Source organism: Vipera ursinii (assembly GCF_947247035.1).
Source record: "Vipera ursinii genome assembly, chromosome: 7".
NCBI classification, from domain to species: domain Eukaryota; kingdom Metazoa; phylum Chordata; class Lepidosauria; order Squamata; family Viperidae; genus Vipera; species Vipera ursinii.
Window position 1 is genome coordinate 59091964 of NC_139521.1, and position 144179 is coordinate 59236142.

At 39.7% G+C, this 144179-nt stretch overlaps 1 protein-coding gene across 7 annotated transcripts; it reads left to right on the plus strand.

Annotated features, from left to right (window-relative positions):
* Positions 1-25590: 25590 nt before the first annotated feature.
* Positions 25591-74819, plus strand: EMCN (endomucin). Of its 7 annotated transcripts, none has more exons than XM_083367852.1 (14): positions 25591-25733; positions 45823-45855; positions 47967-48002; positions 49448-49489; positions 52604-52681; positions 54315-54389; positions 55847-55924; positions 59250-59300; positions 64952-65047; positions 66175-66199; positions 69480-69541; positions 71348-71426; positions 71839-71912; positions 73155-74819. In XM_083367852.1, exons 1-13 carry the CDS (start codon positions 25664-25666, stop codon positions 71864-71866), a joined length of 753 nt encoding a protein of 250 aa, XP_083223978.1. In that variant the 5' UTR covers positions 25591-25663; the 3' UTR covers positions 71867-71912; positions 73155-74819. The 7 variants fall into 7 exon arrangements, with proteins under 7 accessions (XP_083223978.1, XP_083223979.1, XP_083223983.1 ...); XM_083367853.1 differs by having other exon boundaries at positions 71842-71912; XM_083367857.1 differs by having other exon boundaries at positions 71393-71426.
* Positions 74820-144179: the final 69360 nt, after the last annotated feature.

Below are 144179 nucleotides of genomic sequence, written 5' to 3' on the forward strand. Positions count from 1 at the left end.
CTATACAAGGAGTCCTAGTATACCTTGATGACATCCTGATATACAGCACAAATATGACCGACCACATAAAACTGGTCAGAGAAGTGTTAAAGAAACTATTGAATGCCAAACTTTATGTCAAATTGTCGAAATATGAATTTCACCAAACCCAATTAGATTATCTTGGCTATAGAATTTCCAATGAGGGTATCAAAATGGACCCAGCCAAAGTAAAAAGCATAATTGAATGGCAGCCCCCAAGAACCTGCAAACAGCTCCAGAGCTTCCTAGGGTTTGCCAACTTCTACCGTCAATTAATTCCCTCTTTTGCCGAGATTGCTCTACCTCTTACAGAACTACTCAAAACGGGCAAGGGAGGGGAAAAACCACGACCTGGCTAACCGCTAGCATGGACTATGAGTTATCAGAAAGCTTTTGAGAATTTAAAAAGACTATTTGCGGCTGAACCAGTCCTAAAGCACCCCTGCCCAGGGGAGCCCTTCATAATTCAGGCAGATGCCAGCGATGTGGCAGTCAGAGTGGTGTTATTGCAAAAGAATAAAAGTGAGGTCCTGCAACCTTGTGCTGACACCTCTAAGAAATTTACTGAAAGCGAGAGGAGATGGACAGTCTGGGAGAAGGAGGCCTTCTCTATTAGGTGGGGGATATTAAATTGGCGGCATTACTTAGAAGGGAGCAAGGTGCCTTTTGAAGTATGGACAGATCACAAAAATTTAGAGGCACTAAAAACTCCCCCCCCCTTCATGGATTACTGCCTTGTCGTGGCGAAGGGGCTTGCGTAATTCAATGAAGCTATGAGCTATGCCGTGCAGGGCCACCCAAGACGGAAAGGTCATAGCAGAGAGTTCTGACAAAACGTGATCCACTGGAGAAGGAAATGGCAAACCACTCCAGTATCTTTGCCATGAAAACCCTATGGACAGTACCAAAAGGCAAAACGATATGACGCTGGAAGATGAGCCCCTCAGGTCGGAAGGCGTCCAATATGCTACTGGGGAAGAGCAGAGGGCTAGTACTAGTAGCGCCAGAAAGAATGAAGCGACTGGGCCAAAGCCGAAAGGACGCTCAGCTGTGGATATGTCTGGTGGTGAAAGGAAAGTCCGATGCTGTAAAGATTCTTTCTCCATAGGAACCTGGAATGTAAGATCCATGAATCAAGGAAAGCTGGACGTGGTCAAACAAGAGATGACAAGACTAAACATCGACATCTTAGGTATCAGCGAACTAAAATGGACAGGAATGGGTGAATTTAATTCAGATGACCATCAGGTATACTACTGCGGACAAGAATCCCTCAGAAGAAATGGAGTAGCCTTCATAGTCAATAAAAAAGTAGGAAAAGCAATACTGGGATACAACCCTCAAAACGACAGAATGATCTCAGTTCGAATCCAAGGCAAACCATTCAATATCACAGTAGTCCAAGTCTATGCCCCAACCACCAGTGCTGAAGAGGATGAAATTGACCGGTTCTATGAAGCCCTACAGCACCTTATAGAACTAACACCCAAAAATGATGTCCTTATCATCATGGGAGATTGGAATGCTAAAGTAGGAAGCCAAAAGATAACTGGAATAACAGGCAAGTTTGGCCTTGGAGTACAAAATGAAGCAGGGCACAGGCTGATAGAATTTTGTCAAGAGAATACGATGGTCATAGCAAACACTCTTTTCCAACAACCCAAGAGACGGCTTTACACATGGACATCACCAGACGGTCAACACAGAAATCAGATTGACTATATGCTCTGCAGCCAAAGATGGAGAAGCTCTATACAGTCAGTAAAAACAAGACCAGGAGCTGACTGTGGCTCAGACCATGAGCTTCTTGTTGCAAAGTTTAGGCTTAAATTAAAGAAAGTAGGGAAAAGTGCTAGGCCAGTCAGGTATGAATTAAATCATATCCCTGTTGAATATACAGTAGAGGTGACAAATAGATTTAAGGAATTAGATCTGATAGACAGAGTGCCTGAAGAACTATGGACAGAGGTTCGCAACATTGTACAACAGGTAGCAACCAAAACCATCCCAAAGAAAAAGAAATGCAAGAAAGCAAAATGGCTGTCTGAGGAAGCTTTGCAAATAGCTGTTGTGACTCAGGGCCAGCCTGTGGGTCCGGCAGCCGGCTCAGATGTCTCGGATGACTCAGATGAGGGGGAGGAGGAGTGTGTGGGAGACGAACCGGCTGATGATGGTTTGGAGGCTTCGCAGAGCCCCCAGCCGGGGCCCTCTTCTCAGCTGCGTGAGCCCGATAGTGCGGAGGATGATGACCCACAGCTGGCCCTGTTCAAGGACGCCCGACGCAGGAGGCAGTCGAGCAGGACCAAACAGAGAAAGGCTGTGGGACTCCTCGGGAGGAGGCACAGGGAGGCCACGCCCTGATCTCTAAATAAAAGGAGTGTTTGGGGAGGGGCTGGTTGCTGAAAGCAACCCTTCTGTTTGAGGATTCAAGTTCCAGTGTTTTTGTTTCTTGTTCTGTATTTGAGTAATAAATCTTGGCAGACGCTTTCCAGCCTTAGACGCTCTCCAGTCTCTACTGTTTGAACAGGGGTTTGCCTTATTGCAAGGCCGGTAGCAGGCTGGTTCAGAACAGTTTGCTTTCAGCCTCCCACCCCTTATTACTACGATGGAGCAGCTTCGTGCCGAGAATGCTCAGCTCACCCAGCAACTCACTTTGCTGGCAGCTCAGGTGGCTCAACTGCAAGCTCAGGTACATGCTGCACCCCCACCCAGGAGGAAATGTCAGATAGCAATGCCGGATAAATTTGCTGGCAATCCAGAACTGTTTCCTGCCTTCCTGGGACAATGCCAGCTTTTTATCAGCGTGAGAGCAGCTGATTTCCCCACTGACCGGGATAAGGTGGGATTCGTGTTAAGCCTTCTGTCGGGGGATGCAGCTCGTTGGGGCACGCCTCTGCTGGCACAACCTAGCCCTTTGTTGGATAACTTTGGGGGGTTTTGTGACCATATGCGCCTCATGTACGAGGACCCAATTAAGGCGCAGACTGCCACCCGACGCCTGAAAGCTCTGAGGCAGGGTCAGCGCCCCCTACAGGCCTACATCAGCGATTTCCGGCTGCTTAGCCAGGATTCCGCCTGGAATGAGGCTGCGCTCATGGATGCCTTCCAGGATGGCTTGTCGGAGGAGATGTTGGATGAGCTGGCCCGCGTGGACATTCCCTCAGACCTGAATGGGCTGATCCATCTTTGTCTGCGGATCGATGCCCGGCTGCAGCAGCGAAAGAGTCGCCGTGCCACCCCACAGACCCCTGCCGCCCCTGTTGTGCGTGAGCCCCCAGTCCAGAGGGAGGAGCCAATGGAGCTGGGTGCCGCCAGGTCCCGTCTATCGGTGACGGAAATGGACAGACGACGATTGGGGGGGTTGTGTTTTTACTGTGGGGACCCTGGACATTTGGCTGCTTCTTGCCCAAAGAAGTGTCAGCGGGCATCAGTGACCAAGCCTGCCCCGAGAAAGTCCCCTACTTTGCTGTCGGGAAACGGCCCGAGCCCGATCTAGACGGTGTGATAGATCGGGCGACCCACAACGACCACACCGAGCGACGCCGTTCTGACGGTGCCTGTGAACCTCCACGGCATTTGATTTTGGAGGCACGTCTGATCCTTCCTGGCAAGCCAGAGGGGATTCCGGTCCATGCCTTAATTGACTCTGGGGCTACCACAAACTTTATGGACTCGGCCTTTGTGGCCAAATGGGCTGTTCCCCAGTGTCCGGTGGATCCGCCCATGCTAGTGGAGACTATCGATGGTCGAGTGCTCCTGTCTGGGCCTATTACGGCCGCCACGCAACCAGTGTGTATGGCCATCAGTTCCCATGTGGAGGCCATCCAGTTCTACATCACTTCGGATCTGCACTTCCCCGTGGTCTTGGGACTGGCGTGGCTCCGGGCGCATGATCCACAGATCGATTGGTCTCAGAACTTGGTCACCTTCCCAAGTTTGCAGTGCGTGGACCACACCCGCCATATCTGTGCTGGCCAGGTGGAGGGTTCCCCAGGGGTTTCCTTGCCTCCCGAACTGTCCGATTTTGCTGATGTGTTCAGCGAGTTAGAGGCGGATCAATTACCCCCGCACAGGCCCTATGACTGCTCCATTGATCTAGTCCCTGATGCGCCTCTCCCAGTGGGGCGTTTGTACTCCATGTCGGAGCCCGAGTTGGCTGCATTGCGGGACTTCCTGACAAAGAATTTGGCTCGTGGTTTCATCCGGCCCTCGTCCTCGCCAGTGTCTGCTCCCGTGCTCTTCGTCAAAAAGAAGTCGGGCGAGTTACGGCTTTGCTGTGACTACCGGAAACTCAACGCCATCACGGTGCGTAACCGCTACCCGTTGCCTTTCATCCCCGAGCTCCTGGACCGACTCCGGGAGGCTAAGATCTTCACGAAACTGGACCTGCGTGGAGCTTACACCCTCGTCAGGGTTCGGCCGGGTGATGAGTGGAAGACGGCGTTTGGTACTCGCTATGGACATTTCGAGTACACGGTGATGCCGTTTGGCCTGACCAACGCCCCCGCTGTGTTTCAGCATTTTATGAACGACATCTTTCGGGATCTGTTGGACCAGTTTGTCGTGATTTACCTGGACGACATCCTGATTTACTCCCCGTCGCGTGAAGCGCATCATCAGCATCTCCGTCAGGTCCTGCAGCGCCTCCGGAAACATCGGCTGTTTGCCAAGTTGGAGAAGTGCCAGTTCTACCAGGTGACCATCGATTTCTTGGGTCACCGCATTTCTCCTGAGGGCATCGCCATGGAGCCGAGTAAAGTTGAGTCGTTGCAGAGTTGGCAACCCCCGCGTCGCGTGAAGGATGTTCAGCGACTTCTTGGATTTGCCAACTACTATCGAACATTCATCCCTGGCTTTGCTGCCTTGACAGCCCCCCTCACCCGGCTCCTGCAGAAGAAGACTCGGTTCCAGTGGAACGCCCCCGAACAACAGGCGTTCCAGGCTTTGAAGGACGCCTTCATGAAGGAGCCCATCTTGAAGCATCCCGACCTGCAACGGCCGTTTGTCGTGGAGGCGGACGCCTCCGACATTGCCATTGGGGCCGTGTTACTCCAGGCAACGACGCCCAGCGGTACCCTTTTCCCTTGCGCGTATCACTCTCTGAAATTGAACCCCTCGGAGCGCAACTATACCATCTGGGAGAAGGAGCTGCTGGCCATCAAGGCGGCGTTCGAGGCTTGGAGGCATCATCTGGAGGGGGCGCGGCATCAAATCGAGGTCCGGACGGACCACAAGAATCTGGAAAGCCTGCAGACCGCTCGGAATTTGAACCAACGCCAGATCCGGTGGTCCCTTTTCTTTGCGAGGTTTGACTTCCGGGTGCGGTACATACCAAGCGGGCACAACCAGAGAGCGGATGCTCTGTCCAGGAAGCCTGAATACACCCGAGTGGAAGACAAGCTTCCGCCCAGGACAGTGATCCCCGTCGAGTCTTTTGCTGCGGTGCGGGAGCCGGTGGATATACGGGCTCGGATCCGGGAGGCGCAGCAGCAGGAGGCGTGGGTGGCTCAGCGGAAGGAAGAGGTGGGGCCAGATTCGCCTTGGTCGGTCACGGATGGACTTCTGTACTATCGTGACCGGCTCTATGTTCCGGGAGGGCCACTCAGGGGACTCGTCCTCAGCCAGTGTCATGATAACCCGGCTGCGGGGCATTTTGGCCTGTTCAAGACTCTGAACCTGGTTTCCCGTACCTTCTGGTGGCCCCGAGTCTGACACGATGTCCAGTCTTATGTCACCTCCTGCATCCCATGCAGGCAGGCCAAGTCAGCGACAGGGGCCCCGCCTGGTTTACTGCAGCCTTTGCCAACACCCAAGAGACCCTGGGGGGCTGTGTCCATGGACTTTTTGACGGATCTACCCCCATCCTCCGGCTTCACGACAGTGTTTGTGGTGGTGGACATGCTGACCAAGATGGCGCACTTCATCCCCTGTCGCGGCTTACCGTCAGCTCGCGCCACTAGTCGCATGTTCACCCAACAGGTGTTCCGGCTGCACGGCCTTCCCGATAGAGTCGTCTCCGATAGGGGGGCCCTGTTTACAGCCCGCTTCTGGCAGGAGTTGATGCGGGCGTTGGACATTAAGGTTTGCCTCTCGTCCGCGCATCATCCTCAAACTGACGGGGGTACCGAGAAGGTCATCGGTATCTTAGAGCAGTATCTGCGCTGCTACGTCAACCTGCAGCAGGACAATTGGGTGGACTATTTGGCCATAGCCGAGTTTGCTTTTAACAACTCGCAGCACACCTCCACGCAGATGACACCGTTCTTGGCCAATGTGGGTTATCACCCCCGGTTTTTCCCCCTTTCTCCCGTGGACTCACCGGAGCTGGCAGCGAACGAATTCATGGCGGAGTTACAGGCGATCCATCGGTTGGTGCGACGGCAGCTGGAGAAGGCCAAGGCCGACTACAAGAGGTTCGCCGATCGGTCAAGAAGGGATACGCCTCCACTATCGGTGGGGGATCGGGTCTGGCTGTCCACCAGGAACCTACCATCCACACGGCCGGCGAGGAAGCTGGACCACCGTTACCTTGGACCGTTCCCAGTCGAGGCTGTCATCAATCCGGTCGCCTATCGTTTAACTCTGCCACGTTCCCTGCGCGTGCACCCCGTCTTCCATCGGTCCTTGTTGGTCCCCGAACAACCGGCTTGTCCACTTCGCCAAGTGGAACCTCCCCCATCAGGACCTCGTGATGGAGGCAGCACCCCTGAGTACGAGGTCGCCAGCATCAGGGACTCCCGTTGGCTGAAAGGTCGCTTCCAGTACCTGATCGAGTGGAAAGGGTACGGGCCGGAGGACTTCACATGGGAAGACGCGACCGCCGTTCATGCCCCTGCGTTGGTGACTGCTTTTCACGAACAATTCCCATCCCGACCGCATCCGGATCGGCAGCCCCGGGGGAAGGGCCCTGCGGTGCGGGATAGTGTTGTGACTCAGGGCCAGCCTGTGGGTCCGGCAGCCGGCTCAGATGTCTCGGATGACTCAGATGAGGGGGAGGAGGAGTGTGTGGGAGACGAACCGGCTGATGATGGTCTGGAGGCTTCGCAGAGCCCCCAGCCAGGGCCCTCTTCTCAGCTGCGTGAGTCCGATAGTGCGGAGGATGATGACCCACAGCTGGCCCTGTTCAAGGACGCCCGACGCAGGAGGCAGTCGAGCAGGACCAAACAGAGAAAGGCTGTGGGACTCCTCGGGAGGAGGCACAGGGAGGCCACGCCCTGATCTCTAAATAAAAGGAGTGTTTGGGGAGGGGCTGGTTGCTGAAAGCAACCCTTCTGTTTGAGGATTCAAGTTCCAGTGTTTTTGTTTCTTGTTCTGTATTTGAGTAATAAATCTTGGCAGACGCTTTCCAGCCTTAGACGCTCTCCAGTCTCTACTGTTTGAACAGGGGTTTGCCTTATTGCAAGGCCGGTAGCAGGCTGGTTCAGAACAATAGCTGAGGAAAGGAGGGAAGCGAAAGGCAAGGGAGAAAAAGAAAGATATGCCCAATTAAATGCAGAATTCCAAAGAATAGCTAGAAGAGATAAGAATGCCTTCTTAAATGAACAATGCAAAGAAATAGAAAAAAACAATAGAATAGGGAGGACCAGAGATCTTTTCAAGAAAATTGGAGAGATGAAGGGAACGTTTCATGCAAAAATGGGCATGATAAAGGACCAAAATGGCAGGGACCTAACAGAGGCAGAAGAGATTAAGAAGAGGTGGCAAAATTACACAGAAGAACTATACAAGAACAAACTTAATGTTCCTGATAATCACAATGAGCTGGTCACTGAGCTCGAGCCAGACATCCTAGAATGTGAAGTGAAGTGGGCCTTAGAAAAGCTGAGCAACAACAAAGCTAGTGGAGGTGACAGTATTCCAGCTGAGCTATTCAAAATCTTAAAAGACGATGCAGTAAAAGTGCTACACTCAATTTGCCAGCAAATTTGGAAAACTCAACAGTGGCCACAGGATTGGAAAAGATCAGTTTACATTCCAATTCCAAAGAAAGGCAGTGCCAAAGAATGTTCAAACTATCGCACCATTGCACTCATTTCTCATGCTAGTAAAGTTATGCTTAAAATTCTACAAGCTAGACTCCAGCAGTATGTGGATCGAGAACTACCAGAAGTACAGGCAGGATTTCGAAGAGGCAGAGGAACTAGAGATCAAATTGCTAACATACGCTGGATCATGGAGAAAGCTAGAGAGTACCAGAAAAACATCTACTTCTGCTTCATTGACTATGCTAAAGCCTTTGATTGTGTGGATCATAACAAACTCTGGCAAGTCCTTAAAGAGATGGGCATACCAGACCATCTTATTTGTCTCTTGAGAAACCTTTATGCAGGCCAAGAAGCAACAGTGAGAACTGGACACGGAACCACTGATTGGTTCCAAATTGGGAAAGGAGTCCGGCAAGGCTGTATACTGTCGCCTTGCCTATTTAACTTATATGCAGAGCACATCATGAGAAAGGCAGGGCTAGATGAATCAAAAGTTGGAATTAAGATTGCCGGAAGAAACATCAACAACCTAAGATATGCAGATGATACCACGCTAATGGCAGAAAGTGAAGAGGAACTAAAGAGCCTCTTGTTGCGAGTGAAGAAGGAGAGTGCAAAACTTGGGTTGAAACTAAACATTAAGAAAACCAAGATCATGGCATCTGGCCCTCTCAATTCCTGGCAAATAGATGGGGAAGAAATGGAGGTAGTGACAGATTTTATTTTCCTGGGCTCCAAGATCACTGCAGATGGGGACTGTAGCCAAGAAATTAAAAGATGCTTGCTCCTGGGGAGGAAAGCCATGGCAAATCTAGACAGCACACTAAAAAGCAGAGACATCACCCTGTCAACAAAAGTGCGTATAGTCAAGGCTATGGTCTTCCCAGTTGCAATGTATGGCAGTGAAAGCTGGACCATAAGAAAGGCTGAGCGCCAAAGAATTGAAGCCTTTGAACTATGGTGCTGGAGAAGACTCCTGCGAGTCCCTTGGACTGCAAGGCGATCAAACCGGTCAGTCCTAGAGGAGATCAACCCTGACTGCTCTTTAGAAGGCCAGATCCTGAAGCTAAAACTCAAATACTTTGGCCATCTAATGAGAAGGAAGGACTCACTGGAGTAGAGCCTAATGCTGGGAAAGATTGAGGGCAATAGAAGAAGGGGACGACAGAGAATGAGGTGGCTGGATGGAGTCACTGAAGCAGTAGGCGTGAGCTTAAATGGACTCCAGAAGATGGTAGAGGACAGGAAGGCCTGGAGGAACATTGTCCATAGGGTCGCGATGGGTCGGACACGACTTCACAACTAACAACAACAAAAACTCCCCGCAAATTGTCCCCAAAACAAGTATGATGGGCACAGTACTTCAACCATTTTAACTTTACTCTAAAGTACATACCAGGAAGAAAAAACTTCCTAGCTGATGCACTGTCCCAATTGCCACAGTACAAAAGCAAATGTGAAGAAGTTCATGAGGCAATTATCCCCAGGCCACAAACTGCAGCCCAACTCACATCTCGCAGGACCCCTAATCCTGATGACCCTGGGGTAAAGAAAATAAAGCGAGAACTCCTCACTATCAATGGTTTAAAGACAATCAGACATCCCTAACATGCAGGAATGGTCTGAAGCTCTTTGTCCTAATGCCCTCAAACACAGCCATGATGTCAAACAGGATGGACATTTTGGATATCTAAAAACTCTACATCTCAGTCACCGGCAATTTTGGTGGCCAGGACTAAAACAAGACATAGAAAACTATGTCAACAGCTGTACTGTATGTGCCACCATGAAAAGAATCCCAGGAAAGACCCCTGGGTTCCTGCAACTGGTGGCCGAACTTTCTCAACCATGGGAAGAAATAGCTATGGACTTTATAGTAGTCCTACCGACAGTAGAGGAAATACTGTCATTTGGACTCTGATAGACCTATTTTCAAAACAGGCTCACTTTATCACCTGCAAAGGACTTCCATCAGCTCAACGCCTGACTAAGTTGTTCCTAAAACATATCTATCGACTACATGGCACCCCTAAGCGAATAATTTCAGACCGAGAGGTGCAGTTCACAACGAAATTTTGGAGAAACTTTCTTAAATTAATTGGATCATCTCAAGGCCTATCAACTGCTTTTCACCCGGCTACTAACAGAGCCGTAGAATCCACCAACAAAATGGTGGAACAATACCTTAGATGCTATGCCTCTTACCAACAAACAAACTGGACCGACCTCCTCCATTTTGCAGAGGTGGCTTACAATAATTCAGTAATAGCAGCACCGGCTACACTCCTTTCCATGTAGCCACCTGGAAAGAATTCAACCCCATACCAGAATACCCTCAGTTACCCTCCGCTTCCCAGACTCTTGATCATTGGGTGAGGAATTGGGAAGAAGTTTGGAAAAATACAAAGGTAGCCTTAAAAAAGACTTTTGAGACCTACAAAAAGCAACCTGACAAAAAGAGAGCTCCCCAAAGAACATTCCAAGTTGGGGGAAAGGTTTATTTGTCAACCAAATACTTATGCCTCAAACTATCCAATAAGAAATTGGGACCGAAATTCTTGGGGCCTTTCCGTATTGTGAAAATTATCAACCCAGTCACAGTAAAATTGAAACTACCCAGACTTTTGGGGAAAATTCACCCGGTGTTCCATTGTAGCTTGCTGAAACGTTTTCAAACCTCCATTTTAAGACCTCCCCCTAAGAAAGCACTTGGACCCCTCATGGTAGCAGGTCAGACCAATTATGAAGTGAAACGTATTCTTGACTCTAGAATTTTTAAGGAAAATTGCAATACCTAGTACAATGGAAGGGATACTCATTGTCTGAAGCCATTTGGGTGAAATCTACTGATGTGAAAGCTGACAGACTTATCAAAAGTTTTTATGAGAAACACCCCTACAAACCAAAAGCCAGTTCCTAACTTGTGTTTTGTTTACATTACAGGATCTGTCCTTTTTGTAATTGCAATACCTAGTACAATGGAAGGGATACTCATTGTCTGAAGCCATTTGGGTGAAATCTACTGATGTGAAAGCTGACAGACTTATCAAAGGTTTTTATGAGAAACACCCCTACAAACCAAAAGCCAGTTCCTAACTTGTGTTTTGTTTACATTACAGGATCTGTCCTTTTTGTAAGGGGAGCCGGATGTCAACACTGCTAACATCGAATGTTATTGCTTGACAAGAGATTTAGTTTAAGGTTTGGAGGGAAGACAAGTAGGATTGCACCTTTCAAGGCCATCTCTAACTAGAGAAGAAAAGACCTTGGCGGTTTTCTAATGGAAGGGAAACTGATTCTTTAAATTAATTGGAGAATATGATTAATGACAAAATTAGAAAGGTGGAGAATTGTGTTTTAATATATTGTGCAAGGGGTGGAGATTTCCGATTCCAGCTCCCTTTGAGCAAGCATTTGCTGGTGTATTAGGCTAATAAAGGACTTTTAAGGTAAACAATGCCTCAGAGTCACTTGAAAAGCCCATATGTCAGAAACCTGACACAAGGGGGGGGATATCCATGAGCTACACTCTCTTGCTAACAGACAACAGAACATCCAAATTGTTATTTAGTTGGTGTCCCTTGCCTGCAGGAGCTTGGGTCCCAAAATTTAAAAATATGCCTTATTTCCCTAAATTAGGAAATTTAAAAATATTAGGAAGTTATAGAAAATCCTTGTTTTCAGAAGAGAAAGAAAGAGAGGAAATTTTCATGATGCCTGATTGTAAGTTTCTGAAGAACTCACATTAAAAATAATCTCTGTAATGCAAATTAAGTACAAATAAAAATCATCATTACAATGTTCGAAATTGCTCAATAGGCCAGGAGAAATCTAAATTCTCAGAACCATCTGGACATCCCCTGCTTGATCAATTCTTTCTTTCACTGGTGACTTGTTATTAAACATTCAATTGCATCATCAGGAAATAGTCCTTCAGCCAGTGGAAACATACATTACCAAGTATAACCTTCCTAAGCAAACACGGAAACAAAAATTATTGTTTATTGTCCATCTAGTCATTCATCACAGTTAATATTTGTTTATTTGTTTAATCAGATTTGTGTGTCACCCATTTTGTTTAGTTAGATGTATATGTCCTACAGTATCCTAAATATTGGGAAGCTTGGTGGGGAAAGCACATGAAGGCGACAGGTCATTGTAGAAATATCTGGAAGAGAAAGGGTTCAAATTATCATCTTGTCACACATTTCGAGTCTTCTTCCAACCCTCTTGTTACTGAAAAGTAGCATTTATGCTACCAAACGTTAGTACAACTTTGACCTATGGATTGCCCACTTCTGCCCTCTTCCAATCTTGCCAGCAATCTTGAACAGAAAAGCACATTAAGCCTCGGGGCCACAGAATTCCCTTTAAGCAGGATTGATCAAAGCAGTTGTGTCTGACCTGATGTCTTCCAAATGTATCAGAATTATATTTTCAAGGCTCTCTTGACAGCTGAGCCATTGACCCTGCCAGCTGAAGATTCAATATGAATAAAGGCTAGATTTAAGGATTGGTGCCACACAACTCTAGAGCTACTGTACTGCTTACAGATTCTTTTTTTCCCCCTACAAAATATATGTCCGTCCGTGTGTGTGTGTGTGTGTGTGTGTGTGTGTGTGTGTGTGTGTGTCTCCATGGACAGCAACTCACATAAGAAAAACAGGAAAGGAAAATAGAAAACAAAGGAGAACTGTAGGCTTGGCACTGATTGTAGCTAAAGCTTGTTCTGTTTGTTGTGCTCTTACATTCTCTCTTCCTCCTATATCAGACATGTCAAACTCGCAACGTCACGTGACGTCATGTGATGTATCAGAACTTTTTCCCCATTGCCAGCAATGGGGTGGGCGCGGTTTCTTCATGACTTATCCAGCCTGCGGGCTGGCAGTTTCACACCCGTCCTATATCTTTTAAAACAAGCATTTCCCTATGTTTACATACTAAAATGCTCCCTTTACAGAGAGGAAAAAATAAAAATGTTTTTCCAAAATCCTAACATGTAGACAAAAGAAAAAAAAATACTATATAGGAGTGAAAGTTGATCATCTGGATGTTGTTACACAGCGACAAGGCAGACACATCAATAAGGCAGACACAGACACATAGACACATAGACACAGACACACTTATGTGTCTGAAAGGAACAAAGAGTTCCTAGTATCTTCAACTAAACATCCTTATTGACTGTTTCACTGTTATTTCCTGAAAAGTTGGCTTATCTAATGTAGTACCATGGGCCAAAGGTCAGCTTTCAAGAAGCACAAACTCTTTCTTCAGGATGTGTAGGCTTCACTACCACAAAATGAGCTGGTCCTGAGAAGCAAATGTGGTCTAGGCACCTGCGACATTTATAGTTGTGGGAGAAGAAACTTTCCAACTGGTGCACAAGACCAGTCCTGTTTCTGTATCAAACCCTCCCTCACTAAATATACAATTTAACAGTACAAAAAAAAATTCTTAATGAATGGTTGGCACCATGTTTTATGGTGGACGGTGTAAATAAATTCTGCCTTGTGTACTATCCAAAGTTGTCCTGTGGGGGGTGGGTGGGAAGAGCAGAATTCTTGTGCATAATGGCTGTGTAGAAGAGAAGAATTGCGGGGGGGGATTCATCCCTGCTAAACCAAGTAATCAGGAGCAGGGTTCCCCTTAAGCAGTACGTCACCCGGGAACCCACTGTGGCCAGACCTATCCCTCTTCTTGACTTCTTTCTCTAAACTTAAGACAAAACTGTAGCTAGGTTATAGGATGGTTTCTAGCTCTTTGCTTCCACCTTCAGTTTCATCTTCTTCAACACAGTTACAAGTGCAGAAGTCCAGCTGTTTTTTTGTACAAAGCATTTTCAAAAGAAGCCTCCTGTCCAGCTATCTTTACTCCAACTTTTTATGCTAACAAGCACAGGTTTGTAAACCATCCCGTTCCCAATCTGGCCCAAGCAGGCACCCATCAGAGAATTGAATGGACCTGATAAACATGGGTAAATTTGCATATAGATGGCCCACAGCTCCACATTCCCTGATAATTACATATATAATATGTAAGAATCATATTTCAAAAAAATTACACGTTGATCTTGTTGTTCCCATTGAGCTGACTCTTCAGGACTATTTTATCCTTTGGTAGTATTTGGATGTTGCTGTTTCCCTTGCCTTCTCCTCCTCATTGTTTCTGTGTGACTGTAGGAAACCAGATGCAAGGTACTTGTAGCTGGTCTGTATGTCTGTTATGGGGCTACTGGTTGCTCCACCTCATCAGCCATAATTACCTTCCCTCTCATTACTACCACCAGGCCACACTTTTCCAGTCCAAATGACATCCCACTGTAGATTTGTGTTAGGTAGATCAGCAAGTTGATGTTTTGTTCACTCTTGGCATTCAGCTTGGTGTCATCCATATAGAGGAGATGGCTAATGATAGTTCCACTCTTGAACTTGTATCCATCTATTTCCATCTGTATCTATCTCTGTCTCTCTATCTCTCTATCATCTCTCTATCATCTATTCTATATCTATATGATCTATATCTAAATATCAATATCATCTATCTATTATACCTATACCTATGTCACCTATATCTATATCTATCTCCTGACAAATGTATGCAACTGAATGTTCAAGAAACTAGAAATGATCTCAGTTGCCGGGGATAAAGAAAACATGTAAATCAGAGGAAGGTCTGTATCCTTGAGCATTCCTGACTGTTTTCATAAATGTTTTACAATTTTCTCTACCTCATAACTGATGAGCAAAATCAAAAGCTTTGAAAAGCCCTCCAGCATTTTTTGGTAGACTTGAAACTCTGTTTTTAAATCTCTCATCTGTACAGTGGCTGAAAATAATTGCTATTTCACCGTTTTTTTTAATATGCACAGTATATAGTGCATTCAGAAAGTATTCAGACCCCGTTCACTTTTGTCAACTTTGTTATGCTGCAACCTAACTCTACAGTTGTCAACATTCATTTTTTCTCATTAATCTACACTCAGTACCCCCTAATGACAAAGTGAAAACAGAATTTAATAAATGTAAATTTATTAAAAAGAAACACCACATTGGTATAAGTATTCAGATCCTTTGCAACACTTGAAATTTAGCTCTGGTGCCTCCCATTTCTCTTCATCATTTCTGACATGTTTCTACACCTTGACTGGAGTCCACCTGTGGTCCGTCTTGACTGGACATGGTTTGGAAATTCCTCACAGCTGACAATGCATATTGTAGCAGAGCAAAAGCCATGATGTCAAAGGAACTGCCTGCAATGCTTAGAGACAGGATTATTGCAGGGCAATGATCTGGTGAAGACTACAATAAAATTTCTGCTGCATTGAAAGCTTCTAAGCCTCCATAAATCTCAAATGGAAGAAGTTTGGCACAACCAGGACTCTTCCAAGAGCTGATCACCCGGTCAAACTGAGTAATCAGGGAAGAAGGACCTTAGCAAGAGAGGTGGCCAAGAACTTGTTGATCACTCTGACTGAATAAAATTTCTGCAAATTTAATAAATTTACAGACATTTCTAAAAAAAATCACTTTGTCATTATGGGGTATCGAGAGTAGATTAATGAGAAAAAAATGAATTTCAACAACTGTAGAATCAGGCCGCAGCATAACAAAATTCATAAAAGTGAAGGAGGTGTGAATATTTTCTGAATTCACTGTATTTTAGTAGAGGTTTTTTTCTTAATGTAAAATACAAATATAAGTAAAGGCAGTGGAAATCTGGAAAGGAAAGGGAATAGAGGGGATATAGTGAGGGAAAGGGGAAATAGAAATTATTAAAAAGCAGTGATTTCTGACTTTTTTCAGTGCAGAAAGATACACAATGGAGTTATAATATCAACTTTTTAGTTATGCCAAATACTAACCACTAGCCATTTCTATAATGATAACCCACTTAATTGTCAAAACCCAAATTTTCATATTTTTTTACCTCTTTCACAAAGAAAGTCCAGAAGTGGTTTACAAATAATTAATTAGAATCTATTTACATTCTTGTCCCTAATTAATGCAGTCAGCTTTACCTTCTCCATCAGTTCCATCACCCTTTCAATCCATTCTTTGATTGGGGGGGTGTTTAATGCTTCGTTTCATTTCTGGGCTATTTGACCATTTTGGGGTGAGATTTTATTTTGTTTAGTATTCAACTCAAATCTGGGTTGCTATTCAAAGTCTTCCAATGTCTATCCAACGTTCCCAGATCTTATTTTCCTTGAGCTATCTGAAATCACTGAGGTTCCTCCCCCCATCTCTCTCATTTACAAAATGGTGGCATATGCAAACAAAGCAATACAAGTTAATCACTGAAAGAGAGAAAAAACTTTTTAATTAATTAGATTTTTTTTTAAAAAAAAGGCTTTTAATCACTTTCCAAGTCTCCCAGTCAAATTTCCTGTTTGCTGAGAAATTGTCTCTCATCTTCCAACTGGAAGCGAGTGTGAGGTTCTGAAATCCATTAAAAACAATGCTGGGTTCCTAGTAGAAATGATAAATATTAAAAAGAGAAATATGGTATTGATATAGAACTAGCATCTGCAAGGCTGATAAATGATACGTGTGTCATTTCATCATGCAACTGGCCGTTTACATATTGTCTATAATTACGTCAGTTGTGCAGTGAAGTCATAGCACATCAGTTGGCCTTTGATATTTTCTTAACTTATTATGGATGCCACTTGTATCTAGTATTTATTACATTTTATTTGCTACATTGCCTCCAAATAACCTACAGAGTTTTTGGGGAGCACATATCCCAAAATTCCAAAGCAGTTTGGCAATAACTACTGCAGATTATTATTCTTCCTTCCTTTTAGACACACAACAAATTTTTGATACATAACTGCTGAAAGATAACTGGGTTTCAGATGTATATGAGGATTTGATCCTAGATTTCCCACACCTAGACCAAAATCTCATCCCTACAAACCTCCATAGGAATAGGTCTCCTTAAATTTAATGAGACTAACTGCTGAATTGACACATACAAGATTAAATTGTGATTCATGCTTCATATGATGGAATTTATAACTTTGGAGCAAATACTATGTCATTATTCTCACATAGGCATCATAATTAAGGCCTAAAGTACCAATATTTATTATTGTTATTGCTATTGATAGTATTTCAAGAATTGTTGCTTTTCTATAGATGGAGGAGATTTAAAGAAGGAGTATCCCTACTTCCTAAAATGACCTTTCTAAAAAAAATATGTGACTATAAAATATAGTTCTGATTGAGAGGAAATGGCTTACCTTCTTTGGGGCAACACCCTACTTTAGGGTACTAAATTAGCTGATTATTTCTATATAGAACCTCTGTGTTTAGACAAAGAAATCCATTGAAATCCTATTCTGCAAAAAAGAGAGAGAGGATATTGTAGCATTGTCTGTGTTTCTCATTCTGGAACTTTGGAACTCTGACATTTGAACAAATTTGTAAAGAACACAGAATGCTTTAGTATACAAGCTTTTGGATCTTGCATATTATGCTTCAGCAGACCTTTTTCAATTGTTTAACTTGGGCTCAAGTCCTAACTACTAATTTGTTTTATCTATTGTATCATCTATTAGGACGTTTATTTATTAAGCCTGAAGTTCTGTAGCATCACCAGGCTGGATCATTAGCACTTAAAATACATTTAATCTCAACTAGGTTGTGCATGAAGTTTGCTACTGGCTTGCAGATGTTTTGTCTTTTTCTAGAAATGAACAATAGGGGTTTAGAAGAGACAGACAGGATTAGCAGATCATATTTTCACAGCAGCCACAAGTACTGACCAGAGATCAAGCTGGAACACAAAGACTCATAATCACTGGGATTCCCACTCCTCATGCTTTTAAAGGAATGTGTTATTCTTCCTGTTTTTGGTCATGAAATGGATGAATGACTCACTGGAACACTTTCGTTTCCAAGCTACATCATTCATGGGAACAAGAATTTCCTTGCAATAGGATTCACAATTCTCAGAGAAATGCATGCAATATTATTTAGAAAGAGGATAATGCATTGACTAGGGCTGTGTGACTCCTATAAGAAGATGCACTGCAACACAAAGTCATAGAAAGCTATTCTCTCTGAATCAGAAAAGCAGCTGCTTCTTTATTATTATTTTTTTCAAGTTTGCACAGCTGCTCTGGGAACTATTCCTGAATGTCTTCACATAGGATGTGAAGGAAAATGAGAAACTATGAATGGCTTCTGAAGCAGCTGCAGAAACAGGGAAAGAGATGAGGCTGCTTTATTGATTCAAAGAGAGGTGTTTTGTACATGTTCCTATTTATTGCAAAGCATGTTCAAAGGATTTCCCATCATCTAATAGATAGTACTACAACCAATAAAGTATGCTCAATTTCCTTCTACTGTTGTTTTGTATACTACATACATATTATAAAATATTATTTGAATGCAAAGAAGATATTTAATCCAGGCAACTGCTGTTGATTGATTTTGTCAATACGTTATCCAGACATCTTGATCCAAATTTTATGTTAGGTAAAATCAACAATGAAAATGAAGAGAGAAGCTGAAGTTGAATGAGAACAAGTAATCATTCAGTATCTGCCAAAAAATATGTTTCAGCATTTGTAATTATGAAATAATTTGTGTAGCAATATTGTAGCATCTGGGTAAAGCAGGTATCCTAAAATTATTATTAGCATCATAACCAAAGACAGTTAATATCACATGCCATTATATAAAAGGTGAGATGATCAATGTTATTTTTGTAGATGGAAGCAATTATTTAATAAGAGGATAGAGATTTTCAGTTCATACAATCCAAATATTGTAAATTTGATGTGTTCCTATTTGTAAGAAGTATTTTTTTTAAAAAAATGCAAATAACAGCAGCTACATGGGTAGCTGAAAATAATTTTGAATAGAGAGCTGGGAGTATGCTGATGATACCCAACTTTTCATTTCGACCCCAAACCACCCCAGTGATGCCCTCGACGTGATGTCCCGGTGCCTGGAGGCGGTCCGGGTCTGGATGGGGAGGAACAGGCTTCATCTCAACCCCGACAAGACGGAGTGGCTGTGCGTACCGGCATCCCGGGATATTCAGGATATCCCACCCCTCATTATGGGGGGTGAGTCATTACCTCCTGTAGATAGGGCTCGCAACTTGGGAGTCCTCCTAGATTCACAGCTCTCTTTAGAAGACCATATTGTAGCTGTAACTAGGGGGGCGTTCGCCCAGGTTCGCCTGGTGCGCCAGTTGCGGCCCTATCTAGACCGGGATGCCTTGCGCACGGTCACTCATACGCTCGTGACCTCTCGTCTTGATTACTGCAACGCTCTCTACATGGGGCTACCCTTGAAGACCACTCGGAGGCTCCAGCTGGCACAGAATGCAGCCGCGAGAGTTGTGTCGGGGGTTTCCCGATACTCCCGTGTTACACCTTTGCTCCGCGAGCTGCATTGGTTGCCAGTTGTCTTCCGGGTGAGGTTCAAGGTGTTGGTAATGACCTACAAAGCCCTCCATGGCATGGGTCCAGAATACCTTGGGGAGCACCTGCAGCCGGCGTCAACTTCCCTCCGCCCAGTACGCTCCCACAGAGAGGGCCTCCTCAGGGTGCCGCCGGTCAAAGAATGCCGACTGGTGGCCCCCAGGGGGAGAGCGTTCTCTGTGGGTGCACCGGACTTATGGAACCATCTTCCGGTAGAGCTCCGGATGGCGCCCGACCTCCGCTCCTTCTGGCGCGACCTTAAAACCCATCTCTTTAAGGAAGCGGGCCTGGCCTGAGGGGATGGGGTGGGTTTGTTATTATGACTTTAATTTTAAATTTGTACTATGGGCATTGTTTAATCATGTTTTAATAATTTTAACTTTTGTATCTGTCTTTTACGTATTGCCCTGTTAACCGCCCTGAGTCTCTTGAGAGAAGGGCGGTATATAAATTAAATAAATAAATAAATAAATAAATATATTAACATTTATCATCATTACAGGTAGTTGTCAACTGATGACCACAATTACAATCAGAATTTTGATTGTTAAGCTATGCAGTTGTTAAGCAAGACATCATGTGACCAGTTGTTTTTATGACCATTTTTACTGTAGTTGTTAAGCAATCAGATGGTTATTAAATGAATTGCTTAATTGATTTTGATTGTCAGAGGCCAACTGATCATACGTTCAAACCATCATTAAATAATTATAAGTTAAAAACTACCTGTGCCTGAAATTTTTTTAAAAAAACACCACTCTGGGACTTCAGGGAAAAGAATGATGAACTGAAGACAGCTTTGTGAAAACAGAGCCAACAACTATGGCAAAGACTTAGGAACCAATGAGTAGGCTGGTCCTTTGGATCTTTTCCATAAAAGGAGAGGACAGGAAATAGCCCACTTGTGCTCCATACAGCAGCTTCTTGCTAATAGACTGCAGGGCAATGATTTTCTCTGAGTTTGACCATCAGGAGACAAAAGCATTAAGCTATTCTGCCCAGAACCACAGTAGAGATTTTTAAAAGACAAGCCTCACTTTGTAATCACTTGCTCATTAAGTACTTCTAAGTTATTACAATAGACAAGTTTGAAAACATTGCGTGACTCTGTCTTCAATTCTAAAAAAAAAAGAAAATTTTAATCATAAGCTTAAGAATTTAAACTTAAATAATTTAAAGAAGAGGAACTAAAGAGCCTCTTGTTGCGGGTGAAGAAGGAGAGTGCAAAACTTGGGTTGAAACTAAACATTAAGAAAACCAAGATCATGGCATCCGGCCCTCTCAATTCCTGGCAAATAGATGGGGAAGAAATGGAGATAGTGACAGATTTTATTTTCCTGGGCTCCAAGATCACTGCAGATGGGGACTGTAGCCAAGAAATTAAAAGACGGGAGGAAAGCCATGGCAAATCTAGACAGCACACTAAAAAGCAGAGACATCACCCTGTCAACAAAAGTGTGTATAGTCAAGGCTATGGTCTTCCCAGTTGCAATGTATGGCAGTGAAAGTTGGACCATAAGAAAGGCTGAGCACCAAAGAATTGAAGCCTTTGAACTATGGTGCTGGAGAAGACTCCTGCGAGTCCCTTGGACTGCAAGGCGATCAAACCGGTCAGTCCTAGAGGAGATCAACCCTGACTGCTCTTTAGAAGGCCAGATCCTGAAGCTAAAACTCAAGTACTTTGGCCACCTAATGAAAAGGAAGGACTCACTGGAGAAGAGCCTAATGCTGGGAAAGATTGAGGGCAATAGAAGAAGGGGACGACAGAGAATGAGGTGGCTGGATGGAGTCACTGAAGCAGTAGGTGTGAGCTTAAAGGGACTCCAGAAGATGGTAGAGGACAGGAAGGCCTGGAGGAACGTTGTCCATAGGGTCACAATGGGTCAGACACGACTTCGCAACTAACAACAACAATTTAAAGAATATGAACAGCAAAAAAAAACAAAAAACAAAAGAAACCAAAGCAAAAAACAACTCATACAAAAAACTGTATTTAAGGAAAGTAGTCAATAGTTTCAGCAGTTTAAAGGGTTTGTGATGCTACCAGAAGGCAAGATTTTGCACATTGCTTCCCATTGGTTGAGTTCACACAATAAAACTCCAGCATTCAAATAAGTGTGCGACATGGAAACAAGATTACTTCACTCACACAGAATATGAAAATAATGAGTGATTTCTCAAAGACTCTGAATCACAAATTACCCAAGTTCATTTTAGCCAAGATGGCTGCCCAACTATAACATATCAAAATACAAAGGATAAGAATTAAATTATTATTATTTTCTTCAAAAGATTGGCAAGTTAAACATGGAACTGATTTGGTGATGCAAAACTTTAGTGTTGGAAAGCTATTGCAAATCATTATCAATCTAAATTTAGTATGTCATTTAAAATAAAGGAAAATGTCAACTGATACCCACAATTAGCAACAGCAACTATGAGGAAATTGTAATTTTTTTAAGATACTGATCAGTCATTATGCCATGACAGAAACTTGACCTAGACATTTTTGACCCTCTAGCCACATTTCCTGGTAAGTTCTGCTCCTTAATATAGAAGTGTACACTCAATTAATTTAATAAACATGCAGGACAGACTGTCCCTGGAACATCAAAACTTCATTTGCAAAGACAGTTTTGAATAATAAGATAGTATGGAGCCACAAACCTGGGCCAAACATCTGCAATAAATAGCAGGTGACTTTTTGGTTCAAGCAAAGAAAAACCACTAGTCTCAGATATTAAATCTTATAACAAACTGAAATTATCTTCAAGAAGTTTATAAAATTTATAACTAAAGTTTACTAGATTTCAACGTAAGCAGAAAGACATCTTTGACCCAGCTTCATATATTTCCTCTCATAATATTTGTGGCTCTGCAACCTTTCATTAATTTTTCTTTCACTTTTACATTGGGTTTAATCATACTTCCCAACTGACTCTTCACTAGAACATGCTGGCAACCATTTTTGAAGGGCAGGAACATCCATCATCACTCTGTATTCACCCTGCATCAAGTATGACCTCTAGACATATTTTTGGCTGCTGGTTTTCTTTTTCCCTTACATTGCTTGAGCTCTCCTGTCCATTTTGGCTTCTGTATTTTACTTTGCTGCAAGCTAACTCCAACAGTTCTTTGGCTACTTCACAGAGGCAGGAATTCCTCTGCAACTGAGTCAACTGTTACCATGGTTTCTAATGACTTCTACAGCTAACTTGGCTTGCAGATAAAAAGATTGCTGCTGGTTTTTTTTTTAATGTCATTTTTCTTTCTCTGAATTTGATATTTTTTTCCCTCAGATTTTTAAAATAAGTCCAACAGTGCACCATTTCATTATTCTTCTAATCACTCTCTGCTCAATGCCAGCAGCCTTCTATTGTCAAGACAAGTGTTAAAACCATTGTGCTATTAAGTGTGAGTCAGTGTGTCCAGTAAGATCCACCACATGAATAAAAGCCATTGTCAATTGCTGTCCAGGAGAAGAAAAATGGGAAGGCACAGCAGCATCCAAAGAGAACATATGGTTACCTGCTCTGTTGCTTAACTACCTTGTGAGCTGTTGCTAGGTATCTTAATCCAGACAGGACTTTCTTGGATGAGTCTAGAATCATGCCCACATGAGTATAAAAAGACAGAAACAGCTTAAAGGGGCAGTGCTCAAAGACTCAGTGTTAATATCTGCACATAGCTTAGTCCAGTTTTCCACCTCATACGGCTCTCCAGAAAGGCTGATCTTACAGTTTGAAGAATAAGAATAAAAATAATTCATCCATAATCCATGATTTGAATAAAATCGTATGTGTTTAATTATTATCAGTTTCTTTCCTTCCTTTCCACCTCAGAAACCGGAAACACCTCTCCCAATTAAAGTAGGGGTAGAAGTCAACATCTCAAAGTCTTCTAGACAACATCTCCAGTAAGCTTAGTTAGCATAGGTAATAGTCAGAATTTATGGAAATATAGTCCAAAATATCTGGAAGGCACCTGGTTCAATGATAATTACATGTGTTTTTGCTTATTAAATAATTGCTTCCATCTACAAAAATCACGTTGATCATCTTACCTTTGATATAACTAATGGCATGTGATATTAACTGTCTTTGGTTATGATGCTAATAATAATTTTAGGATACCTGCTTTACCCAGATGCTACAATATTGCTACACAAATTATTTCATAATTACAAAGGCTGAAACTTATTTTTTGGCAGATACTGAATGATTACTTGTTCTCATTCAACTTCAGCTTCTCTCTTCATTTTCATTGTTGATTTTACCTAACATAAAATTTGGATCAAGATGTAATTAGTGCTACAAGAAGTGAGTTTGCATTCTTCTGCAAAATGAAGCCTTACATATGGCTTATGTTTTTGCTTCCAGTAAAATATATATATATATATAAATATTTGCATTTAAAAAACAACAACAGCAACATGTTGAGGAAATTGATTCATTGTTTTGCTTTTTAATTAGTCTGGAATACAATGTGGAGCTCATTGAAATGTAGTAGGGGCCTTTGTCTGACATAGTTTCTCACCAAATGCCTCAATTTCAATGTAAATGTTCAATTTCAATTTCAATTTCAAGTATAGTAACATGGCTTTAATGCCATAAATCAGTGTTTCCCAACCTTGATGATTTTAAGATGGGTGGACTTCATATCCCAGAATTCCTCAGCCAGCCATGTTGGCTGGGGAATTGTGGGAATTAAAGTCCATCCATCTTAAAGTCACCAAGGTTGAGAAACACTGCCATAAATGTTTATGGCCTGGGCCTATTTTTATCATATAGTCTACACCATGAAAAGGACACAGGAAGATGCTCCTGTTGAGGCTTTGGTACCATTTGAATGCCACAAACTAGAAGTATAGAATTTTTGTCACCTTGATAATATACCAAATTTAACGCAACACATTGAAATCAGTAGAGCCAGCACTCATATTTGGATGGGTTTCAGATTTTGGGGGTAAAATAGGTGCCTTAAGTCACTACAAAGCCAAATACCAACTTACACAATGAAATTCTCCAAAACTTCAAAAAAGACATTGAACTTTTTAAATCCAGGACTTCACTTCTTTCATTCCTACCATAAATTATTATATTGTTTTAAACAAAGGTGGCAATATTTTATTTTGGAGGAATGCCCTCCTCCCCCAATATACATACAATAGTATTGTATGTTCACTTGAAAATCCTCACTGAGTTTAATTTTCATTTATGTTTAATTTGAAAATATCCATATGTATCTCACCTTTACATTTAAATCCCAGGAAACAATTAATGTACCAAATCACTATCGGAAATTAATAATAGACTTGATAAAACTTAACCCACACAACTGAAACTTAAGTGTATCAACATGGAGGGCATTCAGCTGAAAAAACAGGACAGAATGTCACAACTCAGTAAAACCAGACTAAGAGATTTCATGGTCTTAGGTAATGTATAAGAATCCTTTCCTCTTCTTCTCTCAAATATTCTAGATACCGAAGTTGACTGACATGGAAATTTAATCTTCAATATGCAAAGCAAGCAGTATATTCACTATTAATTTAGGAAGCATCCACTTTTCCCAAGGTACGCTGTCTGAGGAAACTGACTCATTCTGCCTCAGTTTCAACCAGTCTTGGAAATAGCATGTCTTCAGGTACAAATTTTTAAAAATGGTAGCCCAAATTGCATAATACAAGCCTTTCCCTAATTGGAACTGTTCATCAAACATTCTTCTAAAAGTTTGGAGAGCGTATTTCTTATAGTAATAGAAGCGTCCATCCTGCTTTAAGTATGGCCCTCATTAAGTGTGAGTGGATGTATTACAAATGCCTTTTAAAATACATTTTCAACATGATCATAGTGACCTCTTGTAAAGGGAGATCCGTTCCTTTAAGCAACCTTTCCTGACCTCCGCAGCTAAAGAACAAAATAATGGAGCAACAAAAACACTGACGCCTGCCAAAGCAGAAGGAGTTCCTGTGAACTGGCTGAAACAATAAATCTCCTCCATGCTGAATTCCCGGAGGGAGGCTGTTGTGTTTCCTCCTGTTCTTTATCAAGGTTCCCCAAATAAGCAGGATGGGCAGTGGCTCTCCACAGCTGGCCTTACTCCCTCTTTCTCTCTGCTACAAACCTTTCCCACCAGCTAATTAGAACCAGGTTGTGTGAGAGAGTTTTGGTCCTGCTGCTGCCTTTGTAAGAAGACATCTGGAGCACCCTGAATGATGGCTGGGAAGCTGTGGAGCACTGCCCTCCTTTCCCTGGCTTTGTCTGGCTTCTTCTGTGAGGAGGGTAAGGCCTCAGATTTCTTTGCCACACTTTCAGCTTTCTCAGAGCAGTGGAGCTAGTAAAAGGGCAGCCTGTTATGTTGCCATTTTGTCACCAGATTGCAGTAATATTTTGCAGTAGATTGCAGTAATATTTTCTGGGGTCTCAGAAAATCTGCATCTACAATGAAAACAAATACATATTTCTTTCTAAAGCTAACAAGTAAAAAGATCTGTCTCTCATATCTTATCAGTAAACTTTTCTAGAGGACTAGCTCCTTGTAAACAAATTATTATAATTTATTTATTTAAAGTATGACATTTACAGAGGCCTTGCAATCACTGATACAAATTTAATTTAAATAATATAATACAACATATGAGCACAATGCAATATAGAAGATAATATATTAAATTAAGATAAAACCATAATAAATTCACCATGATATGGAGCCATAGAATTGCAATGGTATAGATATTATAATATGATATCAAGGAAGCTCACCATCTAATTGCTTCTGGTGTGGCTGCAGGAACATCATTCCAGGTGCAATGAAATGATAATATTTGTATTGTCATATAGGCATCCAAAATTATTTTTAGAAGAATTCCCCACCTGTGATAAAATGTCACAAACTCAGTTTAAACTCTCTTTTACAACCTTGTAATCCCTTAATTCAGAGTAGAGTTGGGGTGGCTGGATGGAGCTGTGCAATAAAACATCACAATCCTGCTAAAAATTAACTATTCACCTTAGAAATATTGCATTTAAAAAAGTAGGTTGTTTTCCATGCACAGTTATTGGAAAGAAACTCCTTTAACCACAAGGATTTACTTTGCAGAAAACAACCATACCATTGCATTAGGGTGTTCCTAATGCAAATCCCATTGTATTTAATGAACTTAGTGCCAGAAAAATAAATATGCTATTATAGTGCGGCCATTTTCTATTTGTATTTCTAATTTTATTCTAGTAAGAAGAATGAGTGGGGAATAAAGCAATGTCCTGGCAAAAATAGAACACTGTGATCTGTGACAGTTTGGGAACATGATGCAACTGGGACTGCAGATTCATTTCTTAATATTTATTATGGATTCCAGCATTGATGCACTCTGTAGCAATCTTTAGAGGGCTACTCATTTATCAAGAAAGTAATTCAAAACAATAATCAGAAAGCAACTAGTACTATTCCTTTCCAAATGTTCTGAAAGAATCCAAGGCCAGAAGTTTCATTTAGCAAGAAAGAAAATTGTGTTATTGTGGTTTATTCTAGTTGTGTCTTCTAAGTAGGTGCACAGTATCCTTTTATCCTTTCACAGATGCAGGAATAGATCAATTGATTGAGTAGCTAATAACTATCAGGATCCTTGTGGTTAACTAATTATGCAATCCTAGGTACTGAATTAAAATCACCTCCTTTTGTTGCAAAAGAGAAGACTGGAATTAACAGAGTTCGCACTGAAAATTCTGTTTACAGCTCAAAATTCTCTTGCATTTGTCAGGGCTGAGATCTAAAAATCCTTAATAGATTTTTGTCTGACATACATACATGTGCATCAACACACGTAACATGGAGAAACTTTACTATTGATACAGCAAAATAAAAAGGGTTGAACAAGGGACAATACAAAAATTGTATTCATACGAGCAAAAATGTGTGGATGCATGTACTGTATGTATTGCTCAAGACAAACTGAGATGAATAAATACTATTTTATTCAAGATAATAAACTCTCTTTTTTTAATTCTGGATTCCTCGCCACACTCCTTTTATTAGTTATTAACTAAAGTTTTCTAGCATGGCAGAATGCAGGATACGGAATCAAGGATTTAAGTTACAGGAAGACTGATTCCTGTTGAGGCTTATGCACAGGAAGAGCAGCTCAGCAATACATAATGAGGAGATAAAAACTCCTTCACTGGATGTGATAATGGCTGGATGGTCATGCTTTAATTCAGATTCCCACCTGGAGCAATGGGTTGGCTTTAATGGCCTAAGTGACAATACATGCTCAAAAAGGGGGGGGAATGCCATTGACGTAGGATGAATTGATGGAGGGGGCTGAGTTGGATGTTCTGTCTCCTGGAGTCTCAAAAGTCTTATAGACCACCTAGTATGTGATATATACTAAGGCAGTGAGAGGGCAGGTACAAAGAAAAAGATGGAAATGTTGTGAAAGAGTTGGAGACTTGTGCCATGTTACACACCCTAAACAACCTTCATAGAAAGAAATTTAAAACAATGTGCAAAATGGTAGATACACACAATATAATCATAGAATTGGAATTGGCCACTTAGGCCATTAAATTGATTTTGTAAAAAATTAACTTGTAGAGTTCCTTGCAAAACATCATTCCCTAGAAAGTAACTTAAAGAATGAAACAGCCATTGAAAGCTATGAAGAATATATATGTATATGTACTCTTTATATATTCATCTATTTTCTGGGTGCACTGGCAATATATGAATGGACATACAGTATGTTATGGCATAATATACAGCCATTCTTTTTTGTAAATAATGTTACATTATCAATGTATTTAGCCATAATATAGCTAGCACCAAATTTGCAAATCAATATCCATATCCAAAATATCATAGAAATATCACATATATCTGGCCTATAGTCATTAAGCCTGCTATGCAACACTTCAGATTTAAGGTAAAAGGATGCTTTGGAGCACAAAGAACACAAACATATAACCTTTCAGCAATTCCTTAAGCTTGTCCTTTCTCAAGATTAAGTGGCAGTAATGGAGAGCAAAGACACAGCTTAGTTTTGGTTAGTTTTGGAAAAGGTATAAAATAAGTTTTAACATACTGGTTTTCCATTTCAGGGACATTCATGGGTTGATGAATGGAGGGCGTGTCTATGAGATCTTTGCCCCACTTCTTTTTTATATGCATTAGTGGACATTAAAAAGGGGTAGGGCTGTGATCACATGATCATAACCACCATATTTTAGCTCTTTCCCCAATTGTTTATTTCAATCCCAGAATCACAAAACAAAAAAAAATCCCACTACCACAGAGGGCTTAACTTTTTTCCCTCAGAGACCTTTCTTTTCTTTCTTTTTAAAAAAATTCAACTCTTGACAGAACATTTTTATCGCTCCATGGAAATACATAGCATCTGCAATCCCTTGATCAGGACAGATGCTTTTCCCTTAATTCCCAGCTCCTAAATTCTAATAAAATTTTAACTTCTTAAATGTTATTCATAGTAAGAAAGAATAAGTCCTCAGTTGTTAGAACAGTTTCCCCTGAGGCCCTGTTTTGGGCTACCAAGCTGAAGTGTTAATACTTGAATGATGTTGAAAAACCAAGTCTATTTGTTATTTTAATATTTTCTACAATGACCCCCAAAAACTGGGGGGATTCTCATACATTCACTTATCATTTTTTAGTTATAAGATCCCAGCTGTAGCTTTAGAAATTATTCTTGCATTTGTCCAAGAATACCTAGTCTTGATATTAACTCTGCTACTGCCATATTTTTTGGTAAAAAGAATGCTACTTTAGTTTCAAACTGAGAGACAGACAAGGAAGCAAAACTAATTAAGGAAATGGAACTAGATTGGCATATTTCAGTTGAAAAGGGGAGATAGGAATAACCTCCAGAACACATGCCTTTAGCTGATACATTCTGTCTCTCTAATAAACAACCAAGAAAGGCTATTGATTATAGACAGCAGTATCTACAGGTTGCTGTCAAAACCTACAAGATGGTGACCATGGTGTCATGATCAAAGCTCTAATTCCTTTGCACAAGTGTGTGCCATCATAAAGAGGGCAGGGCTTTAATCATGCTGCTTTGCCTGCTGTGTTGCAGATTTTGATACTCCCTGATGGATGACCATGATCATAAGGGATAGAACATTCATATTATAGGATGTACCCATGCTGAAGCTTAGCAAGTAATTGGTCATTAACTGGCCTTATTATAGGATTGATAGTTCAAAACAACCTAAGGATAATCCTTTGCCTCTTAAAAAATAATCGTACTGGATTAGGCCAAAGGTTCATAGAATTACACTTTTGTTCCTGAATGAAGAATATGTGTGCAAAACCACAAGAAAGACATGAATACAATAACAATTCTCCAATAATTAAAATCCAGAAGTCAGTTTTCTCTTTAGAGAGAGAATGTGTCCATAGTCCTTACATGATCATGGGCATTAATAACATTGTTCTACATAAATTTTTCTAATATTCTTTTATTTGTAACCATCCCGTGCAAAGTGTGGTAATGTTTTCAAGCATGATGGTGGCCATTCTGTAACATCACACAAAGGTACAGGCTCTCAAATAAAAATTTTAAATGAACTCTCTCAAGTTCAGCCAGCTGGTGAAATCACCCTTGAGATATCATACCAGAATTTTATCTCAGAATCTGACAATTATCAGATCCCAGGCACTTATTTTATTTTGGAAAAGCATGGGCACCATTTAGAGAGACAGCGGGCACTGCAATCTTAATCCTGTCACTATAAGGTGTGAAATGTTTCTTTTGTCTTTCCTGTCTCTCCTCCAATTAAGATCATTGATTTAGAATTGTGAATAGTGGACAGCAATCTTCTCTCTCTCAAGTTCCAATGCAATCATGCACAATTTTTACAATTCTTTTGTTATGTTTTCCAAATTTGTAACCTCAAACTTTGTAACATGTCTTCCGCACACTGACCTAGTGAACTTTACCTTGGGAAAGAGTCTTAAGGTCTTCTTCCTGGTAGCTCTTTCATCACAAAGCTTTATAATAATCCTGTGTAGACTCACTGAGCTTCAAGTGACAAGTTTTGACATTTAGTATTGTGTAATGTTATGTGTAAAAGACTTTAGACAATGGGGGGAAGAGGTGCTGCCTAGGACATGGGTCGGCAACCTTAAACACTCAGCCATTTGGACCCTTTTCCCACAGAAAAGAATACACCGGGAGCCACAAAACCCTGCTGCTCCCCCCCCACCAGCACTCCACTGATGCTGCTTACCTCCCCCTCCCATACAGAGCACCCTGCTGCTGCTGCTTTCTTCCTCTACCCACCCCTGTGCGGAGCACACCCTGCTGCCACTTTTCCCTCCTACTTCCCCCATGCGAAGCATGCCCTGCCGCCGTTTTTCCCTCCTACCTCCCCCACGTGGAGTGCGCCCTACCGCCGCTCTTCTCTCCTACCTCCCCCGCGTGGAGCACCCTGCTGCCACTGCTTTTTTCTCCTACCTCCCCCATGCAGAGTGCTCTGCTGCCGCCGCTTTTTCCTCCTACCTCATCCATGCAGAGCACCCTGCCACTGCGGCTTTCCCCAGCAGCAAAGGTGGAATTTGGGAGGCAGCGGCAGGGAATAGCCCAGGCATGGCCCAGCAGCAAAGCTCATCCTTCCCACTCAAGAAGCCCTCAATGGCTCCTCGGCCATCTGAGTTGAAGAAAGCAGAGGCGCAGCAGTGGGATTGCTCTCAAACAATAAGAGCCGTGTGTGCTGCTCGCTCATGTGCACCCGCCTTATTGAGAGCAGTCCTGCTACTGCGCCTCTGCTTTCTTCAACTCGGATGGAGCAAAGTGGGGAGGAGAACGAGGAGGAAGAGCGGTGAGGCTTTGTGCCAGCAAGCCAGCCAGCCAGGTGAGGGGTAGGTTGGGAGACGGTGGCTGGCTGGCTGGGGGGATCATGGCCACTGGGGGAGATCTCCCAAGCCTCATGACAGCGTCATTGGCAGCTCCCTCCACCCAGCCCATTTTCTTGGCTCCATACAAGATGCTTGGCAGAACCACCCCTTCTGCACCCCTGATCGGACCCATGTGGCACCTTCTTTCCAACTCCGATGCGGTCCTCCGTCACTTCCTCTGTCGCCTTGTGCAGTCTTACAAACAGGTTTGTGAGCAGTCCCACAAACTTCTTTTGTTTGTTGGACTTCCCACAAACTTCTTTTGTTTGTGGGACTAAAACAATGTTCAATCAATCAATTCCAACTTCCCGAGATTTTTTTTCCCATGAGAAGTTGGAATTGATTGATTGAACTTTTTTTTTTTAGGTGGTGGAGGACTGGGATGAAAGAGCCACTTGCAGCTCCAGAGCTGCAAGTTGCCGACCCTTGGCCTAGGTAATAGTAGCATTTATAAGAGATAAGATTATAAATGTTAACATTCATAAGAAGTAAGAGAGGATGTGGTCCTAGACCCTCCCCTACTTCTCAAGCTATAAAGGAGACAGTGGGAGAATTGCACTTTCAGACTTCTGAGATTCTGTTAATGCAGCCTTACAATAAAGTAATATTAGCTCATTTGTTCATGTTTCCTGTTTGGTCTATAGGTTAGGAAAGGTTGAGACTGGAAAGCATGATGTTTCATTCCTTTTTTTACTTAGTGATCTTCTTAGTCAATGTACTTTCTATATATATAAGTGGAAATCAGCTAAATAACATTTCAATTGGTTTTTTAAAATCTTTTAGTAGCTGATAAAAAGCAGAATGTCCTCCCCTTCTTCCTTTCATTCAACAGTGTCTTAATGTGCAGGCTGTAGCAAGTGATAGAAGCCTTATTTATCTTATCTTTGAAGTGCTGAGATGGAGTCATTGTGAATTTGCTCTCACTTCCTGCTCAGTTTTAATTGTTTTCTTTATTAATTAAATGCTTCTCATGCAAAAATAAAATTTGTGCAGTGTGTTGTAAGAGTGACCTTAAAGGGTGAGGGGTGCAAAATGGCAGGCCTTGGGGATATAAAAGTTCTCCATTTATTTGGATGCTCTCTAATGAACAAATAATCTCAGTTATCTCCGGGTAAGTCTGTGAAAGACTATTGCTTAGCTTGGCTAGTAGAAAAAAATATAAAAAAATAAAAGGGATCCATTCCTTACAGTAGCTGCACTGAAGAAGACAAAAAGGACAAGTATATCAAGTGGAAAGAGGGGCACATAACCAAGGAAGAATATAAAGCAAATAGCCCGAGCCTGCAAAGGTAAAGTCAGGAAAGCTAAGGCTCAAAATGAACTAAGACTTGTAACAAAAGTCAAAAATAACAAAAAAGCTTCTTTCAACATGTAAAAAACAAGAAAAAGGTTAAGGAAATGATTGGTCCACTAGTGGGAGAAAGTGGCAAGGTGACAAGCAACAGGGAGAAAGCAGAACTACTTCATTTTTTGCATCTGTATTTACACAAAGAGAAAAAACAGTCCAACCTATTAAAATAGTACCATAAAAAACAGATTAGAAACACAAGTTAAGATAGACAAGAAAATGGTAAGTGAGCACCTGTCTACCAGGACCAGATGGATTACACCCCAAGTTTCTGAAGGAACTGGCAGATGTGATCTCAGAACCACTAAACTACATCTTTCAAAGATCCTGGAGCATTACGGAACTGCCAGAGGGCTGGAAAAGAGCTGATGTAGTTCCCATCTTCAAAAAAGGGAAAAAATGGATCCAGGAAATTACAGACTTATCAGCCTTATCAATACCTGGGAAGATCATAGCAATGAATCCGTGAACACCTAGAAGCAAACAAAGTTACCATATTTTCCGGCGTATAAGACAACTGGGCGTATAAGACGACCCCCGACTTTTGAGAAGATTTTCAAGATTTTTCGTCTCATACGCCAGAAAATACATGCCAGTTGCCAAGTGTCCGACACAAGCCTGATTCAGCCCCGTCTGATGCAGATAGTGTAAAGCCGCCCTTTTGAAGCCCAAAGGGGCTTTTCCTTCCACCCACCCTTTGGAATACATGCAAGAGCTGCGTTCACACAACACGCTCTTCCAGGCCAGACTCTGCAAATGGCACGCCAGAAGCCGCAACCACCGTGGGAACTCCGAGTCCCCACCTTTCGGCAGCCTGCATGGCCGAGCGCAATCCGGCTTTGAGAGTGCATTTGCAGACAGAGCAGCTGCCGCGTCTGGAGCCAAGCCCCGCCCAGGAGGCAGTCAGCCAGGTGGGCCCGGAAGACACGCTGGAGAGCCGGGCTTGGGGCGGCCATGCTGAGGCTGGCTGGCGAGGGCCGCTGCGTGGTCTGCGGGCAAGAGGGGCACCAGGCCGCCAAGTACCACTGTCCAGGCTGCCGGGAGAGATAGTGGGTAGCAGGGCGCACTCTGCTTATGCTCAGATGCTGCTTGGGTGAGGGGGAGGGGCTTCCTGCCGCTACCAGGGTGTGGCGTTTGTAAGGGGGAGGGGAAGGGGCTTAGAGGCTCTTGGGGGTGGGAAAGGAGGGTCATGTTGGAGGGGGGACTGGACTAAGGAGGCTTGAAGTAGCTTTGCAAGAACGGGGGTGCTTGATTGATTTTCCGGTGTATAAGACGACTGGGCGTATAAGATGACCCCCGACTTTTGAGAAGATTTCATGGGTTAAAAAGTCATCTTATACGCTGGAAAATATGGTACTTTATCAAATGCCTTATTGAAGTCCAAGTAAATTATATCCACAACATTCCTCTGGTCCACTAATTTTGTCACCTGGTCAAAGAATGCAATAAGATTTGTGTGACATGATCTGTTTTTTATAAATCCATGTCGGCTTTTGGTAATACCGTATTTTCCGGCATATAAGATGACTTTTTAACCCATGAAAATCTTCTCAAAAGTCGGGGGTTGTCTTATATGCCCAGTCGTCGTATATGCTGGAAAATACGGTAAATCAGTGGAACAAACTGCCTCCAGAAGCTTTGAATGCTCCAACACTGGAAGTTTTTAAGAAGAAATTGGACAGCCATTTGTCTGAAATGGTATAGGGTTTCCTGCCTGAGCGGGAAGGGGTGGTTGGACTAGATGACAAGTTGACCTCCAAGGTCCTTTCAAACTATTATTATTATTATTATTATTATTATTATTATTATTATTATTATTATTATTATTGTTGTTGTTGTTGTTGTTGTTGTTGTTGTTGTTGTTGTTATATATTTTAACAGCAATCTGCAATTTCTTCTCACAGCTATTAAAACCAGGAGATATGTTTCATCATTTGCACCTCTCATCTTGGCTAAATGTTATTAGAATAGGTTAGCATATAAATGAAGGACCGACATTATATATATATGTACATGTATATGCACATGTACATATACATGTACAGGGCTTTTTTTCTCATAGAACGCTCAGAACGGAGTTCCGGCACCTTTTTTGGATGGAACCTTGTAGGGTAGGCAAGGCGGCTTGTATGACATGTGTGAGTTCCGGCACCTTTTTCTTTTACAAAAAAAGCACTGTACACATGTACACACACATATATATCTCCTGCTGCCACTTTTAACCTTCTGATCAGTTAGGGCGGGTCATTTTTAAGTTTCTTCCTCTGGCCAGTAATTCATTGGATCTCCTCCCTCTCTCAACTGTTAATAGACAACATCTCTTCTCTTCATCCCCTCACCATCTACACATTCCTTTACATGAGATTTGGAAACAGCATCATTTAAAAGGTTCCACCATGGTTATAAGCAAGATGGTTCATCCCATCATCTTCTGGGTGTTCAAACCCATGGAAAATTGCTGTCCTGTGAGAAATAGCTATCTGGATCATATGTAAGTGATCTCCTGTCCTCTCTTTAACTGGAGAGGTTCCAAAGAATTGATCTAATCACTAGTTCCTTGGTGTTTGCAGTACACAGAGGCTTCTGCACTTTGCTATATCTCCCTTGGAAACCTCAAAATTATATTATTGCTTTAGAAGACTAAATAGTAGTTAAACTCAGCTTGAAGACAACTTACCATTTAACTTGTCCAAACCTCAGCACTTATTAATTACTCAGCCAAAACTGGTTGACTTTAGAAATCTGAGTAAACACTCCTCCTTGAATAGGAGACCTTCTGGATATTCCATGATTCTTGCCTAGGCTGTTAAACATCTCCACAACAATAACAGTGCAAGTAACAGTGCCAAGAAACTGCAGGAGCTTGCCTCAGTTTAAAGGCATTTTTTATCTATTACCTTAAGCTGAAACCAAGATAACTCTCAGAGTAAACTAACAATCCTCAACTGGCTTCTCTAGATATTTAGGGGTAATTTGTAATCATTTCTGACTCTCTTGGCTATGTGTAGATACTTGTAATAATAGATCAATATCATGACATAGCCAAAGATGCATTAAGGTTCCCTTATCTTGCAAAGGGGAAGGTACAGGTGAACAAGGGGGTGGAAAGCAAGCCTCATTTTTGGACTGGTTAAGAATGTATGCATTTGGACTGAATTCGAAGTGGGTTATAAATATTTGAGCAAAGAGGTTAGTATTTTCAAACCTTATCCTCTTTGCAAGTGCATATTTATTCATATACATTATGTCCACAGCTATTAAAATTTATTGTACCAAGCCTACTTCTTATTTGGATAAGATATACTGACATTAAAGCTACTTTAAAAATAAATCCAGTTCTTGAGACATGCTGCTAGTAATGCAAAGTGCACCCTAATCTCATTTGTGTTGACCCAATATTTTTCATAAATTAGAGATGAGAGTGACCTTATCAATGTAAGCAAATTATCTGGCTATTTCCCACAGCTTTATGAGACTAGGTTTTAATTTAAATATCTTACTTAAATATTTTAGCTGGTCATTTTTTCCTTCCAAGCTTAACTAGTAAGTGCCTATATATTTTTGGTGATATGCAATTTGGTGATATGCATGTCACGAAGAGAAGAGTGAGGGGTGACATGATAGCAGTGTTCCAATATCTCAGGGGCTACCACAAAGAAGAGGGAGTCAAGGTATTTTCCAAAGCACCTGAAAGCAGGACAAGAAGCAACGGATGGAAACTAGTCAAGGAGAGAAGCAACCTAGAACTAAGGAGAAACTTCCTGACAGTTAGAACAATTAACCAGTGGAACAACCTGCCTCCAGAGGTGGTGAATGCTCCAACACTGGAGGTTTTTAAGAAGAGACTGGACAGCCACTTGCCTGAAATGGTATAAGGTTTCCTGCCTGAGCAGGGGGTTGGACTAGATGACCTCCAAGGTCCCTTCCAACTTATTATTATTATTATCATTATTATTATTATTATTATTATTATTATTATTATTATTATTATTATTATTTACGTTTTGCTGTTGTTTACAAAATGTCACTTTATTTCCTAAACAATAGACTTGGACTTGATACTCCTTGTATATTTTCTCCTTCTTGATTTATATTTTTACGATTTGGAGCCTAACCCTTGCCAAAGAATGATAATCTTGCTATTTTTGAAAACAAGTCCCATTAGTTAGTACTCAAATTTTTGAGACTGTCATTAGCAACAGTTCATGTTAATCACTGTGAAAAAGAGGGACTGCAATATCTAGCACTGTTGCTTTCTCTTTCCCCTATCTGGAAACCAAAGTATTCACCATGAATGAGAGAAGAGGCAAGAAAAGAGACAGGTGGTCATTTACCTTCCATTCAGAGACAGGTACCTTTCAAGAAATGAAATACTCTGTAGAAACTTTTTTTTGCCTTAAAATTGGATTAATGTTAAAGAAAAAAATAAAAACAAAAAGAACACACCCCTCCCATTTGCCCACTCCTTATCCAGTGAAAACCTTAAGTGTCTTCCAGAAGACTCTCCACTAGGTATAGAAAGCCTGCTGGCTTTGTATAGGTTCACAGATGCCTTCCACCTACACAAAAAGAGAAGGTCAAAGAACATGAGGGAGGAGGAGGAGATTATTCAAGCATTTGGGGGGATGATAACCTTTCAGAGCATAACACTATAATCTGATGCACCTTGGTCATCAGGCACTTCATCATTTCATGTGTTTCAGAAAGAACCTGAATGTTATTCATGGTGGAATAACACCAGGGTAGAAGCAATAATTAATATTCACTCAGAAAAGCTGTGTGTGGGAATGTAATGTTGCTCAGTGATTCTATCATAATCATTTTCTTCCAGGAACATGTCAGGAACAAAGCAGCTTAGGTGTGGCATCATGAGCATATAAAAGATAAGAGGAAACTCTAAAAATAACTGCATTATAGATATATTTGCAATGACCCTCTTCAGGCAGTACACAGCTTAATCACATTCTTCTGGTAGAAGTTAGATGTTAAGTGTTATGTACTGGGCTCTTGTGAAACACCACATGGGTTGCTGGAGCAGCTAATGGCTCTCCAGTAACCCAGACTACAAGTCTCCTGTGCTGCAATTGGCTGTCTCCAGGCGGCAATGGTTGATTCAAACCTATTGGCTGCCACCTAGGGGCTAGACTATATATTGCGGCTAGTTGCAGCCATTTCCCCAGTACAGTTCCAGCATGAAATAAACAATGAGTTACCCTGTACTCTGTTCCGCGTCTTCATTCCTGCACCAAAGAACCTGCTATTTAACAGTGGCGACGAAGGTGGGATCCTGCTTCACCAAATAAAGAGCTGAAGTCTACGAGGGAAAGGCAGCACATGCCAGAGGGAAGAGGCATTTCTCCCCCCTCAAGGTCGGCTAGCAAGCTACGCTAGTGACCTCGTGCTCAGTGGACTCCTTCCCTAAGCCTGAAGCAGGATCCAGAAGAACACAGGAACCAGCAAGAAAGAATGCTGAAGGTTGGCAAACTGTGAGAATTCAACATGAAACACCCGGAGGAATGGCCATCATATCTATCGCAAGTAGAAAACTATCTCAGAGCCAATCAGATAGTGGAAGAAGGACTGAAGGCTGCAACGCTACTGTGCGTGTGCGGCCCAGCTACCTTTGATTTAGCCAAGAACCTTTTCGCGCCGACACCAATCAAAGTGGTCTCTTATGCAGATCTCAAAAAGAAGCTAACTGGGCACTTCCAGCCCAAGATGTCTGAAATGGCTTGGCAGTTCAAGTTTGACCAAAGAGTGCAGCTTCCCAGGGAGTCAGCGTCAGAGTTCATAGCGGGACTCAGGCAGGCCACACACCTATGCAAATTTTCAAATTTAGAAGAGCGACTACAAGACCAGCTCGTCTGCAGCCTATGGGACAGAACGCTTCAGCAGAGACTATTTGCTAGGCCAAATTTAACATTTTCTGAAGCACAAGATGAGATGATGGCCAACGAAGCTGCCGGGGACGCCGTTCAAACTATACAGCCTGCCAAATCGACAAAGTTCGAAGAAACGGTCTACCGTGAGGATGCCAAATGCACCAAAGAACTCTTTGAGGAAGAAGAACCTGAAATCAACTGACTCCAAAAGCAACCCAACGCACCACACTGCAATGGCCAGCCGTGAGAGGACAATTACAAGGCCGTTCTCTTACCGAGATGTAAGGGGTGCGGCAGCAACCATTTTCGTGCCAACTGCAGATTTTGTTCAGCCATGTGTAGAACTTGCAGAAGGACAGGCCACATTGCAGTGGTTTGCAGAGCCCACCAGAGAGACCAGCCACCCAAACACCAGTCGGAAGAACCAACTAGGAGAGGTACTGGGGCCCAGGGTCCAGTTAGTGTGGGATTTTTCAGAAGCCGTAGAAGCGAATGTCACACCAGGGCTCAACCCCAAACTTAAGCTCATGGTAGAGCTACAAGGAGTCGCATGTAAAATGGAATTGGACTCTGGCTCTGCAGTCTCAATCATTTCTCAAGACACTTTTAACTTTGTGTGTAGGCGCAGTAACAATTGTGCCAAACTAAGACCCTCAGATATAATCCTAACAGATTTTCAAAATGCTCACATTAAAGTTAAGGGAGAAGCCGCCTTGTTGGTAAAGTTTAAAGGGTTTTGGGGGCACCTGGATGTAATAGTAGTAGGGGGCCAGAGAACGAGTCTCATTGGACTCGATTGGTTTGATGCCTTAGGTATTCAGATTACTGGCATAAACCAGACACAAACTGCAGACCTCAAATCAGTGTGCGAGGAATATGCAGATGTTTTTGATTCAACCCTTGGAACATACACAGGCCCACCTATCTCATTTAAGTTTGATCCCAACATAGTTCCAATCAGGATTAAGCCTTGTAGGGTCCCCTTTGCCTTAAAACATAAAATTGATTCTGAAATTGATAAGCTGGTAGAACAGGGCATGTTACAGCCTGTTGATGGTGAGCAGTGGGAAACTCCTATAGTCACTCCACTTAAAGCCAACGGGGAAATTCTCATTTGTGCTGACTATAAATGCACAGTAAATAAAGCCCTCAAGCAACACGCTTACCCAGTCCCAGTGGTCAACCATATTTTAGCCTCCTTGCAAGGGGGTACTATTTTTGCTAAACTTGATTTAGCACAGGTCTATCAGCAATTGCCGGTTGATGAGGCCACAGCCATGGCTCAAACGATCATGACTCACAGGGGGGCTTTCAAAGTTAAACGCTTACAGTTTGGAGTCAGTGTTGCACCAGGTATTTTCCAGGAAATCATGGAGCGTACACTCAAGGGTATTCAGGGCGTCTGCCCTTATTTTGATGATGTTCTTAATGCAGGGGAATCCCCAGAAGTGTTGGCCAATAGGCTCAGGGCTGTTTTGCAGAGGCTTCGTGAAGCAGGGCTCAAATTAAAAAAGAACAAGTGTAGTATTGGGATTTCTTCAACAGAATTCCTGGGGTTCCGAATTGATGCTAACGGCATTCACCCCGCTGTTTCTAAAGTGAAGGCCATTAAAATGGCTCCTAGGCCCAAATCAAAAGGAGAGCTACAAGCATTCTTGGGCTTCCTAAACTTCTATCACACATTTCTACCTCATAAGGCAGCAATAGCAGAGCCCCTCCACAGGCTTCTAGATAAGAAAGCTCCATGGAAATGGACTAACTTACATGAAAAAAGTTTCCAGGACTTAAAAGCACTATTGTCAGAAAAGTCCACTGTAACTCACTACAAAGAGTCTAAACCAGTATGTCTTGCATGTGATGCATCTCCCTATGTGGTGGGGGCAGTTTTAAGTCACATAGAAAAAAATGGGAAACAGGTTCCTATAGCATTTTACTCAAGGACATTGTCTTCTGCTGAGCGCAACTATGCTCAGATTGACAAAGAGGCCCTAGCCATCGTTGCTGGAATTAAAAAAAAATCCATGACTATTTATATGGCAGGGATTTCACGGTCTACACTGACCACAAACCTCTGTTGGGACTTTTTACAACGGACAAACAAACCCCCTACATCCTGTCTCCAAGAATGTTGAGATGGTCTATTTTCCTATCTACATACAATTTTAAATTAATTCACAAACTGGGCAAGGAAATGGGCCATCACAGATTGGCAGACTTTTTGCTCTGCCAGCATTCTACGCCCTGCACTGCTACAGGCAAAAGTCCTGCAGAACTACGTTGGGGGAGGCGTTTGATTACTTAACTGGACAGGTTGCATCCAGATAGAGTGGCAGCAGAAGCCTTTCGACCTGGGTGATTGGGTTTGGGCCAGGAACTATGGTCATGGGAATCTGTGGGTTCCTGGTCAAATCACCAAGGCATCCGGACCCCTGTCTTATGAAGTGGGGTTGGAGGGAGGGTAAGTTGTCAGACAACACATTGATCAGCTCAGGAAATGGTTTCCAGAATGGCCACTAAGCAAGGACTGCATCATAAGTCCCTCCCAAGGTCCTCAAACTTGCGGCCAAGCCAGCCCTCACATGGACTACCAGGACTTTTCTTTCTTAATTGAGGTGGAACCAGAGGGAGAACTGGGGAGCTCTGGAGTGCAACATGGGCCCCTTGAAGGAGCAAGCCAACCAAACTTCAGCAACTGCTGTGCCTACTCTGTCGAACAGTCTGACTCTGGGGTGGGCCAACCTGGAGAGGCCAGACAGAGTTCATCGAATCCCCTTGACCCAGGAGCACAAAGGGACACAAGTCTACCCAGCCCACTGGGTAAGCTGGTGGACCACAAAGTGATGGGAACTCTGAGACGTTCCTCTAGGGCACACAAGCCTCCTTCATATCTTGCAGATTACGTTGTAAAATAAAGAGCTATATATTGTTGTAAATCCTGTTGTCACTAAACTACTTGTGCTATGTTGTAACTGTCTAATAGTGCAAATTGTGAAGCCTGTTCATTGAGACGTTGTTTAATCTCATTTTAACTTACATTGTTTTTTATTATTATTATTATTATTATCACTTTACTTTAGTGTGTTTGGATAATGAGTCTTGACAATTGTTGAGACTAATTGGTGTTATTATGGTCTGATCTAAGAGGGGAGGGATGTTATATACTGGGCTCTTGTGAAACACCACGTGGGTTGCTGGAGCAGCTAACGGCTCTCCAGCAACCCAGACTACAAGTCTCCTGTGCTGCAATTGGCTATCTCCAGGTGGCAATGGTTGATTCAAACCTATTGGCTGCCGCCTAGGGGCTAGACTATATATTGCAGCTAGTTGCAGCCATTTCCCCAGTACAGTTCCAGCACAAAATAAACAATGGGTTATCCCACTATTTAACATTAAGGTCAAGCCAGTTTACATACTAAAGTGAGACTTAATAATACAAAAACAACCCCAGACCTCAAAGCTGTTTTTCTTTGTTTGGAGTGATAAATACTCTTTTGATTTTTCTCATCTATATACACTACTTGCCAAATTTTTAAACACAGTCAGGTACATATTATCACAACCATAAAAATGTATCTCCATTTGGAGGTGCATAGGCTACCTTTGAGGCAGAGGGACTGAATGAATGAATGAAATGGATGAAGCCAAGTTTGTGTTCTGTGCTTAGTAAATGATGTTGATCAGGTGTCACCTCTCAGCCCATTCTATTGCACAAGGGCAGACTATATGTGCAGTAATTAAGGAATGGGCGAAGGATGCTAGCTTTTCTGCTGAAAGAATTAATGGAGAGGAGGAAAGAAGGAGAGAGGTAGGAATGAAACTCATTTCAGACAGGTGGCTGCCCAGACTTTTCTTAAAAACCTCCAGTGATGAAGCACCCACAACTTCTGAAGGCAAGCTGTTCAAGGCAAGCCGGTTATTGTTCTCACTGTTAGAAAATTTCTCCTTAATTCCAGGTGGCTTCTCTCCTTGATTAGTTTCTTCTTGTCCTGCCTTTGGGCACTTTGGAGAATAGCTTGATCAACTCTTCTTCTTTGTGGCAGCCCCTTAGACTGCTATCATGTCACCCCTAGTTCTTCTTTTCATTAAACTAGATGTACACAATTCCTGCAACCCTTCTTCATGTGTTTTAGCCTTCAGTCTCCTAATCATTCTTGTTGCTCTTCTATGCACTTTTTCTAGCATCTCAATGTCTTTTTTTTATTGCAATGACCAAAATGGACGCAGTATTCCAAGTATGGTCTTACCAAGGCATTATAAAGTGTTGCTAACACGACAAAAAGATTCAATCTTTGAACCATCAGTTCTCCCTCCAGTAGACCAGTAGAAAACCAGGATTCAGAAAGGATCACATTCTTCAGCTCCTGAAGTAAAGATTCCCTTGCTCCTGCTCTGCACAAAAAAAAAACATGAGAACGCTTTTCTAATCCATGTTTTCATTAGATGTATGCATTCATCTTTGCAAAAATGAGACCTGGGAGATGATGGAGAGTCCTTTCATTTCTGCTAAAACACCTCAACTGGCTATGTTGCAGAAAGATAGCGTGGCAGCATATTTTCAAGCAAGCATTTTTCACAATAGCTCTAATCATGGTTGTAGGTTACATTTTAGAGCTATTATGTGTGCATAGGGAACAAAGTAATGACTCACTGGAGAACACGGGCTCACAGGTGGGTAAATCTAGAACTTAATGCAGATTGTATAAGCAGAAGAAATGCACTTGAACTCAGCTCTTTATAAAGAGATTATGAAAATGACTAGAAATTTGAGCAGGTGGATCAAGATTGGGTTTATTGATTTAGTTGCCAGTATTCTTTCTCTTTGGGACATGGTGGCTCAGTGGGTTAGGACGCTGAGTTTGTCGATCAGAAGGTCGGCAGTTTGGCGGGTTGAATCCCTAGTGCCGCGTAGCAGAGTGAGTGCCTGTTACTCGTCCCAGCTTCTGCCAACCTAGCAGTTCAAAAGCACGTAAAAATGCAAGTAGAAAAATAGGGACCACTATGGTGGGAAGGTAACAGCGTTCCGTGCACCTTTGGCGTCTAGTCATGCTGGCCACATGACCACGGAGACGTCCTCAGACAAACGCTGGCTTTTCAGCTTTGAAATGGAGATGAGCACCGGCCCCTAGTCAGAAACAACTAGCACGCATGTGTGGGGGAACCTTTACCTTTACCTTTATTCTTTCTCTAAAATAGTTCTTCAGCAAGAACTTACTTGAACCCTGGTGCTGTTTAGGCATATTGTTGTTGTTAGCTGCGAAGTCGTGCCCGACTCATCGCGACCCTATGGACAACGTTCCTCCAGGCCTTCCTGTCTTCCACCATCTTCTGGAGTCCATTTAAGCTCACGCCTACTGCTTCAGTGACTCCATCCAGCCACCTCATTCTCTGTCGTCCCTTTCTTCTATTGCCCTCAATCTTTCCCAGCATTTTTACTGCCTTTGCTCTGCTCTAATATGCCTATATATTAGGCATATTAGAGCAGAGCAAAGGCAGTAAAAATGATTAGCTTAACCCTGTTACCCAAACATTCTCCCCCATTGTTCTAATTTCAGATCAAAAAGCCTTGATTAATGTACAGAGATATACTGCTGGAAGTTCAAGTGCCTCCTTACCCTATTACGCCCCTGTCTGGCTGAAGAAACAACCACGGTTTTTAGCACAAAACACATGTCATAAGAATCTATAGGAAAACATACAGGAACTTACAGAGATGAATATGTGAGATGAACTTTAGAAATTAGAGAACTCCTCTGCACTTGAGTGCAGCATGAAGCCAGCCTGATTTAGCTCACAGTAAATGTGCACAAGATTGCTGCACACATTAGTTAATCAGAGTGATTAATCATCTAAAGCTTGAATTGCAAATTGGAATTGCCTCTCAATTTATTGACAATAAACAAAGACTCTGGGATGAGAAACACTTAAAGGGCCTTCCATCACAGCAGGCACTCAACTTGGCTGCTTAAATCCCATTAATTCCACTTGCTTCTACAGATACGCCTACCCAACATCTATTCTGTGAGCAGCAAGGCATTTCTATAGGGACATAATCACTTCTGCCTGTTCTGGATTCTTAAGCAACTCCTTTGGAGTCATAATACACATTTTGAAGTAAAGATTGCAATTTACATGGCACTGAAATTTTTTGATCTTTCTTAACTGCCAATAGACTTTTCTTGTGCCTGAGTTCTCTACTATAATTTGCTTTTCACATGATAATATCTGCCATATAATTAAGACTTTCACAGCAGATTGACCCAGTCAAGATGTCAAGCACAGGGCCATTTAAATATATTTACTGGGGGGGGGAATGCTAAACTCAAGAATATATCCCAACTGATTATAGTTGTACTATTGTGTTACTTACTGCTACTTATAGATGCAGAATTAGGAATCAGTACTTTCATGGCACAATACTTATTTCTATTTTAAAAGTATAGCAATTACAATGAGCAAACAAATTATTTATCTTCTTGGAAACTGAAATCTTTCTACTATTAGTATAATAGAAGAATTTATATGATTTTGTCTCTTATATATACAATGAAAGTAAAAATGCCCAGAAGTACAGCTTAGTTCCTGGTGATTACCTGTACACAACTGTGCAATTTTCTTGGCAAGACTGTAGAGATGTTTTGACATTGCTTTGTACTGAGATGTTTATTTGGACTTTTAAGTCTAACCTATAGCCCTGAATTTCCAAGTATTAAGTAAATTCAACTCTCATTAATGTCAAACAAGAGAGGCACTTGAAGACAGGTTACCTTTACTTTTTAGAGTTGTGTAAAAAAAAAGGAATATATCAGTTCCAGCTTCTCATGATGCTGCTCCATAAAGCAATTTTGAGTTAACTGTACAATCATGAAGAGATGGTAATCCACCTGGCTAATTTTAAAAGCATTTGAACAAATATATGAAAAGGTGATGTCATATTAGGATCAGGATTAATCAAGATCAGAGGCAGGTTGGTTGGTTGGTAAAAAGGGAAATTAAGTTAGTAATTATTTTAGCTTTTATTAATGATATAAATACTGTATATGTCTTTGTTTTTTTTTACTTTTTTACATTATGTTCTGTATCATTAAAAAAATTACTGATTATTTAGATACAGCTCAGCAGATTGTTTCTGTTTTCATCCAGTGTCTTCTAATTAATTGCTAACTAGGTATGTGACAGAATTGGTTCAAACTTATGGGGGTTTTTTGTTTTGTTTTCTATCTTTTACAGTTACCATATCCACTAGCACTCAAGGAAATACTGGTAAGCAAAAACATGTAACCATATCTTGAAAACAATGACATCAATTGAGATGTATTGTTTTCATTTTGGAGAGTTACTTATAGTTATTATATGTTATTATAAGTTATAATAAGTTAGTTACTCTCCCCCTATAAAACTGGGGGAGGGGAGGCAGTTTTTATGTGAATCTGACTACCACAAGACTGATTTAATTAATAACTGAAGCTGTGGAGCAGCAAAACATCAGCAAAGAAGGTCTAGACTAGAACAAAAATTTGAAATCTGTAAAATAATCCTATTAATCTAAAGAGATCCTCACATCTGTAGCTTTAAGCTTCTCTAATATTTAATAGAGAGAGATAGTACTTTAACTGGACCTCAAAAAGCCTAATATGGCTAATTGAAGAATAATACCTTATTGATATCCATTATCAATGCAACTATCCCGTATGCCTGTATAGTTAACTGGGCCACTACCCTCCACCAGGCTCTGCATTTACATTTAAGTGCTGGGATTCCATTGATAATTAATGTTTCTGCATGGCTGAGAGTTTGTACATAACCATGTGGAAGATTTCCAACAAAGCCTTTTCAGGACCCTGGAGAGCAAATTGCAAAAGCTACACCTAGAAGGCAGACTTGGCACCTATCTGAGGATTTTCGAAGATTGGCAAAGCCAAAAAAAATCCTTCTTAGCTCCACCCTTGCTTGGTGTTGTCTTTAAACCTAAAGAACCTATAACCCTTTTCTAAGCATTTAAACTCATACATAGCTAGTAAATTATAGGAGAATCTTCAAGCTGAGATGGCACAAGCAGGCTTCCCCAGAACTGACATGAATATATATTTATCATATAGACAGTTCTTTACAGGCTTTTGCTAAACTTCTGATTCTGTTGATATGACATCCAGCAGTTCTCCTATGCCAACTATTTCATTGGCTGGTACTCAGCCAGGATGGTCAGTACTAAACAGCCAGGATGTTCAGTACAGTTGTGAGACTATTGGACCACATCCATTAATCTCTCACATTTAGCTCCCCCTGTATAACGTCTATCCTAGGTACTCCCCTATATAATGTCTGTCTGTCTATAATGCAAAGGATTTTAACTATGCTGAGTAAAGAACACAGAACATACTCTATGCTCTCCATCCAGCATAGTTAAAATCCAGGGCATTGAAGAGCATCAAATTGGGGAAATAATCTCATCCCAATTAATCCCAAATGATCCTTATGAGTTTAAATGAGCAGTCATGAAAATGTTTTACATTACAAAATGTAACACCCCCAAATTAACACTAATCAATTTCACGACATCTGTATTTTGTGACAAGGTAATTTACAAACCAATTTGCCTAACATAGCAATATTCCATATTTGCTGTACCATCTTCTATTGAACTATTTTCTAATGATTTTAAAAAATCTAGCAATAATAAATACCAGCTAATAATAAACAGGTTAATAAAGATTTCTTGTTTTATTATTTTATCCGTTTAAAACAGATGTAATGAGTCAATGTGGAGATTTGAAGATTTTTTATAACAAAAATATTTATATTTCTATAAATTCTTTATCCAAAATGCAGCCACCTGTATAGATATGTAACGTTAGAATTTTTCATAATTACTCAAGATTCAGTATGGGAGGTTTCTAGTCATGGATCAATGTTAAGGTAATTTCTTAGTTTGAGCAGAAATCGTTCTAAGTTATTTAGATACAAATATTTGATTCCAGTCATGAATTTATTTATTTGTTTAATTAATTAAATTTATTTGTTGACCCCAATGCAATTCGAGGCACTTTAAGGTATATAGGTATTCTATATTTTTACCATATTATTGTTCTTAGAAAACTCTGTGTTATCTTTACTGAAGTCTGCATCTAGCAATAGTGTGCATACATTATATTATTGTTTTCCTGAAATTCCATATATTATTATTATTTGTTCAAATGATATCATAGTTTGGAATCTGAATATAACTATATTGCTGTTATTCAGGGAGAAAGTCAGTTAATACTAAAAAAAAAAGGGGGGGGCTGCTAAATTTCAGGCTATGTATTCAACTCAGCTGGTAGTTTAAAACTGCAAAATAAAACTGTAATCTTTAATATTGAATATGCTTTCTATAGGGTCTCCCACGATAAATGCCACTTCAGCAGCAAAAAGTAAGTTCTTGAATAAACAACTGCTTGAAATTCTACATTAACTATATATGTTGTACAAGTGAAAATATTTAAAAAGTTTTTATCAGTATCTTATCCACCACTGACTGTATTAAAGACTGATTGTATTATGTTTTTATAATATTCTGTTGCATGGATACTGTTTCAAGTATAAATTAATCCTTTGCTCAAAAGACAATCATTTCCAGTTGGGGAAAGCATCTTTTAAAATTAATATTGTTCTGTGACAATGATCTTATCAGTATGCACAGACCCCAAATTTATTATTGATTATTCCCTTTTATGCAAAGATTGGATCACAGCTAAAATCCTTAAGCTCTGCTCTCCCACATCCTTATCCAGTGCCATGCTTTTGGGATGGGGACCATATTTTTATAACTCATTCACAATTCATTCACACAGCTGTCTGGCAAGGGAGGAAAGAGCCCAAACATAATTTAGACATGATAACTTACATGCTTTAGTCTGATATAGGGATGCAAGAATGAATGGGCTTTATGATACCAGACATATAATTTTTTTTCTTGATCTCATTTTATAGAAGATATCTATGTCTACAAGGCATTTTTATAGCAGATCCACACAGCTAGTGGGTGCCATTGAGAAATAAAGGAAGAGGGAAATACAACAATAGGCTGAAGGTGGTATGAAGAAAAAGTCAAGATGACCCAAACACCTACTCTAATCAAAGCTCTGCCATTTTTCTATGCATCACAAGGAGATTTCAATTTTTGAAAGCCCTTCATGCTGCAGACACCTCTGTTAGGCTTGGAATAAGATCCATCTGGTAGTCTGGTCAAAATGTGTGAATGGAAAGGCTGGATGCTGCTGTGTTTCAGAAGGAAGAAATAGATGGAATAAATTCTCTCTCTGTGTGTATCAGGCATATCCCCTCACCATTTTTCGGTTCACAATTAGGCACTCAAAGCATATGAACAAGCGATTTTTAGTGCCATTTCTCAGAAAAACCCATTGGATCCAGCAAAATTTATTGGGTTGGTGCCTAACTTTTATTAATTTCCATCTGGAATTTTATCATGTCAGGGGAACTGGGGATAAGCAGTGGGAATATGAACTGTCTTAAGTCCTCTTTTGCTCAGAACTGCGCCTCCTAGCACTGAAGAGAACATTAATTCAAAGGAGCAATAAAAGTATCCACATTTGAAGGAAAGGAGATAATTTGTTCTGCAGCAGAGCAAAAAGGATACATATTAAAATAATGAAGCTAGAGAAGTTTCACGTATTGCTACAACAGCACAAAAAGGCATTGTCAGTACTATAAGACAGAAGCTCAGAATAGTAAATTTAAAACTTGCTTTCAAGTGTGTTTAATTTATAATAATGTATTGCCTTTTTCAAAAAGATACAATAATTTTATCTAGCAAGCATTAAACTTACTGTGCATTTTCTGTCTTACCCTTCCAAAGATGCCACTTCGATGAGCACAGTTGCAGCTACTACCCTTAAAGGTAATGTATTACCTTTATGAATTAGTTAGAACACTTCTAATATTTTATTTTTGTCTTAATTCATATCTAAACATTTTCTGGACAGTATGGTACAGCAGAGGCCTATTTAAAAAAGAAACGTGTTGTTGAGTTACAAACAAGTTAGATTAGCATGCTGTAAGTTAACACCCAAGTCCCACGCACAACATTGCACCATGTCAGAAGCAGTGAGGCACTTCCAGGTTGAAAGGATTAGCTGGTGGCATCACCATTTCCCAGGTGATGCCCATTTGGGGTCTCCTTTCATGTGCCCAGCAGGAGCTGGAGCGAAGGATGGGAACTCACCCCTCCTCACAGCAGCTCTCAGATCTCAAACACAGGCTTGCTAACCTCCAGCCCAGCATCCTAACCACCATGCTTCTCTAGTCCCATGCATGATTCCTCAAAATTAATTTTGATTTTTTTGAATTGGACTTACTCCTCAGAAAACATCCAAAGAAAGGGTGCATAACTTTTTGGACTGAGAACTGCATTTGTCCTTCAAATGGCAGACTGTGCACTCCCTAAAATAGGGGGACCAAAAGAAAAAAAATAAATGTATATGGATTTAACCAGTAAATGCAATTCAATTCAGTTAATATGATTACTTCCACATATATAATAATCTCTCCCTTGTATTAATTACATTACCTTGGGAAGTGCTCTGGGGACAGAGGCAGTTATACAGATAATATGCTGTTCTGTGGCTGCAGATGTTCACAGGTCTATAAAATGAGATTGCAGTCTTAAACTGCTACTAGTAATTGCTTGGGCATATAAAGTGCCAACACTATCAGAAAAATAAAATGATTTGGTGACAGAAGTGTCAAAGAACTGTCCCTCTTATGCTGGATGGGGAAGAGAGAGGAAGTTTTCTAGAAGCATTTACCCCTTTCTTAAATTGAGTTACAGAATGCACCCTATTTGCTTTTCCCTTTGGGATTCCTTAGGAGCCTCTGACAAGAATCTCATCTGATAGCACAAGATAATACAGTTTTATATTCATCTAAAGATGGATGTGTCTGTTTGTTTTCTACAACATTTTCATTTTCAAGCACAACTTTTCTACTTTGGTCCATAAGGTGAGATCGCAGTCAACAATAATTGCTTTTGCTTGGTTTGGTTTCTCTCTAAGAAACCTTTGTATGAATTCTCTTACATATCAAACTTTTATATGGAATCTACTAAACAACAGGAAGCTATTTTCTTAATGGACACATCTATATTATTTTCTTTCTCATGCGCACACTGTTCTATGCATTTTTCCCAGTGTTTGTAGCATTGTTTAAGTTGGGGTGTTCCATTTGGTTGTAATTGTAAAGAATAATAAAGTTACAATTCATCTATTACTGTGTGAAATAAGAATTAGGTTGCATTTTTTTCAGATAAAATACAGATCAAATTATTTTACTCCCATATTTCACTATAACTGATAGGATAGAAATGAAATATTTATTAGCTACAGTAGGATCATTTTTGTACCACACTTTATAATATCAGATTTCAGCACTTAACATGAAACAAAGTCAAAAACAGATGTTATTTTAAAACCGCCAAAACATGCACAATCAAAGCTTGTAAACATATTTGGGGAAATCATCTATTAAATGAATAGGCTTGCACTGTAAATTAAGAAAATTTCTCAAATAGATGTCTAGGTGTCTTTTTAAAAATGCATGCTATCTTTGTCCTAAGCAATGGAAAAGTTACTAATGTGTTTTTCTAAAGAAAGGCATCCCATTATGGATTTGAGGATGAAAAATGGTCTACTGGGAAACATTTCTACCTTGTAGTTAACACTGTAATTCATCCCTATAATTCTTATTTTCTTTATATCAATACATTTCAAACTTTCTGGTGCTCAGGATCATTTCAGGGATCTCAAAAATGTTAAGGCCACCCATTCATAAAATGGCAACAAGTTCAAGTAAGTATAGAACAACTACAGCTGAAAAATCATCGTCTTCGTTAGCATCACCTTTTTCTCAAGGAGAAAAATGCTTAATATTTTTTGTTATACAAAATGTCCTTTGTATTCCCTTGTTATTCTATTACATCTTCTATTTTCTTCCCACAAGTCTTTTCTCAAAATCCCAAATGAGTGATCAGGTTTTGGAATATTATGTTAGAATTCCACCAGTCCTTTAGAGTTAGCTTCAGTTGTATTTTCCTTTTTTTAAAAAGTACCTCCAATTATAAAAAAAAGAAACAGGGTAACGGTAATAGGGCAAACTATGTTTGCAATTATTTCCTTTGAGTGCTATTTAGTCTTCTTAAAGTGATTCATTATGCGTTCCTGCCTACAAATGCAGTAGGATAATCCCTAGGAAATTCCAGATTCTAATGAAGGCAAACAGTTTTGCATTTCTGAATATGATACAGCAGCACTTGCTAATTCAGTTTTGCAATACAGTACTGCTGAAATGGAAGTAGATATTAATGACATGATTCCCAATTTCTACAGTGTTAGAGAAGTTGGAAGCTCTTACAGGGCCATTGACAGAATAATTGTCATAGGTTTGAAAGCTCTGATCTCAAAACTTGATGGGCAAATAAATCCACATTTTTATTAAAGTAAACCAGTATGGTAATGGTCACATGATTGGTTTGGACATGTCTACAAGTATCCCTGATATGTATTTATATTGATGTGCCATAACTAGGCAACTGCTGAAAAGCAAGACAACTTAATTGCTAGCTCTCTTCTTTTTGCTAAATTAAAAAAAAGAAAGAGTTAAATACAGTGTTAATGGTTTATTCCTTATTCTTTCAACTTAATCGAAAATCCAGGCTGTTTAGTGTTAAATTTCTCATTCTAATACTGTTGGGTCAGTGGATGCAACTTCCTGTTTAGTCTATTTAAACCTGTTATGTATACACTGCCTATGAGATGAAGCCTGAAATATTTATTTTAGAGAGCTAAAATGAGATCTCCAGTGGATTTTGCTAGGAGGCATTCTGTACTAACAATAAAGATATGGTCTTCTGTGGGTGGCACTCTGCTTAATTGATCCAGCCTACCTTAGTTTTAAAATACTGCTTGACTTAAAATGCCATTTGTCTAGAACATGCATTCATTTGACTTCTTCTTTACAGACCAAAGCTATCAGACCCCTCACATTCGGGCAAATACAACAGACAGATCAGAAAATGTCACTGAAGTTGGACCTAAAAGTAAGTGATGACACATTTACATATCAATACATTCTTTTTAAAACTGCAATATTATCTATACTGATTTCCAGCTATTTAGTGGTTATCCCAATTTTTACAACCCAGTCTGACAGCATTAAATCCAACACATCTAACATTTTTTAGTTGCAGAAAGATGCTGTGATGTCTTTGCCCTACAAGAAATCACCCTTGTTCAAGAAATTTAAAAAACTATGAAAAAAGAACACAAAACGAACACATCCTATGAAGAATGATTTAACAGCTTTTCTTTTCATTTACAATAATTATTGCCTTGTTATGTTTACAAAGAAAGCTCCATAACCTCACAAGCTCTGATATAATGCCACTGTCCTTCCCTTTTAGTGGGAGGCACATCTTGATGGGATAGTTTGTTTATAGGCAGATAATCCACAAAATGTTACTTCGTTGGAGGAGCTAATAAGCAAATTCGAAAGTTTAACATGTATGTTTATTTGCAAAATAAATATCTGTCTAGTTATACAAATTATTTTTAAAAAATCAAAACACTAAAAACAAATTGTAAAATTATAGTGGCTGCTAAGCAGAAAATATGAGGATGATATTATGGCCATGTTAATTGGTCCTTGGTTCAACTAATCTAAGGTGAAACTTTTCCAAAGAAAAAGAAAAAAATGTCCAGAAATTATTTATATTGCTGTAACTCATCTCAAGAAATAAATTTTGATTCTGGAGTTGCATAATGCTTTTAGAGAATTTTAATTTCTTTTAAAATATTGTAAGAGTCTTCATTCATGAAGAAACTCTGGAGACACTACTGCATTATCTATTTCAATAAAAATTTCAAAAAGTCCTTTGACATAACTAAGTTTTTCTTAAAATAATGAATGTCATTGTAATACCTGTTAAAACAACCTTCCTTAAACTGGGGCTCCTCGAGCATTTTGAACTTCACATCCCATAGTTCTCGGCCAACATGAAAGTCAATGTTCAACATTCTGAAGGGCATCCACTCAAAGAAAGCAGCTTCAAATAGCTGCACTTGACACTTGGCCCTTTTGGTCAAAGTGATTGAATTTTATAGTGATTCAAGGTAATAAGACAATTTTAAAGGCTGGGACCATGCATGCATACCATCATATTATTTCCTCTCACATAGGCAAATATTATTTTGAAGCACAGAAAGGGGTAAGAAAGAGCAAGTCAGAACAATTAAAGATGTAAGATAAGAAAAGTCAGTATACCTAAGCCTAGTTCAGCATTCACTATACCTCTCTATACTTTTTTATCTTGAAAGCTGCTATTACCATATTTATTAATAAGTCCACATTTATTTTATTCATTTTTATTTATTAAATTTATATGCCGAATCACCAATCAGGGAACTCTCCATACTGCTTCGTACACTGCCATTATCGTTATTATTTCTTAATTGTTTTGTTTTGTTTTAGGATCTCATTAACTCAGCCCAATCATAGCTTTCTGTCTTGTCCTCCCTATCAATCTGTTTATTCTTCCTTCATTTATTTGTTTTGCTGGGACCTGAGGATGTTGAGAAAAGAGATTTGATTTCCATACTTACATACTGATTATTCCTTTGACAAATATGCTTTGAGAATAGCAGCTAACAATCTGTCGTTTATCTTATCGAAAGTAACAGCAGGCACAACTGAGTCATCAACAAAGATTCCTATGACGTCGGCATTCAGCTTGGGTCCAGCAATTTTAGGTAAGACTTCCCACCCACCCCAATCTCATTCATAATCATGTCTCAAAAATGGACCTATTAAACAGTTATATGACTACCATATTGGCAGATTTGCTTCTTCTGTGATAGCTTATTGCAGTTTCAGCTTGAGCACAGGTATTCTCCTTGCTTTTTATTGTAGTTGATCCAGTGGGAAACCAGGATAGCTGTGGGAATTCTTCACAGAAAAATCATATTATTGTTATTGCGCTCTGCCTCCTGAAGGAGCTGAGAATGGTGCACATAAAAAGAACAATATGTAGAGAAGCTAACAGAAGGTTTTGTTATAGCAGCAATACTTGTGGGAAATAATGGGAGCTGTGGTCAAATATAGCTGAAAGTATCAGGCTGGGGAAGACTTTATTAAAGGGGGTATTAATATTCTCAGAGAATAGTTGCCATCACCTAGTTATGTGGTGACTTGGCTACCCTCACCCCTTTTTATTTTAAAAGTAAAGGTCGTCTTTCTGTAAGGCAAGACCTAGACATTTTAGATAAGTTTCCTTGAGGGATCAGCTCCATCCTCTCAGTACATGGCTCTTAATTCAAGAATGGGCAACCTACTGAGGGCCCTTTGAAATCACAGGTTGATGGGACAGACCTAAAAGGGTGTTCAGCTACCCATTCTCCTTATTTATTTTTCTAATTTAAATATAGTATATATCTTTTTCTCACTCTCTTTCCCCCCTTCTCTTGGTTTATCCCTTCCATATAAAAAGATTTTGGGTGAACACATTGCTTTTGACAGAGCTCTAAATTGATTGATTGTGACAGGTATTTGAAAATAGATGGTTCTACTGATTGCATTAATACAGACTAGAGAGCAACGTGGCTGATTTGAATGTTCTCCATAAGAAAATGACTAACTGATGAAGGGCTAGCATTTGGAAAGAAGTCTTATGATGAAGACATTGTTAGCCATCTACAACCTAAGCCTATGGACTATCTATAATTTATTTTATCTAACAGTTCCAAGACTTTTTGTAATGACTCATCTCAGCCTAATGAACATCTAAAGTAATTGCCAGGAGATGGGTCTAAATTGCTGAGTTTTATGGTAGTGATAGCACCTATTAATGACACAGCATTTTACCTGGAAATTGTAAAAATGTTCTCTCAAGAATGTGAGAACCTGGATGCAGTGAAGGTAGAGATAATTAATCGTGAAGTCAATTGTTTGATGCAGTAATCGTTTCATAGAAGCTTCCCACTTTCTGCTTTTTGCAAGTATGATGACATTTGTTATGTTGTTAGTTTTAAAATAGGGTTATCCTGCCATTCTGCTGAAAACACCAAAGAACACCCCATTGGCTTCATGTAAGGGACATGATAATGTATGGATGGGCACTCTGCTAAATTCTTCCATTCGAAAGAAACACAAAGTAACACTGAGGTTTGGCTTGTGGTTAACATGCATTCATTGGGCTTCTTCATTACAGATCAGAGTTCTCAGAGCCCTGACAACCAGACAAATACAATAGTCAGATTAGAAAAAGCATCTGAAGCTGGACCTAAAAGTAAGTGAAGAAAAACTTATATATCAATAAACCCAATTTTCCTATTTGGTTGTTGCCTGTACAAGAGAGTGAGAGACAGGTGTCTTGGTCTATATACCAAACAAATAACCCATTGGGATCCCCATATCAAAACAACTTACCTTATGTCTGGCCAGAACTTGAAAATAACATTTAACGCAGCACACTACTTAAACAAAATGGTTCGGTTGAGATCTGGATATATGGGATTGATTGGGGTAGATTGCAAGGGCGACTCCAAAATATAATTTTATCATATTTTATATATATCTTAAATTATTGTACACTATTATAATTTCATTTTAGATTGTATTTTATTCCCATTTCATTTTAAATCGTATTTTATTCTAATTCCACTTTAAATTGTTTTTTTTATCAAATTCCATTTTAAATTCCTTTTATCAAATTTTAGTAATAATTTGTTGCTGGAACTTTGCACTTTGATATGACCCAAGGGCTAATCAAAAAAGATTTATTATAATAAGCCCAATTTTGTGTAAACCTGAAACTATCTCTGCCATGTTTTCTAACACACATTACCCAAGGTCATCATAAGATTACCATATCTGGGTTTCAAAAGTATGGGTGACCACTACATATACAGAAAAATGTAAGTATGATTTGTTTGCAGCATAGATATGGTAACCATAGCACTCCAGACTCAAGGTGATGGATCTGCACATGTCCATAGTACTGTCACCTTTTTTAAATAATAATAATAATAATAATAATAATAATAATAATAATAATAATAATAATAATAATAATAATAATAATAATAATAATAAAATAAAGTTGTGTGAGGCAAGTTTACAGACACACTGATGTTCACATGCTTCATTAGAAACACAAGTAAAATAGCTTCTTTGTGAATAGGTTGCTGATAAGGTTGCTTTCCTTCCCTTTAGAGCATCATTCACTTGATTGTTCTCCAGAAAGAAAGGGTGAGGGAATAACAAATTGATAGTCAATCATGGTTTATCTGGTCAAAGAAAATAGGATAAAGCATAGTTTAAGATCTCTTTTTTCCATACTACTGCCTATTAAGCTATTAACGTCTTGTAAAAATGAAGCAATTCGAAGTAATGAAAGCAACTGTAACAAAAAAAGTGTTATCTCTCTTTCTTTTTCATATATAGCTTATTGTCCCAAATCAACTGATTTTGGACAACATTACAATATTATCATTTTTCAGATATGAGTCTGGAATTCTTTCCAAATCCACTTTAAGGTAGCTATCATTTTAATGTACTATCCCAAATGATAATATGGTTGACTGTGAAAAGTACAATAAATCTACCAGTCATTGTCCATTATTTGTATTTTTTCTAAAATCTTATTCACTGACTATTTTGTGAAGTGTTCTAGATATAATCACATCATGTTAGTTCAAGACCAAACTGTCCATATAAACACATCCAACTTCACAGTAGAGGCATAACAAAAGTCAAGATGGCAATCATGGCTCCAAGACTGAAGCCCCTTCCCCTTCCCTATTTTATATGCAACATGAAACAGAATGAATATCTGACAATACAATGTAATAAACAAGGGAATAATACTGACCAGAATACCATCAACACTGAATAACCAAAGTTGAAAGAATACTAACTATAGCTAATCCTCTGTTTATGTCCATTTGTTCAGTGACCATTTAAAGTTATGGTGATGCTGGAAAAATGGACTTATGATCAGCCAAGTTCCAGATGTTATAGCACCCACAAGATCATGTGATTACAATCCAAGGGCTTGGATGCCAGGCTTGCGATAACATCACAGCAAGCCATGGTGAAATAATTGCTGTTTGTGTCCTTCTCTGCCAGCTTCCCAGAAAGTCAATGGGGTAGCTGGCAGAGCTGTAGTAAGTTGCTCCAGTAAGTCACTCCCACTGGTTTATTTTCCCTGAGGAGCACATTACAATGTATGAGATTCAGCTGGTTCGCACCGGTTGGGGAGCCAGTTCGCACCCTGGAAGTGCATGGATACCACTTCCGGAAGTCTGTTCTAGGCATTGGAGGCCTAGAGGAGGCCTCCCAGGCCTAGAACGGCCCACCAGCAGTGCATGATGCCACTTCCGGAAGTCCATTCAGAGGCCCAGACCTGCATCACATAATAGAACCCGTTGTTCAGGTATTTGAATGCCACCACTGATGACATCCCACAGATCTCATACTCTGTAGCACCAAACACACACACACACACACACACACACACACACACACACTCCATAGTGCATGCCCAACCAGAGCACCTGCCTGCAACCTCCTCTGCCCAGCCCTGAAGTCCTCCAAGGACCCACACACAACCTCTGTCAACCTGCCAATGCTTCATAGCAGCTGCCCATCGTAGCCCCATCCTCCTGGGACTCCTGCCTCATCCCACTTACTGGCTCACCTGGTCCTGAGGTTACAAAGGCAAGCAGGATTTATCAGGACTGCTGCTGCTAAGGAATGCAATTACTCAAACGCACAAGTATGAATTGATAAATGTATGTTCCTCAATTTATACCTGTGCATTTGATTTTTGTTACCTAAATAAAGAACTTTGCCTTTGTCTTTGCTTTATCTCAAGACCACACCTGGAATACTGCATCCAGTTTTGGTCACCACATTACAAGAAATATGTTGAGTGCAAAGAAGAACAACTAAGATGTTTAAGGCCTGGCGACAGGTTACAGGAAGTGATCATGGTCAGTCTAAGGAAAAGAAGGACTAGGTGACATGATGGCAGCATTTCAGTATTTGAGGGGCTGCCACAAAAAAAAGGAGGTCAACTTTTTTCCAAAGCAGGACAAGAAACAATGGATGGAAACTAATCAAGAAGAGTAGCTTGGAATTAAGAGAAACTCCCTAACAGTGAGAACAATTAACCAGTGGAACAGCTTGCCTTCAGAGGTTGTAAGTGTTTCGTCATTGGAGGTTTTTAAGAAAAGACTGGACAGCTACCTATCTGAAATTGTATAGGGTCTCAGGTTGAGCTCTATTCTGTTTGATTGATCATCCTGCAATTTTCACCCATTTCCACATTACAATGGATGTATGGTTGAAACATTAAGGCTTACATGGCAAATTCATAATATTTTCTGCTTTTAAATTGTGCACATGAACCCTAGCAACAGGGAGAGATGCAAAATTATTTCAGTGTGGTTCAGAAATGGGATGTGAGGTGTACAGTAAAGAAACCTTAAGAAAGCTGAGAAAGCTGCAATTAATTCAACTGCTAGTTGATCACTGAAAGCAAAAAAACAAACAAACCCTACAGTGGACAATGTACATGACTATATGTATTTCAATTTCTTTTCTCATAGACAATTCAGTATTAACTAATCAGGAAAAACAAGATGACACTTCTTATACTGGTAAGTAAATATGGCCCATGGTCTCTCCCCACAGGTTTTCGCAAAACTTTGTTTACAAAAAAAACGTTGCTTGAAATGAAATTGTTGCACTTGTACTATGAACCTTGTAGCAAATGTGTACCTGCTCACTTCTCTGGCTGACTATCTTTGAGTGTCTTTAGACTCTCCAAAAGAGAGATAGAATGCAATTAAGATAAAATTAACAATTTTCACCTCTGAGCTTTAGCATTTAGAATATTAAGGATCATATAAAGGAAAGGCTGGATCATGCCAATCTTTGCAGAGAGCAAGCATTAGGATATATTTGTCCAAGAGCTATAAAGTTATCATTCAGGGCAAAGTATCTGCTTGAGATTTTATTTAAGAGGTATGTGATGCAATGTGATTAATAATAGACACACTTCCATAATAAGATATGTGTTATTTTTTTATCTATAAAAGAAAATAGCTATATAGTTGAGTTTGATATTCACTTCGGTATCATCAGACTGAGAATCCTCATTGACATATTGCAATGCACTTTGGGGAGGAAATTCCTGACCTTGATGTGGGAGGAGTTGGCATATTCAAACAACTCTCTGCCTAACTAGCTTGCTTTGACTGATGAAGCTGCTTAGATGAGCAGCAAAACGTCTCAAACTAACAAGAAAAAGAAGTGCAGTTGCCATGACTCCGCCTTCAGATAACTTTACCCAGATGACTGGAAATCTTCATTTTCATACTTTAGTACACGGGTCGGCAACCCGCGGCTCCGGAGCCGCATGCGGCTCTTTGAGCCGTCTCCTGCGGCTCCCAGTCGCCTGGTGCGCGCGCACCTCTCCGAACGGGTGGAGGTGCGCGCGCAGCTCTCCAAACCTTCAAGGCGGCGCTTGGCCCAAAGAAGCAGGAATTGGAGGGGCCACGATTTCCCCTCCAGAGGAAGAAGGCGCTGGATGCGGCCGGCTCCGCGGGGAAGGGGGAGCGGCGGCGGGGGCGACGGAAAAGCTGCAGAAACGGTAGGAGAGATGCTGACTGGCGGCGGCCTCGGAGGAGGCGGAGGGGGAGGAGGGAAGGGTGACCCGGCGGGGGGGGGTGAGCCAGAAGGAAAAGGGAAACTCATCCCGCAGAGCGGTTGCGAAAAGAGGGAGGAGATAAGCCAGCCCGGTACCTGGATCCGCTTCCTGTGTCTCCTCCGCTCTGCCATGATGTCCCCGTTTTGGTCTCCTTGTGAAGTGGGGCTGAGCCGGAAAAGGGGGATGGGGAGACCGAGGGAGGGAGGAAGGAAGAGAGAGAGAGAGACGGAGCCAGCGGGCTCACGAGGGGCAGCAACCTTGCGAGAGGCCACGCGCAAGCCATTAGGACGCGCACGAGCCCTTGGGGAGGCAGGGCGGGAGCGCGGTCCGGCCGCTGGGCTTCCTTTCCCTCTTGTCCGCATCGCTGCAAGGAATTGCGTTGTTTGGGGAATTTGTTGAATTGGAGCCATGGGCTAGTCGTGGTTAAGGCACTTGTAGGCGAAGCAAATCACAAAAGCCCCCAAATCCTTCTAAATGCAGCCCACGGGCGAGCTTCCCAAGTTATTTTAATTTAGTTTGCACGTGGCAATAGAAATAAGCTTTTTTCCTCCTCAGCGGATCGGTGCGGTGAAGAGGCTGGGCTTCCTTCGGGGGGCCTTTCATTCCTGTACAAGGGGAAGGGGAACTCTCTGTGCTTTTGTGTGTGTGTGTGTGTGTGTGTGTGTGGCCCATCTGCAAAGCTGCCGAGGAAGGAGAAGCGGGATACTGGTTGGGTGGGGGAGCGGCAAAAGCGGGGGGGGGAGAGAGAGAAACGGCTCCGCCTTTGGTTCCCCCTCCTAAAGCACAGGGGCGCTAGAGAAAGTTTGGAGTTGGGTAAGGAAGCGCAAAATTCAGGAAGGAAAGCGGGGCGGCGGGCGAACGGGAGACCTGCCGACGTTTGGGGAGGTTTGGGGAGGTGCACGCCGGGGAAAAGGCTGGGAGAGGAGGGGGTCCGGGCTGGGGGGGAGGGATGGGGTGGGGGAGAAGGAGGCTTCCCGGGCTGGGGGGGAAGCAGAAGCGAGGGATCAGGACTCCTCCCGCTTGGCTGCTGCCGCCGCCGCCTCCTCCTCCTCCAGCGGCGACACCTCCGGTCGGGCCCTGGTGGCGGAGGAGGCAGTGGCAGAGGCGGCCGCAGCACCAGCAGCCTTCCTAGCAGCGGCAGAGACAGAGGCGGCAGCGGAGGAGGAGGAGGAGGAGGAGGCGGCGGCTGCAGAGGCAGCTTCCTGGCGGTCTTCTTCCTCTTGGCTTCCTGCCTCTCCGCCCGCGGTGCAAGCTCGGATGTTACGGGGCTGGCCGGCCCGGACTGGGTCGGGCGAGTCGATCACCTCCTCCTCCTTCTCCCGCTCCCTCTCCTCTCCAGGATGACCCTCCTGAATGTCTTTCCCGACAGCCCGCTTCACCCCGCTTGGTTTTGCAACTTGAAAAAGGACGCCTCGCTTGGGGGAGGGAAGGAGGCAAAGGCTCCGGCCGGGTGGCACAGAAACGCTTCCTGAGCCGTGCCGGAGACCGCCGAGAAGGCTTGAAAGCTTGCTGGAATCCCATCGCCCTCTCCCGGGGAATCACCCCGAATCCGAGGCGGGGAGAGGGAAAATGCGGGAGCGGGGAAGGCGAGGCGGAGGGAAGGAAGGCAGGAAGGAGGGCAGGCGGGGGGGCAGGGCAGGTGAGAGAAGCAGAAAGCAACCAGCCGAGAGAGCAGGTGGCGGCGGCCGTAGGAGTGGTGGCGGCGGCGGCAGCAGCCAAGCGGGAGGAGTCCTGATCCCTCGCTTCTGCCTCCCCCCCAGCCCGGACCCCCTCCTCTCCCAGCCTTTTCCCCGGCGTGCACCTCCCCAAACCTCCCCAAACGTCGGCAGGTCTCCCGTTCGCCCGCCGCCCCGCTTTCCTTCCTGAATTTTGCGCTTCCTTACCCAACTCCAAACTCCGCCGGCAGAGGCTCGATCTGCCGTTCTGCAAGCCTCCGCCGCCGGTTAATACCCTGTATTCAGCTCTGGGAAGTGGGAGGGAGGGGGAGTTTGGGGGGAGGGGGAGCTCCACGGTGCAAAAATAAAGCCCTGCCGCTCTTCGCGTTGCTTGCCCGACTGGCTGTCACAGGACCAGCCCTGCCCCCATCCACCTCCAGTATGGATGGCTCTGCCAAAAGAAAAGCAGCCGAAGCAAGTCTCCCATTGAGAGAATGGGGCGGCGGCGGCTTGCAAAACGGCGGATCCAGCCTCTGCCGGTGGCAGAGGCTGGATCCGCGCTCTGCAAGCCTCTGCCGCCAGCAGAGGCTCGATCCGCCATTCTGCAAGCTGCAAGCGTGTCTGCCGGCAGAGGCTGGATCCGCCTTTTGCAAGCCTCCGCCACCCCATTCTCTCAATGGGAGGCTTGCTTCGGCTGCTTTTCTTTTGGCAGAGCCATCCATACTGGAGGTGGATGGGGGCAGGGCTGGTGCACGTTTTGCCTTGTTTTGCGCATGCGCGTGCGTGCATGCACGCGCGTGCACATTTTGCGGCTCCCACTTTTTTGTGTTTGTGACGGAACCGGTTCTGAGTGGCTCTTTGCCTTTTTCCGGTTGCCGACCCCTGCTTTAGTATCATCAGAACCTCATCTAAACATCTACTCAGCTAGCCACATCTGGTCCAGCATTCATAAACACTGATGCTACACTTCATAAACGTATGGCACAACATAGGAGAACAAAACAGCACAGGACAAGATTCAGCAGTCCATCTGCACTTAAAAAACAAAGGCCACTCTTTCGAAGACAGAAAAGTTCACATTTTGGTCAGAAAGCACAGATGGTTGGAAAGAGGGGTCAAAGAGGCCATTATATCAAAATTGAACAGCCCTCTCTCAACAGAGGGGGAGGAATATGACATCATCTATCTTCAGTCTACAACACAGTCCTTTCAACAGCTCCAAGAAGGCTCCACACCCATTTGCACAACAGGTGACTCTGATGATACAGCTAAGCCCCCAGGTGGCATTAATGACTCTCTAAAAGAATGCAAATGACCAGCTGTCTGCAAGGAATATAAATCCTTTCATTCCCCATCATCCAGTCAGAGCTGAAGAAGCCTCTTGGATGAGAAGCGAAATGTCTTCAAAGAGAAAAAAGAAAGTCCAGTTGCCTCGTGAAAAAGCACCTTTGGGACAACCATGACCTGGATAACTGAGAATCTCCATAGACATCTGTCCAGAAATTTGTTCCCACAGTGACCAAACAAGTGTCCAGGGAAGACTACTACTTTCCCAGCAGATGAATTTTGAGATAGTCGCACTGCCATCAAGGCTAATACTCATTGATTCCCCATGATTTCCATGAACTGATCCAGCCTTGGGTGACTTTGCTTCCAGTATTGTGGGAAGAGTGAAATGGCTTTCCTTTGTCCCTTTTATCCCCACTACAATATCACACTTTTTATCCGAAAGAAGCTGCTCGAGTCCTTTCATCATTGTAGTTGCTCTCTATGAACCTTCTCTAGCTCTACAATGGCCTTTTTGAAGAGCAGCAACTAGAATGAAGAAAACTGATTCAGAAAACACGAATTACTATAATTCTCTTCTTTAAAAGGAAGATGCAGGGAAACCAAAAAAAAAAATCAAGTTCTTCCATAATAATTAAAAAGCTCAAATAGAAATTATAGATTTGTACTTTGCAGCAATTTTTCTTAAACTGGAGCATCACCTAAAAATTACGCATTGCATGACAGCATATAAAAAGAGTTTTTACTTGGTATAAAATGTATATATGCTGAATTACATGGGTAAACATAAACAAAAATCTTATAATTTAAAAACAGGTGGCATATAGCTCAGCATAATGAAGAGTACGACATCTTGGATAAACAACTTATATGCAAAAGAAGATGTAAAGAGTTGCCCCAAAATTTTGCCAGTAAAGAGCAAAATCAGAGAGATGGGTAGGGTTTCAAGCAAAACAAGGACCAATACTCTCATCAACAGCTCTATGCAAGGGTCTAATATCTTGGTAAACCAAAATATATCAGCTGCTAAAATGTAATGGGGCATTTAAAATCCATACTCAACAAAAATGGAAAGAGGGAGAGGGTGAGGGAGAGGGAAAAACCATATACAGTATCTAGTCTCTTAATCATATTTGCAGAAACTAGTGCTGTGCTGAGGAAGAGATATACGGTACACTCCCATTTTTAATTTGTTCTTCTAATGCATATAGGAGAAAACCATCTTCCTCTTAAATTCTGGAAGTCAAAATTCTGCTATTTACTGCAGAGATTTTTGAGTAGGACAGGAAAACAGATCCCCCCTTTCATTAAGGCTCTTTGCCTGCCCCCTAGTGGTCATGCTGAAATACAGAAAGCCTAATAAATTGTTTTTTTAGGGTGCCTTCAAGTCAGTGCTGACTCCTGGAGACTGCATGAAGAAGTGCCTCCAGTTTCCTTAGCAAGATTTCATTGCTTCCTTCCTAGGGCTGAGAGAAAGTAATTAACTCAAGGTCATCCATCTGGTTTTGCACTTATGGTAGTACTAAACCTAAGTTTTTCAAGAATTCCCCAAAAGGTATCAAGGGTGGGTGGGAAAGGTTGTCATATTTTAGATGTTTAAAAACATGCAGGTGTTGTAAAGTGCATGAAATAAAACAAATACTTTCATTACATACAGGTATAATTTTGCCAGTGGTCATTGCTCTGATTGTAATAAGTGTCATCGTATTCCTTTTAATGGCTTTGTACCGAATGTGCTTGAAGACAACACCAGGTATGTATGTGTGCTGTAGAAATTAAAATTTAATTGTATATAACATAATGAAATACACAGACATAGGATGGGGGTTTCTGGCATTGCATTACAGTGCTTGAGAAAGTATTTTATACGTCAACTGAACATGAGTCCACAATCTTTGGTGGCTGTTTTTAAAAATTTTTTTCCAGATTTTGTGAAATATATTTCTTTCTACTTGATTCTGCTTTGGTGGGATTCCATCACAAGTATGGCAGGTAGTTCTGCATGTACCACTTTTAAGATACAATTCATTTATGGAACAGGTTCAGAGATAGTAAGAAGAATGATCGAGGAAACATAAACTTAAAGCTATAAGTTCAAGGAGCTAAAAATATTTAGCCATGAGAAAGAAGATAAAGGGACTACATTATAGCACTCTTTAAATATCTAAGAGATTCTCATGTGGAAGATAAAAACTGTTCTTAATTGCTACAGAATATAAGACATAGAACAATGTGTTCCGTGACATACTGGATGTATGTTGGGGGATTCTTTACTCTGGATTCCTGCGTAGAGGAGGAAGTTGGATTTAATGTTGTAAAAGGGCCTTTCATGTCTAGTAGTGTCAGATTTTATTTGCTAGAAACCCAACCTGATCTCTCTTAAAGTACTTTTGAGATTAGGTCAAAGAAAATCTAGAACCCTAAAGCGAAAGTTAATCCTACAAACTCTTAGATATCCCTATTGCCCATCCAACCTACTCTTAAGAAAAACTTTCTTGTAAAGACATAGAAATTGAACAGTAGACTATTATGTGTCTCATATGCTTCACAGATTAGATTTCAGTTGCTGATACCATTTATAAGACCAACTGTTAAAAAATAGACCAGAATTCTAAAAATTGGAATCAGTTCTAAATATTCTTAGAATAAATTATAATTAGATTTAAATTGCTTCAGAAATTTCATCTATAAAATCTTTAAAAATTACTACTGGTTTTAGACCATTCTTAAATTTTGTAACTGAATATAAGAAGGACAAAAATCCTGATACATAAAAAGAAAAAGATCTCTGGCATATCATGTTGAACTTAGAAATGTAGAAAGATGATGTGACTTATCATGGTGGACTAGAAAGATAATGTGAATTTAATTTCCTTCCAGAGAGGCAAGAGAATGGAACTGAACAGTAAGCTATTTCCCTTTTATTCCATCCATTTTGCTCATTTATGTTTAAACACATTAAACATGTTAGGTTACAGTTTCTTTAACAACCCAGTTTTGAAGAGTGGCGTTGTTCACCCAACCTTCTAGCCTTCTACATTTATCTTTCAACAGTCAAGTCCCATTTCTTCCAGATGAATGTGATTTTGAGGTGGAAAGTTAGAGTGTGGTAACTAAAGTTACATAACTTTCATGCAGTTACTTTGTGGAGTTTCAATTTAGCTACAATCTGTCTCGTGTGTACTTTGCTTCTCACTGTGTGACCAAGCTTCAACAGCTCGGCACTCAAAGTCATTTTTCTACTTGATGCAGCATTAACATTTCCTAAAAAGCTTTTTTTTAAAAAAATCCCCCCCACATCTCTCAGAAAATGTAACTTTGTGGAATTTCATCCAAATATTTTATTATCTGTGTGTGTACATAATACCTCACAGGGTTGTTGTGGGGAAAAGGGGAGGAAGCAGGGATTTGGGATATGTTCATCACCTTGAGTGGGGTATGTATAAATAAATAAATAAATAAATAAATAAATAAATAAATAAATAAGACAGCTACAATTTTCAGGATACAAAGAAGAGATTATGACTAATTTGCAGCTAAAGAAGTCATCCACAGTCACTTTGGATAGTGAGATGGGTGACATATAAATTTAATAAATCAATTAAATAAGAAGAAAGGAGAATGTTTTATCATGCCTTTTGTTGGTATTCAGCCCCATGTGTGAGAAAATGCTGGAAAAGAATTTGTCTCCAGACTTTGTCATTGAAAGAATTTAGAAAAAAAAACCAATCCCATTTCTCAAGCCACAGATAAATAAATTTTCAAGGAATCCCTCTCCACAACTTTAGTTATGGCGGTAAACTGCCTAAATTACATTACTGGCTCAGCACAGGTATTATCTATAGTTACTACCATACCATTATTTGGACTGTAACATTTCAGGTTGAGAGAAGTTGAGACAATTGATTACTTCGTTGTCTTAAAAACAGCCTGTCAATCAGGGCACGACTCTTTGATAATTTGCAGAACAAGTTTAGTGCTTGTAAAGTTGTTTGCAGCCCATCTGAACTCATTTCATCCTAAATTTTATGAACACTAGAAAACATTTCCATTTCTATAACAATTCTTATATCGTTCAGACTTGGGTTTACCCTTTCCTTGTTTGGATACTGATTCAAAAATTCAAATTTGCATAGACCTAAGTGTATTAATTAAACAGTTTAATTAAACTGTTCGTTTACTAATCCAGGTGGATGTCTTTGAAAATTTCAGCACGGCCTTTACTGTTGACCTACGTACAAAACTGACATCTGTAAAAACAATAGTGCCATTTTTGAAATCCTCCTTGAGCTCATTCATTTACCTCTGGAAAATCCTCAAGGCAATCTTTTAAAACTGGTTCTCCAAATGAGGTAATGAATGTATTTTGCTTGGGTTTGCTTTCAACTAGGTTTGGGTTCTACCCTGACTCCCCAGCCCTGTCTAGTTTAGATAATATGGAGCTGCAGTTTTATTTAATATTGACAAAGAAAGTGCACAGTTATGACCATCTTCTGTTACTGTCTTTTATTTATATTTGGGAAAGTCAGATGCAAGTTGCTAAGGCTTACCAAAACCTCTCAGGTTGCAATCTAATGCTTTTCAAATTAATTCAGTCACATTCCTCTGAATTAAATGGTTCTCACCAATCTGTGTCGGAACAGATCATTGTTCCTCTCCTACTTCCCATTGGGAGCAAGATATAATCCTGTCTTTTTATGTTGGGTATGGAAGGTCAAAAACCATAGGAGTTTGGTTTTTCTAAAAAAATATTCCTGGGATAGAAGCCAGGTTTAGGATTCATTGCTAGGTGAGGGGAAGATAAGCAGTTTGTTTTTCTAGTCCAGCACAGAAATGCAGTCAGTTGCTTAAAAAGAAAAAAAAATCTTTACATATTACTCCAGGGAGGACAAATACTCCAGAGACAGAACAAGACATTCCTGTGTTTTCTAGCAAGAGAAGAGAGAAATTAACGAAAACATATTTAATTTCACCTTTTTTAACCAATATGCAGAATCAAATTTTCTAATACAATTTCTCATTATTTAAAAAAAGTACATTAGGAAAAAAAGTCTTCAGTCAAATGTATATATTAATGAAAACAGTGTACAATCTGACTTACATTGTGAAAATTATTTATATTAAAGAAAAGTACACGTGTGCATCAAAATACACAAGAATTCCCAAGTTCAATGAAGTGGATTTGAACTGAAGCTGAGAAGGAACAAATCAAACATATTCGCAAAAATGTGAATCTGAAAGAAGCATTGATGGAATTGCCCATTCCTATGGTGGCTTATATACATTCCTCATTTTAGACAGAATGGGGCAATAGTCTGAAATTGCAGCTGTTCAGTGGTAGTGGCTTTGTTGTTCCTCCCAAATTATCAAGCCATTTGCACAGCTCAGTGTCCATCTGGCTCACTTTGATCCTTTAAATTGGCCTGCTGCTATTAGACATGATAAATGATGCTACAGGCAGTCCTCAGCCTATTTACCAATTGGGTGGTTAGATACTTATGACCCAAGAAAGGTCACAAAATCAGTTGTGACTTGCTTAATGACTGCATCACTTAGCAGTGGAGGTTCCCATCCCAAATACAGAACTACAATTGGGTATTTGGGATGGTAATCTCCACTGCTAAGTGATGCAGTCATTAAGCAGGTCACACCTGATTTTGTCATCTTTTTTTCATGGTCATTAAGCAACTCATGTGGTCATTAAGTGAATCAGGCTTTCCCCATTGACCTAGCCTGTTAGAAGTCCCCTGGTAAGTTTGTGTAAACAGCAATCACGTGACACTGTAATTGTCATAAATACATGCCAGTTGCCAAGTACACACATTTTGATCACAGGGACACTATAACAGATAAAAATGCAAGCCCTTGTCATAAGTCACTTTTTCAGCATTGCTATAATTTTGAATGGTCATTAAATGAATAGTCATAAGTTGAGAACTATCCATATTCCATCACCAAGGTTGAAGGAAATTAGTCTTGGTAGTTCAGTCTCCTGAATGAGAATAAATGAATGTGAGGATAAGGTGTCAGAGAAAAAACAAAATGAGGCAGGGAAAGCTACATGTTGGAAGATCCACCCAACAGTCTATCAATTCTCCTGTCCTGTATCATCCTATATCCACTTCCATATGATGTATCCTTTGTCTTCATAAGACATTTGTCAATCATACAACACCTCCCAACAGAGCCCCATCGGATAAAGAGAACGTGAAACTCATTTCTGTTAAGACAACTTCTTCAGACTCAGGTAAGTCATGCTTGTTCATTCCTGGTCAGGTTGAGAAGTAAGACCAAGCTTTTAAACATTCAGTCAGAGTTACACAGACTATTAGGCCTGTATTTAGAAGAAAGGCTATGCTTGCTGGTTTGAGAAGTCAGATCCTTAATGTAAATGAAAAGGAACCGCTGACTTTTTAAGGCTCTGAATCAAATTGGGCTACTTTACTGAATAATATTAAAAGTGCTCTGCTCATACCAAAATGAACACACTTCTTCCAATTCTTCAAAAAATGCACAGCCCTAACAATCTGTTAAGATCAATCTCAGCAACGCTGAAGAAGCTTTCTCTCTAAAATGCATGACAAAATGATAGGGGGGCAAAGTTGCTTTGGCTGCTTAGACAGAATATTTTTATTGTTCCCCCCCCACCTTGAACATGATTATGCCTCTCATGTAAGTTTTAGCCATTTTCTGGAAAACAGTACATATGTGGAGCAAAAGAAACGGTTGGGCCCTTCTTCTAAGCCATTTATACCATACATACTGTACTTTGTCATTAGAGATCTTTCACTTATAAATAAGCTCCAGGGTTTGTTTTTTAGAAAACAGTCTGAAAACCACAAATATGAAATTATCAAATTGTTCCTATTAGACATAATGTTTTCAGACTTGGCATAAAAGGAAAGGTAACACTGACAGTTTCTTTCTTTCTTTTTTTTAAAGTAATAAATGGAAAAGAGAGCTTCGGGGTCTCAGAAGGCTTCTAAATCTTCCAATCTGACTATAAAGTTTTCTTCTGCTGAGCAAATGCTCAATAAACCCGTTACTGAACCGTGTTGTACGCATACTATATTTGGAAAACATCTGAGTCATTGGCACTTTACGATTATTATTTTTTCTCTTCCCTCTCACACTAGTTAATTTGATTCATATTTAATACACTTTTTGCAGTTGGCTTTTCAAAACTTTAATGCACTTTCAGTTCACACATTTCCATTAGCATAAAATCTACTTTGCCCTTTCTGGTCTTGTGAAATATTTCGTTTTTAAAAAGTCCCAGAAAGTAAAAAAATCTCTGGTCTCCAAATCTCCCCCTGAGATTTTTCTCTTATACATGTAATCACATTTACCTTTATCCACGTTTTCTGAAGGAAATGAGCCTCCCTCTTTCAGATGTCAAAACTGAGCATCCAGGGAACAGCTGTTTTATAAAAACAGAAATGCAAGGAAGATGGGCAACAAAATTATAGTCCAGTGGGATCAGATGTGTCATATAACAGTAAAATGAGATTGTTTAACCAGAGCTGAGGATTATTTCTGCACCGATTAAAATAGTTGCTCTGTGGTCCAGAAGAACTTGGATTTAATTAGCAAAGTCATCTTCAGGATGAAGAGCAAACTCATCAGGTGTTCATTTGGGTTCCCAGCATTTTAAAAGGAGAAGGACAAATTGCTCTGAATTCCAAAAGTTAAGACAGGATATGGGGGAGAGGTCTTCAGGCTGGAAAGGCTACTGTATATACTAAACTATACAGTGGCCCCTTAAGTACAATCTATTCTCCCTTGGTTGATATTAGAAGCCCATATTAAGAGCTTGCAAGAGAACTTCAACCCACCTCCACATGCCCTGTTAATAATCTAGTTTATTATGAAGTGTAGATTCTGTATTCTCTAATTATGATTCAACAGATCAATGATCCTTGATCTGTTTTTGAAGGCTTTCATAATTTTACATAATTATATTTTAGCATGATGTTTGTATTCTGTTTTTCATCTCCTGCATATTTTGAACCACTGATGTTCCCCATTAATCTTTATTTTCCTTCTGGGCTAGGCATGTCCAGTTTCTTGACCCTTTCCTCCTATGACTTGCCTTTAGGCATGTCCTTACCTTTGGAATCCTTCAAACCAATGTGAGTACTCCCATTGGTTATCTGACAGCAGCCTAAAGACTGCAGTACTTCCCAATGGGCTTAGAGGAGTGGTTTCAATGGGTTCCCTTGGAGCTGGGATTAAGTTGCTTCTGGGTTGGGGGTCATCAAACTGGTGAAATATATCCCAGCCTCTTCCTGAGTAGTGATGTGGAATATTTCTATATTTAAGCAAAAGAATTTAGGGTTTTTTCCTTTACAATCTTAAATGACTACCTGTTCTTATTACTCAGTTGTTTATTAATGTGCCTTGTGGCTCTGCTAGATTAATATGTAGGCCATCCTTTTTTAAAAAAGGAATACACAGGTAGTGGCCTATGGCTAAGGCAGAAAACTTCAGTGTGATTATATCTGGACCTTTATTGAAATTGTGCATTTTTTTCATTTTTCTTAGCAGAGCAGACGTCTCAGGGAAGGAATAAAACTCGGCAGCATAACGATTCCTCCTCATGCCAAGGCAACAAATGTGTATGCTCAAGATTTTATTTCTATCTGCTAAACACTAAATGAATATTTCTCATTTTCAGTGGCAGTCAGTAATTTTTTATTGAAAAAAGGCGGCTAACCTTTTCCTTAAGTATCTTAAAGATTTGGAGCAAATATTGTTATGTCTTCCCAAAACAAAGAAGGCAAGTGAATAAATACCTTAGAGGACTCTGCTTGCAGTTCAGAAAATCCAAAAGAGCAGATTCTCAGTGTTAGTCATGGATAGCATATGGGTAGCCGTGGAGATGGGTTACTGTATTCATGCAAAGGTCATTTAGCAAAAGAAATAGAACATGAAAATATGATGTTTTCTGCAGGGAGGATGCCCCTAACAAAACATCAGTGTTCTACAAAGAGTTTTGCATCCATAAGACAGATGTCCATGGATGCTATAATTTAGAGTTGGATGATCTATCACTCGGGGAGAGGGGATGTTTCAAAAGACCTCAATAAAGAGATGGGTGGGTGGGTGGGTGGGTGGGTGTGTGTGAGAGAGAGAGAGAGAGAGGGAGAGAGAGAGAGATGGATAGGCGGATAGATAAGAGGGCAATGACAATTAGAAAAAGGGGATATTTCTACATCCTTATTTTAGTTCTGGAAATTTTCATTGGCTTCCTCTGGCAGATGTATGACTTCTGCAAGACTAACTGAGGGAATCTGTCATTTGAGAGATGTAAGGGTCCTTAAATGTTTCTTAATCCCAAATGAAGCAGTATCACCTTTCCAAGCAATTAATTTTCTGCTAATTTTTTTTAATTTTTTTTAATCCCATTTATATCCCGCCCTTCTCCGAAGACTCAGGGCGGCTTACAATTTAAAGCACAAATTAGCAATAGCCTTCATTCTATGTATATGCCTGCTTATTAGGGCTTTCACACACACCCCAAGCAGCATTATTACAAAGTCAGCTTATTGCCCCCAACAATCTGGGTGCTCATTTTACCTACCTCGGAAGGATGGAAGGCTGAGTCAACCTTGAGCCTGGTGGGATGCGAACCTGCACTAATTGCAGGCAGCTGGTGTTATTTAAGGAGGCATTAGCCCACTGCTCCACCAAGGCTCTTTTGAGATTTTTTAATTTTAAATTTTTTAATTTTAATTAAGATTCTCAAACAGCTTAGAAACTGTAGACTAATAATGCACCCTAAAAATCAGCCTAGTCAATATAATAAAGCCAAAATAAACTTGTAATACAAACTACCTTGAAACTTTCCTTCATTTCAGATGTGAAGAATTCCTGTTTCATTCTAGAAACCATTGAACAAAGTTGGATTTTTTTGATGTGAATCAAGAGCATCTATGCATCACTGAAAAAGCTATTCATTTCATTTCTCTGTAATTTTGCCATGCTGACATGTTTTTTATATGCCTGCTGTTTATTTCTAAAAAGACTTTTGTAGTTTTTCTCTCCCTTTCTGTCTTTCAGTCCATTGCTCTACAAGATCTATTTATTGCTTTCCATGTATGTAAGGCAGAGAAAAATTGCATATTATAAAAATATATAAAATGCACTTGACATTTGCCAATTCTGATACCGTAGTTTTGTACATAAAAATATATTCTGCCTGTAAATATAATTCTTTATGTGCTTTCAATAATTACCACAATATTAAATATATTTTGTGGCCATATCTGTTTACATTAAGAACAAGATACTAACTTGAATCTTTCCTTCTGTAAATACAGTAAATTTTTTTGCCTATTTCAATGCAAAGCAAAGATTCAAGTTATTGTATCCATAAGTGACTAATCTCCTTATTAAGACAAGCCAAACTGGTACAAAAATGTCAGCCACGTTTAGGTCTTCCCAGAAGTCTTTCTCAAGCAAAATGTTACAAAAAGCAAGCAATGGGGAAGAAGCAAGGCACTCTAAAGCAGGGAGTCTTCAAACTTGGCCCTTTTATGACTTGTGGACTTCAACTCCCAGAATTCCTCAGCTAGGCATGCTGGCTGAGGAATTCTGGTAGTTGAAGTCCAGAAGTCATAAAAAGGCCAAGTTTGAAGACTCCCTGCTCTAAAGCTTCTTGCACCAACAAGATCAGAATTTGTCTTCATGGGGTTTGCAACTCAGATTTGAATTGTAAGATTGGAGGTGTAGACAGAACCTATTTGCAAGCAGCAGGTGCGATATATTCAGATTCAGCTACTATCCTGGGACATCTTTTGGTTTCCTTACTTCCTCTCTGCTTCTTGTAACATCTTAGCTTGATGCAGATTTCTGCAACTTCTTTTGCATCATTTGATAATTACTGAAGTATTGTTACCATAATGTGGGTTCCTGTTTTTTTTCTGATAGGCCAACTATGTCTTTTAAACCATTATATGTAGCTTGTTTGTGCAATGGTGGGAGAACATTTTTAAAAGGCAAACATCATTGCAATGCAACCTGAACTTAGGGAAAGAAGGAGGAATGTATATATTATATTACAGTGTTGCTGTATATTTTAACACTCTTTAATAAAATACATGGGAATCTCTTGCACTGGATTTCTGCTTCAAATGGCAGCTCTGGAGACTATGTTTTTTTACGAATTTCCAATATTCCTTAATTCCAAACATTCAAAAAGGGGGAATAATAATTCCAGAATAATGAAATTCATGATACCACTTTCTGCTAACATGACTGCACTGCACAAGCCCAACGTTCAGAAAAGATTCTAGAAACCATCACCCTGTCAATCTTTATCAAGCATTTTTCCCTGGAGAATTATCTTCTCTTTTTAAGAGAAACAAATCCTTCATCTGGTCAGAAGCTGTGTTTGCTGTAGCAGTCTAGAAATGTAATAAGCAAATGATTATGTCAAAATTCCCTTTCAGGGTGATTTTATTAAGGATGCAAAAATATAACTTGGCAGGAAGAAAAAGAATGTGTTTTTCTGCGTTATTTTATCAAAACAGATGTTTGTGCTTAATTAACACAGGAGTAAGACACAAATAAACAAGTTGCTGAAAGCTGTGGCAGACTTTGAATGTGATGATGCCCCAATTATTTAATCTAGTGATGCTGGAAATTCAACATTAAACTGCAGTTTAGACTTACTTTAAAACCAGAAGGTCACAAAAGGTAATCACATGACCCCGGGACACTACAACCACCATTAATACAGGCCAGTTGCTAAGCGTTTGAATTTGATGCTGCTGCAATAATTGTTAAGTATGAAAAATGGTCATAAATCACTTTTTTTCAGTATTGCTGTAGCTTTGAATGGTCACTGAACAAAGGCTGTAAGTCGAGGACTACATGTAGACCAGGCTTAATTCCTCAAATAATTTCAGCAAAATGTTTCCCTTATTACATGCAGTTCCGGATTCTTCAGTGGAGCAACAACTTGAAAATTGTGTCAAAGGTGATGACCTGAAGCAGTCTAGGAAAGAAAAGGAAGAGCATGTGTAAATCTTTTTAAATGAGAGATTGTAAGCTTCTATACCAGGGTTTCCCAACCTTGACATCTTTAAGACCTGTGGACTTCAACTCCCAGAATTCCACAGCCAGCCTGGCCACATGACCACGGAGACGTCCTTGGACAAGCACTGGCTCTTCGGCTTTGAAACAGAGATGAGCACCGGCCCCTAGAGTCAGAAACAACTAGCACGCCTGTGCGGGGGAACCTTTACCTTTACCTTTTATCTACAGGTACCCTGGGCTGTACTCTGTACTCATATAGTAGTTGAAAATGTAATACAATTAAAATAGTAACATCCAACTGACCTAGTTGGTCACCCAAACAAAGCTGTCGGCCAGAAGCTAATGAAAACATTAGCAGTTTAACTTGCTTGTTAAAAGCAAGGAGGACTGGATCCACCTGTATTTCAGGTGAGGTATTACAATGTCTCGTCAAATATGATACTTTGAATCCAGGTATTATTAAATAACTTGCTTGCAAAATTTTCCTTTCTTTATATTAAAAAACTGTTATACTTAGAAATATATCCATTCTTACCTTCTTTTGCTATAATTAATTCATCTGGAAAAAAATCAGTTAACCCGAGCGCTATGAAAAAAAATATTTGTTTCATTGCATAATAGTACTTAGTTTATTTCTAGACATTTCAAATGTACTTTTGGAGAAAGTTGTGTCAAACTGATTATCAATTCCACATCAAGCATCAACCAATAACCAGAACACCTTTGGACATCGCAATTTCTGTCTTCTTCAAGCAACTTTCCAGTGTGGAATTATAGATTCAGAATCTACACTGATTAAGATTTTAACATTCTTGTCACTGTCAGAAGGTTAAGCCTATTGATTTTAGAATGCCTTCTAAATTAAAATAGATTTATTGTACTCAAAATTCCTTACTTTCTATCACTTTTTGCCTTAGTAATCATTGACTACCTTACAGATAGTACTTAAAGGCCATTTGCATATGTGGCCATTTACACATGTTTGGAAGTGATCCCTATTAATTTTATCTAACAACTTTCAGCCAAGTTCCTTGTATACTAATATATATATATATTAGATAAAGGGTATGACTAACTGATGAGAACATAAAGAGTTCGAAATGATCATCTTAGCCTCCCAAATTCTTTATTAGCAATTTGAATAATTTGCATATATATATATATATATATATATATATATATATATATATATATTAGTATACAAGGAACTTGGCTGAAAGAGAGAGAGAGAGAGAGAGAGAGAGAGAGAGAAGCACACAAATGTTGGTTTTATTGTTAACCTAAACCTTATTATTATTCTTAAAGACATAAAACAGGAAACCTAATAAATATTTATAAATAATGTTGTTGCACTAAGTCAACAATCATTGCATCTTATGGATAGTGCTTCTAGAAAGAGTAACATCACTTCTATTTCCAAATAATGCTAAAATGTGTTTGTTTTGAGAGGAGAGTTTCTGATGTTGCTGATCTATTACTCCCAGCAATTCCAGTTGCTGTAATCAAAGTTGAGTAATGCTTTACAATCATAGGATTTCTCAATGTTGTTGTTGTGTTGGTAAGTCATGTCAGACTCTTCATGACCTGATGGATCATAGCACACCAGGCTCCCCTATCCTGCACTGTCTCTCAGAGTTTGCCCAAATTAATGTTCATTGCTTTGATGACACTATCTAACCATCTCATCCTCTGTCATCCCCTTCTTCATTTGCCTTCAGTCTTTCCCAGCATCAGGGCCTTTTCCAGTGAATCCTCTCTTCTCAGTTGGTGGCCAAACTATTTGAGCTTCAGCATCTGTCTTTCCAAAAGACAGTCAGGGTTGATTTTTTTTAGGATTGTCTGAGTTTATCTCCTTGCAATCCAAACAACTCTCAAGAGTCTTCTCCAACACAATTCTAAAGCATCAGTTCTTCTGTCCTCTGTCTTCCTTGTGGTCCAACTCTTACTGTCCTGCATTATTACTGGGAAAACTATAGCTTTGACTATATATCTGCTTTGGGGTATGTTGTCTAGGTTTGTCATAGCTTTCTTCCAAAGGCGCAAGCATCTTTTCATTTCATGACTTCAGTCACCCTCTGCAATTAACTTGGGAGTCCAAGAAAATAAAATCCACCACCGCTTTCATTTCTTCCCCTTCTATTGTCCGGAAGTGATGGGAACGGATGCCCTGACTTTGAGCTGCACAAGCCCCTTCACCACGACAAGGCAGTGATCTATGAAGGGGAGGACTTATTCATTCATACTGCTTTTCGTGACACAAAGATGCCCCCCTTTTTCTTACTCAATGACAATCTCACACCATAATCTCTGTCTTGCAGTCAGCCTGTTTTTACTCAGCTGGCTTTCATGGTTAGGACAGTCTTTCACTTTTATATATGTGACAGTGACAATCTCTTCCTGACATTTTGAAAACATCTCCTACTAGCCATCTCAGGAGTGGAATCGACTTCTACATCATCTGTCTCCCCACAGTAATTAAAGTGTTTTAAACTATCCTGCATCATCCTCTAATCCAGTAAATTTATCTCTGAGCTCCACAGCAACAGTGCAATGACTTTGACAAGGTTATTCTGGTTAGTGACACATATCACTGATCTGGAATTGCAACCATTCAGGGTTGACATAAGGAAGGAAAATGCAACATTTCTCAGGGTCAAGGAGCACATTTGGTCTTTACTCACCTTCTTTGAGGCAGGTTGTTCTTTGTAGGGTAAAAATAATAGCAAGTCTGTTGATATCAATGCAGGATTCTAAAGTTTTGAGTTAGTAATAACAGCACTGTTCACACACACACACACACACACACACACACAAATCTGGTTGTGACTAGTACGTGGCACATAAATAAAGTGACTTTCCCAGCAAAAGGCATTATTATTATTACCCTCCTTTATCTAACACCTATGAGGCAAAGAATGTGATTTGCTCATTTCTGCAAAGAAATCTGTTCTTGGGGGTGGACCAAGAACATAGGACACAATAAACCTTGATTATAGTTTTCCAGGTTCTTGACACCTTTTTAAAAACAACTGCTGAAGGTTCAGGTTGATTGCATCCCACACATTGAGTAATTACAGTGGGAATACACCTTGGAAGAAAATTATTGGATAATTAAACAAGGTTTGCCTCACATAAATCATTGGGAGATCCAGCTTAATACTGTCTAATGTGTGGCTAGTTTCATGCAGCTATCTCAATTGCTTCCTTGAGAGGTAGGCATTGAACCTGGAACCATGATCCCCTGTCCCCTTTTCAGAGATCTACTATTTGAGATAATAAAGTTGTTTTCTCCATAAATATAAACAACTGCCACAGATGCTGGTGTGGTTGTTTTTCTGAACTGATAAATCCTTAAATGCTGGAAACTGTGGGGGGGAATAAGAAGAATTTAAAGCCATGGAGAAGTGGGGAAGGGGAGCGGATTTTTAAACTGCTCCTCTCCTGGAACTGCAGCGGCGGATAACAGTGGAAGGCAAAAGAAGGCAATGAATCAAGTATCTCAGCTGAGAATACCCTTGAAGCTTAAGAAAAAAAGGGAGAGTAAGTGACCTTGAATGACAGCTGCTGGACTCACTGATAAGAAGTTTACAGAGTCTGTTTTGTTTTATTTTGTGGCAGGGCTTTTTTTCTAAAAAAAAAAAAAAGGTGCCGGAACTCTCATCTTGTTATTTATTTATATAATTTTATTTATATATTTATTTATATAATTAAACAATTATATATTCAATTCTTAACATACATTTTGTTCCATATATAAATATAAAAGCATGATAGGCTCTGTATTTGTACGATGGCCGATTATCTCAGTGTGCAGAAACGTGGATAACTACAAACAGAAGTTGCAACCCCTCTCCTGTTCACTGCATGGGAGTTCAGACCTGTGATGAACTGGGCTGATAGATCTAGAATCTCATATAATTATTTAGTGACAGCAGTCTATTTTATAACTCTGTAATAATATCAGACACAGGTATGTGATATGCTGTCCAATTCAAAGATTAGTTGTGGATTCAAAGAAATAAGAAATACTGTCAGACTATCTATATGGATTCTTTACTGACCCAGATCTGTGTATTTGCATAGTGTGTTTTATCAGTAACTCTGATCACAAGGAAGGAGATGCATGATTCTGCCTCCTGGCCAAGGATTTAGTTTATGAAAAATGAGCATCTGTAAACTCTAGTCTGGCTCTTAAGGCTCCACTCCATGTGGCTTGGATTTCTGTGTTAGATGGCTGCATTTCAGACACCATTCAATAATCTGATTGATACAGGCCATAAAATTAGAAACTGAACACTCCAGAAGGTAGAGGTCAACCAGTAATTTATTGTAATCTAATGTGCTGGGCAGCAGCTCTTTGTGGTCAAGTAACAGGCTGTGTGAAGAAAGGAAGGGTGGGACGATGGAAAGGGATCAACCTGCACTGCTGAGCAAGGCAAGAACTACCCTATTTTTTGGACCATAAGACGCACCTGACCATAAGACACACCGTTTTTAGAGCAGGAAAACAAGAAAAAAAATATTCTGAACCAAATAGTACCGGTATACTAAAACAGGGCTTTTCAACCTTTTCATCCATTGCACCACTTTTAGGACAAGGCAATGTCCGAGTACCACCAGTCGCCCAGTGACTGTTCAGTTACGACGGCACTGAAAAAAGTGACTTATGACCATTTTTCACACTTATGACCGTTGCAGCATCCCCAGGGTCATGTCATTTACATTCGGATGCTTGGCAATCGATTCATATTTATGATTTTCACATTGTTCCAGGGTCATGTGATTGCCTTTTGCAACCTTCTGACAAGCAAAGTTAGTGGGGAAACCAGATTCACTTAACAATCATGTTACTAATTTAATTTCTCTCTCCTTCTCTTTCTCTCCCTCTCTCCCACTCCCTCTTTCTTTCCCCTCTGTCCCTCTTTCTCTCTCTCTCCCTATTTTCCTCTTTCCCTCTATTTCTCCCTCTTTCTATCTCCATTTCCCTCCCTTTCTTTCTCCTTCTCTCTCTCCCTTTCTCTCCCTATTTTTCTTTCCCTCTATTTCTCCCTTTCTCTCTCTCCCTCTATTTCCCTCCCTCTTCCTTTCTCCTTGTCTCTCTCTCCCTTTCTTTCTTTCTTTCTTTCTTTCTCTCCCTCTCTTTCCCTCTCCCTTTCTCTCTCTCCCTCTATTTCTCTCCCTTTCTTTCTCCTTCTCTCTCCTTCCCTTTCTCCTCCTCTCTCTCTCTCCCTCTTTCTCTCTATTTTTCTCTCTCCCTCCCTCTCCCATTGTCCCTTCCTTCTTTCATTCCTTCCTTTCTTCCTTCCCTCCCTCTTTGTCCTTCCCTCTCCACGTTAGAGCAGTACCTGCGGAGGCGGCCCTGCGGCCCGGCTTTCTCTTCCAGAAAGCAAGCTAAAACGGAGCAAGGGAGATTGCCAGGAACACGAATCGGCTGATCTCGCGCTCCTGCAATCTCCCTCACTCGGTTTCAGCTTCCCTTGCTACAAGAGAAAGCAGGCTGAAACGAGGGAGATTGCAGCAGCACCAGATCAGCCGATTTGCATTCCTGGCAATCTCCCTCACTCTGTTTCAGCCTGCTTTCTCTTGTAGCAAGGGATCGCGCAAGAGCATCTCCGGCTGCACAAGTCAGAGCTCTCCAAGCAGCTGAGCGCTGCTTGGCATCGCCTCGACGTCGCCCAAGGGCTGCTTTTGGGTGGCGTCAAGGCGCTGCCAAGCAGCGCTCAGCTGCTTGGAGAGCTCTGAGTTGTGCAGCTGGAGCTACTCTTGCACGATCTGCCGCCGCTGCGCGCACAACCAGACATGATGCTGTTCCATGGGCCGCTGGCTTCACCTCCGCCTGGGCTGTGCAGGGCGGCGGTGAGAACGGCCCACCGCTCAGCCACTGGTGGGCGCCTCCAGGGTGTAGAAGCCTGCAAACATCTTCCCGGACTACAAATAGCGGCTGGGGCAGAAGAGCCGGGGCAGCCGGGAGCCTGGCGGACACTCCTCCACTTGCATGCCGGGGCCGTCGGCGCCTCCCAGATGGACGCCCACCTGCGCCGGCTAGGCCAACACACTCCACGATAACGCCGGCCAGCCGGGGCTGGTCCTGGGCAGCGGCTGCATGATGGGGGCTGCGGCGGCGCCCTGCAGCAGCCTGGTCTACAGCAAGCCAAGCCCCCTGCCTTCCCCACCATGCCAAGGAAGCTGGACACCCACTGGGGGACTTCCTGGACATTGTGGCTATTTATGGGCTGCAGGACTGCAAGGTGTCTGACACAGACACCCCGGGCTGCCTCCCTGAGCTCCCTCCCCAGCCCCTGGGGTTCAGCTGCGCTGCCCATTTGGCCCCCTCTAGCAACAATGCCAGCTGCAGCTCCGTGTCTGGGTTTCATCACACAAGGAAGGCACAGCCGGGAAAGACCAACGTGGATATGGTTCGGAGACACACGCTAACTACCCCCCAGGTCCAGCACCGGGTAGGCCACCAGCTGGCTGACAGGTGAGCATAAGGAAGAAGTGCACATGCACTCTGCAAAACCCACTTCCCACTCCTTGCCCTTTCTTATTTACCCAGTTGAGATGGTGCAAAGTTCCTGACAACTAGCCTTCGCTGCAGACAACTTCTTTGTGCAAAGTTTGCTGGCCAGGTTTTTTGGTGGGCTCAGCAGCAATTGGCTTTCAAAATCCAATAGAGCTCCCTCTATTGGATTTTGAAAGCCAATAGGAATTGCTACACAGCTTGTTGAAAAGTTTTTTTTCCCAAAAAAAAGGTGCCGGAACACCGTTCTGAGCGTTCTATGAGAAAAAAAAGCCCTGGTTTGCGGAATGGTGGATTGTTTTTTACTTTTTTTTTCTTTTGGACTAAGGCACAGAGAATCTGAAACAAACAAAGAGCGTAACCTGTATGGATTAATTTCTTTCTTTCTTTCTTTCTTAGATATAAGCAGGGCTTTTTTTCTCATTTAACGCTCAGAACGGAGTTCCGGCACCTTTTTTGGATGGAACCTTGTAGGATAGGCAAGGCGGGTTGTATGACATGTGTGAGTTCCGGCACCTTTTTCTTTTACAAAAAAAGCACTGGATATAAGGATATTTGGCTTTTTCCTTCTTTTTCTTTCCTTTTCCCTTTGTACTCACCTTTACTTGTCACTGAAAATTTTCGTCTCTTTCTTTTTTTTGGAGTACATTTGGATTATAATACCCCATCAACATTTGGATTACAAACTACTGGAGAAAATGAAGAAGACCACAACACACCCAGTAACAGCTGCCCTAATATCACAGAGGCCGGTGGCACAGAAATCACTGGACAACGTAATGCAGCAAGATAGATCCAACACGGAATTGAAAAATATGATACTGGCTCTACACACAGACTTCAAAGAAGGGATTGGCAAACTAGAAGAGGACCTAAAAGAGGTCAAAGAACTGATGGAGAAAAATGAACAAAGATTGCAACAAGCAGAAGAAAGAACTAAATTAACAGATAAGAGACAAGAGGAGACTGATAACCGACTTACATTAACAGACAGGAACCAGGAGAAAATGATCATTGCTTTAGAGATGGATAGAGTTGATTATTATTTAAGATTCCAAAATGTTGAAGAGGAAAAGGGAGAGAACCTAGCAGATGTAATGGTGGGAATATTAGCAGAAGCATTGGAGGAAAGCAAGGAAAAGATAATGATATAGATTTTATTTTATTTATTTTTATTTTATTATAGATAGATAGATAGATAGATAGATAGATAGATAGATAGATAGATAGATAGATAGATAGATAGATGAGATATTTAGAATATACACTAGATATGCAACGAGAAATACTCTCCCCAGAGAAGTGCATATAAGATTTACTAAAAAAGCATTAAGGGTAGATATACTACAGAAGCTGAGAAATGTTAAAATAAAATATAAAGGAAGAGAGATAGTGATGTTAAAACAGATCCCAAGAAGAGTGAGAGACCTGAGAAAGGAGTATCAATTTCTGACAAAATGCTTAATTAAAAAAGGGATAAATTTTAGATGGTTAATACCAGGAGGAGTAATGATAAATTGGCAAGAACAGAGACATAGACTGGACACAATAGAGAAAGCAGAACTTTTCTATGATCAATACTTTGGGCAGCAAGAAGAAGAAAGGCTGAGAGGGGAAAGAGTAATCAGACAGCAAGGAGACGAGACAGAGAAGCAACACAGTAAGTATAGCATAGAACAGGAGGAAAGGATGTTGAGAGAAGGGACAAGAGCAAAAGAGGCAAAAGAGCAAAGAGAGATGAGAATAATGAGAGCAATTAAAACTTCAAATAAATAATCATGGAAGAAGAAATAAAAGCAATTTCGATAAATGTAAATGGACTGAATTCGGCTATAAAAAGAAAAAGAACACTAAATAAATTGGGGAAATTAAAAATGGATATAATTTGTTTACAAGAAGTTCATATTAAGAAACAACATAAAAATCTACTATAATATCCAAAATTGAGAGAATTATATACCTCACTTGCAGATCAGAGTAAAAGAGGTGTGGTATTATATATTCAAAAAGCAATACAAACTACATTGTTATATTCAGATGAAGAAGGGTGAATTTTAATGGTGGAAGTAATTATGAATTGTAAAAAAAACTTTATTGGTAGCGATTTACGCCCCAAATGAAAACCAAGAAAATTTCTATTCAAAATTACACCAGAAAATAATAGAATTGGAATTCGAAAGCATATGTATGATTGGAGATTTCAATGCTATTGTAAAGGCCGGGCTGGATTATAATACAAAAAAAATAATAAGACCCTAAGGAGAACACTTCCAAAATCTTTTCATAATATGGTGGACGAATTAAATATATTAGATATTTGGAGAGAAAAATATCTGGAAAAGAAGCAATATACATTCTATTCTAACAGACACCTGTCCTGGTCGAGAAAAGATATGATATGGACATCAATAGACGTATTTACAAGTACACAAAATATAAACATAGAAACAAGCACATGGGCGGACCACAACCCAGTCACAATTACATGGAAAGGACAAAAAAAAAGAACAAGATGGACATTAAATCAAACTGTATTGAATGAAAAAGACTTCCAGCAATATATGGAAAAAGAAATGACTTTCTTCTTTAAGGAAAACAAAACAGAAGATACCTCACTTCAAAATATCTGGGATACGGCGAAAGCGTACATGAGAGGACTTGCTATATCTTATATGGGGAAAAAGAATAAACAGAAAAGACAAATTAGGAAAAAGTGGAGGAAGACTATAAGACTCTTGAGAAAGAATTACAGAAAGATACACAAAACAAAAAGATAAAAAAATAATGGAGTTGAACAAGCATAAAATGAACTTAATAAAAAATGAAGTGGTGGGAAGGAAAATAAAGGCAGCTAAACAAACCTTTTTTGAACATGCAAACAAACTAGGGAGATGGTTGACATATAAAATTAAAAAGAGAAGAGATAGATTAAACAACTGGAAGATGCTGAGGGGACTTTACAACACCAGAATGAAGAAAAGAAAAAAATAGCTTGGGAATATTATGAGAATTTATATAAGCAACAAGTAATTTCAGATGATAGGATAAAACAATTCTCGGAAAAAACAGAGATACCTATAGTATCAGAGAAATTTAAAAAGCTACTAGAAGAGAAAGTAACAATGATGGAATTAACAGAAGCAATTAAAAAACAAAAGAATGGCAAAACACCAGGACCAGATGGGCTACCAGCGGAACTATATAGAACATTGCAGGAATTGTTAGGCAATGTAATGCTAGAACTCAATAATGAACTCCTCTCTGAAGCTAAGATACCAGATTCATGGTCGGAAGCACTTATTACCCTGATACCAGAGGAAGAAATGGAAATACAGTAAATAAAGAACTATAGACCAATTTCCTTGCTGAATGTGGACTATAAAATATTTGCATCAATCATGGCCAAAAGGTTTAAAAAGTTCCTAAACGAATTTATACATATGGATCAAAATGGGTTCCTGCCCAAAAGACAGATTAGAGACAATATGAGAATTATATTAAACACATTAGAATATTATGAAACACATCCCTAAAAACAGATGGCATTGATGTTTTTGGATGTGCAGAAAGCATTCGACAATGTGAATTGGCAATTCATGATAAGACAACTACAGATTATGGATTTTGGGGAGAAATTTATAAATATAATTAAAGCAATTTACAATAAGCAAATAGCCAAAGTAATAATTAATGGAGATATGACTGAAAAGATTAACATTATGAAGGGAACAAGGCAGAGATGCCCTTTATCCCCATTATTGTTTGTATTGACACTAGAGGTACTAAATAGAACTATAAAACAGAATAAGGATATAAAAGATATGAAAGTTAAGAGAGAAGAATATAAGTTACAGGTTTTCGCAGATGATTTAGTATTTATCTTGGAGGAGCCACTAGATACAGGACCTGTATTAATAGAACAAATAGAAAAATATGGTGAGGTAGCAGGTTTGAAGATTAATAAAGATAAAACAAAAATGTTAGTGAAAAATATTACTGAAAAACAAAAAACAAAAAAGAATTGATGGGAAAGTTAGAGATACAGATTGTAAAGAAGATAAAATATCTGGGGATTCACCTGACAGCAAGATAGACAACAAGTAAAAAAGATTATTACAAACTGAAAAGACAAATCGAAGTAGATTTGGATAAATGGAAAAAGGTACAACTACCATTAATGGGCAGGATTGCAATAATCAAAATGAATATATTACCACGATTGTTGTTTTTGTTTTCAACAATACCAATAAGATTGGAAAAGAAATATTTTGAGGGGCTAAATATATTTGACAGGGGAAAAAGGCAAGGATTAATTTAAAAATGTTACAGGATGCAAGACTCAGAGGTTGGTTTAGCTTACCTAATTAGGAATTATATTACCAGGCTGCAGTAATGTCATGAATGAGAGAATAGATTTTACTGAGGAATACTAGATTATTGACATTAGAGGGACATGATTTACAGTTGGGATGGCATGTGTTCATATGGTATGGGGAAAATAGAATACACAGCTATTTCCAGAGACATCATATCAGGAATTCTTTATTGATGGTTTGGGAGAAAATAAAGAGGAAGCATTACTTGGGATTCCAGATTGGCTCTCAACGATGGAAGCATTAATACACCCCAATACTGTATGTTTAACATAGGAAACATTATAAGATATAAAGAGCTACTAACAGATACAGGGAATCTGAAAACCAAACAACAATTAGAGGAACAAGGAATAAAGATGGATTGGAACATGAGAACACAAATACAATCTAGATATGAAAAAGATGCTAAAATAGATGGTTTTAATTTGGGGAGAACAGAGTTAGATGAAATACGGGAACTGAAGAAAAATGGATTTAAAAAATGTATAGCTACTTATTATATAGAGAATTAGAGGAGGAGCAAGTTAAGGAGTCAATGATAAAATGGTCAAGAAATTTTGGATATACTATGATTGAATTAGATAGATGGCAGCAATTGTGGGAAAGAAACTATAAACTGACAATGGCAACAGCGTATAAAGAAAATATGTACAAGATGTTCTACATATGGCATATGTCTCCAGAAAGACTAGCTAAAATGTTTAAGGACAGATCTATGAAATGTTGGAAATGCCATCAAATACCAGGCTCTTTCTATCACATGTGGTGGACGTGTGCAGAAGCTAAAACCTATTGGAACATAATCAAATCATGGATAGAAAAGATGATACAACAACGTACAGAATTAAGACCAGAAATATTCCTGTTGGGTATTTTACCAGAGAAATATAGCAAAGAGAACACATATTTGATTATTCATATAACCACTGCAGCTAGGATTGTGTTTGTACAAAACTGGAAGGCACTGAAAGCTCCTCCAGAAGAAGAGGAGATCAGGAAAATAATGGAATGTGCGGAAATGAATAGATTAACAATGATAATTAAAGATAAGACAGAGTCAGAGTATTATGAAATTTGGGGAAAATTTTATGAGTGGGTGAAAAAGAGAATATGCTTAAAAGACAGCTAACACTAATTTAGATGGAAGAAAAATAAGGAGATAAGGATAGTATCATACCTAATATAGACATTGAAAATCTAAGGAGAGGAGCTGCTCGGACATCATCCCTGAATTGTATCGGAAGAGGAATGGGAGGGAAGAAAGGAGAGGAGAGAGGGAAGAAAGTAGAGGAGGGGGAAGGAAGTAGAAAGGTTGGAGGGAAAGAGGAGGAGAAGTGGGGAGAAACGGGAGGGGAGTGGTGAGGATAAGAGGAGAGGAGAGGAAGAAGAGGGAAGTAGGAAAGCAAGGAGAAAGACAGAAAGAAAGTAGAGAAGAGGGAAGAGAGAGAAGGAGGGTGGATACAGTGAAAGGGGAAATGGACGAGCAGCACCCAAACTTACGTGTATGTATTTATGTATGGTGATATATTTATTTATTTATTTATTTTATTTATTACATTTTTATACCGCCCTTCTCCCGAAGGACTCAGGGCGGTGTACAGGGCAATAAATATCAAAATACAAAGTACAAAAGTTAAAAAAGATTAAATAATTATGCCCGATATAATACAATAGTTAAAAGCTATGTTAAAACCCAAACCCAAACCCCAAACCCATCAGACCAGGCCGGCTTGTTCAAATAAATAGGTTTTTAGATCGCGTCAGAAGGAGCGAAGGTCAGGGGCCATCCGGAGCTCAACCGGCAAGCGGTTCCACAGGTCTGGCGCGCCCACATAGAACGCCCTCCCCCTGGGAGCCACCAGTCGACATTCTCTGATCGGAGGCACCCTGAGGAGGCCCTCTCTGTGGGAGCGCACTGGACGGAGGGAGGTTGAATTGCTTGTGTAAGAAATGGGAAAATAAAATTGAATATATAAATAAATAAATAAATAAATAAATAAATAAATAAATAAATAAATAAATAAATAAAGAGTTGCTGAAGCTGACATCCCATCTTATTCATCATTGTCATATCCCTAGTAAAGTTAGATAATGATTCAGTTCCACAAGAAGGATTCTTAGGAGCAGTAGTGTCAACTATTCCATCATCTCCATATTCCACAGATCAGCCATGGCATTGACAAACATTGCTGATAAATGATGTAGGAAATTGCTCAAGCACATACAGGAAACCATCTGGACCCATCAGACAACTGATCTATTTTAACATTCATAATAGATGAATTGTATATTATTGTATCCTTGCCTTGTAAAATAATGTGTACTTGCACCAAACATTTTTCCTTCTCTTGCTTTAAATTTACCTCAACCCAGTATTTTCAAATAAATACAATGTTAAGACTAATCAGTTAATCTTCCAATGAATTAAGATTGTAAACTTCAATACAACTTGAAGATGCTGTTGTTAAACACTAGATGGTGCAGTAGGCAGGTTTTGACTTCTACTTTTGCAAAAACATTTAATTCTTCCACTTCAGTTGGATATTATTCTTGAGTCTTCTCATTATTAAAGAATTCTATATTTGTTGTGAAATAGAACCTTGTTTTGTGAGACATTCTTACATGCTTGCATAAATTAAACTATTTATAACAGAGGTGGGCTCATTATTTTCAGACGAAAGTCACTGCATCAGTGACCTGATTGCATCAGTGGACTGAGGTGCATAATGATGATGGGAGGGGGAGGGGGATTGGGGGGGATGCTCACTGCAGAGAGAAATGGAGTTGGCAATTTGCAAAGCAGATATATCAAGGGAATTGTGTTGTTTTCCAGAAGTGAAGATCCAAGATGTGACGGAAAGGCTGATATGACTAATCAAACTTCCTGATCACTATTCATGTTGAAACAAGGTCTATGCCAGAAAGAGCTTCGAAAGAATACAGAGACTTCAAAGAACTGGGCAGAAAGGAAAAATAATTCATTGCACTAATGGTATTTTTATTCATATTTCCAACCAAAAATTATGTCCCATGTAGGGAATGGTTACTGAAGTTTTTTTTGTTGTTTTTTTAAAGGACTTTAGACCATGGTCTACACCAGGGATCATCAAACTTGGCCCTTTTATGACTTGTGGACTTCAACTCCCAGAATTCCTCAGCCAGCATGCCTAGCTGAGGAATTCTGGGAGTTGAAGTCCACAAGTCATAAAAGGACCAAGTTTGAAGACCCCTGGTCTACACCACCTTTAGAATGATTTCTGGTGAAATATTGAGTGGACCTTGCAGAGACTGATAGAAGTACATGGGTCATCTGCTGGGATTTAACCTAAACATGGGGAGAGAAGAGTCTAATATCTTGGTGGCGAACCTATGGCACACATGTCACAGGTGGCACGCAGAGCCCTCTCTGTGGGCACATGTGCTGTCCTGGGCCTTCAGCTGGGTTTTATAAAACCTTTTTGCTTTAGACCTCCCCTGCTGTGTGCAAAAAAAAGTTTCAATCAATCAATTTCAACTTCTTGCAGGAAAAAAAAATCTTGCAAAATTGGAATTGATTGATTGAACTTTTTAGTTCCACCCAGTCTGCCCTTAGCACTGCAGCCACACCCACCCAATTGGCCACACCCAGGGCTTTTATTGTCATAGAACGTCCAGAACGGAGTTCTGGCACCTTTTTTGATGGAACCTTGTAGGGTAGGCAAGGCAGGTTGTATGACATGTGTGAGTTCTGGCACCTTTTTCTTTTACAAAAAAAGCACTGGCCACACCCATCCGGCACCTGACGATACATAAGTGGGTTTTGGGTTGCAGTTTGGGCACTCAGTGTCTAAAGGTTTTGCCATTACTGGTCTAATACATAGAGCCATATTCAAATTATAAGCCCAAAGTAAATCTTACAAGTGGAAAGGAAGTGGTAAGCAGAAAGGAGTTTTCAGGAACACAACAGGTGAACTTATAAAGGTAATATTGAAAGACAGAATATAGGGAAGAAATAAGAGGAACTTGGAGCTCTAGTACAGGGTGACAAATATGACATTGCTAGTTTTAGTGAAACTTGGTGAGGTGACTCATGATTTGAATATAGTATTGGAACGATATAGTTTATCCCAAGAAAGAGACCCAACAAGCAGGTAGAGATATTGCATTATACATATCTAAAGAAATGACTACACCAGAGTGGAAATTTATAGCACCAATGGTAAAGATGCTGAAAGCATCTGGAGCAAGTCAAAGGGAAAGGAAACAAAAAGAGCAATGTTGTGAGTGTGCACTGCAGGCCACAAAACCAAACAGAAGATATAGATCAAATCTTCACAAATGAAATGGCCAAGGAAAAACAGCAGTGGGATTTCAACTATCTAATATCATCCGGGAATTAAATTTGGTAGCAAGTAGGAGAATCAATAGCTTCTTGACATATGTTGCAGATATCTTCATCCTCCAAAAGGTGGAAGGCCAACACTAAAGGATCATCTATGATGGATTTAATGCATGCTAACAAAAAGTAATGGTTGAGAAAGTAGAAACTGAGGGAGCTTTCTAAAATGACCATGTTATTTTAAAATTCACCATATTGTAGACAGAGACAACTGAAGATAGATCTAGAGAGAACTTGACTTTCAAGAATCTAAGGGAAAAAGTTGGAGTAATTTCATAGATGAATATCCTGAAGAGAAAATTGATTGGAAAATTCTGAAAAATAGGATAACTGAAGTCCAAACGTTAAAAATATCAAACGGGGAAAAATGGGAGACACCGAACGAAACCAGAGTGGTTGCATAAAAACCTCTTTGATAAACTAATAAACAGAAAGGACAGGTTTAGCAAGGGTAGAATATTGGGGAATAGCCTGAATATGTAAGGAGGGTCAAATAGGCTGAGGCTCAGCATGAGGTGAGGCTTGTAAACAGCACCAAAATTAACAGGAACAGCCACAGCAACAACTCTTTTGGTGTATGCAGAACAATAGGAAGGTCTGTTATTTGAATAAGACAGGCCAAGGGGGAAAGGATGAGTTGCTTAATTCTTATTTTGCTTCTCTCTTATTGCAAAGGGGGGGGAATGGTCAGATATGCCATAAGCTGCAGCATAGAGGGCAGAAGAGAAATGCCATTTAAAATAAACAAGGACTTGGTGAGAGAACACTCATCGGTTCTCTCTCCATTTGAATGACTTTAAGTCTCTGGAATTGAATGATATTATTGCAGAATCATTGATCATATTTTTGAGAATTCCTGATGAACCAAAAGATTAGAGAACAGCTAATGTTGCACCAATATTTTAAAAGGGGGGGAAACTACAGATGGATCAGCTTGGCATCAGTTCTTGGAAAAAAATGACCAAGCGGTGGGTTAAGAAGCTTTAGATGGAACAAGGTAATTACAGAAACTACCATAGGCATATTAAAAATAGACCATGTTGGGCAATTACTATTTTTTTGCAGTTGGCAGTAGCTTCCTTTTTTATTAAATGGAACAATTAGAATAGATAGTCCCATTACCAAATAGATTCACAATTGGTTGAAGAATCATAACCAATATATGGTCCTTAAAGGATCTATATCTACAGTATATAGATATAGAAATAATGAGGTACCTCAAGTTTTGACCTGAATGTGGTTCTCTTGAAATAACAAGGAGATACAAAGCTGACACAAAGCTGGGGGGACTGATAACCCCAGAAAATTCAAAAAGATCTTTATTAATGTAAACGTGGGGTGATATCCAATGTTCAGTGGCAGAAAATGTAAGTTTCTGCACCTAGGTAGAAAAAGTCAGATAGATAGAGCCATAATTTATTTATGCATTCGTTACAATATTTTATATGGACACTCGTTACACAAAAGCGATTCTGGACAGTATACAGATATTAAAACAAAACCTACAGGTGAAAACAGTAAACACTCATCACAAAAACCATAAACAACAGCCAAGCTTGATTACCCCATCACCTGAGAAAACAGTCAGATCTTCAGAGCCTTGTGAAAATCTAATAGACTAATGGTACCTGTCTTGCAACTAGCACTTGTGGACGAATCTGGATAATTAAGCATGAGCCAGCAGTCTACTGAAACTGCCCCCCAAAAAGCTAATGCAATTTTGGTGTGCACCAATAGAATATATTGTGATAGTGTTAGTTCCACTCTGTGCTGCCTAGACAGACCACACTTAGAATATTGTGTCCAGTTCTGATCAATGTGACACAAAAAGGATGCTTAGAAACTGGAAAGGCAAAAAAGAACAACAAAGGTGGTGAAGGGCTTGAAGGCCAAATCTTATGCAAAACAGTGAAGGGAACTGAGCATGTTTAGCCTAAAGATGAAAAAGCTAAGTGGGAACATGATAGGAGTCTTTCAATACATATCATAGTCAAGTGAATGTAGATTATTCTCCAAAGCACTTGAGAGTAGGACAAGAATCAATAGGTATAAACTTTAAAAAGGGAGATCTATGAGAAGCATCTTGACTATGAGAGCTACTAAGCAATTAAACTAATAGCATTCAGAGTTATTAAGCTTGCCTCCTGGAGTCATGGGTGTTCCATCCCGGGAACACTAATTTGTCAGGGATAGTGTGAGGTTTCCTATCCAGGATAGGGGACCTCCAAGTTCCAATGCATCTCTTTGATTCTTTGAAATCCAGAGAAAGCTAGGTACCCTGAACATTTAGTGAGAGTTATTTTTTCCCCTCTTCGGATACTCAATTTCTCCTAACAGCATTTGCAACAATGGGCAAGATGTCAGCAGATATATTTATTTCCATTGCTGCAGCTGTTACTCTTCTGAATCACTTATTCATACCATCTACTTTCTGCACCATCTTTGCAGCAAAATATCTGCATCAGAATTCATATGCACTTCTCATAATAATTTTTGTCTTGTTTTTTCCCCTGAGATATGCTTGATTTTCACAGTAAGTATATTTATCCCTAAAATATACCTTTCACTGCATGGATTAAAACATAGAATGACAGGATTGGAAGGGACCTTGGACGTCTTCTAGTCCAATCTCCTGCTCAAACAGGAGACCCTATGTTAACATTTCAGACAAATGATTGTCCAATCTCTTCTTGAATACCTCCAGTTTGTGGAGTACCCACAACTTCTGGAGGCAAGCCTGATTAATTATCCTGTCAGGAAATTTCTCCTTAATAATAGATTGGATCTTCCTTAATAGTTTTCCACCTATTGCTCCTTCTCCTGTCCTCAGGGGCTTTGGAAAAATAAGTCGACCCCCTTTTATCTGTGACCACTCCTTAAATATTGGAAGACTGCTATCATGTCATTCCTAGTCCTTTTCTTCTTTAGAGTAGACATACATAATTCCCATGACCATTCATCATACAGTTTAGACACAAGTATGGTCTTACTAGTGCAGTATAAAGTGGCATTACTACTTCACGTGATTTTAATACCATCCCTCTGTTGATGCAGCCTGGAATTGCATTGGCTTTTTTTAGCAGCTATAGCATACTGCTGTCTCAAATGTAAGTGGTGGTCCATAGGACATATCTCATAATTACTGCTATTGAGCAAGGTACCACTTGAAGTACTATGCATGTTTATTAGGTTTTTCTTACCTAAGTATAAGACCTTACTTTTGTCACCATTCAATTGCATTCAGTATAAGGCCCAGTATTCAAGTCTGTCAAGATCCTTTGGTATCTTGAGTTTAGAAGATGTGGCTTTCTTTCCCAGCTTGCATCTGCAAATTTGATGAATTAGCTCTTCTATTTCCTCATCTAGATCATTTATGAAGAAGTTGAATAGTACTGGGCTAAGACAGAACCCTGCGGTACCTCCCCACACACACCCTGCATGCTTCCCTCCATTTAGATGTAGTTCCATTGATGACTACATATTGAGTGCAGTTGGTCAGGCAGTTGTGAATCCATCTGGTGGGTGATGCTGTCTATCCCCCATTTGTGTTTCTTACCAAGAAGTAGCTGTACTATATTTTGGAAAATGCCTTACTGAAATCTAAGTAAACTTATCAGGAAAATATTAAAAACAATATTTTCCTGATCCACCAATTTAGTCAATTTGTTAAAGGAGGCAGTAAGATTTGCTCATTTTGTAGATGCTCACAAATCCTCTATTTATTATTTTTCCAGAATTTTCCTAGATAATGATGTCAGGCTAACTGCTCTGTAGTTTCCTGGATCCATTTTTTTATTTTTTGAAGATTGGAAGCACCCCAGCTATTTTCGAGTCCATTGGCAGTTCCCCATGCTCCAGGAGTGTTAAAAAAAATTCAGTGGTTCTGAGACCACATCTGCCAGCTCCTTCAACATCCTAGAATGTAATACATCTGGACCTGGCTATCTGAACATGTTTAGAGTGAATTGATGTTCTCTTACCATTTTCTCACCAATTTTGACTTGTATTCCTATTCTGTCTTCTATAGTACTGCTCTTGATAGACTGGGCTATTTTTTCCTTTTGCATAAAGATGCAAAAAATGAACTAAGAAGTTCCACTTTCTTTTCCACTTAAAATGTACATACCTTACTAGACTACGTATCTTTAATCTACACAATTTTCTGCAGTTTTTTTCCTAATTTATGCACACACAGAGAGAGAGACACACACACATCCCTTTAGGAAACAGTACCATGAAATTTGGAAGCAAGAAAAAACTACGGAGTAATTTTGTTCTGATTTGCTAATGAGCTTAGGAAGTGCTACTCAGGTTGTTCCATCTTGCTCTTGAGATTTATCTTTAGAGAAAACAGATAAACACATAAATAAAATATTAAAGTATTAAAATATTAAGTTAATAACAGCATCTATATAATATGTTAATATTATTAGGAAAATTTCTGTGCAAAAATCTATTTTCAATATAATGCTGTATGCAACTGTGATTAGATTCTGTTGTTATTTAGTGCTGGCATTATTTAGTATCTGTATAAAATAAAGAAACTTTATCCAAGGAGTTGTGAAACTAATTGCTAAAGCTGCAGCTGTTATAAAGCTTTGAAAATCCACCTGTTTAAATGTCTTTTAATCCATGCATTTTGTTAGATACTGGGTTCGTGGCTTCAATGATGAGACGAGGTGAGTGAGTTCAGCAAAGATCATTATTTATTTGCTTGCAGGAACTGAACTGAGAAACAGGGCTGCGAATGCAGCAATTTATACCCTGGCCTCTAGGCGGCAGTCAATAGGTTTAAAGCAACCTATTGCCGCCCTAGAGGCAGCCAATGGCGGCGCTGGAGATGGGTTATCTGAGGAGCTGGGAGCTGTTAGCCAGCTTCCCTGCTTAAACAACCTACCAGCAATTAACCCACGTGATGTTCCCTTAACAAGACAAAGCCCAATACATTACACATTTATTAACCATGCTGCTTTTTTAATGGATATTCTACAGCTGTACCTCTCTGGATATGCCCTGTCTTGGTTAGATTAACGTTTTCTTCTTGTTTGTGTTTTTTTTAAATTGAAAGTTTGTTATACCATTTTATTTCTGTAGCTCTATTTTTATTCTTGCATGTTGTCCTTCATGGACAAAAGTTATAGGTTGAGCTGAGAAATACAGATACACAAGTTGATTGCTAACCTTTAAAGCAACATCTCTCCAAAGTAACAATATCCAATTCTCCCAAAGCTATTTCTCACCAACTAACGAAGCTAAACAATGACTTTTTTCTCCTCCGCTTCCTGTAATTGCTTAACTGTTTCTTTCATTTAACAAATAACAAGTTACCCTGAAGCAGGTTAGTTAATAACCAGGAACAATATCTTATTAGGTAAGGCAGGCTGTTTTCCATTTAAGCTAGATAGAGTGTTCTTCAGGGGCTCCCTGTATGAGTCCCTTATACTTCAGTTAAAAAAGCAGTCAGATTCCATAGTAAAAAAAAACCTCACTTCTTTAAAGATGGCATTAAGCTTATTCCAATTTCTGCTAATGCTTCAAAAAGCCAGCAAATTGGAAATTAAGTGCTTAATAACCACAACATAAACTGAAAACACTTTGCTGAGCTATCTAGGCTATAATGAATTTAAAAGTAATACACCCTCCAGCCACAATTTGCATTGGCATTTAGGTCAAGTTTGGGCTAGGGAAATATGTGTTAAAGCAGAAGCTGAAGTGCTAGTTATAAAATGTATGCCTTATGCCTATATGACAAGACTAAATTCCACCACACATTGTAAAGGTTGCAGTAGTGTTAATATGCTATAGAATTTCCATAACCCTTGAAGAAGATGGAACAAATGGCTTTTGTTCCAGATAGTGGTATGATTACAGGAAACAGAGAGCCAACATGGTAACCAGATGCCATTTGTGGTAGGATGCAGTCATGAGTTTTAGGAGGAAGAAAGACAGTAGAGCTTGGAATTTCTGGTAGGCTGAAAGAGAGTAAGATTGGACTTTCCCTAGCAATTAACAGAATATATCTATAGTTATTGCAGATAAGTGCTTTGGTCCAGCAAGATTCTGTTTGTAGGTGAATAATAATAAAAGTATAACTCAGATGACTCCATGTCTTATTCTTAGTTCTTTGAGCCTACTATTTTTTTGCTTGCTTGTTAAGACAATGAAACATGTTACTGAGACCAGTTCTACATAGTATTTTTATTTCCTAATTTCTCCAGTGATGCATAAAACCACTTGAGTCAATCAATACTTCCACCATTTAAAAAAGAGGACTGCAAAACTCTGAACCAGAATTCCACTGCTGGTGGCATTTGATGGGGGGGGGTCAGAGTCACCAATGCAACATTGAGAGCCAAATCCTACCCATTTTCTGCATATGTGGCTTGGCAGTCAGATGCATGTCATAAAAAATTAATAAACATATGTACCAACATCACATGCATGTTGCAAAGAGGGGAGTTTGTGACAGAATGCTGCAATGTTGCTTTTGCCTTCCTTGAAGGATTGAAGGATTCTGCAATGTCATTTTGAACCATGGCTGAAGAAAAACAGGGAATGGATTGCTTGCTTCTCACATCTATATTATTACAGTATGTTGTGGATCACCTTTTTTTTTGGAGGGGGATTACCAAGGAAGTTATACTTAGATAAAACATCTGAAGGCAGGACAAGCAGCGGATGGAAACTAATCAAGGAGAGAAGAAATCTAGAATTAAGAAATTTCCTGACAATTAGAACAATTAATCAGTGGAGCAGCTTGCCTTCTGAAGTTGTGGTTGCTCCATCACTGGAGGTTTTCAAGGTAAGGTAATAATAATAATAATAATAATAATAATAATAATAATAATAATAATAATAATAATAATAATAATAATAATGATGATGATGATGATGATGATGATGATGATGATGAAAAAGAAGAAGAAGAAGAAGAAGAAGAAGAAGAAGAAGAAGAAGAAGAAGAAGAAGAAGAAGAAGAAGAAGATGGAAGGGACCTTGGAGGTCATCTAGGCCAACCCCCTGCTCAGGCAGGAAATCCTATACCATTTCAGGCAAATGGCTGTCCAGTCTCTTCTTAAAAACTTCCAGTGTTGGAGCATTCACAGCTTCTGGAGGCAGGTTGTTCCACTGGTTAATTATTCTAACTGTCAGGAAGCTAAGGTAAGGTAAGGTAAGGTAAGGTAAGGTAAGGTAAGATAAGATAAGATAAGATAAGATAAGATAAGATAAGATAAGATAAGATAAGATAAGATTTATTGTCATTTTTTTTACTGTGGGCACAACAACACACATCAAAAATGAAATTTGCCTGCTCTCAAAGTGAACACACAAACGACACACACCTAAACATACTATATACAACATATACATACTATAAACAACATATGTATAGACCTACACCCCAACATATACATAGCATATGAATATTAAACACTGTCCATCTTGAATATATAATGGAAGGAGGAAGCTTGAGAGTTCACAAGTTCATACCTTGTGGCGGCACCTTGCTTGGCTCTGGCTGCTTCAGCTCTCAAAAGTGTGGGGGTTAGGGAGGGAAATGAATAATCCGGGCTGAAGCACTTTACAGAAATAGTGACAAGTAAGCCAAGTGAAGAGATTGGACAGTCATTTGTCTGAAATTGTAAAGTATCCCTTCCAACTCTGTTCTTCTGTTATATATATATACACACACACACACACACACACACACACACATCCCTGCACATAAATTTCTACTGAAACTTGCAATGATGACATTGGAGTTTTACAGCTGTGATTTTCCCAGTGGATGAAACTGATTGGGGAAGTAGGGGAAATGTGATAGGAATATTGCTTGCTTGATCCCAGAGACTGGGAGGTGGTGTAAGGCAACTGTCTGGTGTATATTGCTGATATAAGAAAGACAAGCCAAATTAGGCAGTTTTCACAAGGATTCTGTAACCAATCAGAAAAATGAAAGCAAAGAAATTGCCTGTGAAATCAGCTAGATAGCTCAGAGTTTAGACCGCAGAAGATGAGCTTCCCATAAACTGCCAAGTGAATGCTCCCAAGCCTGTTAAGTTCCAATACTGCAACTCCTCAAGTGGCATTTTGGTGATTTATGTTGAGCAGCAGTTGAGACTGAGAGTCATTATTCACTCCCAATTGCCCAGCTGTTAAGAATCAGAAGATATTGCAATATTGCAAAGGGTAGGGCTGTTACCCCATAAACTGTAAAAAAATGAAAATAAAAATTGAAACATAAAATAGCCCACTTCTTAATTTTATAATAGCATTTGTCTGAAAACTGTCTTGAATTTAATGCATCAAACTGTAAATAAATATCAGTTTCCCCTTTCATAAATTTGGTTGCCAATCAAAATTTCAGCCCTTCCTCAAAATTCCAGGATGTATCATATTTTAAATTTCCTGTCTGTGTCAGATGTTATCTACAAATTTCATATATACCAAGTTCCATATTTCTTAATCATCTTTCTTTCAATTTATGACAAGGGTGTCATCAGGATATGGTCAAAAAGTCAACATGCGATGTACTTTTAAAACAAAAAAAGCAGATGTAGCTTTGATGGCATTATGGTGGCAGAATCTTGTCTTTTTTTTTGGTCATACCAAATGTCTTTTGAGCAGTAAACCATGTAATTTAATCTCTGCAAGGAAGGACGGGAGAATCCAAATGGAATGGTATTGCTTAATGTAACCTTAATGTAAAGGGTTTAATTGGTTGTAATAAAATATGGAGCTGAGCAGAGGATGGTTTATCTCTGCAGTAACTTCAGTGACGGGGAACTATTGATTTGTTCATGTGAAGCATAATTTTGATTGCATTTCTTGGGTTCTGGCCTTGGCTGCTGATTTAGAAGCAATGGTTTGTTGTGATGATGATACAGCTGGTTTTCTTTTGCCAGCTGGAAGCCTGACATATGACATGACAAAAGAAAGATTGCAGTTCCACGGCAGGAAACATGGGGTAGCAACAAAAGTGTATGGCTGGCACTCAATCTTTCTACAAATATATTAAAGTTGATATTTTCAGAATGAGTATTTCCTGTGTTATCCTTCCCTTTGAAGCTTCCTGCACTCGGCCCTAAATCCCTTTCGGAGAACATTAGTTCCTTGGGGAATAAATACAGACATTTCTGTTTATATGTTTCCATATATTAATTGATTTCTGTATGTCTGCCATACAATAGAGCTACACCTTCTTCCCCCACCCCCCAAAGGAACAATATGTATATTGCAATTATAAAAAAAAATCTCAGAAATAGATTTTGGGAGATATATTGCAGATTATTGAGTCTGCCTGGTACTGGGATTCACTACAGATAATCCTCAGTGTATAACCACAACTGAGCCCAACATTTCTGTTGCTAAGCAAAACAGTTCTTAAGTGAATTTCGCTCCTTTTTATGGCCATTCTTGCCACAGTTGCTAAGTGAATCACTGCAGCTGTTAAGGTAGTAACACAGTTGGTAAGTGAATCTGGTTTCCTCATTGACTTTCCTTATCCCAAGGTCATAAAAGGGGATCACATGACCCGAGGACACGGAAGCCATCATAAATATGAACCAGTTGCCAAGTGTCCAAATTTTGCTCACATGACCGTGGGGGATGCTGCAATGGTCATAAATGTGAAAAATGGTCATAAGTCTTTTTTTCAATGCCGTTGTAACTTCAAACAAGTCACTAAACGAATGGTTGTAAGTCAAGCACCACCTGTACTATAACACCTCTAACTCTTGACTAAACAATGTCTGTTCCAATGACTCCAGAGAAGAAGAGTCCACCACCTTCAAAATCATTCTTTAAGAGCTTTTACGATTTTTACTGATGTACAACTGAAATCTTTTTCCTTGTAATGTAATATCAAGGGGAACTGGGTTTTTTATCATCTGGAGCAACTTTGTACAATTTTCTCCCCATTTTCTGTAGAACAACGCTTCAGATACTTGAAGGATGCTATCATGCCTTCTTCCAATAGTCTCTTCTTCAGGCTGATATACCCATCGCCTTCTACCATTCTGTTGTGTAGCCGGTTCTTTGCAGGCAATAAGCAAGATGGAAGGTTGCAAACAGGAACATGCTTTATTAAGGCAACAGTAACAGAACTGAAACAGAGGTTGCTGCGCAACTACTTATATGGTTGGCCACTAGGCAGCGGCCAATAGGTTTAAAGGAACCCATTCCCACCCCAGATCATCCAATGATCTTCTTGGAGACAACAAGTCTGGCTTAGTCAGTGACCGTTACACAGACACACCATTGAGCAACCTTAAGCAACATTCAAACAGACATGTGAATCAGTTCAAATAAAAATCCCAATACATTACACATTCTTCATAAACTTTTCCTTCCACAGACCATTTATTATCCTGGTTATTCCCCCTCGACTCCCTCCAGTTTGTGAACATACTTCCTAAATTGCATTGGCTAGAATAAAATAATACAGTGATGACTGGCATTCTGTCCATATTTTGCTGGAATCTGATGGCAGCAAAACTCCTGAGAATTATATAACTTTAGAACGTGGGAGAAACAAAACAAAAAGCCGTACAATATAGAAGAAACACAGGAGCGAAATGTTTGAACCATATGGGTCTACTTGCATTTCATCTGATATTCTTTTGTGATGCCTAAGCAACATCAACAACTGCCACAAAAGCCTAATGATGCCATTATTTTTATTACTGTAGTTACTTCAGGGCAAAACTACTTTGTAATTGTGTGTTTGTTTTATTCCTGTTTAAAGGTTGAGGCAATGCCAAAGAATCTTCTTAGAGGAATCACTTGGAGGAGTGTTCCAAGTTCCTTTAATCACAAGGACAGTGTCCTGAATGACCTGGTGAAAGTGAACACAGTATAAGTATTATGCTGCAGATTTTTTTTCTGATTTATATCTACCAGATTAAATACAAAGAAATGGAATTCCTTCTCCTATCTGCAGGTAAGAATGCATTATTATCCCATTCTCGGGATGTCTGTTCTGTACTAGACCTGGAATTTGTAAACGTTCTGAAGGCTGAGAGAAAAACTTGTTCATGTTTTTTCATAAAATTGGAAAAATGTTTATGAAGAGTAAGAATTCAAACAGAAAATGGTCAAACTCAGCCAGATCCTTATGTTGTTTTTGTTTTCTTATCCTTTTGTCCTACATAGGATTGGCTGTTCTTTCTCCTATTCACTGGTAAGAAGCATCTATTATCATGCCACCGTTCTGGAGATGTCTGAACTATTCTAGACGTGCAGTTGGTCAAATTTCTGAAGAATGAGAAAAATAATTGCTCAAGTTCCCCACTGTTATTGGAATTGGAAAGTTTTTTTTTTCCAATTTCTTTGGAGTAAAACAAAAAGAAATATATAATACATTCATCACAGTCTTGAGTACAAAGGAAGTGTAAGGAAGGAGGAGATGTAGAATGACCTATGAAGCTCAAGACAGCTAGCTGTCAGTTCTGGACAACTGCAGGGAAGCACTACATGGAGCCTGGTGATAAATTTATAAATGAGTTCCCAGAAGAACACTTCAGGCTGAAGCAAGGAGGTGATGGGGAAAATGACAGCATGAACAACTGACTCAAAACTTAAACAAGATGAAGAAATTACACACCACAGTTTTTCTAGAATTGGATTCTGAATAATAGAATAACAGAGTTAGAAGGAACCTTGGAGGTCTCCTAGTCCAACCACCTGTTCAGACAGGAGAGTCTATACCAGACATGTCAAACTCGCAACGTCACGTGACGTCGTGTGACGTATTGGAGCTTTTTCCCCATTGCCGGCAATGGGGTGAGCGCGGTTTCGTTGCGACATGGCAGTTTGACACCCCTGGTCTGTACCAAGGGTAGGCAATCTTGGGTCTTTTATGACTCGTTCTCATTGTCAGGAAATTTCTCCTTAGTTCTAGGTTAGTCTAGGATGCTGAAGCTCATAATGCATTTGTGGTTAGATGTGGCCTAATGGGCTACAGCACACAAATATGAGCTGTCACCGGTGTGACTACTGCCTGTCGATGGCCTTCAGGTTAGGCTGACACAGGAAATAAAGATTTGTCCCATGTTTGGGGCCTAGCAAGGTAATCTAAAAATAGTTAACAAGCGTTTGACATATATATATATATAGAAGGAAGAAGGAAGCTGAAGCCACCAGCCTGAGGATGACGGATGGGATTCCGTCGAAACGTTGCTCCTACACCTTCAATTCTACGTGGGAAAAAACCCGAATGACCAAAGATCCATATATATATATATATATATATATATATATATATATATATATATATATATATATATGTGTGTGTGTGTGTGTGTGTGTGTGTGTGTGTGTGTGTGTGTGTGTGTGTGTGTTTGATAATCCTTCAAAATTTCCATGCCCATTATTCAAGCCCATAATATTAGCTGCAGTGATTTCAGAATGACTATAAATCCAGTGCTATATTCTAATGTATCCTGTTAGTCTAAGAGTTCATTTTTTTTAGTTTTCAGAATGGACAGTTTGTTATTATTTAAGTTTTTAAATGATTTTATACCATTTAGTGTCCAATGGAAACACTCGCGCAAAAAGAGAAAATGCCACTACTCAAATATTTTGACAGAGAATGCAGATAAACAAATTCTTTAGATGCCATCCGTATTAACTTTAAGGAATTCTGAAACTCAAGTCTGCAGTTTGAAAATTAGCATCCATAGAGATATCAAAGATTGAATGTTAATATTAAATGTTAGTCCAGCATTAGAGACTGTGCTTGCTTTATGAAGGCAGCAAGAAGTTGACCAAACATGTCTCCAATACTATTACATTTTTTTTATCTCTGCTTCTGTCAAGCATAGGAAATCAGGAGTCCGGGCAGTTCAAATGAATATACAGGTTTATTGTATGCTAAAGTTCTCTACAAGACTGAATTACTGATGATCAATGCTAGTTGGCAATAGATGAGAGTCAACAGAATTCATGGTGGGCTGTATTTAGATCCCTTGTGGGCATGAAGGGACTCGAGATTGATGACATGCTTGACACCCCCCTGAGGTTCAGCCTGTAATCTCCTCCAGGGTCTTTGTTCTGAAAAGTTTGGCCTAAATGAACTGCATTGTTCTTCTCTCCCTTCTCACTTTTCAGGATATATTTTCTTATTAAAGTGTGTAAACATCTTTTGCAAATAAATGAATTGCTGTAACATGAGAACTTTATGCAAATTATTTGCTCTGTTCTGGTATAAAAAGTAGCAGACCCCTTCTTCTAGGTCATGCTACTATTCCCAAGACTACAAGACTCCCAACACTTCCTCCTCATAATACCCCACTGTTAAGTTGCTTTCCTCTGGCCAAGCCTCAAGAAGATAATTATAGCACCACAAATCTTGGCAATAAAACACAGGTGGGCTGAGGGCCACCCCATTCCAACCCCAGTAACGTTGGCATTGCTTATGAAAATATAACTGAAACATTAGCTCCAATATATACGTAGAAAGTGCAGTATAAATTCAGACCAAGAATAAATATTGTTCTACCCACACCCACACCCATCCTATGCTGGCAGGATTTATTCAAAATCAATTACAGGTCAAGGAACATCACATTCCAACTCTATTATTATACAAGCAGCTTGGTGGCCTAGTGGTGAAGATGCTTGCCTCCCACTCAGGAGGCTGAGAGTTCAATCCTAAGTAACAACAGGTATTTCTCTCCTAAGATGGAAAGAACAAATATCTGCTGTGAACTCTACGTGGGGTTAGGAAGGGCATTTGGCCAGTAACCGGTCAGCCCCATCCGGTCACCCCGACTCTATCCCAAATTTATGGATTACAGGATAGATAGATATACAGATACACACACACACAAGGTAAAGGTAAAGGTAAAGGTTCCCCCGCACGTGCATGCTAGTCGTTTCCGACTCTAGGGGCCGGTGCTCATCTCCGTTTCAAAGCCGAAGAGCCAGCGCTTGTCCGAGGACGTCTCCGTGGTCATGTGGCCGGCATGACAAACACAAATTGATTATGGAAATGGGGTAGAAGCCAGAAAAATCATTTTCTGCAGAAAGGTAGAAGTCTGGATATTAAACAATGTGAGACCTAGTAAATTTTACTTAAACCATTACTTGGAATAATCCAAAGCCTCTCAGTTATATGTCAGCATATTCATTTATTGATTATAAAATCTAAATGATTGTGATTGGAATATGATTACAGTGTCCTTTCCCAGCTATGTGACTTCCAGCTTTGTTGAGCTACACATTGGTGTGTAACATTCGTGACCAGAATGACCATGTTGGTGGGGATTGCAGTGCCACAGATAGGGGCATCAGGTTGCGGAAAACTTGAGTATTGCTTAGGCTAACCGTGTTCCTGCTGTCAGCACAGTCTACCGTACAATGCCAAGCTATGCAAATCAAATAGATTGGAAAATAATATGACATATGAACAGAAGATGGAATATAAAAGTCATCATATAACAGATGATATATTTTAGGGGTTTTTTTTTTGTCTCCCTGACCACCAAGGAAATTGATAAAAAAGGGAGGGGCAAATAAAGGAAAATTACACTGATAGTCATATTAAGGATAAGTCTCTTTGCAGGCATATTGAACAAGATCATCCAGTTACAGTGCCAGATTGTTTTTGGACTAAACAATATGAGTATCTATAACATTCATCTCCAAACAGCATCTGATTACTGACAAGTACAGCTTTCCATAAAAAATTAACTGCACCTGTTCTCATTGCACCATTATATGCCATATTTGGTGTAATGTTTTTTTAATGATATACAATGAACCTAATTGAAACATACAGTAGGCAAGAATTCATTTGCATAATCTCTTGTCCCCAAACTAGTTGGTATCAGGGAGGCTTTGAAACTGGAAATGTTGTTCTATTAAATCTTTATTACTGTTATTTTTTAAACAGGAGAGAAAGCGGTGGGATAGGAGCTTCCACACTTCTGCTGTAATTATAAATGACTAAGAAAATGTGGAGCAGTCATTAGAGCATTTGGTCTAAGACACAGGTCTGCACCCCGCGGCACCGGAGCCGCATGCGGCTCTTTCAGCCATCTCCTGCGGCTCCCAGTCCTCTGCCATGTGCAGTCCAAAAAAAAAAGTGAGACTAAAAAAGTTCAACCAATCAATTCAAATATGCAGGGTAGGTGCATATCTCGCCTTGGCTCCACTCTTCAGTCAAACCCTGTTCTGCGCATGCACGCATATACGCACATGCGCACACATTTTTTGTGGCTCCCAGTTTTTCCTTTTGTGAGGGAACCGGTTCCGAGTGGCTCTTTCACTGTTTCAGGTTGCTGACCCCTGATGAAGAAGATCCTGGGATAAAGGCAGATAATTGTGCCAATTGTACCATAGTTTGACCAGTCTTAGAGGTTTGTTATGGCAATAAAATAAGAATTGTGGAAGAAAAATGGCATATAAATGCAATAAAATAAATCCCCTGGAGTATAATGATACTTGAATTTATCATGATAAACTTAGAGGTCAGATTAGATTAATGATGGAGCTCAGACATATTTCTAACTTGAGTTCTGAAACATAGTATTTACTTCCAGGTTTGGAAAATATAATGATTTATTCCAAACTTTTGTAAAAAGCATCAGATGTGTGAGGGATACTAAATTTTTCTGCCCTCTTCTCTTCTTCATTGTCACCAAAGTTGCAATGCATCCAATGTGAATAATGTAAAAAGAATCCTAAAGGATCCTAGAGGGGTTTTCAATAAGTTATAAAAAATCTGACTCTTTCACCAGGCCCTGAGGCAGGATATATGTCAGGGGTCTTCAGACTTGGCCCTTTTATGACTTGTGGACTTCACCTCCCAGAATTCCTCAGCCAGCATGCCTGGCAGAGGAATTCTGGGAGTTGAAGTCCACAAGTCATAAAAGGGCCAAGTTTAAAGACCCCTGATATATGTGGTCTTCTCCCCAGTGGTCTTTTAGATTGCTGGGAGCATATCTGTTAGTTATCTATTCCCAGTACAGAGTACTTTTGTGGTTGAATTCATGCTTGTTATCATTTTTACTTGTTTTTTTATCCCCTTTATGTAAACCCCATAGAGGTGACACACAAACTGATAAACAATAAATAGAAAGTTTGAAAGAGGCCTGGGAGTGGAATTATGAAGTGGGAGTTCAGATTCTCTTGCTGATGTTAAATCACAAACATAGAACGCTATTGATAATCTGAACATTGGATTCTACTCAAGATTCATTATTATTCCAAGGGACATCAAGTAACATGTCCATAGCAAGGCAGCACCTACCCAAACTGAGCTGATCTTGCATAAGCAAAATTAGACCTAGGTATTTCTTAGATCAGGGGTGTCAAACTGCCGGCCCATGGGCTGGTTTCCTCATACCGAAACCGGGCCCACCCCATTGCCGTCAATGCAAAAAGAATCACGATACTTCGTGACATGTCATGTGACATGGTGAGTTTGACACCCGTGTCTTAGATGGAAGTCAATCAGGATATGCCAAAGAAGTTTACATTTTAGAAAAATCTTTCCAGAAGATGGCAATGTCATAAAGCAAAGGTCCCCAACCTTGGCAACTTTAAGACTTATGGACTTATGGACTTGGCTGGCTGAGGAATTCTGGGAGTTGAAGTCTACAAGTCTTACAATTGCCAGGGTTGGAGAACCCTGTCATAAAGAACAGTACATCTGCATTTAATGGGTTGACTCATTACAACTACCTTTTTTCAGGGTCCGGTGGAATGATTTTTTTCATCATCGTCATAAAGGAGCACTTCCTTTAAATACATGCTTCACTTGTGCTTTCATGCATTTGGAAGCGTATCTTCCCACTCATTTTCAAACTATGCAGAACTCTAAAGAGAGTCCTCTTCCTTGGAACTGCTAAAAAAGCAACATGGAGGCAGGAGTTTATTCTTACACTGAAGTATTCATATTATAAATGCAGAACGTGATGCCTCTAATTAGGATTCTGTAAGATGCGTTTGGGGCACCAGATGGTTTCCCATGGCTTTGTTTTAAGTATGGTTTTGATTCATTTTTATAAGGGAGAGTTTTCTGATTGCTGCAAAAATTTCTCTTACTGTAATATCGCATTGATTAACTGCCCACTCCTGCTGCTGCTGACTCAGATTGCGAAGGTTAGAGGTAAAAATATTGAGGTTGCAAGGCTTCCCAATAATGTAAATTAAAACAAGATTTAAGTACACAGTGCAACATAATGTTTTGAAAATCTGAACCTTCATGACAAAGCACGTGATTCCCTTCTAGTCTATGTGGGAGGTCATTTTGGTTATGGAAAATATTAGAGAACTATACTTACTGTCCAGAATAGTATCTAAACAACTGCTTGTTATTTGAACTTTGATTTACTGCAGAATCAGTTTACTTCCTTTGAATTCTTAATGGAGAAACATTTTAGTTTTGAGGGAAGCCTCAGAAACAGGTATTGTAGATTTGATAACGATCACTTATGATCTCTTTGATGATTACAAGTAGTCCTTGACTTGCGACCACAACTGAGCCCAAAATTGCTGTTGTTAAGTGAGACATTTGTTAAGCGAGTTTTGCCCCATTTTACGACTTTTCTTGCCACAGTTGTTCAGTGAATCACTGTATTTGATAAGTTAGTAACCAGGTTGTTGAATGGATCTGCTTCCCTATTGACTTTGCTTATCAGAAGGTCGCAGAAGGTGATCACATGACCCCGGGACATAGCAAGGTTATAAATATGAACTACTTGCCAAGGTATCTGAATTTTGGTCACATGACTATGGGGGATGCTACAAACACTGTAACTATGGAAAACAGTCATAGGTCACATTTTTTAGTGTCGCTGTAACTTTGAACAGTTACTAAATGAACTGTTGTAGGTGGAGGACTACTTGTACTATAATAATAGTTTTGGTTTGACTGGAGACTGACTGGGACTGGAGGCTAAAACATATAAAGAACAGCTGCTGGAATTGGGTATGTCTAGTTTAATGAAGAGAAGGACGAGAGGGACATGATAGCAGTGTTCCAATATCTCAGGGGCTGCCACAAAGAAGAGGGAGTCAAGCTATTCTCCAAAGTGGCTGAAGGCAGGGCAAAAAGCAACACATGGAAACTAATCAAAGAGAGAAGCAACATGGAATTAAGGAGAAGCTTCCTGACAGTTAATAATTAACCAGTGGAACAACCTGCTTCCAGAAGCAGGGAATGCTCCAACACTGGAAGTTTTTAGGAAGCAACATTCAAACAGACATGTGAATCAGTTCAAATAAAAATCCCAATACATTACACATTCTTCATAAACTTTTCCTTCCACAGACCATTTATTATCCTGGTTATTCCCCCTCGACTCCCTCCAGTTTGTGAACATACTTCCTAAATTGCATTGGCTAGAATAAAATAATACAGTGATGACTGGCATTCTGTCCATATTTTGCTGGAATCTGATGGCAGCAAAACTCCTGAGAATTATATAACTTTAGAACGTGGGAGAAACAAAACAAAAAGCCGTACAATATAGAAGAAACACAGGAGCGAAATGTTTGAACCATATGGGTCTACTTGCATTTCATCTGATATTCTTTTGTGATGCCTAAGCAACATCAACAACTGCCACAAAAGCCTAATGATGCCATTATTTTTATTACTGTAGTTACTTCAGGGCAAAACTACTTTGTAATTGTGTGTTTGTTTTATTCCTGTTTAAAGGTTGAGGCAATGCCAAAGAATCTTCTTAGAGGAATCACTTGGAGGAGTGTTCCAAGTTCCTTTAATCACAAGGACAGTGTCCTGAATGACCTGGTGAAAGTGAACACAGTATAAGTATTATGCTGCAGATTTTTTTTCTGATTTATATCTACCAGATTAAATACAAAGAAATGGAATTCCTTCTCCTATCTGCAGGTAAGAATGCATTATTATCCCATTCTCGGGATGTCTGTTCTGTACTAGACCTGGAATTTGTAAACGTTCTGAAGGCTGAGAGAAAAACTTGTTCATGTTTTTTCATAAAATTGGAAAAATGTTTATGAAGAGTAAGAATTCAAACAGAAAATGGTCAAACTCAGCCAGATCCTTATGTTGTTTTTGTTTTCTTATCCTTTTGTCCTACATAGGATTGGCTGTTCTTTCTCCTATTCACTGGTAAGAAGCATCTATTATCATGCCACCGTTCTGGAGATGTCTGAACTATTCTAGACGTGCAGTTGGTCAAATTTCTGAAGAATGAGAAAAATAATTGCTCAAGTTCCCCACTGTTATTGGAATTGGAAAGTTTTTTTTTTCCAATTTCTTTGGAGTAAAACAAAAAGAAATATATAATACATTCATCACAGTCTTGAGTACAAAGGAAGTGTAAGGAAGGAGGAGATGTAGAATGACCTATGAAGCTCAAGACAGCTAGCTGTCAGTTCTGGACAACTGCAGGGAAGCACTACATGGAGCCTGGTGATAAATTTATAAATGAGTTCCCAGAAGAACACTTCAGGCTGAAGCAAGGAGGTGATGGGGAAAATGACAGCATGAACAACTGACTCAAAACTTAAACAAGATGAAGAAATTACACACCACAGTTTTTCTAGAATTGGATTCTGAATAATAGAATAACAGAGTTAGAAGGAACCTTGGAGGTCTCCTAGTCCAACCACCTGTTCAGACAGGAGAGTCTATACCAGACATGTCAAACTCGCAACGTCACGTGACGTCGTGTGACGTATTGGAGCTTTTTCCCCATTGCCGGCAATGGGGTGAGCGCGGTTTCGTTGCGACATGGCAGTTTGACACCCCTGGTCTGTACCAAGGGTAGGCAATCTTGGGTCTTTTATGACTCGTTCTCATTGTCAGGAAATTTCTCCTTAGTTCTAGGTTAGTCTAGGATGCTGAAGCTCATAATGCATTTGTGGTTAGATGTGGCCTAATGGGCTACAGCACACAAATATGAGCTGTCACCGGTGTGACTACTGCCTGTCGATGGCCTTCAGGTTAGGCTGACACAGGAAATAAAGATTTGTCCCATGTTTGGGGCCTAGCAAGGTAATCTAAAAATAGTTAACAAGCGTTTGACATATATATATATATAGAAGGAAGAAGGAAGCTGAAGCCACCAGCCTGAGGATGACGGATGGGATTCCGTCGAAACGTTGCTCCTACACCTTCAATTCTACGTGGGAAAAAACCCGAATGACCAAAGATCCATATATATATATATATATATATATATATATATATATATATATATATATATATATATATATATATATGTGTGTGTGTGTGTGTGTGTGTGTGTGTGTGTGTGTGTGTGTGTTTGATAATCCTTCAAAATTTCCATGCCCATTATTCAAGCCCATAATATTAGCTGCAGTGATTTCAGAATGACTATAAATCCAGTGCTATATTCTAATGTATCCTGTTAGTCTAAGAGTTCATTTTTTTTAGTTTTCAGAATGGACAGTTTGTTATTATTTAAGTTTTTAAATGATTTTATACCATTTAGTGTCCAATGGAAACACTCGCGCAAAAAGAGAAAATGCCACTACTCAAATATTTTGACAGAGAATGCAGATAAACAAATTCTTTAGATGCCATCCGTATTAACTTTAAGGAATTCTGAAACTCAAGTCTGCAGTTTGAAAATTAGCATCCATAGAGATATCAAAGATTGAATGTTAATATTAAATGTTAGTCCAGCATTAGAGACTGTGCTTGCTTTATGAAGGCAGCAAGAAGTTGACCAAACATGTCTCCAATACTATTACATTTTTTTTATCTCTGCTTCTGTCAAGCATAGGAAATCAGGAGTCCGGGCAGTTCAAATGAATATACAGGTTTATTGTATGCTAAAGTTCTCTACAAGACTGAATTACTGATGATCAATGCTAGTTGGCAATAGATGAGAGTCAACAGAATTCATGGTGGGCTGTATTTAGATCCCTTGTGGGCATGAAGGGACTCGAGATTGATGACATGCTTGACACCCCCCTGAGGTTCAGCCTGTAATCTCCTCCAGGGTCTTTGTTCTGAAAAGTTTGGCCTAAATGAACTGCATTGTTCTTCTCTCCCTTCTCACTTTTCAGGATATATTTTCTTATTAAAGTGTGTAAACATCTTTTGCAAATAAATGAATTGCTGTAACATGAGAACTTTATGCAAATTATTTGCTCTGTTCTGGTATAAAAAGTAGCAGACCCCTTCTTCTAGGTCATGCTACTATTCCCAAGACTACAAGACTCCCAACACTTCCTCCTCATAATACCCCACTGTTAAGTTGCTTTCCTCTGGCCAAGCCTCAAGAAGATAATTATAGCACCACAAATCTTGGCAATAAAACACAGGTGGGCTGAGGGCCACCCCATTCCAACCCCAGTAACGTTGGCATTGCTTATGAAAATATAACTGAAACATTAGCTCCAATATATACGTAGAAAGTGCAGTATAAATTCAGACCAAGAATAAATATTGTTCTACCCACACCCACACCCATCCTATGCTGGCAGGATTTATTCAAAATCAATTACAGGTCAAGGAACATCACATTCCAACTCTATTATTATACAAGCAGCTTGGTGGCCTAGTGGTGAAGATGCTTGCCTCCCACTCAGGAGGCTGAGAGTTCAATCCTAAGTAACAACAGGTATTTCTCTCCTAAGATGGAAAGAACAAATATCTGCTGTGAACTCTACGTGGGGTTAGGAAGGGCATTTGGCCAGTAACCGGTCAGCCCCATCCGGTCACCCCGACTCTATCCCAAATTTATGGATTACAGGATAGATAGATATACAGATACACACACACACAAGGTAAAGGTAAAGGTAAAGGTTCCCCCGCACGTGCATGCTAGTCGTTTCCGACTCTAGGGGCCGGTGCTCATCTCCGTTTCAAAGCCGAAGAGCCAGCGCTTGTCCGAGGACGTCTCCGTGGTCATGTGGCCGGCATGACAAACACAAATTGATTATGGAAATGGGGTAGAAGCCAGAAAAATCATTTTCTGCAGAAAGGTAGAAGTCTGGATATTAAACAATGTGAGACCTAGTAAATTTTACTTAAACCATTACTTGGAATAATCCAAAGCCTCTCAGTTATATGTCAGCATATTCATTTATTGATTATAAAATCTAAATGATTGTGATTGGAATATGATTACAGTGTCCTTTCCCAGCTATGTGACTTCCAGCTTTGTTGAGCTACACATTGGTGTGTAACATTCGTGACCAGAATGACCATGTTGGTGGGGATTGCAGTGCCACAGATAGGGGCATCAGGTTGCGGAAAACTTGAGTATTGCTTAGGCTAACCGTGTTCCTGCTGTCAGCACAGTCTACCGTACAATGCCAAGCTATGCAAATCAAATAGATTGGAAAATAATATGACATATGAACAGAAGATGGAATATAAAAGTCATCATATAACAGATGATATATTTTAGGGGTTTTTTTTTTGTCTCCCTGACCACCAAGGAAATTGATAAAAAAGGGAGGGGCAAATAAAGGAAAATTACACTGATAGTCATATTAAGGATAAGTCTCTTTGCAGGCATATTGAACAAGATCATCCAGTTACAGTGCCAGATTGTTTTTGGACTAAACAATATGAGTATCTATAACATTCATCTCCAAACAGCATCTGATTACTGACAAGTACAGCTTTCCATAAAAAATTAACTGCACCTGTTCTCATTGCACCATTATATGCCATATTTGGTGTAATGTTTTTTTAATGATATACAATGAACCTAATTGAAACATACAGTAGGCAAGAATTCATTTGCATAATCTCTTGTCCCCAAACTAGTTGGTATCAGGGAGGCTTTGAAACTGGAAATGTTGTTCTATTAAATCTTTATTACTGTTATTTTTTAAACAGGAGAGAAAGCGGTGGGATAGGAGCTTCCACACTTCTGCTGTAATTATAAATGACTAAGAAAATGTGGAGCAGTCATTAGAGCATTTGGTCTAAGACACAGGTCTGCACCCCGCGGCACCGGAGCCGCATGCGGCTCTTTCAGCCATCTCCTGCGGCTCCCAGTCCTCTGCCATGTGCAGTCCAAAAAAAAAAAGTCAGACTAAAAAAGTTCAACCAATCAATTCAAATATGCAGGGTAGGTGCATATCTCGCCTTGGCTCCACTCTTCAGTCAAACCCTGTTCTGCGCATGCACGCATATACGCACATGCGCACACATTTTTTGTGGCTCCCAGTTTTTCCTTTTGTGAGGGAACCGGTTCCGAGTGGCTCTTTCACTGTTTCAGGTTGCTGACCCCTGATGAAGAAGATCCTGGGATAAAGGCAGATAATTGTGCCAATTGTACCATAGTTTGACCAGTCTTAGAGGTTTGTTATGGCAATAAAATAAGAATTGTGGAAGAAAAATGGCATATAAATGCAATAAAATAAATCCCCTGGAGTATAATGATACTTGAATTTATCATGATAAACTTAGAGGTCAGATTAGATTAATGATGGAGCTCAGACATATTTCTAACTTGAGTTCTGAAACATAGTATTTACTTCCAGGTTTGGAAAATATAATGATTTATTCCAAACTTTTGTAAAAAGCATCAGATGTGTGAGGGATACTAAATTTTTCTGCCCTCTTCTCTTCTTCATTGTCACCAAAGTTGCAATGCATCCAATGTGAATAATGTAAAAAGAATCCTAAAGGATCCTAGAGGGGTTTTCAATAAGTTATAAAAAATCTGACTCTTTCACCAGGCCCTGAGGCAGGATATATGTCAGGGGTCTTCAGACTTGGCCCTTTTATGACTTGTGGACTTCACCTCCCAGAATTCCTCAGCCAGCATGCCTGGCAGAGGAATTCTGGGAGTTGAAGTCCACAAGTCATAAAAGGGCCAAGTTTAAAGACCCCTGATATATGTGGTCTTCTCCCCAGTGGTCTTTTAGATTGCTGGGAGCATATCTGTTAGTTATCTATTCCCAGTACAGAGTACTTTTGTGGTTGAATTCATGCTTGTTATCATTTTTACTTGTTGTTTTATCCCCTTTATGTAAACCCCATAGAGGTGACACACAAACTGATAAACAATAAATAGAAAGTTTGAAAGAGGCCTGGGAGTGGAATTATGAAGTGGGAGTTCAGATTCTCTTGCTGATGTTAAATCACAAACATAGAACGCTATTGATAATCTGAACATTGGATTCTACTCAAGATTCATTATTATTCCAAGGGACATCAAGTAACATGTCCATAGCAAGGCAGCACCTACCCAAACTGAGCTGATCTTGCATAAGCAAAATTAGACCTAGGTATTTCTTAGATCAGGGGTGTCAAACTGCCGGCCCATGGGCTGGTTTCCTCATACCGAAACCGGGCCCACCCCATTGCCGTCAATGCAAAAAGAATCACGATACTTCGTGACATGTCATGTGACATGGTGAGTTTGACACCCGTGTCTTAGATGGAAGTCAATCAGGATATGCCAAAGAAGTTTACATTTTAGAAAAATCTTTCCAGAAGATGGCAATGTCATAAAGCAAAGGTCCCCAACCTTGGCAACTTTAAGACTTATGGACTTATGGACTTGGCTGGCTGAGGAATTCTGGGAGTTGAAGTCTACAAGTCTTACAATTGCCAGGGTTGGAGAACCCTGTCATAAAGAACAGTACATCTGCATTTAATGGGTTGACTCATTACAACTACCTTTTTTCAGGGTCCGGTGGAATGATTTTTTTCATCATCGTCATAAAGGAGCACTTCCTTTAAATACATGCTTCACTTGTGCTTTCATGCATTTGGAAGCGTATCTTCCCACTCATTTTCAAACTATGCAGAACTCTAAAGAGAGTCCTCTTCCTTGGAACTGCTAAAAAAGCAACATGGAGGCAGGAGTTTATTCTTACACTGAAGTATTCATATTATAAATGCAGAACGTGATGCCTCTAATTAGGATTCTGTAAGATGCATTTGGGGCACCAGATGGTTTCCCATGGCTTTGTTTTAAGTATGGTTTTGATTCATTTTTATAAGGGAGAGTTTTCTGATTGCTGCAAAAATTTCTCTTACTGTAATATCGCATTGATTAACTGCCCACTCCTGCTGCTGCTGACTCAGATTGCGAAGGTTAGAGGTAAAAATATTGAGGTTGCAAGGCTTCCCAATAATGTAAATTAAAACAAGATTTAAGTACACAGTGCAACATAATGTTTTGAAAATCTGAACCTTCATGACAAAGCACGTGATTCCCTTCTAGTCTATGTGGGAGGTCATTTTGGTTATGGAAAATATTAGAGAACTATACTTACTGTCCAGAATAGTATCTAAACAACTGCTTGTTATTTGAACTTTGATTTACTGCAGAATCAGTTTACTTCCTTTGAATTCTTAATGGAGAAACATTTTAGTTTTGAGGGAAGCCTCAGAAACAGGTATTGTAGATTTGATAACGATCACTTATGATCTCTTTGATGATTACAAGTAGTCCTTGACTTGCGACCACAACTGAGCCCAAAATTGCTGTTGTTAAGTGAGACATTTGTTAAGCGAGTTTTGCCCCATTTTACGACTTTTCTTGCCACAGTTGTTCAGTGAATCACTGTATTTGATAAGTTAGTAACCAGGTTGTTGAATGGATCTGCTTCCCTATTGACTTTGCTTATCAGAAGGTCGCGGAAGGTGATCACATGACCCCGGGACATAGCAAAGGTTATAAATATGAACTACTTGCCAAGGTATCTGAATTTTGGTCACATGACTATGGGGGATGCTACAAACACTGTAACTATGGAAAACAGTCATAGGTCACATTTTTTAGTGTCGCTGTAACTTTGAACAGTTACTAAATGAACTGTTGTAGGTGGAGGACTACTTGTACTATAATAATAGTTTTGGTTTGACTGGAGACTGACTGGGACTGGAGGCTAAAACATATAAAGAACAGCTGCTGGAATTGGGTATGTCTAGTTTAATGAAGAGAAGGACGAGAGGGACATGATAGCAGTGTTCCAATATCTCAGGGGCTGCCACAAAGAAGAGGGAGTCAAGCTATTCTCCAAAGTGGCTGAAGGCAGGGCAAAAAGCAACACATGGAAACTAATCAAAGAGAGAAGCAACATGGAATTAAGGAGAAGCTTCCTGACAGTTAATAATTAACCAGTGGAACAACCTGCTTCCAGAAGCAGGGAATGCTCCAACACTGGAAGTTTTTAGGAAGAGACTGGAAAACCATTTGTCTGAAATAGTATAGGGTTTCCTGCCTGAGCAGGGGGTTGGATTAGAAAATCTCCAAGGTCCCTTCCAATTCTGTTATTTTATTCTAAATGTAAGACCTGCTGCAGTGCTCAGGTTGATGTGAAGGCTGCATGCTATCTAAAAAAGCCAGTATTGATTTTTCATAGGATAAGGGATTCTGTTATCCTTTAGCAATGTAACCTAGGCTGCCTGCCACTCTGAACTGATTCACTGTGGCAGATATACAGCTGGTGGTAACTTTAGAATCCTGCTTTTGTTGGCCTGAGAATTGAGGGCCATCATTTTTTGCAGCTAGGTTTACAGAGGGGAATTGGTTCAAACAGAAAAACACTTTGCTTAGCATGTAAAAGATACCATGTTTAATAATTCTTTCTCCAAGGCAGCCTTCAAGAATTGTTGGAATACGTTTACCATTATCCTGTGATTCTTGGCCATTCTATACCCTACTGTGAGGAGCATTACAAGACTATCCATGTGATGATAATATATTCAGACCAATCAAAGTCTGTCTCTTATATGCAAGAACAAATTCAAATCTTAAATGGCATTGGTTGTGGTGACAGGCATTTTGGTTCAGGCCTTCTATTTGTTTATTTCTGTTTTAATTCCTTTTTAATATCGATTTATACTTGACAATACTTATTTTTATTAAATTTAATTCTTATTTTCTGCCAAAACATAGCTAAAAAAATCAACGTCTAATTAAAGCATAATATGGAGTCTGTCATCCAGTAACATTAAAACTGAACTCAATTACAAATTAGTTTCAGTACCGAAGCATCTCTACCACTTGACAAAAGGGCAACTGAGAAACCCGAATAGCTCTCTTCCAAAATTCTTGTGACTAAAATAGTCCCACAGATTATAAAATGGCTTTCAAATACCTTGGTCCTTAGTTCTATAGAGCTTTTTATGGTTTAGTCAGCATGATGGATTGTACCCAGAAACAAATCAGAAGGCATGCTTCATGTAGCTTTGATCTGAACATTTTGAAAGGCAACCCAATGTTGCATGAACATCATAGCCCCCCCCCAAACCCCAAAAAACTAAAATAGATCCTCCCATGGCAAAATCTGATATCTCGAGAATCAACAAACTTGGCACACTTATGTCAGTTCCATAGATGCAGTTCTGGCTGCCACCACCATAACTACCCTGGCATTCACACCCATAAATAAATTTAGGAGGGCATCCAAGCTGTGATCCCAAACCTTCAAAGGAGCATTTTACATGCAGCTCAGGATTGTCTTTCAACTGATAAATATGTCTTTGTTACTGGGGTTCAATTTCAATGTGTTTGGATGATTACTAGATTAAACCCCTTCATTGAATATAGGTGGAAATTAGAGAGATTTGAATGTCATCAGTGTATTTGTGACACAGAACCTAAATTCCATAAACCTGTCCCAGCAATTTCATATATCTGTATAGCATTGGGCAAGTATCCTAAAAGATACTATGGACCAGCTTTCCATCATGAAAAAACTCTGAAATAGAAAGCTCTGTTCCCAGAATTTCTAGCCAGCATTGCATTAAGATTGGGCAAATAGGGCAATTCATACCTTCTATGGTATCTCCAAGTTCTTTCTCTACTAGTAGTGCAAAAAGGTATCATGCCCAATAATATTGAAAGCCTTTGAGATATCCAGCAGAACTATCAGAACTACAGTATCTGAGATACCAACCCTTATCTAGATCCAAGCACAGATTCTCCACAAAAGCAAATCAAAGCAATCTGGTTCACTTTGCCCAGGCCTGAAGCCTGACCGAATGGATATCATCCCCCCAAAAAATCTGTTTCTAAGAATAGAATATCCTCCAACCCATAAGGTTATGAGTTTTCCTGGAAATTCATTGGGTTGAACCCCAACTCCCTTCAAATCCAGAATGTTTCAAGGTTCTGTTTCTTTTTATTAGTCCACTGGCCTGGAACATGATGTACTGTTCTTCAGAATGGTGCCAAGAAGAGACTTGTTGAAGGCCATTGTGATATGTACTCTCAAAAGATGACAATCTGATTTCCAGGTTCATCAAAAAAGAGCTCATATTCCAAATGGCATTGGCTTACTTCCAGTATTAGTAATGAAGCATATTATTTTCTCTACTTAAAATCATCTATGCAAATCTGATGGGACTGTGTGGTTTCCAACTTCCACCTACAAAAGCTGAGTCTGCAGGATGGCTTCCAGTTGCTTAACACCTGCCGCACTTTGCAGATATGAAACAAGAGGCAATGTATCGGCTGAACAGAAAGACAGTCTGAAAAATACATACCCTTCTTTGATTGAAGCAGGCAGCAGGCAGTGTCAGTACCTGTATCATTTTGTAGTCCCCAAAAAAGAGTCTACACAATTGTCTATATCATTGTCTTGAAGCTCTGGGAGTTGAAGGCCACACATCTTAAAGCCGCCAATGTCAAAAAACACTCTGAATACACAATACTTTACACTTGGCAATCTAATAACAGATTTTATTTTTTTATGAGATTTGTTCACTGCCTTAACCCTGACCAGATTCTAAGCAGTTCATAGAACATTTCTAAAATACCAAATCATTATAATAATAAATTAACAATACTATTTCTCCTGCGTACATGTTTGCAAGGTCTGCTTGTTTTTGCACTGTGCTTACCTAGTTCTTACAGTAAAATTGTCAATGCATGTTGTGACAAGAGGCTTTATCTCAGTGGTTCCCAACCTTTTCTATATCCAAGTCTTGGCACCCCCTGGATATCATCTCGCATCCCCAGGGGGTGCGAGCACCCCTGGTTGGGAACCTCTGCTTTATCTGGAAGGTACCAAACAGAGAAATACTGATCCATACTATTTTTATCAAATTTTATCAAATTTCCTGGTATGCTTAGAAGATACAGCTCAGAAAAATTTAACAATGATTATCAAGTTTCAGTCTGAAATGTCCTCAATAATAAATGGGAAGATAATTAAAAGTGGGAGAACCGATCCCCAAAACTGTCCATTACAAAACTCAAAAGTATAAAAATATCTTAATTTAGGAAAAAAGGTAATAGTAACAGTAATAGCACTGCCCAAGAATTTGGAGAAAAAGCATCCCACAATTGTGGAACAACTATGAGAAAACTTTCTCTCTGATTAATATTTATTGTTTATTTATTGTCATAGTATCAGAAGCAAGGTCTTGTTAATCTGCTGCCCAACCAATCCAGTTGCACATGACCCAGCTCACTGCATTTTGTAGAATGTGAGGCAACCAAGCCACTGTATAGAACATGGTCCTCTCACCACCATCCCGGAGTCAATCACTGTAATTAATTAAGAAAAAAATCAATTTACTATCCTTTATAGCATGTTGATTCAAATCAGTAGAGGTGGGATTTTATAAACAAGATAGAGAACTTTGCATCATGAGATGTTCTTGAACCCTTCACCTTCATTTTGTATGCTCAGTAGTCAGTTACTGATAGGAGTTGCAGCTACCTTAACTGTATCGATCCTAGGTGACTCAATCTCTGTGTCATTTTTTTCCTCTCTGTTTTCTAAAAAAGAAAGAAAAATATGTTGGTATAGCTAAAGTTTTGGAAAAATCACTTGTTCCCATTTTATATATTTCCCCATATTTCAATGCTTGGAAATGGGTTTGTTATTGGCAATATCAAGATAATGTAAACTTGCTGTCAAGTAAATATAATCTGTTGGTTTTTACAAAGCAGTTGCTCTGGGACCATTTCGTAGATACCTTGTGTTGTCTGTAACTTAGCATGAATTGTATTTCATGTCAGTCACTAATGCTCAGCTGTAAACATTACTTGACATGTAACCATCAAAATTCTTAATTCTAGAAACTTTGCGTTCAGAATAACATTCGCCTACCAAAAGTCACCTTCATGAACTTGACCATTTCCTCTATCTAGATGACTCATCAGTTTGAAAAAAAAGCCTAATTTGTACTGTATTGATACCTTTCTTATATTTTATAAAGTTTTATCAATTATTTTTCTAACAGAATTCAATAGTAATCATTAAGCAAAAATGTGTTGTCTGAGTATCTTATTCACTAATACAAATTAAATTCCTAATCCCTAAATCTTTTCTCTAACCATAAATAAAATAGTCCCAAGTTTGAAAATATTCTGTTTCTTCTTTTTCTTTCAACCTTAAAGTAAGTCTGTCCATTTCCGCACAGTCTGGTATTTTTTTAATTATTTCTTTTTCTGGTGGTATTTCTTCATTCTTCCAATATTGTACAAATATAATTCTTGCTGCTGTTATCACTTGTAAAATCAGATATGTACTTTGCTTATCAAGTTTTTCTGGCATTATACCTAATAAAAAAAACAGGTTTATAGTCTATGTGTTTCTCTAACATTTTTTCTAATCAAGTGTGAATTTTTGTCCAATATATCCTTGCTTTAACACATGTCCACCACATATGATAATAAGTACCTGGTTTGTGTTTACTTTTCCAACATTTCTCTGACATACTTTTAAACATTTTTGCTAATCTTGTTGGTGGCAAGTGCCATCTATAGAACATTTTGTATAAGTTTTCTTTATATGAAGCTGACATTGTCAATTTATAGTTTCTTTCCCACAAACTTTGCCACTTCTCTATATTATATCCAAAATTCTTTGGTCATACTATCATTGTCTCTTTTACTTGTTCATCTTCCATTTTTAGATTTAATAAGAAATTGTACATTTTCTTAATTAACTTTTCATCAGAAGTTAGTAATGTCTGGCCAAACATAGTCTGCTCTTTATAAAATCTATACTGTTTAATATCTTTGTCATATCTCACTTGCATTTGTAAATGTCACCACCATGTTTAATCGATGCCCTGATTTTCCATCTCTTGCCTGGATTTTAAGTTCCCTTCAGAATTTAGAATATCTTTTTATGTCTATATTTTATCGAGACTGACTATATTTGGATGTACAAATGCTTCTATTGTTGAAAGCCATCCTGGAATTTTCAGATAGATTTTACATTTTATTTTTTCCCATGTTAATAATAGTGCCTTTCTAATATAGTGGTTTTGGGAGTATTTATGTATTTTATTTTTTCCATACCATAAAAAAGCATGCCAACCAAGTTGTAGGTCATGTCCCTCCAAGTATAGCAATCTTTTATTTCTAAGAGTTATCCATTCTTTTACCCATGTTAGCACTGATGCTTGATAATACAAAACCTATTCTGGCAAGCCAAAAACTCCATTTCCCTTAGCTTTTTGTAACATTTTCAGTTTAATTCTATCTTTCTTTCTTTGCCAGATAAATTTTTTAATTACAGAGTTTAAATCTTTAAATAATTTTTTTCTCTAGTTTTATAGGTGTATTGATACCTTTCTTAATTTCCCACTTTTTCTTTCTAGAAAAATTCTACAAAAGCAAGACACCTTATTCAAATGTAATCTTTTTTCCCAGACTTAGAAATTCTTCTAGCAGACTAACTGAAAGAAAATAAGGGTTCTTTCTTACAGATATGTTAAAAGTAATCTGATCTACTGTTTTACTTTTGAAAGCAGTTTGAGCAAAGTTGCCAATGAGGATATTTGCAACTTGATCCCCCACTCAGGCTGACAAAGGCACAACTGAGGCTGAGTTGCCACATCTAACTCTTTCTTTTGACTTGATGGCTCTTTTGGCTAAATCAGAAGATTATTCCCATCTCCTGTTCTGGTGTTCAGAAGGGAAATTATTTCTGAGAACACATGATCCAGCAGCAAAGAGTTCTAATGTACTCTAACCATCCTAAATATACCATCTATGCTTTTTTGCAATGTCTTACACTGCAGGAAGGCCTGGAGGAACATTGTCCATAGGGTCGCGATGGGTCGGACACGACTTCGCAGCTAACAACAACAACAACACTGCAGAATTTCCAGGGAAAAAAGTTATATGCAAGGAAACTTTTAAATGCATTCTGACTTTTAAATGCATTCTATATAGAGTAGAGAACTTCCTCCCCACTTTCCCTCTCCGTCAGCTTCTCCTTAGTACCCTATGCTATTTTGGATTGAACGAAGAAAAGTTAAATGTCATTCAGTGGACACCTCTGAATAGAATTCCCATCTTTATTTATAGGCACTTGTATCCAAGAAGGGCAATGGAAACAAAGGTAGAAAACTCATGCAGGTTCAATATATCATGTTTGTGAAAGGGGCAGCAGCAGAAAAAGTTATCTGTGTGAATCTGATAAGTGATAGGCATGTATTCCTGAGCATTTGGAAGACTGAGTATGAAACAGATCTGGTTACATCTTTCCTGCTTTGCTGTGCTAGGTAGTGTTTCAAGGCATATTTTTAACGTACAGTAACAGATGACAACAAGAATTTGATACCAGCCAGTCCAAGCTGTGCAGAGGAGTTGACAGATTTTGTAGAGACCTGGACCTGTTGCTGGATGACCTCCAGGTGTGTTGTAAATTTTAAGACTCCCAGCCAAGAATATAAACTCTTTGGGAGTCATTCTTTAAGATGCTTGTTGAGCTTAAATCAGCTTTCTAGCAACTGGGTGACCTCTACTTCAACTCTGGGAATTGAAATCCCAACACATCTAGAAAGGTAATTAATGGGAAATCAAGGGGAATAACAGCCTGAGGTAAGCTATATATTGCATTAATGTTAACAGAATAGTTACAGGTATTTCTCGACGTACAACAGTTTGTTTACTGACTATTCAAAGTTACAGTGGCACTGGAAAAAGTGATTTATGTCCATTTTTCTACACATAAGACCCCTGCAACATCCACATGACCAAAATTCAGATGCTTGACTCATATTTATGACAGTTGCCGTGTCTCGGGGTCACATGATCATCTTTTGCAACTTTCTGACAAGCAACATCAATGGGGAAGCCAGTTGTTACTAACTTAACAACTGCAGTGAAGGAGGATTTGCATGGAAGCCTGAAAAGAATCAGTCTCTTTTAATAAATAGATAATAATAATAATAATAATAATAATAATAATAATAATAATAATAATAATAGTTATATTCATGCCAGGTCTGAAACACCAAATCACATTTTAAGCAGGCACAGCTCTAACAACTTACTTTGTAATTTTTCAGAAGTGTTGTTTCTCAGTTAAAGAAGCTTCTTCTTTTATCTTATTAACAAGATGCTTGAAATTGATTTTGAATTTTGAATTTCCCTGGGGGGGAGGGAGGGATTTTGTTTCAAAGCTTACATTACTTTTGGAGATGAGCCTGCTGGGCTGATACTATTTTATGTAGTACATTTTCCCATAATTCTCAAGCATCCCCAGCTGTCCACACTTCCCAGTCTGAAAAGGGCTGATGGGAAGAATGCTTTCATGATACCTTCCCTTGGGATTTAAAGGAAGCCTAAAGTTCCTGACAGCTGAAAAGATGACTGTATAATGAAAACAGAACTTCCACATTTGCTCTTCAGCTATCTCTTCACTAAACTGGAGCAAAAACATCTCGTTAACACCAAGTGAACCCCCAAATTCTAGTCTTCCTGGAAAGCTACTTCAACATCAATTTCTTTTTCATCAATTGAATTAGAATTGGTAGACAAACATGCAAGATAATTCAGGCATGTTTCTGCTGGACACGAAATTGCCCTTCTCTGTACTTTTCACTTTGCCCAATTCATCTTCCTATGCAACAATTCAGCTTGGAAAAATGGTGATCAAAAACAAATGAGCCAGGCTTGGTAAAGTCTGTTAGGCCAGATGAAAAAAAATCCTGTAATCCATATTTGGCCACAATACTTAACCATGGAGCAAATTGACGCCAAACAGCTTTCTTTGCTTCCAAGATGCACCAAGCTTTTTCCCTAGTGAAGAAACATTATTTCTGAGGCACAGGATTCGGGCTACATTATCATGAAGAATTAGCCTGAATACCATCTATTTGAAGAGTACAAAGATTTATGATACAAAAATATAATGTAAGGATTTGCAATACGTACTTCAGTCCATGAGCTGAACAGTTTTGCTTCTGCTCATCTATGTCTTTCCATTGGTATGTTTTTCTGCTAACTGGTTTATTTTTTTTTATCTTAAAGTACAACTCAAATGCAAATGGCATTCAGATCTCTGGGCAGAATACTTGTGTCTGAAGCTTAGGGTCTTGTGCAAGGCCTTCCAATCTGGGTTGCAGAAATGGCCACTAGTTGGCAGCAAAGACATAGAGATTTCTGTGCCTCTTTGTTGCCATCTAATGGTTATATGCATTTCAGCAACCCAATTCTGACAAAGCTCTATTTTGAGGTTGAATATCTATAGCTCCTGGTTGAAATGTGGAATCCTTTTCATTCTCTGACTTTGGTTGTTTTCTTGCAGACATTTTATTACCTAAGTAGGTAACATCATCTGCTGTTAACTGTTAGGTAATGAAACATCTGCAACAACCAAGCTCAGAGAGCACCAAGGACTCCACAATTCAACCAGGAGTTACAAATATTTTCTTTTATTGAACCCTCTATTTGTCTGCTTCCTCCATGTCAGCTCTTTTTCCCAGTATTTTTCATAGGAAGACCATCTGCAGCAGAGCTCCCTTCTTCCCCAAAATAGCTGGAAAATGTATTACAGAAAGAACACAAACATTTTAATACAATGTGGGAGGTTTGAATTATGCCAGCAAAATTCTCTTGGGGCTTATGCATTGATTTAGCATCTGCCAAAGTCCCTTCATTTCACATGAAAATTTGGCCCCAGGAATTCTGGTAACCTTCCCTTTTGGGACTTTGGTGCAAAATGAATGATGCCACAGGGAAAGCAAATGGGGAATAAATTTCTTCCTTCTCTCACTTCTTTTTCTAGCCCGTTACAAACAAAGCAGCATGCATTACTTCCCATGCAGGGTTGCCCAGCAACAAGTTAGTTCTGTCTATATTGGGCAATGGACATTAATCTTTCTTTTTTCCAGTGTGAAAACTCTGGCAAAGGGCAAGGTAGCCAGGTTGCCCCCCCCACCCCGAAAAAAATCCTCAGCTGCTTATTAAGACTGTTGATATTTGCTTATTTCTTCATCTCAGCAGACCTTGGGAGAGTCCTGGTGCAACTTGACATTATTTTGTAAGTGACAGGATCAAATGTGTATGTTAGCATGACTCACTCACTCAATCCCACCCTTAAAGACTGCAATAAATGCAGGCACAAATATTCGCCCCTTTTCTCCCCATCTCTTCTGCCTATCCCCTTTCCTTACTTTAAAAACAAATTTTCCATTTTGCATCATGAACCATTCTTCAGCCCTCAAAAGCTTGCGTGCATTTTGTGACATTGCTTAATCAGTCAGCCTAATCAAAATAATTGTTTTAATCTGAATATTGCACATGTCACCAGTTTCATGACATGATTCCAATAGCATTTCAATGCCCAAAAGACCTGTGCAGCCCAGGAACAACATCTTGGGCTGAGGGAAGATTTAGCTACCAGTTGAATTAGCTTCTATGCGCAGAAAAAAAGATAGAGCATAATTTTGTCTTTATTTCAAAGCAAAGTATTTTGCTTTGGCCATGACAATACTTTTGAACAGATATTTATTTATTTATTTATTTATTTGTTTGTTTTTATAAACCGCCCTTCTCCCGAGGGACTCGGGGCGGTGTACAGAGGAAGGAAGGTATACAGATTGAACAATAAAAAACAATAGTAAAAACAAACTGGGACCCCAATTAAAGCTATCAGGCCAGGCCGGACTGCTGGAACAGGAAGGTTTTTAAGTCGCGCCGGAAGGTGCGGAGGTCGGGGGCCATCCGGATTTCGGTTGGTAAGCTGTTCCAGAGGGCTGGCGCACCCACTGAGAATGCCCTCCCCCTGGGGGCCACCAGCCGACATTCCTTGAGCGGTGGCACCCTGAGGAGGCCCTCTCTGTGGGAGCGCACAGGACGGTGGGGTGCTGATATTGGCAGAAGGTGCTCCCGTAGGTAGTCCGGACCCATGCCATGTAGGGCTTTGTATGTCATTGTTAGCACCTTGAACTTCACACGGAAGGCAACCGGAAGCCAGTGCAGCGCACGGAGGAGAGGTGTGATATGGGAGTATCGGGAGGCTCCCAAGAGTGTCCGTGCCGCTGCACTTTGCACCAGTTGAAGCTTCCGAGTGGATCTCAAGGGCAGCCCCATGTAGAGAGCGTTACAGTAGTCTAGGCGAGAGGTCACAAGGGCATGGGTGACTGTACGTAAGGCATCCAGGTCCAGATAAGGCCGTAGTTGGCGAACTAGTCGAACCCGGGAGAAGGCCCCCTTGGTCACAGCTCCTATGTGATCTTCCAGGGAGAGCTGCGAGTCTAGGAGGACACCCAGGTTGCGGGCCCTATCAACAGGGGGTAGTAACTTGTTCCCGATGTTAAGGGATGGGACGTTCTGAATATCCTGGCTTGCCGGTACGTACAGCCATTCAGTCTTGTCCGGGTTCAGTTGAAGCCTGTTCCTCCCCATCCATTCCCGGACCGCTTTCAGGCAGCGGGACATCACGTCGAGGGCATCACTGATATTGTTTGGAGTTGAGATGAAAAGCTGGGTGTCATCAGCATACTGATGGTACCCTACTCCAAAGCTGCGAATGATCTCACCCAGCGGTTTCATGTAGATGTTGAACAGGAGAGGCGAGAGGACCGACCCCTGAGGGACTCCGCAAGCGAGACGCCTCGGGGTCGACCTCTGTCCCCCTGCCAGTACCAATGGGTGTCAGCCCACCCAAGAAATATGTCCTGAGAAAACTCTTCCCCTTTCATTAAGTTTTGATTGATATTTGGTTGATGGACCCTGTATTTGGAACAGCTTCCCTCAAGGAATATGAATGGCCTCTGTGCCATCAGCTTTTCATAAGTTATTAAAATAGAACTTAGAGATCTGAACCGCTACAATCAGTGAAAGCTCTGTTTGTTAGGATTCAATAATTTATCTTATTTATTTATTATTTATTTATTATTGGGACTTATATGCCACCCTATCTCCCAAAGGACTCAGGGTGGCTAACAACAATAAGATACAATGATACAAAAGTTTAAAAAGAAATTAAATTAATAGCCCCAATGGAATAAGTTAAAATTAAAGTTAAAAATTAAAAAACATTTTAAAATACCTGTCAGTCCAGGTTAGCCTGATGGAAAAGAAGTGATTTGAGGCAAAAGGACCAGAGATCCGGGGCCATCCGGAGCTCAAGGGGAAGTTGGTTCCATAGGGCTGGCGCTCCCACAGAGAAGGCCCTACCCCTGGGGGTCACCAGCTGACATTGTCTAGCCGACGGCACCCTGAGGAGGCCCTCTCTGTGTAAGCGTACTGGATGATGAGAGATCGTTCCTGGCAGCAGATGGTCCAGCAAGTATCCTGTGCCTAAGCCAAATCTTATTACTTTGTTTGATTTTTTTTTACTGTGGTTGTTTTACTCTTTGCGATGGTGGGTTTTATAAATTGCCAAGGGTCTCTTTCATTGCAACAGAGATAAATCCAAGGAAGCAAAGAATGGGTTTTTTAGTTTGCAGCCCAATTCTGTTCATATTTATCTGAAGAGAATCCTACCGATTCCAATGAAAAACATGAAAGAGTAACAGGAACTGGGGGGCAGTGATCTATCTGCTCCCCAAATGCAACTATAGAAGTAAAATTAAAGAGTAGGACAGCAGCTGGCTTTCCCCTTCTCCTTTTGCACTCTCTCCATGACCAGCTAATAGGAGCTTAGTAAGCTCATTAAAAAATGGAAGATGACAATACTATAGCAAGGTAAGATTAGTAGCTATATGGAAGCATCCTAAGTTTTAGTTGGTATGAACATCTGAAATTCTCATTTTGGAAATGAATGACTGGTTAAGAAATCAATACAGTACCTTTATGCAAAATAATCTTTTAATCATATTTTTTCTTACCTAAATGAACTTTCTCCTGACATTGGAAATGCTTTCCTACATTTGGGGCTAGGATAATCCAAGAGTCAAAAGCCATTCACAAGTTGCTACATAAACCCTGCTCCTTAACTTGTTGAAAGAAAACGGATGCCATCAGTCTAGTAATTTGATAGGTACCTACTTATTATTGTGTATTTCTCTCTCTAATAAAGATGTTGGTGGACCTAATGCCCTTTGCAAAAAACATCTAAAAATATAAGTCTGAGGTTTCAAGCAAATGCTTAGTACCACAAATATTCATAATGAGAGTTCTCAGTCTCTTTTGCATATTAAATTGCTACCAGGAGGTTGGATTTTCCTCTGAAATACAAAACATATCAGTATGACTGCTGGCTTTCCTTTGGGAGAAAAAAAATGTGCTCCCCACTGCACAAATCTTTTAGTGTTAAGAAGGTAGACTGCCATAGGCCACTTCTATAAACTTTCTACTAATTAATATCTGCATCCATAGACTATATTTGCAATGCACCCTAAATTAAATCCTAAAAAATTAAAAACCTAAACCCAGGATGGGTCCTGAAAATTAATTTTCTAACCATTGCAGAGAATAAAGCAGTGAACCATTATATTCTGCCAATATCACACCCAATGGAAACGTCTGAGTTCCTTGCAAAGATAACTTTACAAATTGCTGCTTTCAACATTTTTTGGATCCTGCAGCCTTTTCCAGCCTGGTGCCTTGCTGGAAGAAGTCAATTTGGATGTTTCATAGAAAACTTGCAGAGTGAGTTACAATATGCACAACTGCTGAAAACATAGAATTGAGGCAAACTAAATAAATTGTTTGGCTCTGCCCAATTAAGAAATATTATAAAGGAAGAGAAGAGGCTTAGAGGAAGCAAAGAGCTAAAATAGAAAATATCATACAAAGTCCTGGCCTAAACGAAAGCTTTTCTCTTGCTTGGCTAGCTGTTGAGAAACCCATTAGACTGAATTAATGTAGTCACATTAGTACTTGAGAAAAGAGCTTCTATTTTATAACTTTAATAATTCATCAAGAAGAGGCACTTCTTTGAAACAGTAATTTTCTAGCTTGAGCTCCTCCATACATCTACCTCTTAAAATAATTATTGGGTCTTATTACTATGATTATTTATTATACTGTATGTAACATATACCCCACCTTTCATTTTAAATGATTGCTCAAAGCAACTAACAACATTTTTAAATAAACCCATAATGTAAAACATGTAAAGCTAACTATTACTACTAGTAAACTGTTCTATCTTAATAAAGGTTCCATAATACTTAGTAAATGTATCTTTAAAAGTGTCAATAGACCAAAAGCCTATGAAAACTTTTGTGCTTTTGTAAAAATGGGCTGTCTCAGGTCTTTCAGGTCTTGCTGAACTCTCACCTGCCTATTAACCAACGGAGAAAGATGCTTAAAGGCCATACTTTTCCAACCTCCAGACCACAGGTAGTCCTCAACTTACAACAGTTCATTTAGCAACTGCTCAAAGTTACAACGGCACTGAAAAAAGTGACTTATGTCTGGTTTCACATTTACGACTGTTGCAGCATCCCCATGGCCATGTGATCAAAATTCAGATGCTCGGCAACTGGTTCATACTTATGACCGTTGATGTGTCCCAAGATCATAAGATCACCTTTTGCGACCTTCTCACAAGCAAAGTCAATGGGGAAGCCAGATTCACTTAACAACCAGGTTGCTAACTTATCAACTGCATTGATTTGCTTGACAGCTGTAGCAAGAAGGCTTGTAAACTCACTTAACAAATGTCTCCCTTAACAGAAAGTTTGGGCTCAATTGTGGTCATGCGTTGAGGACTACCTGTAGTAAATATTGACTGTCTGCAGCAATTTTTTCCCCCTCTGTTCTCATCACAAACTACTTTGGAATCTCTTCTGATCATTCAGGAAGGGTGGAAACAACAGAAAATAGCCAGAGCTCTGCATGCATTTGTCTTCATGGAAGACTTTATCTCTAGCAGGAATTGAAATTCTGGTACATTTAACGCAAGGACACAGAAGTTGCTTGGCTTGTAAAAATCTATGCTTGCAACACAAATATACACTGGAATGTAAAGATGGGGCTATGTTTGAAGTGCAAACAGACTTGAGTTCTTCGTTGATTAAAGAAGTTTATCCTTAGCTCCATCGACCTCCAGTTATCAAAAGTTGTGCAAATCTGATTATATAATCTTGTGAACAGCTGATTAAAGCAAATGCTGATTATGCAAGCACAATAGCTGGGATCAGGCAAAGGACTAACTGTGCTAGTAGGTTATATGCAGAATAGCAGAGGCATGCAGTGATCCACTGAGCAAGTCCTTTTCCTAGGTTTGTTTTTTTTATTAAAGTTATCATAATGTAAAATACAAAGGAAAATAAGGACGATAGGAAAAGGGAAAAGGGGAAGAAAGTGAGAAGAAAGGTCTAGGTACAGGGGGAAAGAAGAAAAAAGCATTGACTTCCAACATTTTTCAGCACAGTAAAGTACAGAATGAAATTACAGCTTGAAAGTTTTTTTTACTTTACCTTACTAAAAATTCTAGCCATTTTTATAACAAGCTGTATTATTCAGAAAAACCCAACATCAAAAGTTCTTTTTTTCCTGTCTTGAACACTCCACTGAACAAGGCCTGAGGTCGTCCCAAAAAACCTCTATGATAGACGTTTCCACTCAACCCAGCAAAAGTTACAATTGTTTTACATATGACTATTGAAATCCTATTCTGCAATCTTGAAAGACTTTCCCTAGGCAGTATATATATAGATATTTTTTAAGTAGCCCTTTTTCTTAAAAATGGGTCAAGTGATTCTGAGCCTTTTGAGTACCATCATCTTGCAAAGAGAATAGAGGGGGGGGAAAGAATAAGCAGATCTGTGGCCGCAGATCATTTTTAGGAAGATGAAATATTAAGCTTTTATTTCCTAGCTGTCATTCCTGTCTCAAGTAGATCTTCAAAAACGTTAATTGCTAACATGACTTATTCCAACCTTTATACACAGTGACCTGTCTAGGCATTATTTAGGGAGTAGAAGTAGTCTAAGATTATCTAATTCCACTTGGGTGCAGATATGCTGGAAAATTGAAAATTAATAGCAATATGATGTCTACATTATTGGCCCCTTTGGGGGAGAATACAATTTGCTGTTTAAAATCTATATATCTGGCAACGAATAGAAAGGAACACAAAAACAAGCACACCATTGGGCAGGTCTACCATAGCATATATGGTCCTCAAATACAATTTTTAGAATTCTCATTGCCCTGGAAATATGAAGAAACAGTATCTTTTCTGCATCTGCATCAATGGGTAGGGTGAAGTTTAGTCAATAATTCTGAGAAAGACTTGTGGCCCCGTGTCAATTTGCCCAAATAATCTGGAGCCCCCAACTTGCAAAAGAATGAGTGCATTAGATGATCAGAGCTGGATTGCAAAAATCCAGATTGCCACTAGATGAGAAGAAAAAAAGATAGAATCACCAATTGCCTGCTGTCATTCTAATGGCCAGTGGCCATTCAGATTTTTGCAGTTCAATCTGTAGTTCTACACTGTGGCACCCAAATCAGAAAGAATTCTTGCACATTTGTATAGCAATATCAACAATTTCTATGAATCAAATTCTATGTTACAGTGTTAACAACTAATTTCTGCTACCTTCATGCAGGAAAGATAAATCAGGTTTTAATGCAGGCATAGTATGTGAGTTTAAGGTGCACCTTTCTGTAATATCCGTTGTTTTTCATGAATGATGAAACAGAGGTGAACAAATTGATTTTTAAAAAGTTATGCCTAACTTAACATAGACAACTTTATAGAACTTGACAAATTTATAATAAAGTGATACTGAAAAATATTTCCATGCACTTTTAGTATGAAATGTATTACAGCTGTGAGTTCCTCACAAACTAATTTGTTTACAACTTTCTAGTTGAGTGTATGCTAGAAAAGAATGTTGCAATTTACTAGCATTTTTGCCACTAATGAGGAACAATATGTACTGCTATCAGTAAAAGTAACCACTCAGTTTTATTTTTAAAAAAATTAAATATATTACTAATCCTACATTCATTGATTGATTTTTTATTCAATTTCTATGGGCACCTAATCTCCAAGTAACTGAAGGTGACCTGATGTGAGGATTAAAAACACATCGTTAGAATAACAAAAATGGGGAGGGGACTGTAATGGGACAAAACTAAACTAAAATATCCCATAATATTCCATTGGGCTTACACATTCTCCTGGCCTAGGGTGTATTGGAAGAGCCAAGTTTTTAAGGCTGTCCTAAAGATCAGCAGAACTGGACCTATATGAGCCTTGGAGAGAATGTTGTTACAGAAGGCAAGAGTGATGACAGAACCCTAGAATCATGGCTATGAATTATTTAGTTATATTTATATACCGCCCTATTCCCTGAGGACTCAGGGCGGTTTACAGGGAATTAAAAATCCAAAATACAAAAATTAAGAACCAAATTAAAAAATATTAAATTGACCCTGTACTCAATTAAAAAGAACCCCAAATTAAAAATTTCTCCTCAGTCTGGGCCCGAGAGCTCAAAGAGCCAGGTCTTCAGGCCCCGGCGGAATGATCGGAGGTCGGGGGCAGTTCTCAGCTCCACCGGCAGCTGGTTCCAGAGGGCAGGCGCTCCCACCGAGAAGGCCCTATCCCTGGGTGTCACCCACCGGCAATCTCTTACCGGCGGGACCCTGAGCAGACCCTCCCTGTGGGAGCGCACTGGGCGAAGGGCATTTGATGCCGGCAGCAGGTGTTCCCTCAGATATCCCGGACCCAGGCCATGCAGGGCTTTATAGATGATAACCAGCACCTTGAATTTCACCCGGAGGGCAACCGGAAGCCAATGCAGCTCACGGAGTAGAGGTGTTACATGGGAGTATCGGGAAACCCCCATTACAACTCGCGCGGCCGCATTCTGCACCAGTTGAAGCCTCCGAGTGGTCTTCAAGGGCAGCCCCATGTAGAGAGCGTTACAGTAGTCCAAACGGGAGGTCACAAGCGCGTGAGTAACTGTGCATAGGGCGTCTCGGTCCAGATAGGGACGCAACTGGCGCACCAGGCGAACCTGAGCAAAAGCCCCCCTGGTCACGGCTCCTATATGGTCTTCGAAATTGAGCCGTGAATCCAGGAGGACGCCCAAGTTGCGAGCCCTATCGACGGGGGGTAACACCTCATCCCCCATCATTAAGGATGGAATAACTTGGTTAACCCGAGATGCCGATATGCACAGCCACTCAGTCTTGGCGGGATTGAGATGAAGCCTGTTTCTCCCCATCCAGACCTGAACCGCCTCCAGGCACCGGGACATCACGGAGAGGGCATCACTGGGTTGGTTCGGGGTGGAAAGAAAAAGTTGGGTATCATCAGCGTACTGATGATACCCCACCCCAAAACCACGAATGATCTCGCCCAGCGGCTTCATATAGATGTTGAACAGGAGAGGCGAGAGAACCGACCCCTGAGGAATTCCACAAATGAGAGACCTCGGGGCGGATCTCTGCCCTCCTGTCAACACCGACTGCGAGCGGCCCTGGAGGTAGGAGGAGAACCACCGTAGAACGGTGCCTCCCACTCCCAGCCCCCTGAGACGCCGCAGTAGGATACCATGGTCGATGGTATCGAACGCCGCTGAGAGATCTAATAGGACCAGGACAGAGGAGCAACCCCTGTCCCTAGCCCTCCAGAGATCATTCACCAGCGCGACCAATTATCAATCAATACAGGATCCGAATCTTTGTATTTTCATGTTCTTAACATACAATTGTTGATTGTTCCAAATGACTCGTCTTTAAATTTCATAGATAATGTTGACATGTGCATCTTGACTTCTTAATCCTTTGGAAATCTTCCAAAGAAAAGTACACGTAAAGAAAGATCATAGCACCAGGGTGTTTCCCACTTGTACCAAATTATGGCATAAACACAGTCTGGTGCAATTTCATCCCCAACCCACATGTGATCCTTACCTGTTGCAATGTTATTTTTCTATGTATTCTGATACCTCATCAAGATGCATAAAATCTTTTAGGCTTTAACACCCATTAACTTGGAGAAAGTATTTGTGTAGAAATAGAAGCAGCAGAAGCAAGGGTTCAGAAATAGGGTAAGCAATTTTTATTCCAGAATAATTTCTGATGCTTCAGTGATGGGTTGATGCACTTTAGTTCAGCAAAGGAGAAAATTCCTTAAATTCAACATCTATTCCTTATTCCAAAGAATGATTTATTATACAAGGTACTAAAATTTTACATTAAACAAAGAGTTTTATTGAAACAAAAAAGGTGGTCATCCAAACTCACTTTCTACTCACCCTCACCACTTTCTACTACTACTACTATATAAGCCTGTGTCAAATTTGATATTTTTCTTGTGGTCTTCCACCTTTAAAAGTTAGGCAGACTATGCCTAGAGAAAGGGCCTTTTTAGAATGACACCTATGTTTGCAATGCCTTCTCCAGACATCTTCTCCAATTCTAATTTTTGTTGTATTTATGCTGATAATCATTGCCTTCTGCTTTTATAATCTATTTTCTCTATTATTTTACTCAAGATCCTTGGTCACAAAGCAACAAGCTTATTGGTAGGCATTTCAACTGGTCAATAAACCACCTGAATGAAGACTATGAATAGAATCTAAGCATAATTGGAAATCAGTTCTATTAGAAATGGTAGTAAATTGGAAAGAATAGCAATGCTAATGTAAGTGATTTGATCTCATAACATCAAATGATGTCATCATGTAGATAATAATGAGAAGATCTAGTAAATATTGGAAAGCACAACTAACTATGAAGCAGTTGTCAGTCAATAATAGTCTATGATGAATGACTAAGCATATGACTACCAGATGAAAAATATCATATTAGCTTTAACATATTGATACATGGATGACTTTCAGAACAGATGAATTATTGTGTTTATTCTGCTTAGTCATTTCTTAACATTATAGTGTCTGGTGGCCAAAATCATTTTTTTATTTTTATTTCTTAATTTTTATTTACAGTGTGCTTTTCTATGTATAGGGCACTGAAGGATTCACTGGATGTAATGAAAAGTGTAGAGAAGACCAAATCTCTCTGGACTTCTAAAAATCATTTCAAAATCTGTGTATGTTTTATTCTTTCAGCAAAGCTTCTCTAGTTGATAGCTTTTCACTAGATGCCATTGTCTCATCTAGTTTGCACAGATGCTGTTTGGGGAACATCTTTTGTTGATCACCTTGAATTCTTCATTATTATAGTCTTCCACATGCTGTGTAAGTTCAGTTCTCTCTCAGCAAAACCTTTTCCCTTTTTGGTCTAATTCCAGTTATATGCTTTTGGTCTACTTTGATTTTTCAATGTTCAGGCATGATTATAAACACAAATAAACCTACAAATTATCAGAATACCAGAGCACTATATGATCAGTGGAATTATGTGCTAGCAAGTGTAAACTGGCATTAATATACTGATGTACAGCTCATTAATTAATGTCTTTATGTTTTGTGAATATAGTCTATTACAGAGTCATCATGCAACACATACTACAGATATGGCATAGCTCCTGATTCAAGACCCAGCTATTATTATTATTATTATTATTATTATTATTATTATTATTATTATTATTATTATTATTATTATTATTATTATGTGCATCCTTCAGCCTCATTCTGTCCTGATAGCTTACACCAATATAAAATATCACAAAATGTCCTTGGTAGGAGTGAAAAGTAACTCCACTTGTGTTACGGTTATTCTGTTCTTGGTTTTTGTATGTTGCTTGGATGAATATTATAACAAAAGTATTATATTTCATGTAAAATATTTTTATTTTGCATGGCCTTTTAAAAAGCTTGTTAATGCAAATTCTGGATTTACATTTACTCTGAGTTTGGACTGATTTTTCTTATGGATACTAAAGTAATCTCTCCTTTTCCACAAGCATAAAGACAGATTAGTAGTAAATTAAGATCAGTGGACAGCAGTGATACAGACCTTTTTATTAACAGTTTCAAACTAATTTATGCATATCTTTACTCCCATATCTTCCTCTACCCAATGTAAATCTGGTGTTCCATTTTTTACTCATTTAGAAGCTGCAACATCTCTCCATTGTTTCCCACAGCAGTAAATAAAGATCTGTCTTTGATTTGAGAAATCTCCCTTCCAAGTGCTCCAATAACAGAGATAGCGGGTGGCCTCTTGAGAATTTTGACTCAAAGAGATGAATAAGGTCAATAGTCCAGGTTTCACAATTATGTCAAGTGCAGACGTTCCAGATATAGTCACTGGTCTTTCAATGGCCACTGCTATGTAGGATACAAAGTACATACTGAATTACTAACACTAGTATTAACAGCACGGTCTACTGCAGTTTTGACTTTAAGAAACGTAACACGCTTGTCTGTTCATATAGTATTCATATTAGAACTTTGAGCATAAAACCATAAGGGCATAGGGCAGAGATCAGGTGGTGCTGTGCCTGTTCAAAAACCAGTGTAATTATTTTATCTCATAAGTTACTGTTTTTGTTAGCCTAATCATATCTCCTTACAGTTTGGGAGCAAGGTTTTCTAGCACTGTGCAAATGTGCTCAAGCATTAAGTTAATCTACTCTGTACATTTTAATCAGGAGTGTGCAAATTCTTTCAGCTTTAGGGGGTTACACCAAGCTAAGCCAAAGTTTTTCAGGGGAGAGTTTAAAGGGGTTTCATGGATGTCTCAAATATTTGCAATTATTTGCTTCTCAAAATCTCATTTAACCCCAAAAACCAAAACAAAACCCTCAAAACAAAATTTTGGCTTTATCAATTTTCAGGTTCTAGCAGTCATGAGAGGAAAGTTAATGGATCACATGTGTCCCCTGGTCCTCACTTTTTTGGATCCTGCAGTATGCTGAAGTGTCAAGTCCACATAGAATCAATCCACATGCCAACCAGTTGGAAGAGTTGAATGCCAAACCCAGGAAATAATCTTCGTGCCTGTGATCCTACATAGAAGCTCTGAGGTAGGGCAGGGGGGATGATAAAAACAGCATCATGTTGTTATACTCTAAGCTTTTCTGCTTTTCTATTTATGCTGTAATGTCTCAAGCACATACAAAGGGTTAGTGTTAAGGTTATACTGTTCTTTTGTTTTTTTATGGGGCTTGGATGATTGTTATAACAAAAATATATTTCATGAAAAGTATTTTATTTTCCATGAGCTTTTAAATACCTTATTAATGCAAACTCTGGATTTACATTTACTCTGAGTTTGGACTGATTTTTCTTATGGATTATGGGTTTTAAAGTAATCTCCTTTTCCACATATCTCTCAAATCCTTTAAATATTCATTTCAAAGGCAAAAAGATAGGGAAGAATGTTTGTATGATTCGTTTTCCCCCTATATTTTATTAAAAAGACTGCTTTTGGCTTTCTACGCGGAGCTACAGAGAAGCAGATAGGAAATCAATAATGCGTTCTCGTCTATAGTGAAAAGTTGACTTCATTTACACTGAATGTTATTACAGTTCAGCATTCTGCTGAAATCCAGCATGTTCAGAGCTTCAGATAGGAAAGAGAAACAGTGATATATTCCACAAGGATAAGATTAGCAAAAACAACAAAAAAAATATTGGTATGTCAACCTTACAAACATTTATTTTGAATCCAGTACTACTAATATTTGATTATTTGTTGCTAGCTAGCTTGATATTCTTAGTTATAGGTAGTCCTCAACTTACAACCACAATTGAGCCCAAAATTTCTGTTGTTAAGTAAGGCAGTTGTTAACTGAGTTTAGCCTTTTTGATGTCCTTTTCTTGTGACCTTTCCTCCAGCAGCTATTAAGCGAACCACTGCAGTTGTTAAGTTAGTGCCCCAGTTGTTAAGTGAAACTGGCCTCCTCATTGACTTTGCTTGTCAGAAGGTCATAAAAGGTGATCACGTGACCCAGGGACACTGCAGCCATACAGAGATACAAGGCAGTTGCCAGGTTGTCAGTTGCCAAGCATCTGAAATTTGATCATGTGACCATGGGGGATGCTGCAATGGTCAAAAGTGTGAAATGCAGCAATAAGTCACTTTTTTCAGTAACTTTGAACAGTCAATAAATGAACTGTTGTAAGTCAAAGGCTAGCTATATTAATTATCATGCTAACGTATTATTATTAAAGAGATCTTCCAGAGAGTGCCATAATCAAACAAGTATCCTGTTCTACATTAAGCTAGCCATTCCAGAATTCCAAAATCAGTTTTTGCATTATTGGACCACAACCTAAATTTGTTGTGTATAAATGCAGGAACTATGTTTGGAGGAAAATGAGACTATTTTTCAGCTTCTCCAGGAACATAGTCAAGGTTTTAACATGTTAAAAATAAGGTAGGAAAGCTATAAGCGAACACATTTGGCCTGATTTATCCAAAGAAAGCATGGGTGTTGCAGCCTTAAATACATTCTTTGTATATGGTAGTTATATTTTTGTACACCGTGCCATATTTTAAATATAGAAATACCCATTAATGGAGTGGGTGTACACATATATGCATTTATGGGTTCAAATGAATTCAACAGGTTTCAGAGCACAAGTTTCATATCCCATAAGAAATAATTATATTTCTATGAAGATCTTTGAGAACAACCAACAGTTCAACTCTGTAACTAAAGGTAAATAGAGACAATCATTCTGTATAATATGTAAAACTTATTAAGAGTAGCAATAGATAATTTAGTATTCAGCAATGTGCATATGGGACAAAAGAGGTCAGACTAATGAAAGCAGTGTCACAGCACTGTGATGGGCCCCATTCCTTTTTTGTATGTATTGTGAAGTTGAAAACATGCTCCAAAGATTAATGGGCATTGTGAAAGTTATATCCAAGATATAACTTGAAGGAACCAGAGCAGTTCCAGCCTTCACGTTCTACAGATGTATGAATTTCAGTTCCCCAAATTTCCAAGCAAGCATAGGCACTCTAAGCATTCTAAGATTGAAATTCGTATTTCTGAAATTAACAAGCTTGATAATAGGTACACAGTGTAGTACAGTGGTTAAGGTGTTGGACCAGCACTGGATAAGCAAGCTTCAGGTCTACCTTCAGCCATAGAAATTCACTGATTGCCCTTTGGCCAAGCTGCATCTCTTGGCTGCAAAAGTCCAGGTGACCACTTGATGGCAGCAAAGAGAAATATAAACTTTTGAAGTTTTGCTGTCATCTATGGCCAATTTGGATTTCTGTAGTTCAGACATGTCAAACACAAGGCCCGGGGGCCAGATCCGGCCCGCGAAGTGGTTTCATGCGGCCCGCGAAGCCATCCTGGAAACAGTGAGGAAATGGCCCCCACTGCCTTGGCCCTGGCCCAGAGACCCTCCTTCTGCCAGAGACCCTCAGATCTCTCCCACTCCTGCCCAGGCCCCCATAGGCACCCTTGATGCGAACAATGTAGACCTGGCCACGCCCACCCAGTAGGCCATATGCACTCTAGCCACGCCCACCCAGTAGGTCACGCCCTCCCAGGCCACACCCACACGGCCCCTTGAGGGCAACCCCAATGCTGATGCGGCCCTCAATGAAATTGAGTTTGACACCCCTGCTGTAGTTCTACACTAAATGGATGTGTGGAGTCAAGCCTTGTTAAACTAGGCTTTTCTCCATCCTCAATACTCAAGTTGGACTGTAATCAGTTAAAACAAACCCTGAGATAAAGGGTAGAAGACATAGAGAGGAAGCTGATGTAGAGAAAGCTCCACTGTTTCTGGCTCCATATTCTATCAGATATATTGTCACCCCTGCCAGTTATCTTACCCAGTTAGAGACAGTGAATCATCAGAAAGCCTTTTCACTTCCACGATGCCATGCGCTTCCCTCAGGCCTCCTGGACAGCAAATATAAAGAGATATCACTGGTTGAGAGGCTTTGTCCTTGTGATTCTGGAGAAGTGGAACCTTCTGGACACATCCTTTCTCACTGCTCTTTTCATAGAGACATTGAAACAAAATTTATTTTCCTGATAATGAATAGGCCGTTCCGACACTGTTTATCTTCACTGGTTGTTTAAAGATGAATAGATCATATTCACAGCACAAGTAGCTAGAGTCTGCGCAGCACACTGAGGATTTGGCAGAACCTGATGAACAACCCATAACTATTTATGCATCAAATACAATTAATGCATCAAATTTTTTAGTATTATTACCCTGTATTTTAGTATCTAATGACTATAGGTCTTCACAATTTAAGGACTAATATTATTATACCTTAGGCCATGTTCTTGTTTATATGCAACAGATAGATAAGGTGCCAAATTATAATTTTAACATAGATGTTATTTGCTATTTGTCATTATTTTATTCTAGAACTTTTAATTAGATACTTGTTGAGTATCTTTCATTGTACTGATCTTTGACCGTAATAAATATTTCAATTCAATTCACTAAATGGATGAGAGAGAATCACTCTTCTCCCACTGCATATCTGGTAGCTCCAACCCTTATCAGGCCATTGGTTTCTTGATTTTTAAGTTTGTTACTTTAATTTCTGTCATATTCTTCTGACATAGCCTACAATGTCAGGTTAACATGCTCTTACTAGAAATGTTATTTGCCAGTAAGATCACCTCCTTCCAAGGTATGGCAGCTGCCCCATAATATACGAATCAGCCTCTTTTTGAGATTGCTATGCTAAGCGTTTGTAGTTACATGTTCCAAATTAATTTCTATAGGAACACACATCATAGGATGGTGCTGATATATTTCACAGTATAGAATCATTGAGCTAAGCTCAGAACCAAAACACTGCTGAGGTTGTGATCAAACATATATTTTCTAACCAGATTGGCAACAAGAAAGAATTGAGTGTTTCTTAATTTGAAACTTCAATGAGATCAAAATTAAAAAATCATAAACATGTTTTCAGGCCTAATGTCAGCTAATACAGCATCCAAGGCAAATCATGGCATCCAAGGAAAGCCTCCAGTGCTTTTCCCCCCTACATAATAGCAATATTAAAAACTATAGATCAAAAGAACATTGAATTCATATTTCATCTAATACATTTTTAAGAAGGTGCTTAAAACCTGAAACAATAGGTGTGGGTCAGTCTCAAAAATGTGTAGCTGTGGCTTATAGTTTAAAACTAAAATGTAAAAAACCCAGGCAATTTTGGATACAAACACATATACTCATTCAGAAATTTTTAAAGATTAACATACAATTGAAGGTGGAGGCTTTTCTTTTGGGAGTAATAGACAAACATCTGGAAAAAGTCAGGGAACCTTGTTTTAAAATATCTCAACTGCAGCAAGATTGTTATATGCACAAAGTGGATCGATTTGACATTACCTACAAAAAAGGAATGGCTGGTGAAGCTGATGGAATTTGAAAAGATATCTAAATTGACTTTCTTAATTAGAGAAAAGACCTGGTCCCTGCTAATAGCGTTTTCTTAGAAACAGAAAATATGAAGTTATGTCTTGCTTTTGATGATTAAAAATAGAGAATTTGTTTTTGTAATTGTAGAGTAAGTGATAATTTTGTATTTGTAATTATACTTGCTACAAAGGAAATCAGAAACAATTTCTATTTGTCCTTTTTACACTTTTGTGTTTTTATTGTTCTTTCTCTTTTCATTTTACTTTATATCATTTCTTGTATTTATTTTCCCTTTAAAATTCTTAATAAAAAGTATATAAAAACAGCCCCCAAATATTGATGTAGTGTATGGTTGCTGTAAAGCTACAAATACCACTATGTATTTATAAAAATATGTGTGCATTTTTCTATTCTCTGCTTGTTGGGAAGATATGAAAAACATACAGTTGATATGGCCAAGGGCAGGGGGCTCAGGAATTCTGGGAGTTGAAGTCCATGAGTCATAAAAGAGCCAAGGTTGCCTACCCCTGGCCAAGGGCAACTGCAAAATCTGTATGATGAAAGGTTTAGTTTGTTTTTTAAGCTTCAAGAGGAATAACAGAGTTGGAAGGGGGCTGAACTATATAAAATGATTAATTTGGGCTTCAGGTTGTAACTATTGGGTAGTTGAATCAGGAGAGGACTTGAGCGATGCAGATGGAAGGTGCGATGTCCCTCTCAGGGAGACAGGAATAATTTTAGGGCTGGGATAGGCCAGTAATTTGAGGGCTGGGATAGGACACAGATAATCAATGTAATTAGGTGAAAAAAACCCACCATTTTTTGTTTCTTAATATAGGATCATGTGCTCCCTTGTTCCCATGTTAACCTAGTTCTTTATTTTCCCAAAGTTCCATTCAGCAATGTAAGCTTAAAAACTTGCAGAATTTCTAACCACTTAAAGGGATTAAGTGGCAGCAAAACACAGGCATAATAAAGGAAAAAGATCACCCTATGCCCAGGGCGCCAAGGAGAACATGAAATGTAGGTACAGGGAGTAAATAGAAAACTTTTCCCCTCAGTTGTAATGTTGGAAGATGGGTCATTTGGTGAAACTGAATAATGACAGATGCAAAGCAGAAAAACTACAGCAACCTTGATACAGCAAGGCTGAACTACAGAATCTGCTGTCACAAAATGCATTGATGGTCACTGACTTTGGATGGTTGTGGAAGCATCATCAGATGAATCCTTGGAGGACACAATCTACATGAGTTCTCATTTAACATTTGGGAAGCGAAGGTGCACTAGAATCACAGTGTCATATTACAGGGTTAGTCTTAAATTAGCTGAGCATAGAGTTTAGTGGGTTGTGCAAACTTAGTAATTACTGGGTGCCTCAGTGTCAAGGGAAACTAAAAATTGCACTAATTCAATAACAATTTTTAACCATAGGTAAGCTTGTCATAAAAGGTCTGGGTTAATGTTGGAAAAGGGATTTTTTTTATCACTGAATCTTCCCCTCTGCTTAATGTCAGGTCCAAATTAAATCTTTTCTAACAAATAACTCACTATCTAAGTTCTGCTTTAAAACAGACAGTGAAGAGGAGCCAACCCCCTATCTGGGTAATTGGTTTCACTGTCAAACTGGTCTTATTGTAGGAAGGTTTTCTTCAAATTTAAACAGAATTTCCCTCCCTGTTATTTAAATCCATTTTTCCAGATCCTACACTCTGGGATGACAGGTTTACTCCTCTGTTTCAAGAACTCCCTCAGGCATCTGAATAGTGCTGTCATATACCCCACTCAGTCTTTTCAGCTCAAAACTAAATATACCAGTTCTCTTAATATTACTTCATAGATCTTTATTTTCCCATTCTTGGGCATAATTGTAGTCTTTTCTGAAGATGTTCCAATTTTTAGGGTTTCCGAATTTGGACTCAGTGCATATAAAAGGGGTTAAACTAATAAAGAATAGAGTATGGCTATCCACAATTTGAAAAGTGTATTCCTGTTTGAACACCCCAGACTAGGTAAACTGTTCATCTAACATATTTTTTCAAGTGGTCTTGTGAGGTCTTGTGAGAAGAGGGAGTCAAGCTATTCTCCAAAGCACCTGAAGGCAGGACAAGAAGCAATGGATGGAAACTAATCAAGGAGTGAAGCAACCCAGAACTAAGGAGAAATTTCCTCACAGTCAGAACAATTAATCAGTGGGAGGACTTCCAGTTTTGCATGGTAGTG

Bases quoted from the DNA above. Each gene is read 5' to 3' on its own strand.
- EMCN (XM_083367852.1), top strand. From the start codon at position 25,664: ATGATGGCTGGGAAGCTGTGGAGCACTGCCCTCCTTTCCCTGGCTTTG. The intron at 25,734-45,822 runs GTAAGGCCTCAG...TATCTTTTACAG, and splicing joins TGGCTTCTTCTGTGAGGAGG to TTACCATATCCACTAGCACT. The intron at 45,856-47,966 runs GTAAGCAAAAAC...TGCTTTCTATAG, and splicing joins TAGCACTCAAGGAAATACTG to GGTCTCCCACGATAAATGCC.